At 31.2% G+C, this 122,090-nt stretch overlaps 8 protein-coding genes and 3 long non-coding RNA genes across 15 annotated transcripts; 7 read left to right on the top strand and 4 right to left on the bottom strand.

The window, feature by feature from the left end:
- The first annotated feature begins 2,484 nt into the window (after nt 1-2,484).
- On the top strand, nt 2,485-8,541 carry LOC122516972. Its single transcript, XR_006303697.1, has 3 exons — nt 2,485-2,648; nt 6,622-6,776; nt 6,927-8,541. It is a non-coding gene; the product is annotated as an uncharacterized LOC122516972 (long non-coding RNA).
- A 2,854-nt stretch (nt 8,542-11,395) lies between these two features.
- LOC122516965 (adenylosuccinate lyase) lies at nt 11,396-36,299 on the bottom strand. Its single transcript, XM_043635215.1, has 6 exons — nt 36,057-36,299; nt 12,999-13,202; nt 12,599-12,881; nt 12,272-12,423; nt 11,797-12,195; nt 11,396-11,704 (listed from the first exon to the last, which is right to left on the bottom strand). Exons 1-6 carry the CDS (start codon nt 36,195-36,197, stop codon nt 11,441-11,443), a joined length of 1,443 nt encoding a protein of 480 aa, XP_043491150.1. The 5' UTR covers nt 36,198-36,299; the 3' UTR covers nt 11,396-11,440.
- LOC122516968 (protein snakeskin) lies at nt 13,674-15,295 on the top strand. Its single transcript, XM_043635222.1, has 4 exons — nt 13,674-13,795; nt 14,504-14,710; nt 14,819-14,938; nt 15,016-15,295. Exons 1-4 carry the CDS (start codon nt 13,745-13,747, stop codon nt 15,115-15,117), a joined length of 480 nt encoding a protein of 159 aa, XP_043491157.1. The 5' UTR covers nt 13,674-13,744; the 3' UTR covers nt 15,118-15,295.
- On the top strand, nt 24,032-27,235 carry LOC122516967. Its single transcript, XM_043635221.1, has 4 exons — nt 24,032-24,460; nt 25,559-25,707; nt 25,831-26,016; nt 26,927-27,235. The coding sequence occupies exons 2-4, from the start codon at nt 25,618-25,620 to the stop codon at nt 27,152-27,154; spliced, it is 504 nt and encodes a 167-aa protein (XP_043491156.1). The 5' UTR covers nt 24,032-24,460; nt 25,559-25,617; the 3' UTR covers nt 27,155-27,235.
- LOC122516970 lies at nt 29,460-30,581 on the bottom strand. The gene is made up of 2 exons (XR_006303695.1): nt 29,823-30,581; nt 29,460-29,610 (listed from the first exon to the last, which is right to left on the bottom strand). It is a non-coding gene; the product is annotated as an uncharacterized LOC122516970 (long non-coding RNA).
- On the top strand, nt 30,624-31,309 carry LOC122516969. Its single transcript, XM_043635223.1, has 2 exons — nt 30,624-30,772; nt 30,909-31,309. The coding sequence occupies exons 1-2, from the start codon at nt 30,624-30,626 to the stop codon at nt 31,105-31,107; spliced, it is 348 nt and encodes a 115-aa protein (XP_043491158.1). The 3' UTR covers nt 31,108-31,309.
- LOC122516966 lies at nt 32,028-33,350 on the top strand. Of its 5 annotated transcripts, none has more exons than XM_043635217.1 (5): nt 32,028-32,300; nt 32,404-32,633; nt 32,718-32,789; nt 32,875-33,150; nt 33,263-33,350. In XM_043635217.1, the coding sequence occupies exons 2-5, from the start codon at nt 32,517-32,519 to the stop codon at nt 33,314-33,316; spliced, it is 519 nt and encodes a 172-aa protein (XP_043491152.1). In that variant the 5' UTR covers nt 32,028-32,300; nt 32,404-32,516; the 3' UTR covers nt 33,317-33,350. The 5 variants fall into 5 exon arrangements, with proteins under 5 accessions (XP_043491152.1, XP_043491155.1, XP_043491153.1 ...); XM_043635220.1 differs by having other exon boundaries at nt 32,028-32,502; nt 32,570-32,633; XM_043635218.1 differs by having other exon boundaries at nt 32,028-32,502; nt 32,570-32,637.
- LOC122516104 (RNA-binding protein 47-like) lies at nt 36,280-38,711 on the bottom strand. Its single transcript, XM_043633676.1, has 4 exons — nt 38,663-38,711; nt 37,471-37,946; nt 37,182-37,388; nt 36,280-36,438 (listed from the first exon to the last, which is right to left on the bottom strand). The coding sequence occupies exons 1-4, from the start codon at nt 38,709-38,711 to the stop codon at nt 36,280-36,282; spliced, it is 891 nt and encodes a 296-aa protein (XP_043489611.1).
- A 2,838-nt stretch (nt 38,712-41,549) lies between these two features.
- On the top strand, nt 41,550-46,850 carry LOC122516964. Its single transcript, XM_043635214.1, has 6 exons — nt 41,550-42,348; nt 42,640-42,766; nt 42,955-43,052; nt 44,617-44,836; nt 45,399-45,963; nt 46,355-46,850. The coding sequence occupies exons 1-6, from the start codon at nt 42,211-42,213 to the stop codon at nt 46,677-46,679; spliced, it is 1,473 nt and encodes a 490-aa protein (XP_043491149.1). The 5' UTR covers nt 41,550-42,210; the 3' UTR covers nt 46,680-46,850.
- A 1,261-nt stretch (nt 46,851-48,111) lies between these two features.
- LOC122516963 (unconventional myosin-XV) lies at nt 48,112-102,029 on the bottom strand. Its single transcript, XM_043635213.1, has 35 exons — nt 101,917-102,029; nt 101,416-101,637; nt 95,428-95,532; nt 88,275-88,385; nt 85,389-85,477; nt 85,227-85,290; nt 85,021-85,130; nt 84,507-84,791; nt 84,242-84,419; nt 83,881-84,159; nt 83,460-83,789; nt 83,085-83,372; nt 82,860-83,017; nt 82,395-82,772; nt 81,948-82,291; nt 81,218-81,686; nt 80,934-81,136; nt 80,586-80,857; nt 80,318-80,494; nt 79,675-80,128; nt 78,759-79,588; nt 77,282-77,760; nt 76,912-77,202; nt 76,628-76,839; nt 76,362-76,557; nt 75,155-76,151; nt 74,822-75,064; nt 51,914-52,299; nt 50,202-50,505; nt 49,705-50,100; nt 49,372-49,556; nt 49,138-49,270; nt 48,842-49,046; nt 48,625-48,761; nt 48,112-48,375 (listed from the first exon to the last, which is right to left on the bottom strand). The coding sequence occupies exons 3-35, from the start codon at nt 95,446-95,448 to the stop codon at nt 48,142-48,144; spliced, it is 9,438 nt and encodes a 3,145-aa protein (XP_043491148.1). The 5' UTR covers nt 95,449-95,532; nt 101,416-101,637; nt 101,917-102,029; the 3' UTR covers nt 48,112-48,141.
- On the top strand, nt 50,462-51,024 carry LOC122516971. The gene is made up of 2 exons (XR_006303696.1): nt 50,462-50,530; nt 50,692-51,024. It is a non-coding gene; the product is annotated as an uncharacterized LOC122516971 (long non-coding RNA).
- Nucleotides 102,030-122,090: the final 20,061 nt, after the last annotated feature.

The raw sequence follows: 122,090 nt of genomic DNA, 5'->3' as shown, positions 1-122,090 counted from the left end.
ATTTACCATCTGATAGAACGTTTTAATATGCATATAATGAACTGCGTTGTGGCTTTTTTTTTACATAAAAAATAATTTAAAAAATGAATAAATAACTACCCTCGAAATCAAGTAAGTTTTAATTTGACATATTTTTTTTCTATCACCAAACGCAATCGAGTTATTCAGGAGGTGGCCTGTTTGAAATACCTCCTCAACCGGTGTATAGACCGTATTACCTGTTTCGTTTAAAAAAATGAAACTTTCGTTCGTTTTGAATAACAAAGAGGCGTGGTCGCTTTCCACGTAGCCACGAAGAAAAGATGATCGTTTGAATTATGATGATCGTTTTGGAAGGAGTTCAAGCGGTTTTACAGTAGATCGCGTCTCTTATGAAATGGAACTGTTTTCCTGGAAATGAAGCGAAGCGAGGCGAGGAGGACGGGGAAAAAAGAAAGAAAACCATTTCAATCGTTACAAACTTTCCAATAATCTCAATATATCTCTCTCTTCCTACCACTAAAAATAATAAATTATTTCCTAAAGTTATAATTTCCTGGTCTACTTATCAATTGACAGAATGTATTATTTCCAGTAATTTTACATCATTTTTTTGAAATTTATTTAATTTACAATTGCTTCAAGTTTATGCTTGACCATGTAAAAATACAATTTTTGTAATGTTACTCATTGTACTATTATTATAAAACATAACAAAACGATGGGATATATGTACTTCCAATTATAATAGTAAATTAAATTCATTTATTGAAAAATAAATTAATTTTATAATTTACTCTGTAATATATAAATAATTGTGATATAAAATAAATCATAAAATAAATTTTGTCAATTTTTTTTGTTCACTTGTTCACTATCGTAATTACCTACAGTTATATTCGAATATTGTATCCTTCGAATCATCTTCGAGTATAATAGTTTAACAAGCGGTTAGAAAAAGTCTATAGGGAAAGGTGGAATGAAAGGATGAGAGAAGAAAAGTGTGCCATTAAAATCGAATACTCACTGTCAGTCAGTGACCTACTAACGCGTCTTCCTTCGAATAATACGATCTAGCAATAAGATAAATACACCTTTTTATGAACTTTTTACCGAACTTGCTATTACCGTGAATCACAATGAGCAATCAGTATGTACAAAATTAGAAATTATAATAGACCTGTTAACCTATTTGCTAAACAGTTTACAAAGCCATTTTAAATTTCTATTTTCAAATACATTTTTGCTGTCTTGTTTAAAACACCATATTTGAAAGAAAGAAAGAACGAAAGAAAGAAAATGAAACAGATTTATTGTAGATATATTTCGTGATCAACGATCGTTACCGTTTCTTTTAATTCGAGAATTACGTAATTGAAAAATACTGTCTCAATTAACAGAAACAGGATATTTAATGCAAATAAACTTTACTGATTAGATCGGCGAATTTGAATATTTAATATTCTACTTGGACGTAAACCATTCGAGTTTGCAAAATTACGTATAGACTATCTACTTCGTCGAAGATCGAAAGTACTTTCGAAAACGTGTATTATCGGTATAGGCAACGTGACTTCATGAATTTATTCCATACTTATCGCGTATGTTTCAATTAGAAGTTATATTCTAACTTGAGGAATTTTCTTAATCGATCAAACCAACAATTTACATAAATAGTATTCCATTATAAATTTTAACGATTAAAAGAAAAAAAAAATGAAAAAAAAATTATCCAACGCAATTGGAAAAATTAAATCACAGAATTTATCCATAATACGGTAAACATTTTTCGAACGAGTTATCGTGAGTTTAACGACGATTAAAAAAAAAAGAAACAAAAAAGTAAAGAAAAGAAAAGAAATTTAATTTTAAGTTAAATTAATCCTAATAATATTACGATGTAAAAATAATAATACGCAACGTTACGACTGGTCGGTAGTAGGATATTAATCGCAATAACCGCTACATAACCGGCTCTTAGGTAAGAGAGCACGAACATGACCCTTGATCGTAAGAAGGAACATATTAACATTCCCTTTTTGCAATGTAAAACTCACTGTCGACTACTTTCTTTATCTATATATATTTCTCCCTCTCCTCTCTCTCTCTCTCTCTCTCTCTCTCTCCTTCTCTTACATTTGTAAAAGTGACAACGAGATTTAAAAGAAGGACAGAGATAGAAAGAGTTGCTAGAACTACGATCGCGCATGACCACTTTGACATTCGAACTGTCTCTATCTTTTGCATGAGTGTTTGTAACGAATCGTGTTTGGTCAAGATAGTTAGAAAAAGAGAGAGAAAGAAAAAAAGAAAGAATAAGAAAGAACGAATCAAAGGAGTGGGACTGGTTGGCTGGAAGAAAATGCAGAACTCGTTGAAAGCTGAGAGAGAGAGAGAGAGAGAGAGAGAGAGGGGGAAAGAGTGGAAGAATGAGAAAGATGAAAATATAAGAAACCAAAGAGGAAGGGATAGCAAGAGAAAAAGTGGTAGTAAACGTCTACTGTATATTGTAGTTGAGTTCGGACTAAGAGGTGATATAAAGGCATACGTTGCATTCACCTGGTTTAACTTACCTGGAAGATCGAAGATCGAACACGACAAGAAGAAAGCTCCCCGAGCCTTACTGGCTAAAACCATCACACGACACCACACCACTCTCTAACGTCATGGTGAGTACGATTCTATTATAAATTTTGTTATTATATCTAATTAATTTAATGAATGAAAAATTGTGTGTGTGTGTGAAAATTAAAATTATTTGAATTATATATATTACGAAAGAAATTATTGTTCCTACGATGAAATATTTATATTTTCAAATACTTCTACTGATTGTGATAAATATTGTATCAAATTATATCAATGAGAACACAGAATTGATAATAATCGTTTAATTATTTGAATTATTTATTATGAACTCTAAATTTGTCTTGTACGCTTGGTGAAAGATATTTTCGAAAATTTTTGTTTTCGATCTAATTCAAATCTTTTGAAATTGAATATTAATTTTATTTTATGGATTTAATAATAATTAATCATTTATTTTAATTTGTATATATAAATACCTTAGAAAGATTAGAAATTTGAACGATAAATAATCTCTCTCTCTTTCTTTTATTGTATTTTAATTGATTTATCGTATACAAATATTTTTTTTAAATTCATATCAGTGCACACACGCTTAAATTTTTAATACTATCATGAGATACGATCTGTGTATGATTATATATATTATATAATGCGAACGAACGTGAGCCTCAGAAGACTAACAATTATGCGATTAGTGAGCGTGTGACAGGTGAAAGATAAATATTTTTTTGTTTCTTTGAAACATCTTGTCTGTTGAAATTATACATTGTCTTCTTGTTTGCATGTAAATATATACTCATTACCTAAGTAACGAAGATAAAACTGAACAATAAATAATTTTTACAAAACATTGAGATAAAGAAAATAGATAAAAGTATCAGAAGTTTATCTCACATTGATTTTGATGATATCGTGCAATAAATTAAACTCGTTCTTTTTCCATTTTTCATTGTCATACATTAATAATCGTATTTGAAATAAGTCTGTATTAATTAACTCGGTGACAGGAGAACCGGTAGAAGGTCATTTTTCAATTGCTGGTTGTAGTAATAATAAAAAAGCCTTCTACTAGTTTTCTGCTGACACCGAGTATAAATTTCCTTATTTAACTTTAACCATGATTTATATTGAGACTTAATGAAATGTCGTTTATTTTAATCGATATTTCGAACAACAACAACAGCAACAAATCATTCAGGACTTTGATGAAAAAGTGGACGTGATTTTTTTACATTTTTGTTTAATCAAGGAGAACGAGTTTGTTATACGGAAACGTGTATAGTTCGAGGTCAACCTTGTCGTTTCCGCATAATAAATCGATAGGCACTATAAAAAAAAAGGACATAAAATCATAGACAGAATTTATAGAAAATGATGTTCTACGAACGAGTTACACGAACATAAATTTTTTATTTTCTAATAGAATATAAAAACCGAATAGTTTTTCTTTTCTTTTTTTTTTTTTGCAAATATGAGGACTAATATTTTTCAAGATAAAGAGCGAAAGGTAGCTTTTTTTTTCTTTTTATAGAAAAAAAATCAAAGTTTAATTAATGCAAATTTTCTATGAAAATCTTCAACTTGTTTGTTGGTTTAAAAAACACGAACTATACGTATTAGATTACTGTATACGTAATTGTACTACCGTCTAAGCGTGTACGATAATTCAATTATGGCAGATACGTAGATACATGCATGTGATTCTTCGTAGATGATGCAAATTAGGACATCTTATAGAGACGTTACGTAAAATCGGATTAGAAGAAACATTGAATAAAATTATCAGTTGACTACGAACTAACGTAGAAATTTTCTTAATCGAATTATAAATTAAAAATCTCTTTTTTTTTCAAAATTCAAATATTAAAAAGAAATTATGAATAATCAATCATTATGATATTCAAATGAATGATACTCGAACAATGTTTCATAAAATATTGATTTTTATTAGAAATAATAAATTCGATTAATAGTTAATTAAATTATCAATCTATTTACGTATTATACGTATAAATTTGATTATACGATATTTCTAAATTTCTTTGATCGATAAACGCGAGAAAACAATAAACTAATTATTTGTTTTTTATTATTAATGTTGAGCCGAGTTCGTACAATTTAAAAGTCACGTTTCCATCTTGAAACACGAGAAAGTGAAAGGTTTGTAAGAATGAAGTCTAAATCGTGCATATATAATTAATTAAAAAAAAAAAGAATAAAATAAAATAAAAGTATAAATATAATACGGTAGAACACTTATATATATTAATAACGAACGAATATATCGATAAGAATATAAAAATGTCGAATTAATTGAACGTGACACCTTGAAACGATAGTTCTCGTGATAGGCAAAAGTAGGATGTAAAAGTAGGATGCAAATGGAAACTCACAAAGTATAATAATATATACCTCCTGTTCTCGAAACTTTCCCTTGACTGATACCGGAAAGTAGACTAAGTTTACTGCCGTTATCCTTAACTATTATTATTTATTTTCTTTCTTCATTATTTTTTTTCTTTATACACACTAATTTTGTCTTTGCTTTGTGTGGCTGATCGAATTCAATGTATAACTACTATATTTGGTATTTTTTTTTTTGTTAAATATACTAATTTCGTATTTGCTTGAAAGCGTGACCGGTAATATTCAGTTCTATCATTTTCCTCTAGTCGAATATTTTTGTATTACTTTAATTAGTTGTTATCAACTGATAACTAAATGTCAATTTTATGAATTTTATGGTTGTTACCGATAAACGATTTTCAAATATACTATAACGTAGGCGGATTCCTTATTGACAATTTTCTTCGTAATTTAAAAACTTTGAATGACTAAATAAATATAATTTATGCAAAAAAACAAAAAGAAAAACAAAAAGAATTTCGTTAATTCGAATAGAAGTGGGACGTGAAATAAGAGGAAAAAAAACTTATATAGGTTTACTTTCTCCTTTAAACTTGGAGTTCGAAAGCGTCAAAGTTTCGATCGACGTGGTTGGTCGTGCCGAAAGGAGGAAATTTTTTTATTTTACAATCAGGTTTTGAGTTCGTTAGAGCGAAACGAATGAATCTAACTGATTTCTTGATAAGAGTTTAGTTTCTTTCCAAGTTTACCTATTCGTATAAATTTTCTTAAACATTTAATATAATATTTAATATTATGTAACACACATAAATTCTAATACTTGGTATTATAATATATTAACATAATTCTAATATTTGATATTATATAATCACAATATTTGTATAATATATGATCATATAAGTATGAACATGCTTATAATACATATATAAATAAAAGAAAAAATTATTTTTATAATAATTGGTTATTTAAAAGCTATATTATCATAAACATATATATAAATTATATTTAATTGGTCTTACTCTGAAAGAAAAAAAAGAAAGCTAACATAAGTAATTTTGAAAATGAAAGGTAAGAGGATGAATTTATGATGACGAAGCCGTCTTCGTGAAAGGTGAACGAAATAAAGAAGAGAATGAAAGACCAGAAGAAAAGTAACCGCATGAATATGGCATCCGAAGTAATGCCCCTAGCAGTGAAAGTCACAAACCGGATGAACTTTTGCTTGCAAGCGTCTCCGAGATTGTGTCGAGCATATTTGACGAGTGTTAAATCGTTGAAAAGAAAGAAAAAAATGAGAAAGAGATAATGGCGGGGAAAACAAAATTAATCAAGATAAAAAGATTTAAAAATCATTGGTACTTGCGCCTACGTTGATAGTTTTACGCAACACTTAGTATACTGGAAATATATTTTTATCTTATGAAAACTTTCGAAAAGCAAGATAATCGACCTCTGTATAGAATATTTTACGAAACATTCGAGAACTTTGTAATTATTACTTCGAATTGTGTAATGTTTACGTAATTAATCGATTGGTCAAACATAGAGTAACTTATCACGCTGATTGCCATAATCATTATTACAAATAAAAAAATATTTGAATGATAAATCATTTTCTTTTTATAATAAGTTGATTAATTTAGAAATAGAAGAAAACATTAATAATACATTTTTTATCATCTTTAGGTTGGTTGGGTCGGTGTTGGTAATGACAACTGTCGTTGTATTGGCTAACTAAGACAGGGAGAATATGACTCTTCGATGACACATAACATCATTAATTGGCAGCAGTCAATTACATCAGTACCGTCGATTTTTTTGCAATCTCAAGAAAAAATGGCGTAAGTTTAAATTTTTTTTATTATACATTTCGTATCCTCGTTTATTAACCATCAATTACGTATGTCCTAATCGAGAAGGTTTGATTAAGTGTGAACATTTCTATTAGTAATACGTAATTAACTATTATTTTTTTTCTTCTTTTCCTTTAGGATCACTTGATCGAATTCATATTCGAAATATCGGTAAACACAATGGAAAGAATTACTCGTATTGAATCAGAATTTTTACCACCCACTGGATACAATAACACGGATCATCGACTTACTTATGAAAAACTAATACTTGGTATAAATCAAATTGACGATTGGAAATTAATCGTCAAACGTTTATCCAGATTATGATCAACAATATGATCTTAATTGCATTAATGTTTGAAATCAAGTTACGGTGTCTTCGTACAAAATCTGGAAATAACATGGAAAGTATTACGTTTTACGAGTATCAACGGAAAATGATGAATGTAAAATTATCCAGGATTTTTATCGCGATCAAGACATCTTCCAGGGAGGTTCCTCGTCGAGTACCGGTCAACGAATCGAATCCTATTTGCTTTTAGAAATTTCTAAAACATATGTTAGATCATATCATTTTGAATATTGATGCAATAATGTAATTAGTATTGATTTAATTGATTTTTAAATTGTTCCGTATATGTGAAACAAAACAAAAAAAAATTGATTCGTTGACTGGTCACTCGGTTTCATCAAGAAATCTAAAATCGGCACATCTTCCTTTTCCTTGCTTTACTATTATTGTTTTGAACTCTGACTGTTCCCCCCTCCCCAAAAAAAATTGTTCTATCATTCTATCCAGGTGAATCGTTTTTATCCGCTCGGAACAGTTGAACCTTCTCGACAAACCTAACGTTCTGTGATAGCCCTTTTCTCGCTTGTCTATCGATTATCAAGTATTTCGTAATTTAATCGATTCTTTTCTCTTTTATCGCGATCAAATATAGAATCGATGAAATTACTTGATCCTTGATAAAAACGATCATCCACTATGATTTATAAACAATCTTTGCTAAATAATTCTCAACTCTTTTACTATACTTCAGCTACGTCTATCTATTTCTTCTTTTTTGTTTATTTGTCTATCACCTTATCTTTTTTCTTTTTCTTGATCGCCTTGCAAACACGATTTGTAAATCTTTATGAAATTATTCTCAGCTCTCTTGCTATACTTAAGCTACGCCTATCTTTATTTTGATTTTTCTATCCTTTCATTTCTTTCTTATTCTCGCTAAATTCTTTCTTTTTTACGCTAAATTTTTTCAAATTTCTGTTTCACGTGCAGCATCTTAACTTTTTCTTAATTTCTTTTCTTCTAAGCTGTATGTACCTATTTACTTACTTACTTACTTACTTACTTACTTACTTACTTACTTATCTTATTTTATTTTCTATAAGGATCTCTACTTTTATTTCTTTTACTTTATCTTTCGTTGCCATCAACATATCAGTATTATCAGATTCAAGATTTCTTGATTAATCTTGTCAATGTAAATTTTCATTTCGATATTATTTTCTACTATTTTCTATTTACATTATCTTTCCCAATTTCTTCCTCCTCTTCTTTCTTAGCTTTATTTTCTATTTTTTTGTGTGTGTAAAATTTCCTTTTAAGATCTCTAAAATGCGTTTCTTCTTTATATCTATGTATTAATTTTTTCATTGTATTATATGAACTTTTATTTCTTTACTACTGTACCTGAACACTATCGCTTCGAATATATTAGGTAATTAAATATAAAACGTCTGATTACTCCGAATAATTTCATTCCGAAAAATCAAACATTTCATATTTAATGGCCTAATATTTATCCTATTTTTTTCTAATTACTTTTTAAATTTTCTATTAACTAATTTTATCGTCACATCAATTCCTGATTTCATTTCTATTCTGTGTTCTCTACTATTTTACTTATTCTTTTCTTTCTTTAAATTATGTTTTTTTCAAACTATTTTCTTTATACATACATTATAAATATAAAACTTCTATGGATACTCTAATCTCTTCTATTTTTCTGTCCTATCTATATATTTCTTCCTATTTCTTTCTAAAACTTTCTTAAAATAATATTTCTCCCCTCCCCCCGTATAATTTGCGAAATATTATCTCTATTGTTTATTAAATGTCTTATCTTTCTTTTTCTATCTTCTTAATTAATTCTAATTTCTACGTACTTCACATTAACTATTATTCTTACCTCTTCTTTCTCTTCATATCTATTTTTTTTCTAATTATATTCGAACATTCGTAAATAATTCTATCTTCGTACCTATCAATTTATTTTGTACAAAAATTCTCTTTCTTAATCTACTACTTTCATTTCATTCTATGTTTTTTTATTTTTTCTTCTTCTATCTCTATATTCTTAATCTATTTTTCGCATTTTACTTGCGTATCTCTTAATCGATATCTTCTTCTTTCTTTTTTCTTTTATATTTTCTTATTTTTTTTATTTTCATTTTTTATTTTCATTAAAAATTCTATTCTATTCTCTTTTTCTATCTTTTTCTTTTTCTTGGTCTCTCTGTCTTTCTCTCTATCTCTCACTTTCTTTCTTTTCATTTTCTCTTTTTCGTTTATTCTTTTTAATCTTTTCTTTTTTCTATCTCGTCTTTTACGTCTCTTTTTCCATCTTCTCTTTCTAATCTTTTCTAATCTATTTACAAAAATGCAATATCATTTTTAATCTATCGCTGTATCTATATTTCAATACTTTTTCTTCTTTCACTTAAACAATAAAGCTGAACACTGTAATCATTACTTTCTTTCCTTTCACGCTAAATTTTTTCTATTTTCGAAAATCAATTCTTACATATTTTCTTTCTACATTTCCTTTTTCTTCTTTTTCTTTTTCTTTTTTTCTCTGTCTTTCGTCTTCTGTCTTTTTCTTTCACGATTTATGACTGTACGAAACTTAAATTGTGTGTTTTGCCACGCACATTTGTAATATATTCTAATATTCCTTTAAAAATATACCAAAAGAGAAAAAAAAACAATAAAAACAAAACAAAAAAAATTATTAAAAATTAATATAGAAGAAAGTCAATCATTTTCGTTATATAATTGATAAATCATTTAATACTATTTACTATATTCTTTCTCTCTTTCTAGTCTACTTCTCCCACCTATGAATACTCATTCTGTACAAAATCAAAGCGAAAAAAAAATGTTTTTCTTATGCACTGTGATTATAATACGTTCTATCATTTATATGCAACTACTATTTTTCGTATCACCTTTCGTCATAGCTTACTATTGTACTATAGCATATCATTTATTATTAGATATGTATCTGTTAATTTCTTTCTGATTTTACGACTGCAAATGTTACTCGAATTTCTGTATACAAATAGGTATACATACTTATTCAATATGTGCGAAAAAAAATTTGTTATGAAATACTTTTTCTTTTTTTTTTCTTCTCTATCTCTTAACTTCTTTACTATCTATTATTTTCTTGTATATATTCTCTGCTTTGTTTAATGTCTTCGAAAAAAAAAAAACGAAAAAAAGAAACACATATCGCTTTTTCTCTCTTTACTTTTGTTCTCAAATTTATGTAAATATTTATGTAAAAATTGTCCGTTCTATATCGTTTTTCTTCGTCACTTCATCATTTTTGTCTTTGCTATCACGACTGTTAAGTTGACGAGAAGATTGTCAAGTAAAAAGAAACGTATAATCAACATAGACAAAAACTAAATATTGTAAACTTGTCAAGTTAAAAAGCGATTGTTTACGAATTTTAATTTTTTAAATGCCTATGTGTGGCTGTGATCTATGCGCCTTTTAATTTCATTTAATGTAATTTATAAATTGCGAAGATTTTTTTTTTTTCATTTCCAACAAATACGAACAAAAATTTTTATCTTTTATTGTACAAACAATTTTTTTGTTCCTTCTGCATAAAAATAAAAAAAAATAGAAACATAACAAAAATATCAAAATGTCGAACGTTTATTCCTTTCCTTAAAAGTATTTAAACTATGCTTGAAATTTCTCCATTTTGCAATTTCCCAAAGAATAAACTAAACAAATTTTTAATTAAATGAAAATTCAACATAATTATTATTTATCTTTAAAGTATCTATCTTAAATAAAAATACAAGAGTATTATATATTTATTAATTAGCAAACACATCGATAATGACAATACGTGTCATTAATAATTTTTCAATAGTATTCATCGACTGTTTGTAATTATTTATATTTATATTATATATTATGTTTGTAAACAGATCTAGCGCTATATTTGATGCAAATAATGTAATATAAAACTTTATTGATTTATCTAGTATAGGTAGAGTAAAATTTAAAATATATATTTATTGATAGATCATTTTTTTTTCTTGGAAATCTTAACGACGAAGTATAAAGTGTTGCATACCTTCAGGCGTAATGATTAATATTTACAAAAACGATAAACTTTGTCTGAATATTAAGATATACATATATATAAATATATATTTAAAAAATATATATGTGAGATTGAAACTTTCTATGTAAAATAAAATACATATTTTTTACACGAATCCTATATATGACATATTAATTATAAAATTCTCAATGAGAGATAATAAATGTGTAAAAATTGTTGAACTGTTTAGTTTTTCTAAAACGAAAAATATTACTTCAAAATAACATTTCTGTTTTAAATGTTAAGTTCAACCGATTCGTTCATGCGTGACTTGTATTTATCGAGAACTGGTTGAACTTCCTCCTTAATAAATTCTTTAACCTGTTCGGGAGCCCTACCAACGAAGGTCGAAGGATTTAACAAATCATCAATTGCACCAAGTATTGGCGCAAAATATGAATCTTTTTTAATTCTTTCAATCAAATCATTGTCGAGACCGTGTTGTTTTACTTGAGCACCAGCTTCTTGAGATAAAACTCGAATTTTTTCATGGCATACCTATGCGAAACAATAAAAGTATACAATAAATAATTCTAAAAAAAACAAAACAAAGAAAATAATGTCTCATACAAATAAGAATAAAATTTTACTTGTCTATCGCCGCCTGCTTTCACCATAGCCATTATAATATTTTCCGAACACATGAAAGGTAGTTCCTGAGCCACGTGTTTTGCAATGACCTTAGGATAAACAACTAAACCTTCCGTGATATTCTGCAAAGTAATAAGAACAACGTCCGCCGAAAGGAATGCTTCTGAAAGCGTAATTCTACGATTGGCTGAATCGTCCAACGTTCTTTCCATCCACTGTACAGATGCGGTTTGAAGAGCGTTATTAAATAACGTCATCAAATGACGTGCAATGCTGCAACATCTTTCGGAACGCATTGGATTCCTTTTATACGGCATGGCACTGGATCCTATTTGTGTCGTCTCGAACGGTTCCTCTAATTCTTTCATGTTAGCCAGTAACCTGATGTCGGTACAAATCTATTAAAACAAGAACACGTATGTATTAATTTTCCAAAGAAAATTTTTTTATTATCGAAGTGATCTTTTTTTTTACCTTGTGAACCGTAGCACCTAACGAACTTAAAACGTTCAAACATTCTACGTCTACTTTTCTACTATATGTTTGCCCTGTAACAGAATAATGCTTCTCGAATCCAGCCATCTGTGTTACTAGTACATCCAATTGTTTTACTTTTTCACTATCACCTAAAAATTGACACAATATCGTCAACATTATAATAACTAATAATAAATAAATTAAATAATATATAGGTACTTAAACAAAACAAAAAAATTGTTAATTATCGTATCCGTGATGTCATTAATACAAATTTCCTTAATTTTAAATATCGACAATATTATTTAACTTAATTTGATTAACCATCAAACAATTGAAGAAATGATGCCTGAGTTCCTGTTGTTCCTTTAACACCGCGGAACTTAAGATCATTTTTAGCACGTACAAGAGCACGTTCGTCCATCAGTAGATCGTGAAGCCAAAGAGAAGCTCTTTTACCGACCGTCGTTAGCTGAGCTGGTTGTAAATGGGTGAAACCCAATGTTGGAAGACTGGCGTGTTCCGTGGCAAATTTGCTAAGATTTTCTATGACCTTCGCTAGTTTTGGCAAAAGAATTTCAAATCCGTCACGAAGTATCAGTAGATCCTTAAAAAAAAAAAAAAGAAAAGAATTTTTACCTTGAATAACACAGAATCGATCAAAAATATAGAATAATTAGTGAGTATAATTATATCTTAAGAAAAATGAACACAATATACTTACGGTATTGTCACCGACGTAGCAACTAGTAGCACCCAAATGAATGATAGGCGCTGCTTTGGGACACTGTTTGCTAAAAACGTGAACATGAGCCATAACATCGTGTCTCGTAGCCTTTTCTTCTTTGGCAGCTGCTTCAAAATCGATATTATCGATGTGTTTTTCCATTTCTTTGATTTGTTCTTGTGTAATAGCCAATCCTAGTTTCTGAAACATTCAAATTCTATATTCATCATATGTTCAATAATCGATTATTAAAAATTAATATTTATATTGAATCGTGCGATCTCGAAGAAGTCAATGATTCAATGGAATCATTTTTCAAAAATTATAAACTGTCATGTTGCTTATTCTCGAATAAATATATCTTATAAATCCTAATCGCAATAGTCTTGCAAGCACGTTGTATGGTAAGCCCTATTTAAAAAAAAATATAATAAAAGATATAATTAGTTCATCAGTGAACGATTCTATGATTCATTATTCGCAGTAAAGTTAAGCAATGTTAAAGAAATTTTGACGCTATCATATTGAATTAAATAAAGATACAAATGCGTAAAAGAAGATACAACCAGACGAATGAGCAAGTACTCTACTATTCTTTATCTCGTAGGATATTATCTGATTAGATAAAGAGAGGCTTGGTTTTCTCCATGAATAATCGTTTAACAGGTTGAAACGTTGTCCCTATTTCATTTATTCATCTTCATCGCGTGAAAGGTGTGTTATTAACCAAAACTGGCGTCAAAATGGTGTCCGTCGAAACAATTGCATCTATTACGATAAAAATTCTTAAATTGGTAAGAACAATGCAACAATCATTTTCAATGAAAACAGGAATTTCATTAGACAGGGATTTGTTAATCTAATGAAATATAATCATCTCAGAAGGATTATGTTTCTTTCTCAGTGCGCGAAAGTGTTTCGTTGCTACGTGTTAAGTGTAAAAAACATAATGAATTGTTTTTGTTTTGAAGTCATTAATAGTGAGGATTTATAATAAATATGATTTATAGTAAATAAAAAGTAAGCAAGAATATGAACGAAACAATTGCAAAAATATTTATTCGTCGTCTGATAAAGTCTACCAAGAAATAAAATTATTTATTAGATCGATCTAATTTGTTTTTTTTGTCGAAATATATTAAACAAATTTTTAACTTAATTATCTTTCATCGACGCACCGCGTACGATGAAAATATTTTTATTACCAAATACAACGTCATAAATAGAACGACTTATTTGTAAGAAGAAAAATTTACGCTAGCTCGTGATTCATTTTATTTCTTATCAACTCGCTATCGATAAGAAACGTTGTTTGTAAAGCGATACCGTTTTCGTTTGTGATACACAAAAATGTGAAACGAGCGTGCTACATTTTTACCTATCCAACTTTTTTCTTCTATTTAGTTAACATTAGCCATAGAAAAATAAAAAAAAGAATAGAGAAAAAACGAATAAATCCCTGTATCCTTATATGAATGTGTTTTTCTTCTTTATTTGTTTAGGTGATAAATTTAATTATTCTTATCCTGTATCGTACCGGATACGCTGGAGAATTTTTGGGAATCGGTGGAAAATGGAATCTCAACGAGGACAAAAATCCTGACGTCGAGATCGTCGGGTCAGGTGTTTTTGTTGGATTCTTTTTGTACACCGGTGTAGTTTTAATTACTTTTTGTTTTGGCACGACCAATCACAAAAAAAGTCTCGTGGTAAGTTAAAAGGTTCTTGAAAATGTATTCAACGAATTTCTAATAGAAATAATATATATATATTTATTGTCATCTTTCTTTTCTTTTTTTACTTATTTTTTTTTTTAGGACATTATTATGAACTTCCTTGGGCTTTGTATGTTCCTCGCTGTTGGTGGCACAGCTTTACATTATTGGCATGGATATCAACCAGAACATAAATTTGAATATTTAGTACCAGAAAGAGAGGTATTTATTACGACGAATGAAATTATTTTATTATTAAAAGAAATTAATATTTATTTATAATGGATTTTTTTTTCTAGGTCGGATTGGCACTTGGTTCACTGTGTATTATAGAAGGAGTATTATATCTTACGGACTTATTATTAAGTATCCGACATTTGACAAAGGAGGAATATGATTAATGATTTTTATCAAATATTATAACAAGCGAATGTTTTATATATAAAACTAATTCATTCCATAATGATACATCTCTCAAAGACGATTAATCATATTGTCACAAAATAATTTTCACTCATATATCGTCGTATTAAGATCGAATCATCGTTCATTGAAATATTTTTGTTACATTTAATGACAAATAAGACGATTATTAACATAAAGATAATAAAGATAAATTTTATTATTATATACACGTGTTATATTAAATAATTAATACAACACGTGTGACGAATTTTGTAAGATGAAATTATCGAATCCTATGCATTAGTTTTCCCATATAACTTGTTAATTATTATAATTTTTTTTCTTTAATAATTATTTACTACAAAATTGAGAATGTTAATAACCTGATGTTAATAATCAAAAAGTAATGTTTTTTTATTAATAAAGTAACTAAATTAACAAAAAAAAACACACTTGGTATGTATAATAATTTTCCCTCATTTATTGTAATCGATCCGCAATCGATATCTCTATTGCGAAAATAAATTGACATCATAAAAATATATTTCCTGTTACTCGACTTTTCAAAGAAGAAAGGAAAATTATTGATTTGTTTACGAGATAAAATAAAATGGGTCGCAGTTGTGAGGAATTGTGGAAAAATGTTCATTTCGTTTTAAAGATAATTGTTTTCGTAAGCATTAATAATTAAACTTTAATAAATATATATTTTATTTTTTTAATTCATTAATAGTAATAAACTTCGTATTCGTTTAGGCTATTCTCTTGAGCATACATTTATTTTTTTTCGATACTTATGCTGCATGTCATCGATTTTACGCGTTCGGTACTGGTTACTTTTATACAGGACTTATAAATATTATTATAGTACTTTATGGTTACACGTGGTTCGATACTACCTTCATTTGGGTAATTAATAAAATAAAACTAAATTAATTATTAATTTAAGTATTCATTTTATATATCAATAATTTTGTATTTTCAGGAATGTTGTATGATTATATTCACTATACTGATGTTAATTATTAGTACATTTGCCTTGGTTCACGATTATTACGACGACGACGATGAAACAATTACAATTTATACTAACAGACGTTATCGTAAGTAAATAAGTCATTTAATAATTTTTGTTCAAATAAATCTATTTAAAAATTTAAATACTATTCATTTATAGGACACGACGAAAGATCTTTCGGCATATCTGTTGGATTAACAACTAGTAACTGATTTATTAAATAATAATTTTTTTTATCAATGTAATTGTCTATAAAAAATTATTATTTTAAAATTTATAATATTTGTCTTTATTAATAGTCGCCGTGGTGATACTCGTGATCGATTTATTATTGTTAATAATAAAAACTGGAAGAAAAGGATCAAATCGATCACGTGGTGGAGGAAGAACTCAAAAACAACAGCAAGCAAATAGGCCTGTTGAAGCTGACAATTAAATATATTTCAATATAACAAATTAATGTACAATTAAAGTATGAATGTATGATTATATTATAATAAAAATAAAAACGCGTGGAACCTATACGCGAATGAAGTTAAATTTTTTAACTTTTTAATATTGAGAGAGAGATAATTTTATTGAATTATTAGATTATTAACCCTTTGCATTCGAAATGTTACTCTTGGTCACCATTCGCATTAAAAACAATAATTTAATAAACGATGTTTATTTAGATTTTATTTGGGCAATACAACCATAATTGGCGAGTTGCGAATGTTTAATTTCATATATTTAATATTTAATATTTAATAACATAATTAATGTTATACGTGATAAACTTCGTGTTGATTAATAAATCAATTTGAAACATGAACGATTTTCTAAAACGTCTTTTAAAAGAATATAGTCTTTTGTTAAAAATAATACAATTGGTAAGTAAATCCTTAAATAAAAATTACGAAACAAATACAAAATAAGGTTTAGGTTTTAGTATGCGTTTGTATGAATATTTTATCGGAATGCGAAGAATATTCAATACCAATGTGGTTATGGATAATATATTCGATAAATTCAACAACTTATGCCATCATCCTGCTAGTTTTGAGTTTAGCACATATTTTTCAGAAAAATAAAAACGTCATGGTATTATTTGTTTAACATTTTATATATTATTTTTAATAATAAATAATATGAACATTTTATAATAACATTTTTCTTTAATAGGAGTTCACTTATTTTCTGATCGGTATTATTTTATATTGGATAGCAGGTTTATCAGGTATCATTAGATATTATACAATTAAACCGATTATTAATCAAAATAATTGTAATGAAAAAACAATTGGAATCGTTTTAATAAGTACGTTCAAATTATAAATTTTTTATAATGTACTACAATGGCTTATTAATATTAAACAATGTAATTAATTTTTTTTTATATAATTAATAGTATGCTCTTTCCTAATGATGTTCGACATTTGTATGAAAATTTGGATCGAAAAAAGACGAGTATGCCTGATTGCAAGATTGCGAGAACAAGAAATAGAATTGTCAGAACTTTGACAAAAATGATCCAACGAAAGAGATCCATAATATTATAAAAAAATAAAATAAAAAAAAAAACCTTAAATACCATAATTCTTTATTTTATGTTATCTAAATTTTTTTCATTGCATTTTCATAATAATATGAAATTCTTACGTGAAACTCGATTTATGATGTTTTATTTACAACTGCAAACACTAAATCAGCGATCAGAAGAGCGGCTGCAAAAATTGTACATATAATATTAGATACCATTTACAAATTCATACGAAGAAAAATTTTTAAACTAAAATAAAAATGTTTGTTCAAATTATAAATACCTAATGTTGCCGGTAAAATGGAATGCACTGTTAAATCTATGAAAACAGTGATTGCCATTAGTACAACGTAAACTCCAATAGCGAATATTTCCTTGAAATAAAATGACAAGATTAATAATAAAATTTTCTTCTTAAAAATCTTGAGCCAAATCAAATAGCAACATTTATCAAACTAACCACCCATCGATCAGGATCTTCCCAAATATAAGATACTACATAAGAAGATGCAATGAAGAACCAACCATGAAGAATCAACAATTGACTAGCACCAAGAGTGTGATGATAATAAATAATTCCCAACAGACAAAGAACCTGGACGAGATAACGTGATGAAAAGATAACCTTAGTGTTATAAACTATACTGTTATTATATCTAACGTATTTACTTACCCATTCAAGTAATCTAAGAACAAAATTAATGTTGGTGAAAAGTACACGAATCGATTTCATTATTTCAATTAAAATTCATACAATTTACCAATCATATATTAATATTTATTTTCTTCCCCAATAAACATTTTCAATTGATTCTACCGACATAACGATATATTTAAAATATCGAATTAATGGAATCAATTGTTGCAAATATCGCATACTTCATTGCAATAAATATCTTCATCGAATTTGTGTGATTATAATTAATTTCATATTTTTTGTTTACGAAAGTAATAATAACATGGAAAATATTCCGGTTCAATTCAATGATCTTCCTGAAAATATAAGAACGAATATGTTCGACAGAAGATTATTTGTTTGTAAAATGTTTTCTTTAGTATGTTACTATTAATTTAGAGTTAAATAAATTTCGAATTTTTTTTATAGAACTTTTAATACAAAAAAATAATTACTATATATATATATAAATACAGTATTGTTCATTAACCATAATATTTTAACCATTCTAACCACAATATGTTAACTATATTAAACATAATACTTTAATGTTTTACACTAACAAAAGTGAAATATATTTTTAGTCAGCCTGCATCGTTGGCACTGCAGCTTATATACGTCCTGTTGATACACATATTATTGGTGCTGAATATTTCGGAATCGTTGTACCTGCCTTGATAACAGGTTACATTATCATAAATTCATCAGAAATTTTAGCTATGTATATCGAAGAACCTCACGTTTTCCTTGTAATTATTGTAAATTATTCAAAAATTAATCTCCAATTTAAAAAAAAAAACTCATTCGAAATTCTATTAGGAAGTGTGCTTTGCCGGAATTGGTTTTTTTGGAAACATACTTAGCTGTTCTTATCAATTTCTCATGAGAATAGATTGGTCAACGATTTTTACAAATAATACTGAACAAATTGTAAGGTGGTAATCTTTAACAAAATTCAAATAAAATAAAATATCAATTAATGATAATAATTATAATCATTTTACATTTTTTTACAGACAAGAAAACAATGCACGAAAATTCATCATTGCTTTGGCCTGTTTGATAAATTCGATCACATTGTTACTCGTAGTGATCGTTCGTGGATTAGAAAAATATCAATTAAGAGTATCAACGAATTAAAAACAAAATGATTATTACTAAACGAAACGATAAATCTTTTCATTATTTTCTAACTTTCTATTATTCTATAAAACAAAACATGGATATTTATTTTTCTTCGATGTAGACTAAACATATATTGCATTATAATCCTACTTCGTTAACAAATAAGATTATTTCATAACGATTATCAAATCTAATTTGATATATCGAAGTATTATAGTATCATCGAAAATTGCTCATTTATTGTTAATTAATATTTATAGTAGATTGATACTTGTTGGTTTCATCACTTACTTTATATATTATATATATTTTTATAGTCACAGACAAAATTTGGATAAAAAGAAAAAGAAAAGAAAGTTAACTGATAGGTGGGTGAACATCTTTTCACCGGATAAGAGACATAGTACTTGAAGATCATTGGCCACGCGACTTATTGTTAGATCAATTAATCCACTTGACCCCCATGGCGAGCATCGTCGTTTTGGATGACTGGTTTAACTATATAACCACGATCCGGATACGTAATCATGTTAATTACAAGTGTCGTATTTAATTTAACCTTTGGTGAATCAAAAAAGAAGAACGTTCTTACATGCACGGTTGAGTAATTAACCTTAACATAAAAATCATAAATTTTTTAATTTTAAAAAGAAAGATATACATAATTCAAATTAATAATGCATTATATATATGAAGATAAATCAATTAAAATATTTTTGAAATAGATATTAAATATCAATAAAGTAACGTTTATTCTTTTTTTTCTTTTTTTCTTTATACTAGTACGTACGTTTGTAAATGTTCTTTTAACGCAATAATTTTGCAGTAATATATTTAAGTAAATTGGTGGTATGGGTTACGGATCAATACCAAAACGATTTACACAGTATTAACAAGGTTAAATGCAACTACGTCGCATTTTTTACGTTACTATTATAAAAAGAAAAGAAGCAAAATATTTTTCTCTTTTCTTCTCTTATTCGAAAACAAGAAATATGAAATAAATAACATAAGTTATTATAGATACAACTTTTTATCGAGCACGTTCGAACTCTAGTTTCTCTCGTTTTCTTAAATTTAAAAATAGTTTACCAGTCATAATTACATGCAATATAATAAGGGCATGCCTTATGGGCACGAGCTTGTAATATGAGATTCAACTTCTCGATGTGTGAAGGAAGCTGAGGTCATATTATAATATAACGCGTCCTTGCTTCGTTACAATAATAATAACAGAATAAATAACATTTTAAGAAATGATTATGCATATTTTCATTATCAAAGCCCTCTCGTATGAAGACGACGAATGTATATAATTTATTATTATAATTTACAAAGTTCTATTAATCAAATTAATATTTCAAACTTTTAACTAAATAATATAAGATTCTAAAATAAATAAATAAATAAAAATCAAAATATCTTAATATACATAACGTATAATAATAATTAAATAATACGAAAGCGAAAAGGGTTCTTAGATAAATTAATTAAATAAATCAGTTAATTAATTAAAAAATGAAGTAATATAAATAACGTTGTTAGATATAAATGATTTTTACAATTCTAAAATTAATTATTAAAAAATAAAAAATACATAAAAAGAAACATATGTAAGTCGTTGTAGAATAACAAAGCTTTTGTTGTTAATGGAACTCCCTTCGATGTACTTAAATGAAAACTTACTATGTTAAATGTTCACAAAGGAAACCAGTGTGAGTGGTTCAAGGCCAATAGGAAGATCGCACACAGTAATAGTAATCGTCAATGAAGATCAAACCGCGCCTTCTACGCGCGCCGAAGCATGCGATCTTTTCCTGCTCACGGAAACGTATATACAATAATATACAGGATGTTTCACTGAACTTGAACACTAAACACATCTTTATTGAATCGATAATATACGATTGAAACAATATTTTAATAACAAATGTAATCATATTACTTGCTAACAGGTAAAATTGCATTACGATAAATATAATATTTCTCTTTTTCTAAGATTTTTATTATTATACAATTGCATCTTATTAACAAACTAATAATATAAATTTATTCATTTTGCAATAAATTCTAATAAGATGACATATATTATATACTATGTATGTATATAAGTTTGTGTTTTATATATATTTGTTTATGCTTCGTGTCTTCATACATTTTTTTTTCTATCTCTTTTCCTCTTATTGTTTTTTTTTTAACACGTCTAATTACATTACAGTAAACGCATATCTACAATGAATATTCATAGATTATTTTTGAAGCAGATTGCACAATGATATTGCAGCTATGAAAATTATGTATTTACATGTTGCAAGGTTAATCTCTATTTCCTGTTTTAAGAAAAATATCCCGATTGTTGGTGACCATTATTTTCCTGTGACTAAATTTTCCTCGAATCTGTACTACAATAAAAAAGAAATAGAAGTTTTTTGATTCGTTTATTATTTATACTATAAAAGATAATATATCTGTAAAATATAATATAATTATAAATATGTATAAATTATATTTTAGAATTAAAGTTATTTTTGTAATTGAAAAAAATTGATTAAATTGATGCTCCCCATTGGATTTTGATAAAAATCTTTATTTTCTGACACTTCCTTTTTTTTATAGATCATGCATAATAATTTCTTACGAATGTTAAGTGATAGATAGATATTATATCGAACGGTCGTGACACAGATCTATATACAACCTATTCATTAACGAATAACCTCATACTTTGAAAGTTATCATTTAAATAGCTTATCAATACGAGGCCGTTTTCATTTATAGGTGAATTGACTTTAAAACGATCTGTCTAAATATTTACTAATTGTAAGTCTTTTTTTTAACGTGTCAAAGACGAACAATTTAAGACTTTAGTTCTTTTCTTTTTCTTATAAATAACATACAGTGTTTATTGTATTTTTTATGTGTGTAAAATATGTGTTAAGTTTGTGAGTGAATATATGTGTGTATGTGTGTGTGTGTGTGTGCACACACGCTTAAGAAAAGATGTAACTCTCATGTACTATTTCTTCGACTGCTTACTTTCAACTATTTAGCATATGAGTAGTTATATATATATATAGTTAGAGTGTATGAAGATACGGGTAAGTCATATTAATTATTACCTCTTGCTTAACTTGCGATTTCTATTAAAATATTTACAGAAACGTTTTATGCACCTGGTCGATGAATTTTATTGCAAAAATTTATATTAATATATTTGTACAACATTTTTTGAAAGTATTTCATAATTAAATATATATATATGATCGAAATTTCAATTATAAATTCAATATTTCTATTGACAAATTGTTTACAATTAATAAATAGCTCGTACCCTATCGTTTAGATTTTTTGTTGAAATAATATTCGAAATACTTCGTCCTACAAGAAAGCTTTCATATGTGCATACAATGTATTATAGTAAGTACTACGTTTATAAAGATTATGGTGAATCATATACGTCGTAGGACGTATATCTTCTAACTAATACATCTTCAAAAGCAATTTAAGAAGATTACCACACCCATGGTATGTCGGTGATATCTACATTCTTTTCTTAGTAATATCACGTAAAATGATAATATTTTATTTACCACAAAGAAGAATATTACCATATGTATCTTATTTAAAATTTTTTTTAAATTAAACGTAATCTGATCGAAGATGTTTTTGTAAAGCATATGTATATATGATATTTATTAATTTAATCAAATTAAATTAAATTAATATGTGTGTGTGTGTGTGTGTGGTTAATATAATTTTATTAAATGACAAAATATTATTAAAAGATTAGATTTTTCTTTTCATACGACGGATTCAACGAATGATATAAGAAAGTCATGCGTTTGTAAGAATAACTAACATAAGTTTTTCTACTGTATGTAACACAATCGATTCGAACTATACACAGTATGCTATTAAAGAAAACCTGAGAAAAAATGATTCACACTTGCACAATATTATCCGAGCTATGGATACTTACATTCATTTTAATTTACATTAAAAAAAAATAAAAAATAATATTATACATACCTACATAAATTAAATAAAACTAGTCGATTATTTTCATTCAGTATGCAGCGTTAATTGGGTCGTCCTGTTTAATAATTTTATTTTACAAAATTGTTATAGAAAATATTATATAAAATAATTAGTGATTAATCAAATACATGTATAATATTTAATATTTACACTTTAAATAAAAATATAATAAAATTTTATCAAATATATATTTTATTTATATATACATATTTATATTATATTACAATATAATCTAACAAAAATTATTAATAAAATAATAAAAAAAAAAAAAACAAACAAACAAACGAATTATTTAGCCAAAAAAATTATACAAAATGATCTTGATCTAGACAATTGTAAATCGTATTCGAGCACACACGATAAATATGTCAACGAGATATTTGACTGTCTAATCGCATAGGATGGTAATACGATTTTACTTGAACGTAATAAAAAAACGTGTGTTTTGAAGATGTAACCCCCCCCCCATACCACCCCATTAGTGTGACGAATGTGAATGAAGCTTAAAACCGTCGTTGTGTTGTCGTCGCCGTCGACGATAGCGCTTCGGTTTCGAACTTGCTGCGTCGTTTATACAGCATTAGAACTCAATGCGTCATGCTTGGCGTTCCAGTTTAACTTGCGCGTTCTACCAAGCATAGTGTGTTTCTTCGTTTCTTCGTTGAAAGTCCCCCTCCGCCCCCACTCGAAAAAATCCCGAAAGTAAAACACCCTTTCAACAACCGTAAAGAAATAGCAATCTCGTTACGAGTCGTGAAAATTACATCAATTCAAATAAATAGTTATCGTTATTTGTTTTAATTAATTTCTTTATCTTACCCCCCCAACCGCAAAAAGAAAGTAAATTGTTCTAGGGGTATCAAGTATTGGCAAATTGTAAAAATTGTGTTATCGTGAGAATTTATCGATATTTTTAAATTATTGTAGATAATAATTCTAGTGAAATATAACGTGATTTGGGTAAGTTACGATGATTTTTTTTTTGTCTGTTTATTTATATGATAGATATTATAATGTATCGTCGTATATATATTGTACATATACAATTTTATTATATATATAAATATATATATAATAATAATATTTCATACATATAAATTGCATAATATATATTAATTAAATGTTTAATTATCGTAGATTATTTTCATTTGTTCGAAAGTCTATAAAAATTATGAAAATTAGATAATATCATCTAGTCAATAGCACGTGGGTGCTACGAATGAGAACAAATTGCTGTAGCATAGGTCAGGCATAGTAGTACGGCCGAAGTATTTTAAAATATTTATTAGACGTTATCTATGAGAACGACCTGTTTCTATTTTTTTCTTTTTTAGTTTGAAATTACTTTTAAAAGTATACTTAATTTTAATACACTTTAGATAATTCCCATAATTAGTTTTTTTTCTTTTAGTCTCTTAAATTTCGTGGGAAACACGAATGACATTATCGTAGTTATCTACAAACTACTTTTCTTTCGTTTCATTCTAGATAATATTTTTTTGTTCCCCCCATGAAACAACTCGTTGTCAATGGCATATATTAAAACTGTACAGTTAATTTAGTATACGTTATCGGTTTAGTTCAATGTAATAGTATTTTCTAACGACGTACTGATAATGATACGAGTCGGTTGAAAATTATATTCCATAGGAAAATATAAAAATAATTTGTATAAGTGTATGGTATTTTATTTTTCGTAATATTGAGAAAAAATATTCAATATATATAATTCAATGTATATCAAATTTCCATTTGGATACACGAATTTTCCATACCTTCTTTTTTTTTCTTTTATTTTTAAATAGCAAAAAAAATTTGATGATAAAAACTAAATCGCATTGTTTCAACAAATTCCATAAACAATTTAATAAAAGGAAAATTACCGTGCAATATATTATAAAAACTTCAAAAGTTCTTTTTTACATTGATATATCCAATCCCTTTTACGATTCAACCCCAACATGGTTTAATGATGTTTATCATTGTGTACGTCGTAAGGGGTAGACAATTCTGCTTCTTGCGAAAAGGTATAATAAAAGATATCGATCGTTGTTGAAGGTTGGATCTAGTAATCATTCAAGCTGGGCGACGGTAAAGGAAAACATCGTAGGGTCAGAATGGCCGATGAAGCACAACGAACACCTGAAGTTCCTAAGGAGAGTAAAATCTCGAAACATATTACCGTTTCTTTCAAAGTTGTCGAAATCGTAAGTATATTACACAATCAATCGATAAATAAAAATATATATATATATACTAATTTATTTTGTATTATATTTATATTTAATTAATTAAAATTAATTAACGAAATATACATTTTATATTTACAGATACTATCCATCTTCGCGATTGGCTTAATAGTTGATCCCTTAAATTCCCTTCAAAAGATTTTTAACAAGCAACGATTTAAGTTAGACGATGCAGCCTTCATTTATGTCACAGTGGCTGGTTACGTTATGATAAATACGCTTTTTATTATATGCCATTTGCTTGGAGATCGATTGCCAAAAAGAACGGTAAAAATTTTGTTAATATTTCTCTTCGTTTCGTCGAAATATTTTCGGAAATACGTAATCGTAATTATTATTATTTAATCAAATTGATTTATATGTGGGTATTCATTTATAATAAGATATACGGATATTCACAGATATCACATAGCGTATAAAGAAACGCGTACTATTTTTCGATTAGTTTATACAGCTGACTCATTATTAAAGCCACGAGACGTTTACGATAATAATTAGAAACCGCATCAAGGTCCACACAGAGGTATTTACAAGCAACATCTCGTTTCCTTCGTGACTAGTTATTCCACCGGATGTAATAGTATCGGTGCATGCTTAACGGACGATTGGAACTTGCTATAACATAACATCATGTAAAAACCTGTTGTTTACGAGACTTGCTAAAGCATTTGACTCATGCACTAGTCAATGCATTAGTTATCTAATTTGTCTCTTAATTTCATGTTTACTAATTAAACAGATGATATAAATGATCGAATCATTTTTTTTTAATTTACTAGACAATGAATTACGTTCGTCTCATATGAAAAAGTAAAAGTTATTGAATATTTTTCCGTACAGGTAGATGCGTTAAATTTTTTCAATCATTTTTACACGAACGTTGAGAAAAAAATTAACTTCTCGACATGAAGTATTTACCTACATAATCAACGAGATGTTGTAATTCATAATAACTAACTAACACGACAATCTATGAGAATGATTGTTTCGATTACGCCTTTGAAAGTATATAATCGATCTTATGTAACATCTTGTTACGACTAATCGAATAAGTTTTATTTTTACAATTTAATTGACAAAAACAATTTCGATTTTTTTAATAGATAATTTTGATATTTTGCGTGGAAATGATTTCTTTGGGATATTTTAATCAATTATTTCAACTTTATTTTTACAGATGATATTGTTTGCCTCGTTGGGTGCGATTCTACACATAGTTGCTGGTAGCCTAATCGTTCACAACTGGCGTACCATACAAAGGCCCTACTATACGCTAAATAACGAAATATATCCGAGCAAACAATACATGGACATGTTAATATCATCTGCAGTTTTCGTCTTTTTAAATGCATTAGCATTCGTTGCCGAAGTATTTTTGATTTTAAAATATTCAACTAAGACATGAGAAACGAATGAAAGTGTTATTTTTAAAATATATAATCGTCAATAATTTCTAAGAAAGATTTCGTAATTAAAAGAACAAAAATGAATTATCACCGAATGTGTTCGTAAGAAACAAACAAATGTTCTCAAAATCAAATTCATATCTTATTTTTTAATCGATTGCATTTTATCAATCAATAAAATGATTAATTTTTTTTTTTTAAATAATATTATACATTTTTGCCGCCTTCGCGAATATCGATATAATTTAGAGTTATCAGATTTTAATAAATATCTTGAAAAAAAAGAAAGAAAAAAGAAAAAAAAAATTATTGTACAATGCTAAAGTCCAAAGTTTAAATAATATATCTCGTAAGAAATCTTAATGTTACGTAATTAATTAATGTATAAGAACGTATATCTATATATATAAGCAATGAATCCGTCCAAATTTATTAAGGATAACAATGATAATTCGTAAATCAAGTATTAGAAATATTTGTGTAGATTTAACGAATAAATATTTTATACGTATTTTATACGTATTATCAAAGATTATATAAAACATTTATATTAGGAAATTAGAAAAAAAAGTGCTATTGCTTATGATACTTATAATATTTACTATGTAACTATTTAATATTATATATCAAATTATCTAACACAGCAGCACCTTGACCACTTGTACAATTTAGTAATAGACAATTTATGTTAATACACTTATATTTTTCACTGACATGAATAAATATTATCAACAAAATAATGTATGATATAATATATTGGAAACAATAAAATGAAATTAAAAAGACGTATATATATATATATATATATATAATCTTACACTTATACGTATATTTACGATCATAATGTAATTCCTAATATCGATTATGTGATTTAATTTAATCTCGTGCTATATTCAAGTCGATCTAAAAAACATTTTAATCGAATATGTTTGATTATGGTTAAATGGTTACATAATTTATTTTAACTTCCCGCGATTATAAGTTCCTTAGGAGATGAAAATTAAAAAAAAATTTGAGCTATTTTAATTAATGATACCAAATCCTTACAATGTACCAACATATTATGAACCCAGACCAACGCACGATGACGATTACGAACACATACCGATAATAAAACCTATAAGACTTTTACAATTCGTGAGTATTTTATTTACCAATTATTTACAAAAATAATAATTTAAAGATCTTATCAAATTTTTTTCAATGATTTTTAGTCATTGTTATCATCCCTTGTTGGTTTAACCATCTACACGATCATCTTCGGATCACCTTATACAGAAACAGACAAGATTCTTTTAATTTTGGTATTTGGTTCATTTACCTTCATAACTTTTATCGACATTATCAGCCAATTTGGTGGCGATCCAATATCGGAAACACCGGTTGGTCAAAGTATCTATCTAGATATATTATACTTTTTTATATTAGTATATTAAAATAAAAAAGTATTTCAATGGTTTGTCTAATTAAAGTTTTTGTTTTTTAACATATTTATAAACTATAAACTTTGATTATTTTTAGATGTTTCTATTTGGAATATTCGGTGCAGTATTATTGTTACTCGCTGCCTTTCAAATTTTTAGTATTACTAGAAAAAACGAAGTGAAAGACATCTGGAGGCTAATAACAACCATTGCCTTTTCAGTGATTACTTCTGTTTTATATCTAATTGACGTTCTTTTAATTTTCTTGTATGGTTATTAAAGGATTTTTATTATTTTTATTCGAATCACTATGTCAAATTAATTTATACGCAGTTTATGATCTGTTTAAATAATGCGATCATTTGTAATAAAAATTTTATTTCGATCAATTACAAATTATTCGTCTTTTTTAAATGACAAAAAAGAATAATCTTATTTTGTAATAATTTAAATACGTAGGTATATTTGAAATTTAAAAAAAAAACCATTGATCATAGCCAACCTGTATGATAGAAAAAGAAAAAAAAAAGACAAAACAAAAGAAACGAATTAACATTGACACAATAATAAACCGTTCGTAAAGAATTATTTGACAGAAGGAGATCAAAATAATATATTTCACATTCGATCGTAATTAAAGTATGTCCGAGCAAGGTAAGTTTAATAAAGATTATTTAAAAAACGAACTATCTGTTGCAAAAATTCTTTTTTTTTTTCAATCAGATAAAAAACCCACAAACGATGATCAATCGAAGCTACTACTTTATCAAGAAGACAACACTGCGTATACGTCGGTATTAAAACCTATCAGGGTTTTTGAATTTGTAAGTAAAGAGAGAGGAAAAATATTTGGTGAGGTTATCAAAAAAATGAAAATTAATTTCGCAAAATTTTTTTTATTAATTTAGATCACCTCGGTGTTTCTCTTTTTTCTGGCCGTTTACATAGTTTTTATACCAAGTTCTCCAATGCCTACAATCGTTTGCTTGTTATTCATTATTTTAAACGGTATTTACGCATTTATCACCAGTCTGGAAATAATTTTTCAATATGGCATTAAGAGTCTACCTATTACTCCGGTAAAAATGAGTTTTGTTTCTTTTTTTCCATCCCCCTTAGAATATCTCAACAAATTAATTTATTTTAAACGATTGTACAAATTTAACAAGATAAATTATAAGTTATCGTTAATATTCAAACAAAATTATTATATACTGTTGTTCTTTGTATTATAGATGTTCACCTTCTCCATGCTGGGTTTTCTGCTCTTTTTTATCGCCAGTTTATTTCTACTTTTGTCACCATACAACAGTGGCGATTTTAAATATATAAAGATAACCCTGGTATTCTTCAGCTTTATACTATCCTTATTTTTTCTGATGGACGTTTTAATCGTACTCGCGTGAGTTTTGAATTACTTACACAATTTCTTTTTTCGTTATTTATTAAAAAAACATATCAGAAGTATAATGATATTTTCTTTTTTCTTTTTTTCTTTTTTTAGTATCTGGAAAAATAAATGTGCCAATTACAAAAAGTTTTATCAAGAAAGGGAATTACTTTTCCCAGAACAGCAAGATCATGCTTTGCCATCTAACGAAGTATATTTTAATGTTGTTATTATCCAAATATATATGATTGTGTTGTTAAAAACAGATTATATATCATCACTATTCAGATTATTAAACGTGATGAAACAACTAGCGTTAGTACAATCAAAGTATCTCCAAAAAATGGTGAAACGATTGAAAATGGTGAAACGATTGAGACTGTTAAACCTGATCACAGGTTACGAAAAGTAAGTATTGCTCGTAGACGAGAGTACGTAGATGTTCCAACAAATGTCCCATCAGTCGCTAATGTAAAAGTCGCTGAAATTCAAACGGAACCGAAACACGTAACTGTAGTGGAATCTCAGGTTAATACATTGAGAATAGATCAATTAATTATTCAAATTAACTCGATTAAATGATTATCATCTGTTTATTTAAAAAAACATTAACAGACCTGTAAATGTGAACTGAAAGAAGTTTTGGTACAAACTATGAGCAAATGCGAGTTTTGTAATCAACAACTTCAAACTTTGAGAGCTCAGCCAGCTTTAACAAATAACTCTTCTTCGCAATGTATACCTTGTTCAACTGTAATACAACTTTTACGCGGAGGTAGTATTAATCATCCATGCGATTCCAAGTGAGTTCATTATACTTTGTCTTAAATAACGAATTTAAAATTTTTTTTTTTTAATTCAACAACCACCACGGATTTATTCGAAATTAACGTGTGTAAAATGTCTCTTATACGTTGAAATTATTTTTATGTTACACAGTTGCAATTGCAAAACCGAAGTTTTACAGATAGAAGAACAAAAATCATCAGAACAGCCTTGGCATAAGAAAAATGATCGATCTCACCCTCAGAAACAAAAGATCAATCATAAGGAACAAAGTACGACGGAAAATCAAATTCAACGAGATCGAATTAAAGACGATGCTAATCAAGCTTTAACTAGTGAGAAACATTTATGAAATCTAATTAAAACATCAAAAAAAGAATATACGCAATGAGATGATAAAAAAATTGACGAATCGAATGAACATAAATATGACGTACTAAGGAGAACAATTTTTTCAGTATAAAACACTAAAAAAATGAAGTCTTCTTTTTTCTTTTTTAAATCTAACACGTGAATAAATTCTTACTACATTTTCAATCCAATAAGGTTACAATTGATATAAACTTTTTAGTAAACTCTTACTTTTGTACGTGCACGTATTCTTTTCTTTTTTTTTTTTGTAAATAAAAAATAAATTCTTTTCTCAAAGGTTACACGAAAATGACTGTAACAGTATACTGCGCAACGCCGAACACTACAATGGAAGTAATAACTTCGACCGGATCTAAAGAAAAAATTGTTACTACGTAAATCGTGAATCCAAATTAATTAACAATTATCATATTTTTAAACATATCGTACATACACGGGTTAAATTATATTATTTTTTAGTCACATACCGCTACAGGGAGACCCCATAATTACCGAAAAATCTCTGAAAGATGAATTTTTGATAGAACAGATTGAAGAAACCGAGCCCAAAACATTGTCGATTACATCTGAAAGTGTCGAGTTAGAAAGAAACAATAGTATCGAGACTGAGGAGGCAAAAGTTCCTGTTCAAATCAAAGATTATAAAGAAATCATCACAGGTAAAAGTATCGTATAAAGAATGTGAGAAAGGATAAATTCGATAAATAAAAATAAAAATTAAAACAACAAATGTGTGCCGGTAATTATGACAATAAACTAATGTAAGTCGAATTATTGTAAAAATTAGTTAAACGATTTATTCGATGTTAATAATTATTTATATTATATAATAAATAATAAAATAAATTTTTGAAATAATTTTTTTTCTTTTCTTTTTCTTACAATTAGTATATATTTTGCAGAAAGTAAAAACAGTGATGTTAAAGAATTACGATCAAATCAAGTCCCCGATACACCGAAATCTGATACAAACGACAACGGTTCAACGCATAAAGTTCGAAAAAGAAAAGAAAACTCTAATTCTGTGAAACATTACAAAAAGATTAAGAAATTAGGATCTAAAACAAACTCGAAAAATAAAAAAGATATTATTACGTATTCGAGATTTTTACCGTTGGAAGATGTTAAACCAAGAAATCAAGAATCATTCAAACAGGACTTCGTATCGAATATGTGCATTTCCACACGTTCCTATAAATTATCTTATACAAAAATTCAAGTATTTATACAAATATAAATAATTTATAATTATTTTTATCTTTTTTATATTAATTAGACATGAAGTAGTTACTGAATACCCACATAGAAACAGATGTAATACCATATCTACGGTTTTCCAACGAAATAATAAAATTGATCCATGTTGCAACATACCGTGAGTGTTTTCAAATGAGTATATTTCTGTTTATTATAATTATAATATTTCTAACATCTATTTTCAGAGAATGCAATAATTATGTTGTTCAAATGGAAGATCCATACTTTCAATGTGTCGACACTCCAGCAGTTGGTAAACTTTGAATTGCCTATACGAAACAAAAATAATAAAAGCCAATTAAAAACGATCTTTTTATTTTACATATCTTCAAGGAGCCGTGTACTACTCTCCAGGATGTAACTGCGACAGTTATAGATGTATGCACAGTATGTAGAAAAGAAAAGGTAAACGAAGATTATATTATTTTTTTTTTAATAATAATTTTAATATTTTTTTAAATTATTATTCATTGTATTTATTCACGTACAGATTCCGCAAACCGATATATTTCAGTATTATAATGTCTACAAAGACAACGAAGGAAGAGTTTACTGCGATTTATGTGCTCCTCCTTATTCAGATAAAGTATATATTTATATATATAATAATAACAATATTAAAACACAACGAATAATGATTTTATTAACGAATCATTTTATTCAGGAACCGATCATTGCAGATCGAAGCGAAGATATCTTACAACAGTGTTCTATTTGTGGAAACTTTCCATATATTATAGATGCTCGTAGCATAGGAGTTGTTACTGTAAGTTTTTTTTTTTTTGTAAAGTATTTTATTAATTTCATTCACAGATATATATATATATATATATATATATATATATATATGTAAATTAAATTACCTATGATGTTTACAGAAAGACGATGAAAAACCTACTTACTGTATGAAATGTGGCCAATTACAATCTTAAATATGTCTGTAATTTATTATAAATTGAAATGTAAGTTACTTATTGATTTATAATTTCATTCAATACTTCTTAAGAATGCGATTGAAATATTATTTAGATTACATCTTATAACAATTAATTAATATTATGAATCTGAGAAGGTGTTAATTGAAACTAACAAACGATATGATTTATAATCTATTTTAATAGAATGACTTAAACTAACAAACGGTCTTAATACATGTAAATATAGTAACTTGATAGAGATATTTATTTCAACACATAATACTGTAGCATTAAAATAATTTCACTCGGCAATTAATAAATTCATTTTTCGCTGAGATCTATTGAAACAAAAAAAAAAGAAAAAAATTTGGTACAAAATTAAATCTCTTTATCGTTTTCATTTTTTCTTTTACACATCGTGTAAATTACAATCGAATATATTTTAGATTAATGTTAAATATTAATGTTGTTGGCACGTTAAAAAAAAAAGAAAAGAAGAAAACTATAATAATATGATAGGTTACTGATTGTAAAGATATTGTATACATTGCTAGTTTGTATTTATATATGTAATAAAATATTAAAGAACGAAAAATATTAGAAAAAAGTAATAAAATAGGTATATGGTAATAGGTAAAATGGTAATATCTTAGTTATAGATTATGATATTTAAATAGAAAACGTGACCTATAAAAACGATAATATTGAATCAAGTTGATGTTCTTATTTATATGATTAATTATTGATTAGTTACTTAACGTCATTAAAGAAAACTTTAATAAGATTCATACCGAGATTTTAATAAGTATATCTTTGTAAGATTATAATTGATATACTAATAACGATTAATCTAATTAAGAAAGAGAGTAGAAAATTAGAAAAGAAAAAAAAGAAATGAAAAAAGAAGACGTAATCTAGATCATAATTTTTGTTTAAGAATCGGTCTACCCTGAGAATACTTTAATATGTTAAAAACGTTATTATTATGATCATAATCTGAAGAAAATTGTTTTTGAACGTAACATTTCGATTGATTTACCAAATTAATGCTATTATTATCTTTTTGTTCGAAATGATTAACTGACCCAAAAGGGTAAGAAGATGCATTCATCATATTATCATATTTCATAACATTTTTGTAAATTGTATTTTGTGGATTGTAAGTATCAATCAGCAATTGATTCTGTTGAACATCTTGCAAATTATTGATACTAAAATTTTGGTGAGTTTGTTGCTTTTGAGGAGAGTTATAATTAGACACATTTGGTAAATACATAAAATACCGCGGATTAGTTTCATCCTGATGATTCAAACTCGTTGATTCGTTTTGATCAGAATTATCATTTTGATTAGAATTATCGTTTAAATTAGAATAAGATTGTAACATACTAATAACTTTGGAATATGGATAGGATTGAATGAATCCTTCTTTCGGCTGTAACAAAGTTTTGGAATCATTAAATGTAGTTACATGATTCGATATTAGATTATTTTGAAATGATGATCCTTCGATATTATTACTATTAAATATTCGATTATTGTGTTGAAAAACCGGTAAAGAGTAAAGATCCAGATTAGATGCAAGACAATTATTAGAAAGTACTATTTTAGATGAACTCGTGTTAGCTGGGATGATTTTTTTTCTTCCTTGAAAACTCGACTTACTCGGTTTTACGAAGTCCTTTGCTAAAATTATTGATTTTTTAAATTACTTTTTAAGTTTATCAATATAGAATATATTTGTTAAACGATAAGTAATTATCAATAGAATAAAAACAGTTTAGATAAGAATTTTGGTTACCATAATTCGTAAATTTATTTGCCGAAGAAAACGACGGCAAAGATTCGTTGACGTGCCTTTTCGAATAATTTGTACTGTTGTTGTAGTAATTCTCGTTTGTGCCAAAAGTTAGTTGCTCACCTATTTTTGACAATTTTTTAGCCGATTTTGAATACTTTTCTATGGAAGGAATGTACACATTCCTCAATGTGATATTGCCATCCTCATCGCAAGTACCACGTTCCTCCAACTGTCATCAGCAACTTGTATTTTACTAATTATCTACGTGGAATTTCTCTAATTGTTATCGCAATTTGCAAGAAAATCATTTCCTTTTTCCTGAATTTTGTCTATATCGATGATCGGTAAGAATACTTACTTCTTTATCGACTTATTTCTTATAGAAAATTTGATCTTATCAATAACCGGTTACAAGAAATAATAATTTAGTTTTTTTATACAATTTTATGTCTTATTAATCGTATTAACTATTAATCTACGTGATAATTCGTGTTTGCGAAAGATTCGGATTTCGACAGCAATCATAACAAGTTAACTATCAATCTTTTTAATGTTTACTTCGAATAGGAAATTGTTTTCATCAAAATACGTCTACTTAGAGGTCAAAATCGATATTTTATAAAACAACACAAGATAACCTTTGCTATAAAAAAAGAGAACAGATTTACCAATATACTTTACGTATCGACGCAATTTTATATGAAACGATAAAATTACAATTTTAATATTGTTAACATTTCAAACCTTAATTTCGATAATAACTATCGCAAATACAATTCATTTAAAGTTTTAAAAAATTACTTTGCACGCAAAATAATAACTGATGCCGTTATACTAGAAAGAAAGATAAAAAAAAATAAATAAAAATAAAAATTAAAATTTTCTGCAGTTTTTTTTATTCATTCTGTAATGAACGATAATAAATTCGATCGATGTAATGGTAAAATTACGAACCATTTCAGCCTTCGCAAGGTATACCCAGAGTTTACGCCACGTGCTGAATTTCTTTTGCTCGCTGAAATTGTATCGCATTTCTTTCGAAGCGTATCTGGTTGCCAATGGGCTCCGATAATCACTATACACGTTATTCTCCATCTTCGTATTATTTTAAAACCGTCACAGATAGAAATAATAATCTTTAATAAAGATAATAATAAAATAACTGTCAAATACAACACTACCGCACGGTATCCACTGAACGACTGAAGTAGGAGATACATATACAATATAGCAGCGCCGCCAGTAGGCTACTAGTAGCGCTATCAGCGGACATTTCGGAACTAACATCGTCCTGTCGATAATCAACGTTACCACGCGAGTTTTTAAAATTGTTAAACTAATTGAAATTTGTTATTATAAATTTAATTGGAATTTTACGCAACGAATGTTAATTAAATGTTCAAAAAATTCTATAAATTAATATATTAAATATTTCAAATATCATTTTTGACCATATAAATATAAGTAACAAATTTTGTAATAATTTCTTATCCACTACTCGATCCCCACCCCGTTAATGATAAATATATTGAATTACTTTTATTGAATAAAAAGATAATCTACGTGGCGTGGAAGCAGGAAATTCGTAAGGCCGTGAAAAAAGATTTTAAATTGAAGGAACTGCAAGGACGTTCGCATGTGATCCACGCGATTCTACCAAACAATTCGTATTTGAACGAAAGACTCCGGTGGTACTTTTCTCACGAATCGTAATACGTACGTAGAGAAATAATCGAACAGCGAAAGTACCCACGTTCCGTTTTTACGTGAGACCTGAAATAGCCGACGTCATTGTTCTTCAAAGACGCTTGGAAAATGACGATTACCTTCCTTATCTATTGCAAACATAAATTATCATCTTTTTTTCGTCGTTCTTTTCAAACATTCGTCTGATTTTACGAATAACACGCTTTTACGCAATCGTCCCGAAATAATTTTTTGATTACATTTATCGTAACAATTTCCATTGCAAATTAACGATAAACACATATTAAATATTCGCATATTAATTATTGAATCATTCGTTTAAATATAATTCACATTAGAATGATCCAATTATAATACTTTAAATATACTTACCACGCCTGTCGGATAAAAAGTAGGATTTGCCCAATCAATAATAACTCTCTTATTAGAAAATAGACAAGATGTTAAGGGTAGTAATCGTTTTCTACTTATTGCGGCTCCTCTATGAGTTTGGTAACTTATTAATGCGTAACATTCTGGTTCATCGAAGTTACGATAAACCAGTACTTCCTTAACTTCATCAGTGTTATCGTAAATTCGCTAAAAATTTGTATGCAATTATTTTCTATATTATGTCTTATAATAATAAATAATTTATTAAGTAGCAAGAAAACATTCATACCTTAACTACTTCTTCAGCCTCGATATAAAAGGGCAATTGTTTTATAATTAACCGACAGTGGTTAATACAATTAACGACGCCTATTCTATGGCCAGGACAAATTTCATAATAATTGAGCTTCTTAACAGCATTATATGCATCTTCTGGTTTGGTATACATTATAAAACAAAACCCACGATTCATTCCTGAGAAATCCATCATTAAACGAATTTCATAAATACGTCCAATCAGACTGAAGATCGGATATAAGTCGGGTTCGAAAATAGTACGTGGTATTCGACCTACGAACACCTCACATTTTGAATCAGGAATTGGACCGGTCCAATTCAAAGGTGGTCCAAATTTTCTTTGTCCATTGATTTGCGTTATCTGATAGTCGCAATCCAATTCCAATTGTAAAAGTTTTTTCGTAGTTTCCTCCAGGTCGGGAATTTCAATATTTATTTTTGATGAATGCGACAAGAAACGTGCGTTACCTGAGAGAAAAATATTCGTATACAATTCTTTTCTTTTTTATTTCTTGAATAAATAAATTTATTCGTATTTTAATCATAAAAAAATAAGTCGTACTATAATTAATCACTTTGTCGTATATCAATTTAAAACAAATAATACTTATCGGCGAATTCATTATTACTGTAACATACTTACACATTATATATTTTTTGAAAGTAAAATTAAACGATCGTTATAATACACGCGATAATATCCTCAACAAAGGGAATCGATAAGATTAATCGGTGTTCAAGTAACAGCACTCGTTTGTCTATCTTCATGCAGGATAATGCCGCAATACTAATCAATCGATACAATATGATAATAATATATAATTTTTCTATAAATTATATATGTATACTAATATATATAAATATACTAATTTTTTATTAACGAACAACGATACCAAAAATGATTCTTCTAATTATAATCATGTAATTGGAGAAAAAAAGCATCTTCATAAGTAATCAATAAAAATGGTGAATATGAAAAAAAATTAAATAATTAAATTAGAATGAAACAATTGTTGCCGATATAACGACAGCTCGATTATCGATTATCACGTTGTTCTTTTTACTTAACAGTCTCATTGTCGAATATTGGAATCTTAAAAAGATCGAATCTATTAAACGATAAAAAGGAAAAGTAAAATTTCACTGATTATAACGAAAAAGAAAAAGAGACATAACCGACTTACCCTCTTTGTTGTTACCATCTCGACATATCGTTCTCCTTGAGGTGGGCATCTTCGAAATTATTCGGAATTTTCTGATTAATTAAATATCTCGATTTTATTACCAATATTTATTAAAAAATCTCTTCTTATATTTATATAATTTTTTTATTCACCCAACTTTCAGGAACTTTAGCGGTAAAAGAAGAGAAAGAAGAAGAAGAAAAAAAAAATCGATAAAATTCACGACGAAGTTCACGACGAATCGTTTGTTTAGAAATCGAGCGGAGGTTGTCACGAACTGACGACCAATCTTTCTTTAATTTTGTATCCCCCAAACTTGGTTTCAAAGGGCCTTATGTATTAAGGGTCAGATGGCGCTTATTTCAGATCGCCTATTGGTTAAATCTTTCTTCTTTATTCTCAATTTCGTTTATCAATTTTTTTTGTTTTATTAGAGTAACATATACATCGATTCTTCATCTCGCCTTTACAATCGAATTTATAATCGAAAGATTTTATACGTGAAGCATGCGTTAATTCAGATTTCAAGGCTGTCTCGTTGACGTTCAATTTTATAACGACATTCATCCTTCATTTATTTTTCCGTCTCTTTTTTTCCTTTCTATATTTTTAACAAAGAATTTAACGAAATATCAGATCCATCTATGCTACGATTATTTATTACTTTTTAATATTATTTTTTTTTAATATTATATATCATTAATTTTTATATTATATATTATTGATTAATATTTTTTTTGAATGGTCTAATAAATTTATTTATTCTGTTGATCGATATTATTAAATATTGTACAAAAAAATATTTAACATATTTCCTCAGATTGTACATAGAAAAATTGTAATATATTAAAAAAGAACATCTTATTTGAGAATATTATAAAATAAAATAATGTAGAATAAAAGTAACAGTTACAACAGCATAGTATCCTAACGTTATCATTTTTGGAAATCTGATACTTTTCGGCAGATAATTTTTTTTCAAATAAATTTTGAATAGAGAAAAAAGATTGCTTTATCGGGTTTACTTTAATCTTTCCCTTTTATTTGTCAGATACGATAGCCAGCATAAAAGGACCAAGTTATTTGTAGTATCAAGGAGATCTTTATCGCGCAAGACAATCGACGAAAAAATTTATATACATATAGGGTTGTCAAAAATATTTTAAAATAAATAATAATGAAAAAATATAGGTATATCGTCGAAGTATCGTTAGAAAATATTTTTATGTTTTTATTAAATATAAAGATGATCATTTTGAAAACGTTATGAAAAATATTACAATTTCTCCATTTATGTTACTAAATGATAAAAATAAAAATGAAAAAGATAAATTCCATCCTGTATATACACACACAGGACAAATAACGAAAGAATAAAACGTTTCCGATTTGATTACAATATCGTTGAATAGTGAATTCAAGTGTCAATATGTTGGAAAGAAAAAAGACTTGCGCTTTCTCTGAATTCTTATATTATATTGAAATGAAGATGAGGAAATCAGACACGTGTACTTCCCTACGTTCAAATTTATCTTGAATTTAACGAATACAAATACGATAAATAAAAATTTAAATTAACAGATTTGTGAAAGATGAAATAAGTAGATAAAGATTCATTCCTTTCCTAAATGTAATCTCGTAAAATAATTATGCAATGGTTGTGGAGTGGAATTAGTAAAAAAATTAAGATTAACCATACAAACGTATATGTTTATGTACATACTTACATATACAAACGTGGAGTGAAAAAAAGAACGATTCTGACGCATGGCGGTTAGTCATTCCTGAAGACTTGTGTGTAATAGGATGAATTTCATAAAAATAATGCGTAATTAGACGTTTGTATATATACGTATTTACTTTTATATATGTATATCACTATTTTTTATATTAAATGATTACATATTTTTTTTTAATAATAATATATTTTCACTAGCTAGTGTAAAAAATGAATGAAACATTAACTTTGTCATCTTTGTTTCGAATTTCGTAACGTTTAGGTTTCATTAACCAAACCCAACGTTGAAAACTGACCAAGTTGAACGTTCTTTACATTAACACGGCACACTTCTAGTTTAAACTTATCTAATCACCAATATATTGACACACAAGAGCGCCCCCAGTACATTTTATACAAAATGTATTGTTTTTGTATTTTACATATTATTTAAATTAATTGATCATTTATGTATATCTTTGCAAAAATAAGTCATTCTCTTTCTCCATTACGTGATTTCTCAATTACATAAGTTCATCTTTTTCCTCAATTAACGATCGAATCTGCTACGATCTAACCAATCTAATCATTATATTTTTTTCGTATTTAGATGAATCACATCCTGCATCAACTGATGCATCACTGCTTGAATGAGACGATTTTTTTTTTTTTTAATTTCACTTGTTAACGTATAAATCTTCAGGAAATTGTATTTATTTTTATTGTTGAATTATATTCAAATCATACACACACGTAAGAGAAATATATTCAAATAATTGATTACACTTATGTGTTGGTAATTATGACAGTGAACTAAATAAATAAGAAATTCATTCAAAAAATGGATTTTATGCTTTATTTTATATTACGATTATTTATATCAAATTAAATTGTTTCAATTTTTCAACTTATATTAATCCACTGTCTATAACTATTGTCACGCGTTAAAATTACTTTTGTAACTGGTAAAAGTATCGAATTACAGCTAAATTTTGGATACCTTTTATATTAATTGTTAAATATTTATAATTGATTTATTAAAAAAGTTCATTAATCTTTTTCTTAAAAAATATTAATTCTCGAGATCCTGCGCCAATGCACTATGCGATAATAGCATACTTGTTCGTCGCTATACCAAGAGACCTTATTACAAGACACGCTGCTGTAAAACTGTAAGACCGCGTACTGGGTGTAAGTGGAAATTGTGCTGTTAGGTTTGCTATCTCTTCAGTTGTCGTTTGAACGTGCCGCGATTCAAACTTACTTGTTTACTTAGCTGACTCGACGTCGATCTATTGCATTCGAAATTTTTAAAATAATAAACAAAATACAAAAAAAAAATTTTATAAAATCTCACCAAAGTACTTTAAGTAATTGTGATGACACGTTACTTTAGCATTTACTTATTTATTATTTAGTATTTACGTATTTTACGATGAAAAAAATAAATAAATGCAAATGAATTTTGAAATAAAGGAAAAAAGATTGCTTTGATCGACGTTGAGAATCGGTGCACGATTTAAGAGTTAGCTCAACTATTCGAAACAAAAGTGTACTCGGAAAATCGGTCAACCGTGTGTCACTTTTCTTGTCTTACACGAAAAACTTCTTTCGTGAGACACAGTTCGTTGATTTTTTATTCCTTTCTTTTGCTTAACGTGACAGGAATAATTATTTACTTAGTTAGTATTGAAATAAATTTAAAAAGAAGCAAAAAAAAAAGAAATAGAGTAGATATAAGTGATGTATTTCGGAAGATGGTTGTTGAAGATATTTGTCGAGAGAAATTTTGATCGATTTTTATCAAAAATAAGTGGCCGATGAAAATCTTATGAAAATATTATATTCACGAATTATTACACGAATTATTTATTTCCTTCCAATTTGTTATCGCATTTATACCATCGCATTTAATTATCCGTCACCTAAAATGTGGAATCGCAAGGTGTTCATCAGAATAATCGAATTGGTATGTAAAACTTACACCCTGCTATCCTCGATTCTCATTCTAATTGGATAATAGGTTTTTTTTTCAACGTGAGACTTCTCTCACAATCAGATAATTAAACGAAATTATTCGAATAATGGAAAGGAAGGAAGGAAGAGTGTCTTTTTTTTAACGAGATTGATCTTAATTAGAAAATTGATTGATTCTAAACGTTCGACAAATGTATTTTTTTTTTCTTCTTTTTTTTAAAGATAAATACAATTAATTTCAGAGTTTTAACAAAAGGTGATGGGGGGTGAATAAAATTTTCAGCTTCTTTGCATAGCATGCGTGGTTGCGCTCAGAGTGACCGATGATGAAAGCAGAAGGGTATTTCATTATTTAAGAAATCGCAGCAGAGAGTGGTCGCTTTTAAACAACGTCACATGGGGTACCATAGGTAAATAAATCACAAAAATAAAGAATAATAAATAAATAGAAACGTTCGTTTTTTCGCAATTCATGAAAAAGGAATTTATTTTTTTTGGAATATATTTAATCTAGAAGATATTTAAGTTAATACACCCAGTTTAAAAAAGTGTGAATTGAAATTTTGTCGAGACTATTATAAATTATGGAACGATTTAGGTGCCGCTCTTGCAACAGCGACTTGCGGTGGCTACGTCATCATAACTGCAGGTCTTCTTATTGCCGCGGCAACTAACGAACTTACAGGTCGAAAAATGGTAATTAATATTTCTTCATAAGTGACGTAAGTGTTATGATACTATGTATGTATGTATATATGTGTATGAGGTCCTATATATTTGTATTTCGACACCAACAAATTTTCTATTCTTATTTCAACGAAAGGTAAAACGAACAAAAACGATATCATTAACGTATATCCTTTTCTTCGTGAAATTTTCCTTCTATTTTTTTTTATTTTCAAAGAACTAATAAAAAAAGAACAAAAAAGGGTGACATACGACTCGACATTTAACGTGTAATAATTATCCCATTGTTCTGATGTTCCCAAAGCCCGTATCTTTCTCTTGCGATAACCGTGCATTGTAATATTTTAACGACAGAACGAACCTATCTCTAACTGCAAATGCTGTCCTAAAATTCCTTCAGTATAATACATCAAACTTGTCGAATAGATTTCCGTCTTGTTTCCATTATTTCTATTGGAAGGCCACCGTATTTCTCTGTTTTGCGTTTAATAAACGTTTCTTCGAGTAGCTATTATGGTGTTATAAATACTTATGGACGGTAAATTGTTATTACTAAACAATGACAGGTTGTTTCAAAAGTTCTTGGTAAACTCGTAATGCAATTTAGTTTTGACGTGCCTGGCAATGAGTATAAATGCGACAATGAGTAATAAAAAAAAAAATACAATGAATTAAAAATAATAAAAAATAATTAATCTGTCATTGATAACGTTAACTTCGACATAATAATAATTACAGATAATATAAATTCTAAAGATTTGGAAGATAAAAAAAAAAGAAACAAGATTAAGTAAATTATAGTTATTATATACATACTGATTAACAATACGGGTTACTCTTTGTGATCTTTCTCAGGATATATCTTTCTTTCTTTTTTTTAATTTATTCAGAGCGAAGTCGATTCTATCGGGTGCGGTTATGCTACGTATGAAAATACTGCGAAACTAAATGACAGCGTGAGAATATCAACAACGTAACCGAACGCATTCATAGAAGTTGTCATTGGTGGCCAAGGCTGGCAGTGTCCTTAAGTGCAATTTGTATAGAATCTTAGGCATGTAACGTTATCCTTGGTGGACACGATGATCATTAAATTGTTCATCATGCATGCTATTCTAACTTACTTTATGACTCATAAATAGGGCTAGGCCATATCTCGGATTGATTTCAATCCAGAAGCGTTTGCTTCAATGATGATTATTACAAATCAATTCGTATCACACCTCGAAAATTCTTACAATTTAAATTAGTATACTTTATTTTGCAATAGGATTCGTTAACTGGCCAAAAATTCAACTATTAAAATTGTTTTTTTAATTTGAACGTTAAGTCATTTAACTTTTCATACTTAAATTTAATTTCCTTAATGATGAAAAATCCAATACAATTTTGTTAAGAAAATGATATGAAAATATATGTAACTTTATGAATTTTGTCTACATTTTTATTTTAGGAATTAATCGATTTGGCAAATGAGTTTTGTTATGTAAAAAAATTGTAATTATTATATTATTTAAAAAGATATTATACGAATACTATTGTTTATTATGTTAATTTTATTTATGATCCAAAGGAAATCTTCTTTCTTGGTCTTGGAATAATACTTTTTGGAATCGTCGGTGCTCTCGCTTTAGCATCAATCGAAAGTATTCCAGAGGATTTGATCGACAATGCTGCTGTCCTTGGTGCACTCGCTCTAATCACGGCGCTAGCATTCATCGCAGATCTGTTAATATCTCCTCCTCGTAAAAAGGATAAACAGGAAGTGCAAATAATCAACGATAAGGATTCAGGCAAGTTGAAAGCAGGAAAAGGTCTCTCCTCATCTGTTTAAATTACACCTTCGTCTCCATCAGATGCTGGATCATCTTGGATCACCTTGGTTTTAATATCGTTTTTCATGTTTTTCATATATTTTTTTCTTTTGTTTTTTTTTCTGTGAATTCTCTTAATATTAATCTTACGATTTAGGGAATATGTTAAACGTATAATGAAAATATAATATGATCTCGATATCAAATCTTTGATGATTTTAATTTAATCTTTTTCATCGTGTTTAAACGTATATTTTTGTACAATTATATTGATATAACACATTCTTAATCGGTGTTTAACTGGATATCGCATATAATAATTTGAAATATTAACAAAATTGCTATAATTAAAAATAGATAATATTATAACGATCAAACGAAATGGAAAAAAAAGAAAAAACAAACAAACAAATTAATAATTAATATTAATTATTTAATCAACGTAGGATTATACGTTGCCGGTTTTGAATGTGTTAAAAACTTTCATGTTCCTCTCCTGTCCGTTGATCCTTTACAATGAGTCTTTTACAAAATGCCACAGCCAAGCAACCAACGATGACCACGATGACGACGGAAAAGGAAATTATGCCTTCGAAAGAAATATTAAATTCGAAATCGGAGGAAGAATCGAAGGAAATCAACGGTAAGATAAATGAAGGATTCGAAAAATTGGATGTTCGAGGACGCAAGGAAAACGACGAAGAAGATTCCGATAAACCGCAACGATTCGAATCACGCGCATACGACAATTACGAATTGGAAAGAAATCGTCATTTCAATATTGTCGAGAAAGAATTACGTGAGCACACGCAAAACTTCGAAAATGGGCGTGTATTAAGGGATTCTCAACGATATAGGGAAGCTGAAATCCTTCAAGGAAGTAATCCTGCGAACAGAACGTTTGGCGATAATCGTAGAACCGAAGATTCGAGGATTGTTTATAAATCTCGTGATATTTATCAACGACCCGTAGACGAACTCGACACACCACCGTTTCCAACTAATCTTAATCGAGGGAACGAACCAATCTTTGGCAAAATTGTAAATCCTAGCGTGAAGATTATGAAAATCCAACGTGACGTCAATGAACCTCACGATACTTACAGGTAAATTATTTGATTATTATCTTATATATATATATATATTAATTGATCGTTTGCAAATTCGAAAAAGTAATGACAATTGATAATTTGATTATTCAACAACGATAAATATGTTTATCAATTAGTTGTGTTAACTCTAATTATTAAAGAAATTTTTCTTTCAATTATAAAAAATTATATATCTATCAAATGTTTTGTTATGAAAATTTTCAATTATTCTACAAGTAGATTTAATTCTATTTTGGTCTTTTTTAATGGCTTATATAATAATCAATTCTTTTCTTTATTAATACATTTTTTGTATATCATGAAACAATATAATACAAGTGCCATCAGTTCACACACACAAGTGTTAACAAAATTAATATATTATTTTATATATATATTTTTAAAGATATTCCGACTCTAGCCAATACGACAATGTACCAGTGAAGATGAGAGGAACATCACCGAGTATATTAAAAAAAGATCGTGGGGTTTCTTCGAATGGTTCATTGGCTCTGAAAATTCCTAGCAAGATAGAAGAAAGAAGCAAGAACGAGATCGAGATGCTGGAAGAATGTTTCAGTTCTCTCAGATCGACTGGAACCCAAACTGGCGTTCGTACACCTTCCTCACCTACGGATCCTGGTTATGTTCGTCATACTGCAAGCAATTGGCCTCAAGATATCAAAGCAAAGACACCTGGTTCCAGTCCGGAACACAACGGGAACCAATAAAATTTTGTGGATTATTGTTTGATATCGTTAAATTCATTGACTATTATTTATGTTTTGTAAAAAATATTCATATACACGCGTACGACGATGATGATGATGATAATGATGCAAAACTTTTGTTATTCGAATATGAACTTAAACTAGAATCATGATGGAAAAATGTTTACAAAATGTTTTTATCATTTTTAACCGTACCATTGTTTTACAAACCCAGGTTGTTCATGGTAATAACATTTTTACGTTCATTTAAGATCCACGTTAGGTATAGGTACAAATTTTAATATAAAGTTAAGGCTCCTTTTTCACATCATATCTCTATATGCATACATACAATTATTATTTTTAATATTATTATTTTATTATTATTATTATTATTATTATTATTATCATTATTATCATTATTATTAATATTATTATTTTTTATTATTGTTTTTATTATATCGTAGTCTCTATTTGTTAGTCTTTTGAAAACGTAATCATTAAGATTAGTCTTATCAACTTCACGTGGATTTACATATTTTATCTTTCTCTCTCTCTTTCTCTTTAAAGAAAGAGAGAGAGAGAGAAACAGAATTGCTGATCCTTCACATTTCTTACGAAATTCGTATAAATATACGCTCGTGCTCGGATAAATGAATTTAATTCTTGACATTTTCAATGATTTTCCATCATCGAGCGTATACTTTTACGTAACGAATAAACTTAAAGGAAAAACAAAAAAAAATTAGAAAATAAGATTAAGAAAGTTTCATCAATTTAATCGCGACGAGATGATAAAGAAATTAAAATAAATATCGGTCTTTTTTTTTCATAACATTGCTATAACACGAGAAAACAATCGTATTCGACGTCTTTAATATTTTGTTAGTTAGTAAGATCGATTTCAATCTAATCGTAGACGACGTCTCTGATACTACACCTTCGTCGATAATTATTATATATCTTTTTTTTTATTTATCTATATTATTGAGATAATAATTGTCATGATTTGAAGAGAGAAAAACAAAAAAGAAGTAAAGTAAAAAAAATGGGTATACGTAAATAGTACATATTAAACAACAACAAAAAAAAAACAAACAAAAAAAAGTATTATATAAATATTATAAATCAAGAGAGAGGATTCGACTAGTATTCTGTACTGAAGCCTAAAACCAAAAAAAAATATCCCCCGAGGAATTAACAATAAATTCCTTCGACGTACAGAATCGTCGTTCTCTCTTAAAATTAACTTCTTCTTTCCATTCTTTGAACGATCCTATACTCGGCGCTATTTACACAGTCGTTATATAGTAAACGCTTTTTAGATAACTCAATCTTCAAACCAATTTTACTTTCGTATCCCGAATGATCGAAGAAGAAGAAAAAGAAGAAGAGGAAGATCGTTCATAGTTATTTCGAACGATCTTAGGATCCGTCTTGTAACAGTGACAGATTAAAAAACGAAAGTTTAATGTTAATGAGTTTATCTCATTCCAAAACCAATTCCACCACCGGTCTGCGAGTTGGTAGTTCTTTGTTCCATGGTTATATACTGCCTAATCAGACGTGAAATTTCATGAGCTTGCTCTGTTTGCAGTCTGGTTATACGTTGTTGCATAAGATTGCCACATTTCATATCCAAGTAAAGTGTACCTTCCTCGGATTTAACTTTTCGCGTTGAAATAACTTCGGAGTATGGATAATGATACAACGTTTCCTAAAATATTTTTCACATTATTGTTATATAAATAATATATATTTTAATTTTTATAAGGATGAATCAAAAGTTCGTGCGTTTATTGCGTTGTTTCAGATAGTGCAATTTTTGGAAGCCAATAAAAAAATTACTTTATATGCGAGTAAAATATTAATTTAAAAAACGCACGAACTTTTGGTTCATCTTAATAATATTGACACTTTTTCCTTTTTCTTTTTTTTTTTAATTAGAAATATTTAATATACTCACGTGAGTGACTAAGTCTACGAAATGTACACCGTGACGATTCAAGGCCAATATATGATCGCCGCCCTTTTCTTTACCCTCAGGAATTCTTTTCACGGCGAAAAAACTCGACCCGAATAACGGCCATTTTGATAATATTTCTAAAAATTCAAAGCCATTCGTGAAGTATGTTTTTTTTTATTTGTGATTGAAGTCGTTAATAAATATATTTTATATTTACCTAATACTTGGGCTTTGGAAGCAGCTGCTGTTATGAGATGTATGTTGTTCCAAGCTTGTTGTACCATGTTCGACCATTGCTGGGGTCTTGGTTCTCTTAAACTAAGCGCTGGTTTTGGCAACAAATATTTTATTTCCTTTGTAGCAGGCTCGTGCGTCATGTCAGCTGCTCTATGCAAAAGTGCTGCTATTTGAGCCATATCGTACTGAAAGAAATTTTGTTTCTTTAGAAATTGGAACAATAAAAAAAAGAAAAAATAAAACAAAAAGTTACATTGACACAATTGTAATACTTACAATGACGTCTTGAGGTAAATGTTCTCCGGGTAATACTAACAAGAGTCCTTCTAAATAATCCGGAGCAATTTGGTTAAAAACAACTTCTATGTACAATGGTGCGTCAAGCCTTAACGAATAATACCACACGGATCTAAGAAATGAACAAATAAAAAAAATTATTCGTATAGATGTGTGTCATTAACATACATTATTTATTATAATAAATTTTTAATCGTATTGATATAATCGTACCTGCAAAATATTAAATAAAACACCTGATGATTTTTGTGTAATTCGGTGGTCACGTCTAATATATATTCGTCTCTTGCCAATGGCATAGTAAATGCATCCCCATCGACTATACAATATAATGAAAACTCGTCCATCTCGTGTGGATTTCTTACAGATATAACATTGCACATTTCTTCGATGACATCCTTTAAAAATAAAATATATAATAATTATTAATAATAAAAAAAAAGTACAAACAAACAATTAAATTAATGATATTAATTAAATACGTCAATTGAATGAAATAAATGAATATTAATAAGAATAATAAAAATAAATCAAATTAATCAGAACCTGCACAACCGTAGTACATTTAGTGTTGATCACTCTTTCGGTTCCACCAGGTAATCTATAAATTTGTCTTTTAGCATTTCTTCCCGCACTGATAGCCATGATCTCTTCTACGCTGGGTACATTTTTTCGTCCACCATATTTAACAGTTTTTCTTAAATTTTGAAGACAAACCGTAGCAGTACCGTGATAGGCTCGTCTCTTATCGTAAGCTGCAGTTTCGAGATATTTAGTTAAATACGGTTTTAATCCTTCGCTGCAAGTGAAATAAGCAGCTACGATACTGAAAAGACGCCATCCGCGTTGACAGCTGTCTGGATTAGGGCTCTTGTTGTTTGTTGTTTGTTTCATCAATTGACAATAAACTTCGTCACGTAATAATTCGTATTTGTGACAATGCTAATAAAATGAATGTTAATAAATTCCAACTAATGAAATCAAAATATACATATTTATTTAAAATATATGATAATGATGATAATCATTTAAAACATGTTTACCATGAGAATCGTGTAGACACATTTGACCTCGCTCATATCAGGAGGTAACGGTTGATCTCCCATATATCTCATCAAACATAGAAAACACTCGACGGCCAATGCACTTAAATCTGCATCAAGTCTCAAAAGACTTTGTTCAATTGGTACATTCGAATATTTGACAAGATCCACTTGTTCCTTCCATGTCCATTCTGCACCATCTTGTTGTCCTTTGTTTTTCTTCCCTTTTTTCTTGCTCTTCAACGACTCGATCACTTTCAACGAACCACTTATCGAACCGTCCGCTGTTTTTAACATCTCGAACCTGACGAACAAGAAGAGAAAAACGAGTAGGTATTTATCTTTTCTATTAAGATTTTTCTTTTTAAAAAAACAACAATTATATCGTTAAAGAAAAAAGATAAAAGGTATTTGTGTTTTCTTTTCCTCTCTCTCTCATTGATTTCCGTATTAAAATGCAAATTGTTATAACGACGATTGTGTTTTATAGGAGAAAGGCCTGATGAAAATCTTTTTTACCAGCACATCCTGAGAGCGCACTTCTAACTATGGAAAAAGAAGGAAAAGAAAAAAAAATATATGAAGAAGAAATGGAGAGCGCGCGATTCAGGAAGAAGACGAAGAAAGAGAAGAGAACCGTGTCGGTGATTGGTGGTTGATGTTATCTGAGAACTGCATGCGTTATGCTTTCTCAACACGAATCTCTCCTCGTGTGTGTCTTCTTGCGTAAGCCAGGTGGTTTACCGATTATCATTTTACGTTTTATTCATTCGTCGTAATTATTGTACTACCGCGATCGATAATAGTAATAACGTAAAACTAGCTTTTATTACTTTTATTGCATTTATTTATATCCCCCTCCTTGACCCTTTTACTCACTGATTTCCACTATTTCTATCGATGGCTTGGAATTTTCTTTCAACCAGGACAAGATTGGTGACATTTTTGTCGTGAAAGTCTAATGTATCTCTCGTATACGATTCGATCTTGCATTTTTTTTAAATGCAAAAATATTTCCCCCTCTCGCCCCCAACGCCTTAAACAAATAGATTTTATCTTTTTACGTTTTATGCCTACGTACAAAATCGAACGCAAGATTTTTCTTCTACATTGTAGAATGTGTGAATTCCGTACTTTCATAAACCTTTGTTTTCAACATAATGCTCTCGATCAAGCGGTTTAACAACGTGCATGAGAAACGAACGAAGCAGACGTTGAAGATGCATCGGCAATTCGAATTGTTGCTAAACAAAGTTATGTGAAATTTGATAATAAAATATTTCAAATATTGTTTTACTTTATTCTCGAGTTATAGTCATTACAAATTAAGTTCATATTTATAGAAGAAGAATATTTTAAATACAATTGTATTTCTACTTTTTTTACGATATAATACGAAAGAAATGCTATTTGAATAATCTGCTATAAGAAATATAATTCGTTTGTTAGTCATGCTTTCATTAAAAATCGTAAAGTCGTTCGACTAAATTTTTCCGATCATTATTTATCGAATATTAACCCCCTATAGTATAATAAAAATAATATAATGTGAAAACTTATAGTTTAATTATTACTAATTACGAACTAACAATTATTTTCGCGATCAAGAAATAAAATTGAAAATATAAAACAATATACTTTTTTTGATTGTTAAAAGTTACGTGACGTTATAGAGAAAGAAAAATTTACATAAGAAAATATAGTTGACTTACTTTTCCGTGCTTTGTCTGAAATTTAACATGGCGTATTGCAATAGTGAGTGTTTTCCATCGTTGACAACGGGACCACTCTCGTAAATACTCTCGTCGTGCAATCTTCCATTGTCTTCCGGTTGTCGCCATTCTTGATTGGGGCTCGTTCGATGATTTTGTTGATTCTTTTGATGATTAGCGTGATTAACAACGGACACGTGATTTGGCACGCGATTCAACGGCATGTGATTTTCATGATTGGAAATAATGTGATTGTTTTGATTGTGAGATTGGACGTGATTCGTTGTCGTCGCGTGATTTGTCTGCAACTGAATACTCTTTGTGATCTGCGATACGTGATTTTCATGATGATGATGATTCGGCTTTTGTTGGGGTTTCTGTTCGATCTGTAAAAAAAACGAAAAAAGAACAAAAAATAAGAAAATTATTTATATCATCAAAAATGCATTTACAATAACTCAGATAATAAGTATGGCAGATCGTAAGATAACTTGAAATAAAATAACTAAATAAGTATAACGAATCGCATAATGAATAAAGTTGCGTATGATGATCAGTGGGGCATGCTAACTGGTTAGTGTATATGATAAAACGATTACTAAGTACGATTAATAGTACGATAAATCATAACGTAGAGGTAGGGTAAAGATAGATATGTATATGATAAATCATAACATAAATTATATGATCAGAATGCTTTTCTTTTCTTTTCTTTTTACTTTCTTTCAAAAGACTCTTCTTCCCTCGCGTGTCTTCGTGCAATTCGAACGAGTTTTATCGCGACTCGACGAGGACCTCTCTTAACGTTTCCTCCACGCTACTCTTTTGCCATTTTCATTTCCTTCATTTCACCAGTCCTCTATGTACGGTATCTGATCAGTTTCTCGTACGAAAAAAACAACACGTTTCCCTTCTAAGCCGATCAATTCCCTCTAACCGACACGCAACCGCGTTTCTCGAATTGCTACTTTTTTTCTTTTTACTCTTTTTTCTTTCTTTTTCTATTATAAGTAGAGAAAGAAACATTGGCATCCATTAAATATCAAGCTCATTAATAATAAATTGTTTCAACCTTCTTTCAATTGATTTCTCGTTGATTTTCCGCGGATGGATATCGAATACCAAGAGATATTTCAAATCTCGTTTCATCAATGGTTTTTTCTTTTTGCATTATCTTACCTAGTTTTTCTCGACGTTTCATGCATTCTGTCGATGTAATAATACCTTTGTTCGTGGTATTATTTAAACTTATAAATCGATAATGAAATTAATTATGGACTTTTCTCGTCGTAAAAAAAAAATAGAATCCAATTCTCGTATGTTTGTACAGTATCTCGATCCGATCTCCATGACTAAATAAAGCGACACCCGGTATATGGATACTTGAAAGCTCGATTCTTAACAAGTAAAACTATCAAACGCGTGTGTAAGTGTCTGTATAGATATATGAAAGCATATGTGCCACGGATATTTGTTTGTATGTGGGATAAACAGATGTCGACCCTGACCCACATTATATCTCAAATGCATCCACATACTTGCCGTGAGATGAAACTAGACGAGTGTTAACGAATTTATAATAACTTATACGTATCACGTGATCACGTGATGCATGTATGAACATGTCTCGACTTTCTAAGTACTAAAGCGAATAAATAAAAGAAGTCCGTATTCGCGGAATTGACGCTTTCGAAAAATGCAGTTTCTAATCCGGTGATGTTTAAGTTTAAGTATAATCTCGAAATACCAGTTTCCTTATCAACGTTACAAGCATATGGCGTTAATGATCGAATGATATATTAAATAGATTCCCCTTTATATACGTATACGGATTTGTTATATTTTTTGTTTTTGTTTTTCCCCCTATTTCTCACGAAACTTATAAAGTGATCTCAATAATTTGTGTTAGATATATTTTATTAACTGACATAGACTAAAACGAAGACGAAGACTACGACAAGGATGAACATAAACATATCTTTTAACACGTTTCATTTCTTCTTTGGTCATATTATATTTCTTTAAGATAGGTGCCTCTCATTCGAGATAATTCGCCTTTCGCACAATCGTGGCGTGGAAACAGTTATCCGGCATGATTTATATAAAAGCATCGAACATTCCTTTCCCCATGCCTTATTTTGTTCACCTAGCGGTATGTCTTTATTCTTTCTTTTTTTCTTTTTTCTTTTTTTCTTTTCTTTCTTTCCTTCTTAAACAAAAAAAAGAATTTCTTGTGGTAAACGTAAAGATTTGTACGGAAGAAAGAGGCGACACATTTCTATCATCACCTTGCGGAATAACACGTACGATTATTTTCAACACTTTTCTTGAGAAAGATAAAAAGAACAAAAAGAAAAAAAGAAGAGATAAATGGCAAAGAGAAAGAGAGATAGGAAAAAGGGGTGTTAAAAAAAAAGAAAAAGAAGAAAAATTATGGAAAGGTGAGATCGATTCAAGGTCGACTTCTTCGTATACCTCGAATTCATATAAAAAACAAAAAGTTGATTTCCTAGAGTTCGTAAAAATGAAACCAGAGAAATCCTTGAATGTTCGGAAATTTGTATTTCTATTTATGCGATCGAATGTAAGTCAATTATATGTGAGAATTTTGCACGATTTACGATATTATTTTGATTTGTTTATAACGTTTCTCCTTTACATTTTTCTTATTCATCGTTTCTCATAGCAATGTGGGAATGTTTATTTATTAACAATAATTGAATTGTTACTTTTAAAATGAACAGTAAATTATAATCTGATGATTACTTTTCAAATTATGCATATTTAATTATTTTATTTTTCCATTAGCAGCGAAACTGTAAGATACTTTCATTCCCATTAACACTCTCACATTCATTTCTGAATGAATAATAGAGAGAAACATTTAAAAACATTTCAAATATCTTTGTCTCGTAAGAGAAAGATACGAAATTGGAATTTCTCTTTTTCTGCAACGCAACAAAATCGAGGATAAAAATATAGTTTGTGGAATGCATTCGGTGATCGGGAGAGAAGGAAGGGGGGGGGTTGACATTCAGGTAAAAGTAATAAGAAGAAGAAAAAAGAAAAGAGATTCGACTTTTTTTAATAGGGATCATGACCTGGAAGCTCTTGACCTTCTCGTCGAGTTTCTTCAAGGTCTCCTGAATGGTGGTGAGCGTTTTGTCGTTCGACTTTTCCTCGGACGCCTGTTGTATTTCGTTTTGCGTACGAAGTTCCTCGAATCTCTTCAATATCTCACGTACGCTAAGTTTATTTCCATCGTTTGCTGCGTTTTCTTCCGTGATCGTCTCCATCTTGGACATCCTTCGATCACCGTTCACCCGTGCCATCATCTGCTCGCTATCATAGAAATCTTGAATGAGTCCGTTGATCCTTAAATCATCTGTACCGTTTCTTTGACGATTCGGTGACGGCGTACGATACTTCCTACCGTCTTCCGCATTTCTCGTTAAATTGGGTGACGAGTTTCTCGAGTTTCTTAGCTGACAACCCTCCTCCAATCTCAATTGTTCAATCGTTGGTTGAGATTGATTGCGATGATTATAATGATGATGATGATGATGGTGATGGTGATTATTATCATGATCAATTTGTGATTCATTTTCCGTACTCTTCGTCGAGTTATGATTGATAAAAGATTTTTGATCTAACTTCGACATATCTATACGAGGAATATTTTCGTATTCGAATTTTTGTTGATTACTGTGGTAATCATTTTTCGTATCTTTACGAACGTAATCGAAACTTTTCGTATTCGGATTCAAATTGTTCTTGTTAACGTCCAATTGATTGGTATATACCAAAGGTGTAGTTGTACGTGATAAATCATCGGATTTTTTCTTAAGTTTGTTACAATCGTTGTCACGAGCGAAGAATTTAATGAAACCCGTAGTTGTTCTCTGTTCGATCTTCGAAGTGTTACGATCGAAGTTAGATGTTTTTTCTAAAAATGCTCCAGAATCATCGGTGTGTCCATACTCGTCGCTGCTAAGATCGGATTCCGAGGATTTAACTAGAAGACTGTCCGGTGAATTTGTTTTACGATCCTCGTCTGACAAACTTTTCAAATCGAATCTGTTAGCTAAATTAACTAGACTCTTTTTGTGTGATCCTAATTTTGTTTCGTGATTATTATCGTAATGTCTGCGATAATCTTCGTTCAATCCGTTATACAAACGATCGGACGTTATCGATTTTCTATCATTTTTCGTTTCAACGTTCTTTCCATTCTCGTTAACGTCCAATCTTCGTAAAAATTCTGATCTTTTGACGATACGTTGAACGTTATTAAAAGCATGACCGTCAACCTTACGAAATTCACTTTCCGACGATTCCGAAAAGTCGGCAAATTGACTTAGGATTTCTGGTCTGTGCTTTTGACGTCTTCTCAAGGTCGTCGGTAATTCTTCCCAATTTCCTAATAGTCCTCTTGAAAATACACCCTCGGCATCGGATACCTCGCGTTCCATCATCGTTTTCTCGATTCTTCTTTTTCTTACGATTTAATGTTCAATTTATATTCGACTTTTCTTTTCTGTTTTTTTTGTTATCCCAACATTACAATCCAGTTAGTTCGTTTAAAAAATTCGAAAGATTTTCCAACGCCGATGCATCGTTCCACGGGTACATAGCATTCTACAATTAATTTCAAGGTTATGAGAAATTGTTTTTGGTGTGTTTTTTCTTTTTCTATTTTTTTTTGGAATACTTTAGAAAAATATCTCGAATATATCGTGACTTTTAGATATTAAAGTAAAGTCAATTTTATATATGCAACCATAGTCTTCGTGATACTTTCGATAAATTTGTTATGGACTTTCTCTTTTAATTTATACTATAGAGCGTAAAATTGTCTTGATATGATGGATGAGAAAACGATTTTAATGCAAGAAATTACGAAGCCGTTTTTAAGGTCATTAGAAATCGTCTTCACCCGATAGCAGTTCGATAAATGATAGTAATTGCATTCTCGCATACTTCGAGAGGTATTTTGCGATTTGACCTATCGAGAATAGAAATATTTTCAAACCTGCGTTCATAAAAAAGGAAATATAAACTTTACGTAACGTTGTCGAGGCTTTTAACGCAAAGCAAATCGTTATTTGCAATTAATAAAAGAAAACAAAAAAAATCATAATCGTTGTCGATCGAAGAAACGTTTGCGGATTTTATTACTACTCTCGCAAAGAAATTTTTTTTCTATATAAATATATTAGTTAAAGAAAAAGAAATCGCATATGAACATACTTATAACGCGGAAATGCTACCATTTAATATATATCAATGAAAAAGGAATTCAAAAAGTATGTAAGTAAGAGACAAATTCATAAAGCAAGACAAGCTTTCGATCCTTTCACCCGAAACACCTTTCTCCTTTAATTAAACCTGTTAACCGAGAAAATGTTCGATCGGTAAACGTAGATGTGTAATTCTTTTTTTGTTTTTTTCTTGACGAAAAATAAAATCGTTCCAAAGAATACAGGAAGCGTTGGATTAATGAATGAATACTAAAAAAAGCCATAATAGAAAAATATAATATAATGCTTTTGTTTTTTTTTATAAAAAAGATCGTTTAATCCTATTTATTTTACCTTTTATTCGATAACTCGACGCTTATTTCCTCGTTAACAGATTAACATTCGATATAAAATCTCGCACATGGAAAAATTTCTAAATAAATCTAAGCATCCGGTTAATCATATATTTTTTTTTAAAGTATTGAATTAGTTTTAATATTTTAAACAGATTAAAGAATAAGTTAAGCATGCAGATCAAGGAAGATCTTATTTCTTTCTTTCTTTAAAGGACACCGTGAGAAATTCCATGAAGAAGACTCTCGTGGGATTTGTAAGCACTCAACGACGAACAATGCTTTGCTTTTAATTACAATTATTTCGCGCTAACAAACTCTTTTTTTTTCTTTTTCTTTTTTTTTCTCTTTCTTTTTGTCGCAATGTCGACTGACTGAGAGAAATGGTCATGTTTATTTTTTTTCCTTTTTTCCTGGAAATCACGAGTAGTCGTACTATCATTGAAGCGAATTAATAAACATGAAACTTCGCTTTTAATCGCGACACGTTCCACTCTCTTCCCTTTCCAATCCCTTTCTGTGATTTTTTGCTTTTGATACTTTAAACCGGTAATTCCTAACAGTCAGAATTCTTGCAAACGGCCCACTCATTATGCAATTTAGACTTATTATGCAATTTTTTAAATATTCTTTTTCAACTTCGAGCACGCATTACATTTTTACTCGCGTTTGTTCTAAATTACTCGAAAATTTTGTAATTTCGTATACAAAGAAACAAGGAAACCGGTTTTTTAATTAATTCACGAATGATATATAATTTCTTTGACATTATCTAACGGGAACAAAAAAAAACACGAACATCAGCAACGTGTTTAATAATGAAATTATTGAAATGAATAAGTAAATAAATAAATAAATAAATAAATAAATAAATCATTATATAAATCGAGAGTAACGTTACACCTTTGCCTTTATCAAGAAATCGTCGTAGTGTATAAGTGCTTAGCCGATTGTTTGAGAATTGTAACTTCCTGTTTCGAGACAAGGTTAATAAGGCGATAATAACGTGCGGAGTCATTAAATTATAATAACGCATGGTACATTTGATTATGGGAGATTCTGGATAAAACAAATGAATGATTAATCTCAACGTTCATTATTATATTTTCTATCCGATTTTTCTCGAAGAAGAATCAAAAAACAAGAAGATCGATATCTTTAATCAACACTCGTGTATCCATGGATATGTAAAAAAAAAAGCAAATAATATTTCCATATAAATACATACATACATACATACGTACTTGTATACATACATACGTGTCACGTGTTTGATAAAACAAAAAGAAAGATAAAAAGGGAAACTGATCTTTGATTCTATTTGAAAAACTTGAAACGATAAGATATTATTATTATTATTATTATTATTATTATTATTAACGATTAACACGAAGTCGGCAAGGGTTCGACTTACGTAACAGAGATCGCGATCCTGGTAATATTTTCTTATTTGAAAATAGCCGTGGTAGAATCGTCTGTTATGCTCGAACGAAGGAGTCCTCGGATGGAAAAGAAACTGCGCGTTTAGTTCGGACATCTTACGTCAGACCTTTTTTATTTCTTCTTCTTTTTTTAGAAAGAAATAAACAGTCTTTCATAAAAAAAAAATTAAAAGAAGAAATTACGTCATTTGTTAAGAGTATAAAACGATAAACGTAAAGAGTCACTTTTTTTTTTTAATAAAAACTGATGTGAGATAAAGGAAGAGTAAGCAAGAAAAGAATGAGAAATAAAAAAAAAAAAGAACGTAATCGATTTTTCGTGACCGATAAAACAAATTTCTTCATCTTTTTCGTATTTGCACGTTCTTTTTAAACGACGAAAATAACATCGTTAAACCAATTTTTGTAGTCACAAATTTTATAATAATATTCTTTTAGAAAAGAACATTTTCCAAATTACTTATGTTCTTCCGTGGAAAAATCAATAAGTGTACCGTGACTGCTTATACACTAATTAAATTAAAAACTATTTCCATTTGTTTCGTTTTACATAATTTAAAATTTAAATGATAAATATTTTATTCTTTTTTTTTTTTTACTGAACTCTTGTAATATTTATCAGATTAATTTATTTATTATCAACCTACTCTACAAAATAACCAAAGCGTTCAGTTAAAATATCAGAATTTATGAATTGTTACATGAATAAGAAAATATTCGATTGTGAAAAACGTTATTCCACGATTACGATGGGAATCGTTTCGAAATAAATCTTTTTAAATATTCGTTCTTATCCATTCATGTATGACCATTTGAAAAATTCAATAAACATTTTTCCAGCGAGAAAACAAACCGTTAACCGTGGTAAATTTTATTCGAATTTATATTTAGTTTCAGGAGATAAACAACATCGTGTAAGACTGTTAGTAGTAACCGAGCATCACGATACGAATACTAGAAGATTTCGCCATGACACTGTCATGGGAAACCGATGTATTACATCTTACGACATTGTATCTATTGAGATCGTTTCAACTAACTAAACGAAGAGAAGGTAAACAGATACAACCATATGCTCCAATACAATCCCGGTTTTGATTACTGTAATTTTGACGAGTTCAAGGATAAAACTATCAATTTCGAGTTCCCGAAGAATCGATTACATATTGTTTAATATATATATCAATTCTGATATACATTAAAATGAAAATTTTGCAAATGTATTTAAGAAACAAAATTATTTATCAATTTTTGTTAGATTTATTAACACGAATACGCAAACACATACACACACACACACACACATATATATACACACGTACATTGATATTTCTAACGGAGAGATGTAAATGATTCAATATTTACGCGTCAACTGCGTCAACTGTTGAGAGAAAATTCACTTTTCGAAGGAAACTAGTCTTCGATTTAAAACGACAACCGGTCATAGTAAATGTCGTCGTTATTTTCTATATATAATATTTTCGTTAAGCACATTTTTTTTTTTCTTTCTCCTTATTTCTTTTAGTGTCACGCACTATTAATTACATGACCGTTCACCGATTCGATTTAAAACCGCACGCTCGTTGTTACACATCGGCACGCATAACGTTAATCGTGCCAACGCTCTCCGTTCTATTACGATAATTTCTTCATTGTAATTGTAAAACGAGGGAGTGTAACGAGTCACGGAAAGGCCAAACCTATTTGACTGACGTACGCGTTATACTTTAGATCACGGTCGAGTTACGATTGACAGCACGTAAACACATTTATATACATATATGTATATATAATATACGTACTATTTTGAAATGACAAATCAGAACGATTTAAATGATAAACGATTTTCTGAGAATAATAACATGCAATAGAAACAATCAAAAATAGAACAATCGATTCAATTAAATATACTATTACATATATGTAATATGTAAGTCACGATGTATTCGAGATATCCTATTCACCTTACCCCTCTCAAAAAAGAAACAAAAAAATACTTTTTATTCTCACTCACATGAAATTGTAAAAAAAAAAAAAATGGATTTTACTAAACACTGTCACTTTTTCTTCTTCACTTTTCAGATCAATTTATCAATCTTCTCAAAAACACATTCCGAAAAAAGAAAAAAAAAAAGAAAAAAAATTCAATTACAGTATATATATCCTTACATCAATTTTTCTATAATAACACGTTTACAAACGAAGATATGTATTCACAAATCGCGTGTATAAACTTTTTTGTGTGTATCTTATTCACAAAGTTATGATAGAAAATCAATATGAAAGAGCGTAAGAGAAGATGATGATGCGCTGTTGTGTTCCGTACTGTGGAACGACGAATGAGTGACTGAAGGAAGAAGAAGGCCCGGTTGTTGGTTATTCGAGAAGTTGGTCTTCCGTCAGGTAGGTAGCCTCGGTAACGTTTCTAGGCTCAACACGCTTCGAGGTTCGCGCTAAGAACTCTGTTGAAGCCGATGCCTTCGAAGGACTGATATCTGGGTCGAACCCCTCCACCAGAAACGACGATCTTTCTTGAGTATATGTATGTACACTTACTACACACACACAAACACACACACAAATTATATGTACATACATACATGAATACATACGTCTACTTTTATTTGCAATACTTGTTGAATCGATATAAGATGGTACTTCTTCGTATGGAAAAGTCTACGAAAGTACTCGGGTTAAAAAATGCAAGAACGGTTAACACCCGCTCCCCCCCTATCCCCCACCCCCATCACGATTTCATCAGGAAATTCGAATTAATCGAGCGGTTCGTTAAATTGCAACGAATTTCTTTACGAATTCTTAATGAATTTTTTCACGTCTTTTCTATAGAATATAATAATTATACAATGTTCTCGATCTTATTCAGAAGAAAATTTTTTATTTCGTACGCTTTAATTATTTGTCCATTTCAATCGCAATTGCATTTTTTTTTCTTCTTTCGATTTTGCGTTCTTCTTTTTTCTTTTTTCTTTCTTCGGAGAAAAATTTGTTTACGATTAACGTTGTTCTTTGTTTTTTTCTTCTTCTCACCATCTTATTGTTCTTTAAATTTAAAAAAAAAAAAATAAAATGTTTGATATAAAATTTAAATAAAATAAAAATAAAAGTTTCTTATCTGATATTTTATTTGAATTTAATTTTGTTTCTTTCCTGTTTTTCCTTTTTCTTTTCTCTCTTTTTATCGCTATCTTGATAACTTGCAATATATTTATTATAAGAAGACGGGACAAGTTGATTCTTTTAAATAGTTTTAAATTAAACAGTGTCGTAGAGAGTAGGTAATGTCCGTATAAGAACTCTCGATTGGAATGTACGTTCAAGAATACGAAAGGAGACTTTTAGAACGTGTCTTCAACGACAGTCCACTCGCTTTAGAAACTTTTCTTCCGTTCGAGAATCATCCAGTGAATCTGTGTAAAATATAAAAAAAAAATAAAAGAAATTATAGATAACAACGTTGTCCTTATTCAATCAGAATTTGTCCGAGTGATGAGAATGACTTAACGAAAATACGAACGCAAATTAATATTCGCTCGTTCGTTCGTCTATCTCCTGTTTCTAAATTTTAAATTAATTTCGCTTTAATTAGATATTTTATTTTTTCATAACTATCAATTCAAAATAAATCCACTGTTCCTGAACACGTCTGATAAGATACGACTAAGACGAGAAAGTACAATTCGTGCGTGGTTTAATTAACACGAAAAATTGTTCACTCCCTCAAATTTCCGCTAATTTCGATTTCATTTACATGTTTACGTTGTTGTATGATGAATAAAGATAAGGAACTATGGAATACTTTAGAAACTCTAATGAATTTCCTCGTGAGGAGTAATTTGCACACCGTTATCGATATTCTTTCTATTTCTTTTTTTTTTAATTAAAAAAAAAGAAAACGACGATAAGCAATTATCGAGTTGAACACGTTAGAACGATAATGCATAGGGTAATATTCTGACCCTTGAAATTTTCATCCTGGCAATTTTGCTTAGGCGCTAACATAAGCAAAAGATAATTTCTACGAATGGCGTGAGACGAATCGCGTTTTCGAAAAGAACGTTTATAAGTAGAAGGTAAAGAGAGATAGAAAGAGAAGGAGAGAGACAAATAATAGATAGACAGAAAGAGAGAAAGAAATTAGCGATAGAAAAATGTTAGAAATCGTTGGCGAAGGGTTGCCATAAGTTTCCACTGACGACAGCCGGTTAATGGTTCTTACCATACTCTCTGCATACACACACACACACATATATATGTAAATATGTTATATAGGCGAGTTAGGTAGAGATGATCGAAGGGGGCAAGAAGAAAGACACGAGGAAGAAGGGTACGATGAAAGAAAAAGGCGTGTAACAAGTGCGTGGGCGTGTGCGTATTCGCGATTCCCTTGAAACAACAATGCCGGTGAGACGGTTAGTTGTAAGCCGCAGCAACGAGCAATGAAGTAGAAATCGGAACCGGAAGAGGGAGGAAAAAGTCGGAAGCGAGACGGTTATTTATTTTCCTTTCTAATTATCGTCGTTAATTCATTCAATTCGATGAAAAAAAAAGAACAACAACAAAATAATAATATTCTCAAACTCCTCATTCGACTCGGTGAGATATTTGCAAATTGGTTTTTTTTTTTAATGAATATTTCAAATATTAAAATATCGATTCTTGATTCTTGGTTCTTTTCGTGATCGTTTATAAGAAAATAATTTTTTGCGTACGATCAAAGACGCTTTCGAATCGTCTTTAATCATTTCCGCGACGAGAGTCTCATTGGAAAGTACATGGTTGCGAATGTCGGGCATGTGTTATATTTTTTATGGACCATCTCGATGATATTACGATCTCACCGTAGAGATCGGTGATATATTTCTTTTATTAATATTATTATATTGATTTAAATATATGCAGGGGGTAGTTCTTTTTTTCTTTTTTCTTTCCTTGAAATTATCTACATAAGCTGTAATTAATATTAATTATAATTGGTTAATAAATATAATCCTCGAAACACAGTATAGTATTTATTAGAAACTATTAACTTTTACCATTAACTGTCAATTATAATAATATTTAAGAGTAATCTCTCTTCGTTATATATTTTTATATTTGAAATAAATGTTTATATTATATTTATAGAAAAATGTTAAACGTGATTCGAAGGTCAACGCCTTTTGGGTGGAGTCCTTACAAAAGGTTCGCGTTTCGGTTCACCCGGTTATGGACCTACCTAACGGACGAAGCACCTGTCGACTACCAAAGGAAACGAACGATTACGCCTTGGAACCCTCAAAAGGGGCTCCCACGTTACAATGCAGGTTTCTTTCTCTCCTTGGCGACGACCCTCTTCTCTTTATTTTTTTTTTCTTCTTTCTTTCTCTCTCCTACTTATGTATATACGTATATACTTTACGAGAAAGACGTGAGACCGTTCCAGTCTTCGAATTTGAATCAACGTCGTAAGCGGAAATTGTTTTCAGATATCCATTTACTTTATATACACATAAATACGTATATTTTATCAAAAAAAAAAAGTAGTAAAGAATAAAAAAACTGAATGAAAACGTAAGTAAAACGTTACTCGTTTATTTTTTTCTCTCACGATCGATAAAGAATGATTATTTTTTTAGCGAAATATTTGACATAACTTCAAATAATCATTGGTGTATCATTGATTGATTACTTATTGTTAGATAAAGTGTACAATTTCTACGGTGGTAATATTTTTGTGTGTTACTTATAAAATCATCAAGTGACAATCAAGACCATTTTTCCAACCGGAAGAACAAGATAACAACCGTTGAGATTGAGAGAGAGGAAGCTTCTAAAGTATATTCCCACGTTTCTACTACGTATGAAGAAGACCTTACGGCCTCCATCTTTCTCTTCTTTTCTTTTTTTATTTTTTAACTTCACGGAATAACGATACAATCATTGATGATTTAGAAACCTCGATGAAGAATGGAGCCGACGATGCGTCGAGTATCATGCATGCGTGTAAAATGGAAAAGCGAGCGGAGAGTCGGTGAATGTTAATCAGTTCCTACGTGATAAACTGTTAGTCATTACGTACGAGTGTCTCTCTTTCTCTCTCTCTTTATTTTTTCTTCTTATACTCGTTACTAATTTAACAGAAAGTAATATCGTATGATTTATAATAGAATATATTTAAAAAAAAAATATATATATATATTTTTTTATAAATATATTTTATTATATATATAATTCTTTTCAATAAAAATTCGATAGATTTGAAATACAAACCGATGTTGCATAATTAATAATTTTTTTCGATAGAAACAAAAAGAATCGAACAATTATGTAACATGTAAATATCATAGAAATTCTTCTAATGATTAATCAAAAAGATAATTGCGACAAATTATATTCAACAACGGAACCATTCGAATATATTTTTTTATTAATTAGTTGAATAACTTGAAAGATATAAAAATTTTACATTATCGAACGTAAATTAAAATATTTCATTATTTCAACCAGTTTAAATGTATTTTATCGAAGCTTTTGAATTCTCGCATTGGACAATAGAAGCTACACCCGTGTAATTGTATGATTGATTATATGTTTAACCTCAGTGACATACTCGGTAGGGTTTCTTTCAATAGTTGTAGGAAACACGATCCTACTTCCGTTCATGGAAGTTTTCAAAACAATTCGACTAATGACGAGATACGCTTCTAGGAACTTTCAAACGAGTTTACGTTTTTTTTATATGGCGAATTTTTCCTAACATCTCTGGTAATTCATTTCGCATCCGATACGTGATGCCGAAAGTTTTGTAAAAAAAAAAAAAAAGAAAAGTGTCAGAACAACGTTGAAACAATTTACGTTCTTCGTGCTTTAAATGGTTAAACCATTCTTACCAGAAAGACCGGTCTATAAGATCTTGCAGATCTTGGAAAACTCTCCACGATCACTATTTTTTGTTTTCTTTTTACTATCACATTCTTTTCTCGGTGAACATTTTCCTTTTATATATTCTTTTTTCTTTTTTCTTTTTTTCTAACTAAGATGTTGCGCATATATATATAGGTATGTGTGTATACGCTTCGAGAGCAAGTGAAATCGAAATTGTTTCGATATCGTCCTGGATACTTTCGCTCATGAACAATTACGTAACAGGAAAATATGTTCTTTTCCTTGAAGTGTAAACATAGTTTGAAATTCTATGATAATCGACAAAGTTACTTGCAATGTCAATTGCAAGTTTTTTTTCTTCTTGTTACATAAGAACTACAATATCACGAAGAAGAATTTTATATAATAATAATTATTATTAAAATTTCAAATATTTAATAATGGTGTACATTTTTGTCCGATAATGTAAATTAACTGTAATGATTAATAATATTACAAAACAACCTATTATAGTGTTTAATTAATCTTTAATCTTATAAAATCGAATCGTTATAAGTTTTGAGAAACAATCTCATCATTTTCTGCTGATGATATTTCACGATATAATATATATATACCAGTTTCACTTGAAAACAATGATTTCTCTCATGAGGTAAAGATTTATGACGTCCTATCAAACGGAGAAAGTATTGTACGAAATAAGCGATACAATAACGTTGATGACGTTTTGATTATATACGTATATAAGTATATACATATATATACGTATGAAAGTAAGTATACACATACATATATATGTAATAATCCTAGGAAGAAGATTCAAGAGAGAATTTGGGCTAGATGTTGAAGTCAAAGGAAGATAAGAATCATGCTGCCGATGTTACATTAGCAATTTAAATGAGTTTCCGGTCTGTATCGTAGTAGCACGCACGAAACGAAGGTGTTGTTTCCAGAAGGTATCTAAAAACAAGTTGCTTGAACTCGGAACAACTAGAAGGAGGTTTAAGCTTACCCCATTCACGAGTTATATGGCTTTTTAAGTTTTACCTCTATCTTTGGGATGCATAAATATAACCTCCTAAGAAGTTTTATACTTTTTTTTCCAATTTATTTCTATTTTTCTTTCTTCCTCTTTCTCTCTCTCTCTCTCTCTCTCTCTCTTTTTAATATAGTCTAGCAATGAAATTTCGTTATTACGATATAATCGTTATGAACGTGGGTTTGTGGTAAAGGAGCTTTACTATAAACCTGTCGCGTCTAAGCATTTCCCTTTTTGTTATACAGGGTGGTCTATAGGTAAGAAAGTTTACTTCGATAAATTCGAGAACATAAATTTGTATAGAAAATATTTTTTGTTCAAAATGAAAATAATGCTTGATATTATTTGTATATATCTTTTGTTTAAATAAGTTTTATTAATAATATAATGATATCATAATAAAATAAATATATTATTAATTTGTTGGATCATTTTAAACGTAGCTTTGCGTACAATTTATTACAGCAATTTATATTTTTACCATAAAATATAAAATCATTTTACGAGAAATAGATATAATACATATTACTTACAAATCACATACAAAACATTTGTCTTCATTTAACTTTATTTTATTTTATCGTTATTTTTTTGTTCTATTGTTAACTCAAAATAAGGAGCATATTTTAATATAAGCGAAGTAAAAGTTTTTTGGTTCAATTAAACGCAATCTTAACGCTTTCCACGGTTAATAATTACTTGTTGGAATGTGTCGGTAATGTTCCGCAATTTTTTTTCTTTTTTCTTTTTTTCCTTACTCGGCACGATAGAGAAATTTTTTTACGCCGATTTGTTCGTTTGATTATTAAAATTCGATTTGTGAAAAAAAAGAACAAGAAAGAAATGTGAGAGAGAGAGAGAAAGAAAGAGAGAGTAAAGATAACGTAGAGAGAGATCAAATTTCTTGGTGAAGTAGGAACGACGTTTGACAACCCGAAGGCGTACTACACCGAGTTCTTTTTCTTATATTTTTTTTTCTTTTTTTTATACGGCGATGCGCCTCGTGCACGCACCCATGATACGCGGAACGAGTTTTGTTTACAATCCGCGGTGGCTCGCAAATTACGTCAGTGTTGTCTTGCGTTGTGTGTGGTGGAGGTAACAAAATGTCGTACGTGTACGCGTGTACACGAGAAGAAGCGTTGACGTGAACGAAGAAGAATGAAAGTTCTTCTTAACTTGCAATTAGAAAAAAGATTAAATCGATAGCGTGACTTTATCTGTTAACTATCATCTGGTAACATTTTCTTCTTCTGTCTTTTCTTATAAGTATAATTGTCAAAAAGAAAAAAAGTAACAAGAAATAGAATCGAGACCTTGTTGATCGTTCCCAAGAATTATTTTTGACTCATAACGAGTATAAACGTAAATTATATTTGTTTGTATTTTTTTTTTTTTTTTTTAATAATTATTTTCTCTCTCTAAACTTTTTCTTTAACAATTAGAGAGATAAAGACGAAAACGTGAGAAGGTACTTTCTAGATAAGATTAGTAAGTTTCTCGAGTTATTTTAAAAGGAACGTATGAAGAAGGATTGTTCTTTTACTAAATTACCGTTATTTGTCGTGTAATATTTGTCAATTTGACTTATTGTCAAACTCCCTTTAGTCTTCTTACTTTTCAATAGAACAATGAGTTGCTACCGTGACCGGTCATTTATTCGATTTGTTGTATTGCGAGAACGAACAAAAGCGAATTGACCGGTGCTTCTTTATATTCGTATAAACATTGACTATATTTGAGCATGATGAACACTGACGTGTTCAATTTTCAAGCAAGTATACCTATATGCATAAGTGATACGTAAGTATATACAGTCAACCCTCCTATAACGCGGCACTCTGCGAACGCGATTTCCATATAACGCGGAGCTGAAAATGCGACAGTCCTCCTATAACACGATACTCTTACAGCGCGGTTTCCGTCAACAGCATCCCATAAGTTCCTTCCGCGTAGCCTAAGAATGTTTAGCCTATGTTTAGTTCGTTAGGGCCTATTCGAATTATTATTACTCCCCGTGTTATGAAAAACATTAATAAGACCGAATTGCCTGTATTCTGGCGATCTAATAAGAAAGCTTGGATGACCCAAGATTTATTTAAGGATTGGTTTTATAATTGTTTTATCCCGGCAGTGGAAACCCATACGATGGAAAAAAATTTGTATTTCAAAGTTTTATTGGTTCCTGATAACGCTGGTTGCCACAACATACAACTGGATCATCCAAATGTAAAAATTGTCTTCCTTCCTCCTAACTGCACGTCATTAATACAACCTTTGGACCAGGGAGTCATTCAAACTTTAAAAATGTATTACACACGCCAAGTTTTCCAAACCATTTTCGACAGATTAGAAAGTAGTGAAAATAAAACCCTTACTCAAGTTTGGATGGAATTTTCTATTTTAGATTGTATTATAACCGTGTCATCGGCTTGCGCGGAAATTAAACCATCAACGCTTAATGCGTGTTGGAAACCCCTTTTACCTGAAATGGTTCAAACAATACAAGATGATTCTACAATTTCACTCCCAGTTACAGAAATAGTAAACATTGCTTCTCGTTTAGGCGATGAAGAATTTACAACAAACCATCAGGATGTGAGAGAACTCGTACTCGGGGAAGAAACTTTAGATGTGGATGAACTGATGGATTTAATTATGCACCCACCTCAAATCCATTGGTAAACGAAAATAAGGAAAACAAATGGGTGCCAAATGTCGATTTACAAGATGTGAAAAAAGGGCTAAACTTGGCTAAAGAATTAGAACTCCATTTCATTCAAACTGATCATTCAACGGTGCGTAGAGCAAAGTTTAAAAGAGAGTTAAGAAATTGCTTAGCTCCCTATAGAGAGGTTTTAGTGGAGTTAGAAAAAAAAGCTACAATCGAAAACCAATGTGAAGATGAGCCAAGTGAGGAAGACATTTTGCCTATTAAAAGAAGACGAGTAAGGCGACTCATATTATCTGACAGCGAGGATGAGTGTTGAAAGATTAAATTTTACAAAAGTCTTTCTTGTTTTTGTTGGAAAACAGTTTTTCAGTTTAGTTTTGGTATCATTTCTTTATATAAACTTTACAATTCAATAAAAATAATTTATAATTTATCTTGTCCTTATTGGTCTCCATATAACGCGGTACGAATAATGTGATTTGTACCAATTCTGCGTTTTTATAACGCGGTTTCCATACAACGCGGTAGCCGGTTTCCATAGAACGCGCTACGAACTAGCCTGGTTTGTACGGTTAAATCCGAGTTTCTTATAGCGCGGTTTCCATATAACGCGGTACGCACTCACCGCGTTATAGGAGGGTTGACTGTATACATATCCATATACGCATGCTGAGAATATAAATTTTAAAGTTGAGTATAAAATGACTCGATCCTTGTTGTCCCTCACACATATGGAAAAAAAAAACCAAAAGACACTTTCTTTTTATCGCACGTGACGTCTTTGTTCGATCTTTTAGAATTTACGTGACAAATTATTGATTTGTCATCGAAACTAAAAATATTTTACGGGAAATTTTATTATCGATTCAACGAAAGGAAGAAAATCTTATTATAAATATACGAAAGTTCTTTAAACATTTTATCATTTAAATTTCATTATAGTGTGGAAAGAGAAATTTTAAATAATTAAATTTTTTGTTAATTGTCATTGAACGTACAAATAAAATATATTCCGGAAGGTTTATTTTTCAACTCGTCAAAAATATGTCAATTATCAAAAGACTATTTCGAATGCATCTTTGAAAGTTGTGTTCAAATGTGAAAGTGAGAGTTTTGCGGTAGAAGAAAACGTTCAGAAGGTACAGACTAACCGGTCATAAATGACGTTTCTTCTATCTCTTTTGTCATAAACGGTGAGATGACAACATCGTACAGGAAACAGCTACATGTACTTAACAAGGCTTCGAAACACCATTGAAATCCAATATTATTGATGATTCCAAAGTTAGAGAAAGATAAAATAAGATTGAAAAAAAAAACAAAATCTAATAAGATACTGGAATTTACTTATTTGAATTTAATTAAAATATCTTACTTATTGCTTACAATTTTCATTCTTTTCATTCTCAATTTTTATTCACCGAAATAATAATTTTCCAAACGATGTTATTTTACCATCTTCGTCTGACATTTGATCAGATAGTAAATACTTTAATAATAATAATAATAATTTAGTGACGAAAAGAATCAGTAATTCCTTTCATCATATTACGAATGGATGTATGTAATTCTATCAGCTTTTTATTTTTGTTGTTGTTAAATCCAACAATTTTTTGAGTACAAGGCTGAATCAAATTATTGGCGCAGATTAAATTTTCCTTCAATATCGTGCGTAAATTTGTAATATTTTACGCAACATTCCATATTTAATTATTTTTATAAGAAAAATATTACTTGATGCTTAAAAGTTTAAATATATTATAAATTATGAAGATAAAATATTGACGAACAATAATAAAAAACAAAACAAAAATATAAAAAATATTTTTTAACTAAAAACAAGCCTCAGTAAATTTTTCGTTATTTTTTTTTCATCCATTGAACTTCAAAACTCAAGAGATACGTTTAAACGATAAAAATAATAAATAGAAAATTAACAGAAGATGTGTGTGTGTGTTAAAGAAAAAAAAATAAATATAATTCGTAACAATACACTTTTGTTTGACACTGTACATATAATTCCGAAAATTTGTATAAACAACTGCATTCCATCGATTTTGCAATGAATCAATTACGGTCAGTGGTACGAATTTTTCACGACATTATTTACCGTAATTTTATATTATTTTCCGCACGACCGAGATTTTCCGATCGAGACGAGAGAAGAAAAAAAGAAAAAATATGAAGGAAACGTTTTACGGGTCTTTCGGGGTTGTAACCAAACGTTAAATGGTCCTTTCATCCAATAATTAACTACGATCGAGTTAGAAATTATAACGGAGCCAAAGAGAATACGGAGAAAAACGTAACGAGGTAAGTTAGGGTAACGCCTAGTGTAAATTACGTTTCCAGTGAGTGATCATATGTGCTGGCCAATGCCTTCGTTCTACCACCTCTCTATTACCATTTTGTATGTATCCATACAAAGGTAGGGGGAAGGTATATGCGAATATGAACAAAACTAGGAATATTGGAATAATAAATTTGATTTTTTTCTCATCTTTCACTTTTTCGAATATTCGATCGAATATTTTGTGAAAAAAAAATAATAATAATATAAACAATTGATATTCAAAACATATTTAGATTTATAGTACGATAGTCAAACGATATTTAAATATTATAATATGTGAAATATTATTTTATTTAATTTCAAATAAGGTGGAAAATGTAGAAAAGAGAGAAAGAAAAATAATAAGAAAAAAAAAAAGATGTATAGGATGATTTCGAGAAAACGTTGAATCGGGGTCGAGAGGTCGAAGTCGATTTCGAAATAACGGTGAAACAAGCCGTCGAGTTTCTTGATGAAGCGTTCATTGATAGTCCTGCGTTTGTAGGGAAAGGAACATCTCGATGATGATAATTTTGAATTCCTCGGTTACTCAGGTTCCTCTGACGAAAGTATCGAGCTATTCAAGCATCGCTGATCACAAACGGTTTAGTAATTATGTCGGAAATATAATAACCTATCGCGTCGTTTCGATCACAAATTTTATTTCTTATTTTTTTGTTTCGTTTTTTTTATACTCGCCGCTTAATCATATTTCTTTTTAATTTACGTTAATATCCGTTTAAATGTGAAAAGAAAAATTTTAATTATTTTAATCTCGATCAAAACTCGCGATAAGATGAAAAATTATTAATAATTTTTATTAAAAATTGAAAAGAAAAGAAAAGTTATTTCATCTACTTTTCAATATACGCGATGACGCCTATTTAAATGCATCGAATACGTTGCAATCTTTCGCTGTGAATGTCACCGTGGAAAGATCAAGGTCACTTTAATAATGTCACGAAGGAGCGTCCGGTGAGATGTCATGCGGGCCAAAGTCTTTCCAAAGAGATGAAAACAGCGTTGACCATTTCGAAGAATCGGTTGCTTCGTTATCTTTACGATGTATACATATTTTCAACGAATAAATTAAAAGAGTTAAAGTACAGTATCCTAATGATAATATTTAGTATGTTAAATTAACAAAGAAACAACGTATTAATATGTGTTATACTGAAAATAATTTATATTACGGATTTTTAATAAAAATTTACAAAAAAAGAATAAATACGAGTACCGAACAGAAAAAAAATAATATTTCTATGTCAAAAAAAAAAAAATAAAAAAAAATAAACAAGTTGAGTAATAGTAAATGAAAAGAGAGGAAGAAGAAATTTATCTTGAATATTTTTTTATATTTTCCTGCATTATTTTCTCAAGACAAGTATTACTCATCATCCTATCAAGGAAATCGTAGGTTTTCTTTCCGCAACCCACACACTATAACGAAATATTATTTTAACTCTTGGACTTACAGTTGCTTATTGGGTGACTCTTACTGTGTCTACTCTCTTCTTTCTTTATTTATCTCTTTTTTTTTTTTATATTAAAATACAGGTACCAATTTCCAAGCGTGCGATCGCGTTACCTCACCCAAGGTATGTAGGTTTTTGCATCTGTGTTTAAGATTAATTGCGCAAGAATCAACGGATCCGAGACGTACGACCTTCGTACGATTACGTTTCCTAAGAAAAATTCTCCAAGTCAATTGATATCCACACCCGTTACTATCGTCCGATAATAAATATTAACGTCTTGTTCGAATCATGAGAAGTGTTTATCTAGGATAGATCGTCTCGAATAATTATGCTATTTCACTTTTACTGCGTTTATACAGATGATGATATTTATAAGACAGGGAGACAAAATAAAAATAGATTTTGTTTTTAATTCTGACATAATTCTTTGCTATAGTCGGGTGAAATGAAGAAAAAAAAACATTTAAGTATAGAAAATAGAAAAAGAGTGTAATAATCGCGTACGATATTAATACAACGTAGAATAATAATATTAACGAGTAATAGATTTACCGGAAATGTATTGTATTTTAATTAAAAATAGAAACTGTATTAATTATCTAAAAAATAATAAAAAAAAAATGTACGTAGAGGTAATTTAATAAGAATATCAATATGTATATCAAATGCAGGTTATAATATAGAAGAGAAAAAGATAGATATATACAGAGAAACGGAATGTTAAACTGAAAGACAAGGCCGTTCGTTCGTTCATAGTCTCGTTTATTCAGTGAAACGAGTCGACATGATGTTCCTCGAATGCATTCAGAATAATTCAAATATTTTGATACGCACGAAAGAATACGAAAGACTGGTTAGCTTTCTCTTTTTTCCGGCTTTTTCGTGCGATTTTCACGGAAGTTTTATTACGATTATGATTGCGAAGAGTTCCTCGATGTAGTTTCTTTCGAAGGAAAGAAATTTCATTTAATGTTGGGGTGAGTATGTACATATATATGTATTAGAATTATTATACGTGGATACGAATCCTATGATTGAGCTATGCAAAAACTAGGAGGAGTTAGGATAAAACCTATTATGAACGCACGGATGTTAAGATGCATACGTAAATCTAAAAGTAACGTATGCACAATAAATATATATATATATTTGTATATAAACGTATACGTATCTATAGGGTTTTATTGCTACCTATGTACTTGAATTTCCGTTCGCAAGTTGCACGAGTTCATCGTGTATTCTGCGAAAGTAGTTTCGTGATACTTTTGTAATATATAAACATTGATAAATTAATCGTAATTTCTTTGCCATTTTTTTAACGTTTTCTTCAACAGATTTGGCATTTTATGAAGACAAATTACCATGCCCGATTCCGAGTGGATTAAGAGAAATAGATAAAAAAGATAATGTCGAGTTATAAAAGGTAAAGTTAATTAGTTAGATGACTATAGAGAAATTCGCTTACCGATCTGATGTACTTTCCGATCATATCAGCTAATTGCGGTGCTCTGTTAGTGTGTAGAGGAAGTCTAACGCCAGAGGAAATTTGCAACACGCACACACCTGCCCTAGGTGAGCTTATCGAAACGATATCTTCGAGCGGCAACGTTTCTAATATAATTAAATCCCCATTTGTTGTACGTTTTATTAATCGTAAACCATGATGCGAGACTGCGACATGTTGAGTTTCCGGATGTTGCGGACCAATCTGTAAACGTTTGAAAATTTTAAACAAAATAAATTTAGAAAAATTTATATATAATTAAAAAAGAAAAGACAAATAAAATTAAACACTCACCGAAACTGGAAATATTCGAGCGAAGTACAACGGCCATTGTTTAGCCATATCAACGATATTTTTCTTAATAGTAATCTTGTGTTGAGTACTTTGAAGATTGTCCAAAGTAACGCCATAATTGTCGAGCATCTTGAGCATATTTTGACGATCCTCTTTAGTAATTCTGATACTTGACGTAGCCAAAACATCGTAAGCCACTTGACAAAAGACCAAATGAAGTGCCAATGGACTGTTCAAGGTTTCATTCGGTGCGAAAACTTCTTTCTTAACCCTTAACGTCCAACTTACTCTATTGTAAGTGAAATGAGCTGTGGACGTTTGCGGATATAATTTTGTGTTGACAACTTCTTGAACTTTTTCTATTTCTGGTTTATCAGGTGGAGGTAATACTGGCCTGAGAAATTCTGGCCATTCCTCGATTTCGATTCTTTCCATTTTATCGGTACGATGAGTCGACGCAACGCTAGATCTTCTGTCTACCTCTCTGTCCAATTTTTTGAAACTTTGCCGAGCCGCTGAGAATGATTCTCTCGTATTAGGTACAACTCCGAAATCTCGCGGTGACGGCATTCCAAAACTGTCCCTGGATTTTGGTGACACGTCTCGAGTCATACCAAAGGGATCCCTCTTAGGACTGGCACTTTCAAAAACATCTCTAGCATACTTCGGATCAAAAATATCGGAGTTCATGTCACGACGGGAATCGAAATCTGATATTCGATCCCTGGTGCTAGCTAAATCCGTACTGTCCTTTCCATAAAAGTCCTTGGATTTTTGATCCTGCGACGATCGAGATTTATCAAAGTCGTTTCTATATTCGTTATTTTCCCTTAAGTGTTGCTGAGAAGCAAATATGTCTCTACTTTGGCTAAACATGTCACGTTGATTCTTTGGAAAATGATCGAAAGAATCTGAATCTGGAGAGGTTCTGAAGGACTCTCGTGTTTTAGGTTCTATCGGTGCAGGTGGTGACTTTGGTTGTGGTATTCCGGATTGACTATGGAATAAGTGATTATTATTTTAATTTCGCGGGTTTTTCATTGAGTAATTAATAATTAAAAGCTCAAATTCTTAAATTATGATCAACGCGACTTTGGGGGTCTACAAGTAATTTTTAAAAAATGTAGATTTGATTTTTGTTATTTAATTTAATCATAATTTTGGAATTTCTGAAGTTTAAGAACACAGTTGAATATTCGTCAAGTACCTGTTACTATACACGCTTCCACCTCGTGGACTAGGTGGTTGTGGAGGTGTAATAGGAGGTGGTGGTGGTACTGGCCTTTCCATTCTTTCAATTTGTGTTCTAACAACTTGAGCTTGTGTCATCATATCTGTTGTACCTTTGGATGTTACACTTTGAGTGTCGTCAGCTGTTGAAGCGTAATCATCCCATCTACCACCTTTACAAATTATCAAAATCATTAGAAATTAATTAAATGATCACGTATTCTATGCAAACAAACATATTACCTAATTGTTGTTCCAATAAAAGTTTCCGATTATCCTCTAATCTTTTAACTTTACCATCTTCGCGCGGTAACGCAGGTTTTTCAGTAGTTTTTGTAGATCGTACACTGTGATTGGCTGTTACCTTTTCGAGTCTTTGCCTCATTTCTGAACTTAATTTAAGTTTTCCTATACTACCTGGTGAAGGTCTTTGTGCACCTATTTCCAAACTGGATCTATAAAGTATTTCGTTATGACAAATTGATTAATAAAAACATTAAACTAGATTTAAATGATATTGAACTTACTTAGATTTCTTTTTCTTCTTCTCTCCTTCTTCCTTATGTCCATTTTCATGTCTGGTACTCGTACCAGCGGATGCATGAACAATCATAGTTCGTTCCTCGTTTCCAACGATATTCTCAATTTCGAATTCCTCCCATTCGACGGTACCTTCCGCGTTTAGTTCGACGCAATCGTTTTGTGGAAACTCTTGATAATGTGGTGTTATTTTCCTTTGTTGCTGTTGCTGACGCATTTTAAATTCTATAAAACTATCTTGGCTTTGATTTTCGTTAGAATCACTTGGGGGTGGCCATCTAAGTAAAAGTAATAGATCAACAATATATTGTATATTATAATAATGTTTGACAATTTAATAATGTTATGCCTTCTAACCTCCACTTTCCTATGCGTACAGTCTTGGCTCTTCCATAAGGATCGAGGAAAGGTCTAGATTCGGAAGGATCGTGTGATTCAAGAGGTGGTGGCATAGGTGGAGGTGGTGGGACACCTTTGTTGTTGCTGGAATTCGATAAATTGCTATCTACACTACTTTTCCTATTTTTTAATTCACTGAGAACATTCGTGAAATTATTTTGCACGTTGCTCTTGTTCGTGTTTGTTCTTTTAACATCGGCTGAAGCCGATGATTTTCTATCTGCCAATTTTTTCTCGCCACTGATCTTACGTGCACCATATTCCATGCTGATCTTTCTACCAACTTCAGAATTTTTTCTATCCGGACTCGGAGGTCTATGGATTTGAGCTTTCACCGTCATAGTCTCCTGACGTTGATTATTTTGTATCGATTGAGACGGACTTCCACGTTTTTCCGTCGACCAAAGTTCGCCATCTTCTGGCTCACGAAAAGAAACCTAATCAAAGTAAACATTTATTCGTTTCTATTATTAAAAAATTCAATAACAATTATCTATCGTGAGAAGTAATTAATTTGTTGTCTATAGAACAAACAAAACAAGTGATAAATTATATATTATATAATATTATATAATATTAAATAATAATCGAAAGTTAATAGATAAACGATGATTATATATTACACATTCGTGACACCACGTACCACTGGAAGTCATGTTAAACAAACAAGAAAAAAAATCTTTTCATTAGAAAAAATCGCACTATAAATTGTGTAAATCATATGCGAATCGCCCGTTTAAAGCATGATGTATCTCGCTTTGATGATCACTGATAATAGAGGACGATTCTATCTGTTAGATGAAATCTGTAGATACCTTTGAATTGCGTCCTATAGAATCATTGGGCCCCATTTGGGCACTGATTGGGGGGGCTGGGAGGACAAGATTCATGCTGGAAGGGCCCGTAGGTAACACCATGCCCTGGAAACACACACCCATGCCGCAAACGCGGCTAAGAAACCCAGAGGATTGACAGAAAGAGTGTCCATCCTCAAGAATTACCGCGATAACGATTACAATTTGTTATTGGATGACAGCTGCAGTGGTCGTGTTAGTGATAGTTACATGGTGACGTGAAAACGTGTGAAATATGAGACACGTGATTTCATACTAGAAATATTTGTGAATAGTATTTACATGCAAGCTTTTCTTTCAATGTTAACCGTATTATACACGTGAGATTGTATTGTACAAATACAATATGATATGTATATTTATAATATATTTATATTTATATATATATATATATATATATTTTATATATAGAAGTTTTTCAACCGAAGCTGTCAAAAATATTCATTGCCATTCGAACAATTTGTTTCTAAATAATTTGCGTGTAAAGAATTGCAGCGTGTGACTAGAAATTAAAAAAATAATGTCTAATTTGGAGGACACACTAAAAAATTCATTATTCTTTTGATAGGACTTTTTCTCACCGGTTGTTGTTGTTGTTGTTGTTGTTGTTGTTGTTGTTGTTGTTGTTGTTGCTGTTGCTGTTGCGAGGAATTCTGCGGACTTTGGACTAATAATTGTTGAAGGGCTTGATTTTGAGCCAAGAGTTGTTGCTGTATTTGAATATTTTGTGCCATAGCGCTCTGTAGAAAAGCTCTTTGAAGATTTTGTTGATATGCTAACATCTCGTTGTTCTGATTAGGTGGTGAATTTGGATATTGCGGAAGACTAAGTCCTTGCATGCTGTAGATAGGGATTGGCATGAATCCAGGATTCATGTTTAAATTCGTATTTTGAGGTGGTGGGATTTGTTGGGGTGGACTGAACATCGGCATCATCATTGGTGGTGACATAACACCTGGTGATATTGGACTAAAGTTGAAGGCCGCATTTTGATTAGGTATATCCATATTACCACCTCCCTTGATCTTCTTGCTCAAAACATTAGCCGTGAGATGTTTTTCACCAAGATTTCCGGTCATATCACCGATAAAATCTTCGAAGCTTTTATTTTCTTTTTCCTCTTTTATTATTATCGATCCATCAAATAAGCTATCATAGTTGGTACCCTTGATGCTTGCTGCAAGGCTTCTAGCATCAGAGAGCTCGTCAAGATTTCCATCCAAAACTGGCATGAATAATTCATCGAGAAACTGATCAACATCCGATGCTTGACTAGGTACTCTAACTCGCCTTACGTGCGACGCCAATGAAGGTGCTTCGCTGGTATCGGACATTGCTGACGATTTCACACCATATTCGCTTTTCTCGATGTAAGCACGACTCGATTGGCTACCTGGCAAAGCACGTTTGCCTGAAAGTCAAAAAAACGTACAGTTAATTATACGCGATCTAATTATCTAATTTAATTCACATTGCTGATATAATACAAAATTTTACCAGGATATTGCGATTTAATAAATCTAGTTTGCGATCTAATGTAACTGCTTTTATCATCTTCCGATCGTCCAGTTTGACTGACCGATTGTATATCAGGATACTCAAAATCGATTGTAAGATCCTCTTCCTCAATGTTAGGTTCTGGTATCCTTGTAATCCTACTGTATTTTCTTTCTTGCGCAACTTCGTTCCTCGTCATGTATTCAGCATTGGTTACCGTCGAAGTTTCCCCAATTCTCTCGAGACTGTGATAACGTTCATTTAATTTCGACGAAGATAGACCAAGATCAGCGAGTTTGTTAGGTGATATCACAACTTCGGGTTGCAGCAAATTGTCCAAGCTTCTACTTCGTTGCTTTTCTTTTTCGAAGTAACGATCGTTCAGTGCTGACTTTCTCGATAATCCGGTCTCCGTCGTTGTCTCCAAGATTGCTTCGTGAGATTGCTTACGTGCCTTTATTGAGACAAATTATTTCAATTAATTTCTTAACGCGATACAATTTCCAACATTTTAATCATGTTAAAGTGATTCATTTTTACGTGGAATCCTTACAATTATTTTTAATTTCTTTTTTTTTCCGATAGAGGTATACACGTTCATTTCTTTTTATATTTTGTTCGTTTTATTACACGTAATACTTACCGGTGGTTTTGAAACTGGCGGTTGTGGTGGTGGAACCGCTGGACGTCTTGGTGACTGAATTTCCGGTTCAACCGGCTTGTCCACAACTTTCGGTACTGATTTCCTTTCAAGAGGTTGGAAGGTTTTCAAAACGGGTGTCTCTATTTCTTGTTCCAACTCTCTAATTACTTGTGCATGCTTAAACAAGATCAGTTAACGCGTGTATTTAATGTTGTTTAAAATGTCTATTTGTAACTTAACACTAATTTTAAATTGTTATAAGACTTACGTCTCTCTTTTTAATAGGAGGATAACTGTTCTTTCGTTGTTCCAGGAACATGTGTTTGGCTGCTGGGAATGCTGGTGCCAATTCCATTTCAGAAATTAAGTCAAGAACGTAATCGCAACCATTAGTTTCGGTTACGATAGCATCAGGACCATCCAATTGGTTCCACAACGTAATAGTCCAACCCGTATTTTCAACTCCATGATTTTGTACCGCGAGATTAGCTAATTCTTCGCACGTTGTCCAAGAATCAATAGCGCACGTAGTGGTTTCACCTATTATTAAATTTATTTATTTCAATTTTTCTAATAAAAATTACAATATAATTTTTTCCATATAAATTTGTCTTACCGTCATAAAATCCAACATTGAGAGCCATGTTCACTCGGTTTCTGTTAGCTCGCCATTCTAAGACACAGGGTGGATAATTTCTTGGCACGTGTTGAACAATTTGTTGATTGTTACTCATTATTCGAAACACAGTTCTTTCTCCTTGAAGAAGCTTACGTTGGCAATAAGCTTTATAACCATCGTAGGCATGATCGGACACATACCTGAAGATATAAATTATTAATTGAGATATATATTAAAAAATTAAGAACTATACAAATGAAAACAAACAAAAAAAGACTCACTTGAGCAAATATTTGAAAAGAGTAACGCTTGGTTGAAATGCCGATAAACAATTAGATAATAAAAGCCATCCCCTTTCTTTATTAGCATCATTTTCATTCTTCCAAGTTTGATTGGCCAATTGACAAAGTATCTCGTCCCTTAACTTTTCATTAACTATTCCCTTATTAACTATATAATCTCCCAAAGCTTGTTCTCTTTTTCCACTTAAATTGTTCTCGTTCATAAAACGCAAGATCATTTTGAATATCATCAAGGAGTCCGTGTAATCTTGATCTCTAGCCTTCGTAAGGAAGGGTGTTTTAATCGGTTCTCGTTTCATACCAAATATATGACTCTTGAAGTAAATGTTAGTGTATTTGGAGAATTGATGTTGATCGATATCAGATGGCAAAACGTAAGCGTGCGGCATGGAAATCACTTGACCCACTACTTTCAAAAGATTTCTTTCTGTATGTGTCGGTTGCCAATCTGCAGAAGGATAGTAATTGTAAATAATTCATGGATAACGCGGTGCACGAAAGTAGTTAAATGAAAGTAATGAAAATTAATTGAAAGAGTAGTAGCAGTAGTAGTAGTAGTAGTAGTAGTAGTAGTAGTAGTAGTAGTAGCAGAAGCGATAGTAGAAGAGGCTGAAACCAAAGACGATGAACATTCGTATGAGAAACGAAAGTAAAAGGAGAGAAGAAATTACTGTATATAACCAGTCAATTAATTCTCTTCGATGCGTACCGTCGAGCTTACTGTAAATGAACGCGAGTTCAGCAGGAATTTCAAGATGATTAACACCAGCCACGGCTCTTGATGCTCTTTCTTGTTCCTCTCTTTGTTGTTTTGCTTTAGCACGTTCTTTGCTTGCTCTCTCGATTTCAGCTCTCTTAGCCATTTCTTCCTTCAGCACTTTAAACTTCTCTCGTTGTATCTTACCTCTGTAGAGTTTTTGCGCCATTAATACGCCCTTTTTAAGATCGTGAAACTTCTTTCTCTCGCGATATCCACGATAAGCAGCTTGAATGATTACCGTGCTCCTAGAAACGTTCAAAAATCTTCTTCTCGCTAAGAAACCACGCGTGTATCTAGAAAATAATACGATTGCAATGAAAAAAAAGAAACAAAAAACAACTTTAGTATTAAAGTCAAATTAATTTACGACCATTTATCTTTCTTTATATCTCTTACCTTTGAACAGTAATAGCTGCTCTTTCCAATATCAAAGCCCTATTGTATTCCAAAGTTCTTTCCAAGGATTCTCGTAGGAATACACGAGTTAATCCTAATTGATACTGAGATTGTGCTTCTTTAGGTGCCGCTTTGTCTAATATCAACCTACACAGTTCTTTGTTTGGTGCTCCTCTAGGTAAATGCGTCGATACTAAATATCTGTATCTATCAACAAAATGACCAAACAATAGACGAACTGGATAACCCGTTTTTCTTATTCGAATAGTCTCTAACATGCCGGTGTAACGTAATTGTTCGAGAACGCAAGGCATGTCGAATTTCATTGGTGCTTTTTCTGTATTAGGTTTAATACATCTCACGAACCATGGGTTGCATCTGTTAAAACATACAATTTTGTAAGTTAACAAACGAGATACTATAACATAAATACCATTTTGTTATAAAGTAAAATTATAATCTTACTGGGACATGGAATCTAAAAGTTGTTGAAGACTATCATGAAATCTAGCTGATACTGTAGGCGTCCTTGGTTTCATCGTGACGAATCGACCGTTGGGTTTATTAACAGTTTTGTTAGCTTCGTGCGTAGTTCTTACATGTTGAAACATTTTGCTAACCATCTAATGAATAATTAATTCGTATTAATATATTATAAAATGAATATTTTATGCAAAATATTATACTTACAGAAATTTTACTACTGATCAATAATTCAACAACGTCTGCTCTTAAAGTATCTCTGTTTTTATCTAAGAATCCTTCAACGTTATACCAGACTTGACCAGCATAATGTTTAATTGCATATTCGGCCGAATTCATTCTTGGTCTTGAATATAATTCGCTCAAGGCATGATTGTAATGACATTTTTCTAAGAATGAAAGATCCGTTGCTTTAGGAAAATTACTTTCATCATCTAACAGATGAAGTATACCGACTGGTTTCTTAGCGATAAGATGAATCACTGGTAGATTATCCTGTTTTCATAAATTTCTTAATTACCGAATTTAAAAAGTTAATTTTCTACAAAAAAAACAACAAAAAAAGAACAAATGTCTACTTACAGTATACGTAATAGTTGTCCAATCGATCTTTTCCTTAGCGTATTCTTGCTGTTCTAATTTGAAAATGTGTTTATTGAAGTAAAATTGAAGATTCTCGTTAGCGTAATTGATGCACAATTGTTCGAAACTATTTTCGGCAAAATTTTCGAAACCGAATATATCGAGGATAGAAATGGCAGCCGTTTGTTTCGTTCCTTTGTAAACGATATGATTAACACGTGCTACTAGCCATGAGAAAAGTGAACTGTATAAAGCTTTTGCAAAAGCGTCTCTAGCATCTAAAGCTTGATCTATGTTCAAAGCTGTAAAAACTTTCTCGTTTCTCGCTTCCTATAATCGAAGAAAAATACTTTTTCAATTTTTTATTCCGTAAAATAAAATTAATTTTAAACTCGAACAAAAAATTTAGCTCAAAACTCACAGTAGTTTTAGTAGTCAGTGCTCTGATGATTCCGTCGGAACTGATTTGAAGAAGATGAGCAGCCCAACGTATTTCAGCATCCGAACCAACTTCGACACCTTCCTGACCATGTCTCATTTGTTTACGATGAAAATAAACATTACCGAGATGTAACACGCTAGCCAGGATCTTAAAAATCGTGTCCTGTTCCTCAGACGTAAAACCTAAGACTTGCATTGCCGATAAAAGTGCTTTGAAATCTTGAACGTCGCTTTTACCATCTATTTCACAATTTCCTCCCTACAAATTTTCAATATAAGCTAATTAAGTATCTTATAAGAAATAGTAAAATTTCTTTACTATATATTATATAAAATCCAACCTGATTTAAATAAAAATATTTATCCGGCGTAAGGAGTCCGTATTTGTCCCTGAGTTGTTGATCGAGTCCTGCTAAAAGTTCATAAAAAACGTGATAATTTCTTTCCTCCGAGGCTTGCGTGACTATTCTACTTTTCTCCAAAAGATATTGGGTTATCCTGCCGCCGACTATGACACCGCTAAAAGTATTGATCGAACGAACGTCATTATGTGAATCTAACGATTGATATTGATATACAAAAAATATAATGAATAAATGAACTAACTCTCTAAAGTGAACCTCCAAATATTTTCCAAATCTGCTGCTATTGTCGTTTCTCGGTGTCTTAGCATTCCCAAAGCTTTCCAATAACGGCGTTGCCTCAAGAATTTGTTCCGTGACCAGATTGTTAGGTGCACGGTTCACGGCTGCTAAGTACTGCATCACCAGTTTCGTCGATTCCGTTTTTCCTGAACCGGATTCCCCGGAAATGACGACGACTTGATTGGCACTAGCGTTGTTGGCTGCAGTTACCTGGCTATAAGCCGAAGACCCAACGGCAAATAGATGCCTATGAAGAAATAATAAAACGGTTAGTTAATTAAATTAATATAATAGGTTGTTGTTGTTGTTGTTGATGTTATTATTTTATATTTCTCTTATATTTCATTTATCGGTTCATTTATTCGACAAATAGTTGTATCCCGATATCCAACGATAAACTACTACTCATCTGATATTGTGTATTATTCGGATCGTGCAATTGGACTAACACGATCGATCGATCGATCGATACTTACGGCGGCAACGTGCCAAGAATCCGGCCTTCGTAAAGTTTCACCTGGTCCAGACCGTAAATGTCGAACATTTTGTACGGATTCACGGCTACGAGAATGCTTCCTGTGTACGTCTGCAGTATTTATTACGTATTAATCGTTAATAAACCAAAGCAAAATAAATACATAAGTAAATCGATGTTATATTTTTCAAAGGATTTAAAACTTACATAAATTAGTTCTTTATCGTAACGGATCTTCAGATTCCATAGTAACGACGCTTCATTAAGATCGCTGGAATTTTAATTTCACGTAAGTGGATGAGATGTATGTATTACGTATATTATTTACTTAGATAAGTAGAAAATAGTATAAACTATCGTAAAACTTACGACAACTGTATCATGTCTTCGACGCCATTTTGTCCGAGATCTTGCCTTGGTCTCACACCGCTTAGATTCGTCAAAGTGAATACCTGTGGCTGCAATTATTACGTGTTTCTTTTTTTAATTATTCTTGACCATCAATTATTTCAATTTTACTATAATACGAGCAGTATCGTGATAAACATTAAAATTCATTGCTTCGTGTTACTCCTACGCGATCTTAAGGTGAACCAGATCTTAAGGTAAACTGATTTCTCCGTAACCTTGACTTTGGTATCCTTCAATCCGAACGAAATTTGACCTTTCTTCCCACAGTTTTTATACTCCGAATAATCCCTATCTTCCCTCCCCCTCCCCGATCTTTTTAATCTTCTTAACGTAAAACGTTTATTTAATCTCATTAGTCTAAAATAACATAAATTACTTTTACTTTCCATCTATTTGCATATAAATTAGAAATCAAATTAATTCGAATTAAATTGATACTAATTCTTACTCTCTCATTTTAATTCTTTATTCCCTTAATTGACAAACAAACGTTTTATCATCTTATTATCTCTTATATTAAATATGTTCTTATTGTTATCCTTTTTGGATTTCTTTATTAAATGTAGTAGTCAAGTTTCCCGAAGTTGTACTGCTCACTTCGTACAACTTCGTGGAACTTTCATGACAGTATCTTTCTTCAAGGCACTTTTTACCACGTTTTCTCGATAGCTACGACCCGGCCTCTCCCTCAAGAGAGAGAAAGAGAGAGAGAGAGAGATAGAGAGAGATAGATAGATAGAGAAGAGAGAATGTCAGACAAAAAAAGGAAGATTTGTGCGAATTCACATAAGACGCGAGAACCACTCACGTGAGACCTAACCGGATACCGGGCCTGCTTGAGTTTGTAGTTGCAATTCCATTGGCGTCGAGCCCATTCCAACGAACGTTTCTTAACCTAATGTATGTAGGATTCAACCGCGAAAAATTATTATCCTATCATTTTGCTTAGCCGACAAGTGTACAACAACCAAAACGTAGAACAGGTGAACGAAGTTTTATTTTCTTTCTTCTAAAACCGGTCTCTCTCATTTACGAGGAAGGTATAAAGAATCTTGTATCGGAAACTCATTTGGTAAATGAATCCTATTTTCTATGATTCTGATCAGTTAAGTATACCTAATTATGCTAATAATTTACTTCTAACATTTAACATTTTTTTTTCCAATTCGATAATCATACTTATCGTGATCTTCTTCTTACAAAATATTTTCCTATCGACTAAATATATTTGTAGTGTTTTTTCTTGGCAAATTTGACATCTTTCCTTTTTAAATTCAGATTTATCATACATTACGCTCATGAAGAACGTAATCTATAATTCGATACTTTAACATCGCGACGATATCCACGGACACACAAAACATAGGCATCAATTCGAAACTAAATATTTTCATTATTAAATCGTTATCGATCGTGTAATTAAATAACTCGAAGAAATCTCTACAAAACGATTTTGTTTTTATTACAAAATAATGAATCCTTTCTATTGTCTCTTTTAGTCAAACATTATAAAAAAAAAATAAAAAAAATCCGACTAATCATATCCCAATGATAATTATACATTTTAGAAATTAAAACCTCAAATTGAAAAGTAACGAGGAAGCCTAATTGCGAGTTAACTTGACATTAATTCGATTTAATTTTTTATATTGAATTGTTATTTTCTTTTTCTATTCGCGATTATATCAGAAACAGGAAGGATTCGATCGATGAAAGAAAAACGTCAAATACTCGCGTTCCTCCTAAGATGTCCTTGGAACCTGAAAGTGTACGGAGAAGTGTTGCAAGTACTCGAGCAACGCGCATTACTCCTTGTGTGTACGTGTGTGTGTGTGTTCTTTTTTCTTCTTTTATGTTATTTCGATATGCACTTTCACGCCAACGATCGAACGTGGGTATCGGTCTATCAGAGCTTGGCAAACGTAATTTCGTTATACAGGCCACTTTCGCGGAAATATTTCGAGCTATCCGCCATAGTATTCAAGGCATCCGAATAATCTGTGTTCAGTTCGATTCGACTTTCTAGTTGTTCTATTATACATATACATATATACATCCCTTATATTCGTTTGTGTACTCCGTTAGACGAGAACGAGAGCTCAAACTCTCACGTCATTCATCCTATCTCTCTTTCTCTTTTTTTCTACTCCTTGTCCCCCCTCTCATTTCTTTTTCAACTTCCTTCCGGCGTTACATCGTACGTTTGCCGGTGTAACTCGATTCTCACAGCAGTTATTTATAAAAAGCTTTTAAAAAAGAAACCCTAGATAAAAGTACACGATACCTTTTTTTTAATACAATTGATTAGGTTCGAAAATAATAAAAAAAAAGAGAAAACTTCCCGTTAGATCTATTACAAATCGATGAAGAAACAAAATTGATTTAACTATTGATCGAGAATACAATCAGCTGACTCATCGTATATCGTTATAATTCATCACGAAGGAATTGTGTTTTTTGTGTTATTCCAATGAGACTACGATTGTGGGTCAGTCCTCAATGTATGCACGTATATATATATGTACGTATATATGGGTGTGTACGTGTATACTGTAAGTGTATACCTGACGTCGATGAAGAAGAAGAAGAAGAAGCGCGAGAGAGCAACGACCTCTTTTCGTTCAAGAAAGTGAAGCTTCAGACCGCAACATGTTCACCGCTTACTATTCAGTTACAAGCGGTCTGCCTTTTAATCATTTTCATTTTTTTTCTTCTTCTTCTTCTTTTTCTTCTTCTTTCTCTTCTTCACATACGTGTACATACATATATATACGATGATCAAACTTACCTAGTAAAAGTTGAGTTTATATAGTTTCGTAACACGAAGTTTTTGTTAATTCTTACCTTGCCAGCAATAACTGCTTGAACCGAAAGAACGTTGGCAGCCCTATGATATTCCAAAACTTCACCTGGTAAAACATGGCCGACACCGGGGTCGAACCACACCAATTCACCCTACGGAAAGAAAATAACGAGTTTTTATAAAGAAGTCGGTTAATGACAACAGATTTCAATTTTTTTTTTTTTATCAAATGTTTCTTGCAATTAAATTTTTTTGGCTAAAGGACAACGTTAAGATAACGAATTGAACGAATTTAGATCGATGTAAAATTTTCTGTGAATATATAGCTCTCTCCTAATAAAAAAAATCAAATGTCAGGTAGCTTTTTTGATAAATTTGAAGGAAAGAAGCAAGCACCGTTTTTAAATGCCAACGAGGATAAGAAAATTCAGCATTCGTAGTTTTTTGTTTATTCGTCTCTCTTGCGTGAACTCTTCTCTTTCCCGTACAAAATCCAAAAATCGATGAACTCGTCGTGGTAATAGTAGAGGATGACTTATTACGAGCTATGGCATCGGTCTCGCTACGATTCCTCGCGTGAGCAGCACCAGCAACAGGAGCAGAAGCAAAAGTGGTGGCAACCATACCGACTGCCGATTTCTTCAGGCAATTCGATCTCTCCTTCGTTAACTTCGACAACGTTCCAGTTTCTCTCGATAATAATCGTCTCCGATCGTCGAAATTTTGCGGATCGGTGATACGCGCACCGCGAACGGACACGCTCGAAGTGGAAGAAAACTTTCTCGATGTTTTAATGTAACTTGGAAGAGTACTTGACAATCTGTTAATCATCGTTGACGCGCACGATGACAAATGTTCACGGTTGGAATTACGAATTTCCATTAATCTGTTCTGTGATTTGGATCTGTATTTACCATCGTGTATTTTATGCCAAGATGAATAATAATCCGATTGATGACTATCGTTCCTAATATCGATTATCGATGTTCTACATACCTCTCGTTGTTCGCGACCCATTAAATCGTCGTATCTCGAATATTCGCTATGATGATCGTTCGAAGTTACATTCGAGCGTACATACATTTTTTCCGAACTTGTCTTCCGAGATACTCTTCTTCTATCCAAAGATTCGGATTGTGCAGTATTTTGAATAATCCTTCTTCTAGACATAGCTTGACCACTAGTTTCCGGCTCATTCTTTTCAATTTCACGAGATATGCCAGTTTTTCGAGACACCTTAGCGTAAATCTCACTTTTCCTCATATCCGTGCTCCTTACACTAGTTTCCATAAGATTCGATTCCGATTTAGTTCGATAAGTAAAATTATCGTTAAGAGAATGATTTCCCAAACGTCTATTGATTTTACCAATATTAGAATAGGTTGACAAGGTGTTTGATCGAGAACCATGTGAATTTTTACGAGCTTTCGTATACCTGGACAAAGTACTGAAATTTGAGGAATCCTCGAAAGAAGGTGCAACAGGTAAGGATGTTTTTCTTCTTCTAATCCTACCATAGACCGGTGGTTCTTTTTTAATAGGATCCGGTCTATAGTACCAATCCTCGTTGTTGTGACCATGGGCGGATCTCGAAGCGTGTAGGATCTTGGGCAAGGTCGACGATCGTGGTACAAGGTCGCGATTAATGTCCCGAAACGAAGAAGTGTTAACTGTTAAGAGATCGGAATCAGTTGGGGATCTAGAATCAAGTTCTTCGTCATCTTTACCCCACCCAGAACGTTGCAGGGAGGCAGTTGATCGTGGTGCTCTTGACCTGGTGTCATTTGAAACACTTGTCGATGTACTCGAGATAGATCCAATCGTGTTACCTTTTACCTCGATATATTCTTTCCCACAGACACTATTATTTCCAGTAAGTCTAGTTGAACCTCCGTGGGAGGTCGCTCGAAACGTAACAACGTCCACGCTGTCTCTCCTTCGTAGGATATCTCGTCTAGAGACTTGTTTGAAGTCTCTCTCAGCACGTAACCTTCTTCCCATCGATGGAAGAGTCTTTGGTCTAGCACCTTCTTCATCGTCGTCGATCTCGATGGTCGCAGAACGTACCCAACAATGTCGCTGAAGGCTATCGGTAAATCTCTTACCGCTGTATCTATCACTGTCTTTGTTAGAACTTCTCCTGAGTATTTCTTTCCTCGAAATCGTTGGCACGTACGTTACTGACGAATCACGTACGATCGATTTACCACTATTAGTCGTTGTCGTCTCTTTACCGCTATCATTTTGATTTAAAACAACCGTTGTCCCTGTTGTTATTATTCCGTGGTTCTTCTTCTTAGAACGACCGGAAGTCTGATATCTCTTACTCGTTCGTTCCGCCGTTCCGCAAGAATTTGGAGCGGAATTCGCATCTGGGTCTGGGCCGGCAGAATTATGCAACGCACGTCGAGCGGATAACGGTTTCACGCTCGCGTAGAAAGCTTCCGTGCGTGCATTTCGCGATGACGACAAAGACGAGGAGGATGTTGTCGTCGTCGTCGTCGTCGTCGTAGTCGTTGTCGTTGTAGTTCCTGTCGATGTTGTTGTCAACGTTCTCGAAGAAGCAACTTTCTTCGTGCTGCTGGCACAACTTGACAACGACGTTCTGTTCATCACGACAATCGATCCACTGCGTCTCTATGTCTCTTTGAAAATCCATCGATTTGCTTTTCTCACCCACGCGAGAAAGCACTCCTTGTCACAGTTCGTACCTTTCAAGGTCATCGAGCTACCATGCGCGAGCAGAAACACGTATGTATGTATGTACGTAGCTTAACTCATCGTCGAGATGGAGAAATCTTGGATGATGGAAAATCTTCCCCTCTCTCTCCCTAACTATCGAGAACTCATCATCGGACGTGGATTCACGAGAGAATTCGACTTTCTCGTATCGTTTCACGACGGAACTCGATAATCGATGGGGGGACATTAAGCCCCCATCTCTTCTTTCGCAGCTGTTACTTGTGAAATTCTTTGCTGGTTCTTTACTTTTTTGTTCTTTAAACTCTCCTATTGTAAACTGGTCGTTCGACGTTCTAATTGCGTAAAAATGAGCTCACCGTTTAACGTAGTATCAAATCTCGTTTAACTCATATTTTTTTTTCGTATTTAAAAATACATTCTTACTCGTATACACGAAGATCTTCAGAGTTTTTTGCTTTCGCAAAATCACTCTTTTTTTTTGCTTGGCGAATCGTTATTCGTATATATTCCAGGTATACGAAAGTTCAAACAAATGTCAGCAACTAACCTGTTAATGTTGCCAACTAACGTGGTCGAAAAACATCTATACCAGTTTTATAGTACAATTATCGAAATACTATTTCTGATACTTTCCATGACAAGTTCGTAAACTCGACCTCGTTACTGAGTCGTTAGCGTTCCTTACGCGTGTCCAGTTCGCATGTGATACGCTTATATAGTTTCCTATTTTCTCTCCGATCGTTAACTTACACGTAGAAGATCTTCAATAAGAAGATTCGAGAGAATCAATTCGATATTCTCTCCTACGACGACGACGTGTGTTTTTTTCTCCTTTTTTTTTTTATTTCTTCTTCTTCTTCTTCAATTATTTGACATTCGGCGCGACGCATGCTAAGTTTCGGCTTAAGGAAGTTAGGAGGTCACGGACGAGAGTCTTCTTCTCTATCGAGTTTATTGGGTTAGTCAAGCTCGAAAAAATTTCGTGCTGCTCACGTAGAATACTTTAACGGTTCCCGTGTATTGAAACGTCATTCAAATGTAATCAGGTAATCCTGCAGATGATAATATAATACTATCGTTTTAAATACTACACACGTAGAAATTCGCACGAACGATTAAACGATTTTTGATTATTGTACAAAAACTAAAAAAAAAATTAATCACAGAATAATCCTAATTCCTTAAATAGAAGACAAATTTCGAGGTGCATCCGAACTCGAGGATGTTCGATGCAGCACTGAGCAAGCAAGCTGAGTTGAGGTTCCTTGCTCCGCAACAATTGCTTCGTGTGCACAGTGGCGTATATCAGATGCTTTTAATTAAAGCACGAGTTTTTTAATTACACTTGTAATAAAGGATTCTTAGAAAAGAAAATTCGTAACTTTCAATTCAAACGAAGACCACGAGTTTTTCAACCCTTTCAACAGCAATTTCTTCGTTACGTCCGATCGCGACGACTACGGACAAGTATCTAATGATCAGATAATTGTCAAAGGATTCAAAAGTTTCTTAAGATTGTTGGAAAAATAAATGGCAACGAGATGCCGACGCCAGTGTATCGAAGTGCTTTGGGGTGGAACCAAGCGTGCCTCTTTTCTTATATAAATTACGCGCTAAATACGCGTACAAATGTATGTGAGTGTGTATGTACTTCGTGTTAGTAGACGATGGATGATATTAAGCTCGGACATGGAAAACGAACGGGAAGCGCATATAATGAGCCCCCGTATTACAAATGCAACCTGTCTGTCGATTGTAAAAACCGATTGCGTTCGTAAAAGCGTATTATTTTCGCACGAAATGTGTTACTGGATTTCGAGGTTCAATTTATGCTCATTTATGTATATACATATATATTTTACGTACCAGTGTATAAGTATTATAAATATGTTTTACATCAATATCCTTTGGTATTTTATTTTCTATCTACTTTTCCTTTTCCTTTTCTTTTCTTTTCTTTTCTTTTTCATTTCAATTCATACACACGAAACGTCTGAGAAAAATTTCAGTTAGATCATTTCTTTTTTTTCCGACTTTATATACCTACGTAGAATAATTTGCATACACGTATGTAATTAACTATATATGTACATAACGTATGTATAATATTTAATACGCGTGTTCGTTCTATTTCAACAAACAATAGCTTGGTATGTGAAAAAGATAATAGAAAAAGAATAGTGTTAAACGTAATGTCGTTGCGCGAGATATTCCAGACGAATTATTTCACCCCCTTAACCCTCCTCCCTCCGCCACGTAAATTTTCTTCAACATCTTGCACGTACATGTGTATCTTTCTTTGCGTTTTCACTTTTACTCAAGTTAAAAGCCTGCTCGCTCGTTCAGGGGGTAATTACCTTTGGAATTGTTAAATCGTCCTCATCGAATGTACTGAGAGTACCTGGAACGCTATTTTCTTTCTTTTCCTTTCTTTTTCTTTCTCTTTTTTATACTTCCTTTATACGACGTGTAAAATCGTCGTGACAGCTTAAAAAAAATATATTGTTATCGTAACGTCCAGCAAACGTATTTAAACGTTCGTGTAAAATAATGTCGCATTCTCGTGACCTAATTTAATCAATCGTATAATGCGAATTTATATATTCAAGTTGAGTTAATATTTTTTTTTCATTCATTGTTTAACGAATTATAATTATAAAATTGAAGAGATAGAAATTAAGAGATAGAAATTATTAGAATAAAATATTTCTCGGTCGGTAAGACTTCTTTGTTTTACAGTTTTGTTATATTTTTAATATCAATAAACGCTTATAGGGTAAAAAATATCGACGATCTTGAAAAAATTCATAAAAAGTGGTCTTACAAGAAATTTGTTATTCCGTTTATTATACCAAATAAATGAAAATATTTTGATTGTCTCTTTCAATTGGGACACCCTGCACATTCCTATTTAATTTTTATCCATTTATTATATACTTAAATAAATATAATCATTACTTTTTTGTTATGAATAATTTATCATGTAGAAATAATTAAAAATTTCAAAATATATGATACTTCGTTAATATTAATTTGTTTATATTAAAAAAAAATATATATATATATATTTGTATATATCATCAATTTGTTCTAATCAATTTTTTCTTTAAAACAAAATATTATTTATATTAAATAAAACAAAAAAACAATAATTATTGACTAATTCTGTATATGAAATATGATGAATCAAATAAAACAGGTTTGTAATCGTCAAGATTATTTCATAGATCGTTACCTCGAAGGATAACAAGCAGAAACGTTGCCTAGTTCCTGAGCTAGTTCGACAACAATTTTAAAATCTTCTCTCTCTCTCTCTTTCTCTCTCTCTCTCGTCTTAGTTAACGTTGAACAGAGAGGAACGTGCAGAGGAACGTGCAAGAGGCATTCGAAAGTTGCCAAGATTGCACGACGCAATTGCGTGTGCTCGGATCATTGACACCAACGAGCATCTAGCAAAAGGTGATTCTAGCGCAAGATCGAAACACAACGTAAACAACATTGTACTATTATAGTATACGATCATCCCCTTTCGTGGGAACATTTATATTTTTGTATTATTATTTTCATTTTCTTTTCGAGACCACTCCGAATTAATATTTTTATTTTCTTACCAAACGGCTTTTAAATGTTTTATTTGAAATTTATTTTGATTTAAATGTAAGACAATGTAAATGAATTAAGAAAGAAACAAATTCGATTAAATATACGTTTTATTTATACTTTCGTTGTAATTTTTAATCGTCATTCTCAATATTGGAGTGCAAAGGATTAAAGTATCAAAGTTAATTCGTTGCAATTTAAAATAATTTAATTATTTCGAAATAAACAAGTAATTATGAAATTTGATAAATTTTTATAATCGTTGGAAAATTTAATTCATTAATATTATTTAATCACTTCGTATTGAATATAAAAACATGATGTTAACGTACAACGAAACGTACGTAATCAATATTAAAAGATTGTCTTGATTTATTTTTAATCGTCCAATAAATAGAAAAATCGTTTTGAGATTCAATCTAGAATGATCGGTTGTTACGTAAGTTAACGAGAATCATTTGAATTTAAGGTGCATGAAATTTGTCTTGAAGACATGCAACGGATTCACGAAAATAACGAGTTCGGTGGTTCGCGTTTAAAGGAAAATTGGTTTGAAAATTACAAAGAAAGATATTATGCAACGTTGCTGCACCTAGAATATAGAGAAAAAGAGATAGATACTTCGTGAAGTAACTTTCATATTTACCGATTTCTTACTAATATTGCTATAAATTTACGACGACTTTTTTGTTGTAAAAATAGTAATTCCTTCGTATCCGGGAGTTTACATAAGATTTTTATTAAATAAAAAAAGAAATTTTGTTCATTCGTAACGAATAATCCACGTGTCTTGAGCAAGCTATTTTTTTCTTATTAAAAAAAAAGAAAGAAAACAAAAAGTATAAATCACTTTGTTTTATCAAAAAATAAAAAGAAATCGGTATTTCTTACCTTTTGCCACTCGGTGTACATTTTGAAATAGTGATTAGGCTGATTTTCGAACGATGCCCGTTATCCTCATTTTGCGTTCTACCACAGAAATTCGTCTTACTCTTTCTGAAAAATATAAATCAAATTTTTGTTTAATAATGAGACCAGTATAAACAAATTATCGTATAAAAATAAAACAAAACAAATGAAATGGATTGAAAGAAAATATCGTCAAAATTTTCGATCAATGTTTTTTAGTATTATCATCCTCATAAGAAACATTTAACAATAATTCCAATAGCATAAAGAAAATGAAGTAAAGAGTACTTGTGCAACGCATTATGCAACTCGTCGTTCAATGCAATTTCGTAAGATCATCGATGACCACGAATGATGACGTAGTATGCATACTCGCGACAAGTTTGTAAAGAAAAAATAATTATTATTCTATCGATAGCTCGTAACGGAAACATCACTTCAAGAGCTCTTTGACTTGTTCGGCTTCCTGATTAAGAACCGGTCACGATTTTCATTCAATCGAATTTCACATTTCTCTTTTCATTAAGAAAAAAAAAATATAATATAACGGGGAGAATTAAGGAATTTAATTCATAGAATTAGAAAATAATCAAACGTAAAAGCAATGAAAGCAAAAAAAGAAAAGAAAAAGAAATAAATGCAAGGTTAACGTCAAGTAAATTGTCAATAAATTTTTCTTTTCAATTTTTTCTTACGAAAGTGTTTTAAGTTATGCAATGTGCGAAATAAAAATTAACCACAATACAAAAGACATAAATGAACGCAAGAATTTTAGCGAAATTTCTACCCCTCTTTTTTGGCAAATGGTTACCCATAATCAATTTTTAAAGAATGCAATGTATATTCCTTATGGACCATTACAATTGTGTAAAGTTTGAAAAAAAAATTAGAGGTTGCACATGATTGTCGTGCCTTTGTTAATAAAAATCTAACTAGTAGAATGATATAATAAATAAAGAAAAAATAAAATAAAGAAATATATTTAATTATTCCTTTTTTTTATTCGTTGCTTCAGGCTATTGACGAATTTAACGTTTCTCGTGGAGATAAATCGAGAAGACCTTGAAAATAAATTCAAACGAGCGGAATGCGGATTCATCCGATCATTTCAAAAATTAATCGTATAAACCGGTGAAGGCCGAAGTGTTCGGACTTGATGATTTTTTCTATGATGATGATGATGATGATCTCTGGGATCAAAAATCTTACGTTAAACCCAACCCAAGAAAAGAATTTTCTCTTAAGACAAATTTGTACGTGTGTAATATTAATCACATACGTAGTAGATATGTTATATATGTATATATGTATATATATATACACACACACACACACAGACTTTTCTACTTTGCGTGAAGAAACATCGATATCGATCGCCTCCTGTTTAAGAAATGCCGGAAATTTCGTAAGAGTAACTGTATGTGTGTTTGTGTGAGTGCATCTTTAGAAACAATACATTACTTTTATGAGTAAGGTATAATACCTGAGTATATATCAATTTTTTTTCAAAACTATTATATTGCATATTAAATACCTAAGCTCTGACTGATTATAAGTTTCAAATAATAATAATAATAACAATAATAATAAAGTAACATCTAATCTAATAGTATTAGACATTCAACATTGTATCATTTAAAACGTGTAATTTCATTTGCACAATCCTTAATGATTTTAATAATCAATATTTATTTTTCAAAATCTATGAAGCGTAATTAAAAAAAAAAACAACAATTTTAATAGTCAAAAATATCATATATAAATTATTATTTGTAAGATGCGTATTAAATCTAATATAATCGTTAAATATTAAAAAATTGAAGTAAAATTATTATACAAAAAACAACCGTGTTGTTTTTTTCTTTTTTTCGTTTAAAGGTAATGACAGTGATCATTGTAACGGATGAAGTAGAATAAGAAGAAAAAGGAATATATATATAAAGAATGAAAATCCAAAGTGGGCATCGATCATGCGTATAAAAGCACGAGTAAAAGTTCCTTACTTGTTCTTCACCGATCATGCGACTAGCTCATGGAATGCATTTCGCAATCTTATGTTAATTTGGTTAGTCACCCTTCGATCTCTGTTGCTCTCGTGTATTTGTCGATTACATCCATCCAACTGTTTGAATCAACATTTAAACTAGAAGATACAAGATTTTATGTCCTAACGAAATAATACGATTTTTTCTTAAAACGTATAACATTTAAGATCCTGATGTCGTCTAATTAAGAGTCCGTAAAAATGTTGTAAACTTACATTGTTGTTGTTTTTCAATCGAATAACCAGATGATCTCGCGTGCTAACAATAAGATGTCTTTAATCATTCTTACTATACTCGTTTGTGATTCTAACGAGGTAGTAAAAAATAGTAAAGAGACACATTTACAATGAGATTGAGAACAATAGGAGAAGAAAAGAGAGAAATAGAAATAATTTGCCCTTTCGACACCATCGATTGTCCATTGTCCTTCCTCAAAGAGACGACGGAACGTTCACCTCTTTCCTTTCTTGCATCTATCTATCTATCTATCCATTTAATCGTCACCGACATCAGGAAAAAGCTGAAAATAAACTCGACCGGTTTGAACGATTATCTCTCTCTCTCGGTGCTTCCAATTCGTTATCCGTGAGATTATACGAACGAACGACGACAGGAATATCCATTAAGGTTCATTAGTCGCTTTGGGTGTTGCACAAGCCCCCAGGCGTTTAAATCTTAAGAAAAAGCATCGATTACTTTCTTTCAAAATTCTCATTCACTTTTAACATAAACATATTATATCGCGTTCATTTCATTTCATTTCGTTTCGTTTCGTTACGTTTCGTTTCGTTTCGTTTCGTTTCGTTTCGTCATTTGGCATTCCCTTTTTTTTTACGAGCGAAATTCGAATACGAACGAAGATTTACGCGTAAAGTATGTATTATTCAAATAATTAGAGTGGAAAATAACAATGTCGAGGCTATTGTTTTAACCTGATTGATGCGACAATGGATGACGACAAAAGAAAATTCTACGAGTCTAAGAGTAGATAAAAGTTGATCGTATAGTTTCTGTAGTTCCTTAGTCTATGTGTGTGTGTGTAGATGTTCGTGATTAAGAGATCATTGGAGGAAGAGGATTGCATTCGAATGTCTGGACCCTTATTGAATGATGGGAGAGTCTGGATTACCGAGCTAACATCGATAGCTCTGGAGAATCGAGATTTCGTCGAGCTGCTATCCAGGTCAGACAGAGAAAGCAGGAATCTGACTACGGTGATACAAGGATCTTATGTAATTCATGATCGTGTCTCTCATAAACTTATCGAAATTCAAAAAATTTCATTTAGTAAATGTTGATTTATTTTAACTATTTTCTATTACAATATTTGTATATAATTGTATGAAGAATCTATACAATCTGAATCCTTAATTGAATAAATAATATCATTATGATTATATATAAATTAAAAGATCGAGTGTCTCGACACATAAGAATATCTTTATGTATGTATACATATATGTGTGTGTAAGGAAAGGTGTTGGTTTCCGATCGAATCGAAAGAAAGTTTATACTTCCTAATATTACCGGCTTGTTATCGTAACTTTGATTGAACGAGAATAATAATATCGTAAATTTTCAAATGCCGTAAGTTGAAAGAGATAACGATCGCTTACTTTATTTTTTTTCCTTTACGCACGATTATTATTTTGTCATTCTAATTATGCATCACACACGTACAAAATTGTCTCGAGATAACGAAATCTTATTAAAACATAGTCGAGAGAAAAAATGATATTATATTTTCTTTCTTTCATTCATTTAAAATTATTCACTTTTAAGATTATTTTATTATTCTTTCTTTGATTATATCGTTTGAAATACATTAGACAAAATATAATATGCATTGTTATGAGAAATTGGACAATAATAATATAGTTAACAGACGAATCATGTTGTAGAATACTTCATGCGTGTTAATGTATTCGGTTACATTTCTACAGATTCTATGCATGTTATGTATATACAAATTGTGAACATGCCAACACATTGGAACGAGTGATTTTCAAATAGTATGTATGTAGTTTCACGACAGGAATAATAATAAAGGAAATACGTTCTCTTTAATAGCAATATCTATCGAGAATTATTTCCCTTTACCAATTAACTAGATGCATATTTTATAAGTATCTTTCCATTATAACTATGAGTGAACATTAAATAAAGGAATGTTATTTATTGATTGATAATAGAAAAATGAAACAACAAGAAAGGTAAAGAGAAAGAGAGAGAAGGAGAGGGAAAAAGAAATAAAGAGGTCATACGAATCATTGTCCTCGAATACTTTCGCTTTAACCGTTCATTTAGATCGGATCGTTCCGGATTCGAAATTTAACTCGACCATTCGGAATATACTAACGTAGACAACCTAATTATACTATAATTATACCAACTTTTCACCGATCTAACGTTATACTCGATTAAATGAGAATCACACTGCGAATAATAAACGTGACTAAACTTCTAGACAATGTTTTTCAGTCTTTTTTTCATTTAGACGTGACAAAACAAATTAACTAGTATAAATATGTATATAAAAAATAAATATAATTAATTGTTTCATTTCGTTTTTAATTTTTGTATATATCTACTAGTATATAATTATTTTACATGTAAAAAAAAATTACATTAAAAAATGCAATAATACTACTACTAATAATAATATAATAATAGGAAAATAAAATTCGTTGATTCTTGAAATAAAATAGTGATTTAATACGAAGGAATGAGAGAAATAAATAACCTGCATCGTCGAAGGTTACCAAGAAAATGTTTTCACTTCGTGTTCGTGAGAATTCGTGTTCTGTACCCTTACGAGTACGTAACGTAAGGTACGGTACATACTTACAAACATCTTTCTTTCTCTCTTCCTCCCTCTCCCTGTCCCACTCTCTCTCTCTCTCTTTCTCTCTCTTTTTATTTCTTTTAGTTTGTTTCTCATTTTCTATTTCTCCTTTTCTCTATTTATCTTTCTACCTCTTCTTCTCGTTTTCTCTCTTTCTATCTCTTTCTCTATCTTTTTTCTCCTTCTATCTCCCTACCTTTTTTCTTCTCTGTCAACACTGGTGGTGATAGCTGAAGGCAGAAAGGAATTTGCAAACGACGAGGTTCGACTGCTTGGCGTTTATGGCAGAGAAAGGGTACGATCTGGCACGTCCAGTGGCATCCCAGTATTATTCGAAAAAGAATATTCGACGTGTGTCGATGGAAAAATTCGTGTTTACCTGACCTTAGATTCTAACTTCGTTTCATTTATCCAACACAAGAATTATTTAAATTATTTATACTATTAAAATAATCACGAGATACGGAACATTTAATATGTATATTAATATAAAATCATTAAACGATAAAATAAAACATTTAAAAATACAAGAAACATTATCTTTTTGATAATAAAAATGAAAGATTATTATACGAGGTTCGATGACATCCAATTTCGCGATAATATACTAATACTACTACTATTCCCTTTGTCTTAACGAACAATGTGTAACATAATACAGAAAACGTGCTGACGCTTTCTTGAGAACTCACACGAGAGTAACAAAATGTAATGAGACTATGAAAGAGATCACAAATCAACGTGAACAGAATAAAGGATTGGAAAAAGGTTTCTAGCAAAAAAAGAAAAAAGCGTCCGGAGCATTGAAATCTCCGAAAAAGCAACGACGTGGAAGATTAAATGTATAAAAAAAAAAGAAAGGAAGAGGGAGAGAGAGAGAGAGAGAGTGAGAGAGAGAGAGAGAGAGTAAAAGAGAGAACAAGAAACGAGGGACAAGTTGGTCGGCGTCGTCGACGTTGACCAAGCATCGATGTCTCCGAACGTAGAAGAAATAAACATTCATACAAAAAAGAGAGCAGGTATACACATATATATATATATATACAAGTGAATTTTTTTTCGAATGGATTATTTACTTACTTCTCTCCGTATTTAGTAGCTTTACTAATCCTTATTCCAATTTATTTATCCTTAGATTTTTTTTGGTTCTATACAAATACGTATTTCTTCGTGTTTGTAGAACACAAAATCTATAGATATATCGTTCGATCACCGCCGGATCCACGAGGATATTTTTTTAACAACACTCTACACGACTTCGGTTAGTCCCTTGTGCGTACGTGAACACAGTAAGTAGACGATCTAACAGGGAAACAGGGATTTATAACAGTTTAAGAACATATTCAAACAAAGATGTGAAAATTTATCAGAAACAGGTATATACGTAAAATATACACATACAAAAAAAATGTAAAAAAGAAATACGACGAGAATACTATATACTGGTTCAATCTTAAAGTTCTAATTTAAAAAATATGAAACGAAAATCCTCAAGTTTTTAATCGTTTTTACGATTCACATTTATCACGCGTGTGTGTTTAAAACGTAAACGTTAAGAGATACCAGAATAAATATAATTACTTTTTCGCTAATGTTTCAGTTCTAAAAGATACGACGAATTTTATCACTATTAAACACCCACAAACGTATTTACGTATATAAAACTTATTTTTCGACGTTTCGAAGGTTGCCGGACAAGCAGGCACCGACTGCTGCCTTCACAACACGATCCCGTGCCGTGGTATGCGACCGCTCGACCTCGCCTAAGAAGCTTTTAGTTTCAATACCGACCGTATAGCGCCACTATCCACTACCTTGGTACCGTTACCTGCTCCTTCACAGGTGGGGCAAGCAGTCCCATATAGGCCCCCCCCACTACTATACCTTCCTCACCAACCCCCACCGCCCTTCCCTACTTTTCTATACCGATGTCAGGACTATAGATCCACGTCATTGACGACGAACAACCGTCATCTGATGTTCATGGCCTGTCACGGGTGGTCTGTCTTCTACTTACAGGTGCATCCTCTATTTCTACCTAAGGGTATTTGTATATACGCTATGAAAAAATATTGTTGTTCAATTTTAAGATGTCGATATGAATGAGAATATTTCAATGAAGTTTAGGTTTGGAAATCATTACTTTTAGGAGGAAATTAATTTTTTCTTTTTATAAATATATATGTTATATATATACTTTTAAATTTAATTCTGAATTGTGTTATATATTAAATTTTATAAGTTTTCTATTAGTTATATAGTAAAATTGATTTTTTTGGTTTACTGTTATTATTAATTTATGCATTTTATGTCGTTAAAATTTTGTCGACACGCTATACGTATGCGGAGGAAGAGAACATCGCCCTCCCCAAATGGTATGAGGACCCCCAAAGAGGTCATCTAATCCTCAGGCCATTGTCCCCATGCGGGATTCCTATGTTGACCTCTGCCCATGCTAGTCATCGATTTACGCGTACTCCAAAGAAATTGATAATATTGTTGTTTTTCACGGAAAACGCATATAATTTTATTCTAACTTGACGTTAAAATGTTATTTTATAGCGAAGGACTTTTTGTAATAGAAGGTCAATTGGATTGCAATTGAATTATAAAGAATACGAAGAGAATTAATTTTTTCTGCGAGGATTAGTAATTATTATTATCGTCATAATTATCTAATTATTATTTCAAATTAATCGACAGTTATTTCTTACTTGTGTTTTAATGATAAATAAACAATACAAAAAGATAGAAATTATATTAATTACTGTATCATGTTATTTTATTTAAAAAAAAAAACGTAACAGTTGAATTTAATTTATCATATCTATACTCTTTGTACGAAATATAAAATAATAGATCATAAGATATTAAAATACAATACTTTAAAAGATCTTCACGTAGCATCCTTAAAAAGTCATCGCGAATAATATAATATTTATTCTTCGATCTACTTTTCTTAATTTTTTATTCAACCCTCGTTGTTAAAAAAAAATAAACAAGAAAAAATAAACATATATACTTATATATAATATAAATCACGCCATTAACAATGCTACGATCGTAGTTCGCAAAAAGGGGTTAAGAATTTTGTGTGCTCCTTTCGGTTTTGGATGATCATGAACACGCTTATATATATATATATATATATACTTATATACGTATATCTATATACGCACATGCCTTCAGGCATTAACGTATTAACTTATCCTCTATTTCACATCGATGATATGTAACCAGCTGCACTATCACACTACTGGTATGCAAGCAATGCATTTATAGATGCCCATTCACCGTTCCTGTGGTTTCATGAGCAAAATACTGGTACTCACGGGGTAAAGGAAACCTTGGCCGTATTAGCCTTGTTCTTCGTGGAATATTACATTTTTATATTAATCAAGTATTTCTACTTTTTTATTCCTTCTTTTTACTTTTTTTTTCTTTTTTATTATAATAATTATTATTATAACTAGCGAGCATCGAAGGACTACATCGATCGCACGGTCGCATTTCTTACACGAATCCTGTCCTCGTTGTTTCCTTAATGAAACCGCTCGTTAATGTATTCGATTTTCTCTATTGTCCACATTTTACGTGATACTACTCGTGCCGACGACCTCATCTATAACGACCTGCTCGACTCAAATATACAAATTCGGTCGAATCTCTTCGCTAGAAAGTAACCGAATTCTTTGTCGACTAAATGTGTGTGACGAGGTAAGGAGGATTTATCAGAATTTCGAGAATAATCGAATACAACAGCTGCTATTGTTGCTTATTCATAAATACAACGTTAATGTATTTTGGCAGGTTGAGTTACTAATAAATAGTACATTTTTAAATTCGTTTAATATTAATATAATAAAATTTAATACAATGCCAACTCTGTAAAAGTAAGTAATTAAAAAGTGTTATACAATTGTTAAAAATGTTAACATTGTAACACAAGTAGAAATATTATTTTATTTATTTTTTGATTTACAATTCTACTATGATAAATTTATTCATAGGATAATATACTCATATGATAAGTTTTTTCAGAGAATACTATGCCGACAGTTCAGAAAGCCTAAAAAAATTGGCATAGAACCTCAAGAATTGAAAAAATGAATATATGCATTTAATTGCTAGCTATTTGCTAATTTGAAATCCATGATTGCTAACTCTATTAATTAATTATTTAATTAGTTACTGATAATTGAAAATGTGAACATCTTATTTTTTTATTTCTTAGTAAAGCAACGTAGTTGGCCACAGCAGAAAAAAATGAATAAGTGCGCTAAAATGCTAACAAAATGTTTATTTAAAATCCACAACTTCAAATTTTATTAATTAATTATTTAATTAGTTATTAATAATTACAAATGTGGAAAAGTCATGAGAAGGTTATATGTTATATACATGCGCAATCACAAATTCAAGGCGCAAGCGCACTTTGAAAAAAATCTCCCACTCATGATGTTTCCACATTTATAATTATTAATAATTAATTAAATAATTAATTAATAAAGTTAGAAGTTGTAGATTTTAAATAAACATTTTGTTAGCAATTTAGCGCACTTATTTATTTTTTTCTACTTTGACCAATTACATTGCATTACTAAGAAATAAAAAGAAAATGTCATATTTTCAATTATCAATAACTAATTAAATAATTAATTAAAAGAGTTAGCAATTTGGATTTTGAATTAGCAAATAGCTAGCAATTAAATGCATACATTCATTTTTTTTAGTTCTTGAGGTTCTATACCAACTTTTTTGCGCTAGTTCAGAAACAGATTTCAACGCCGATGGAAATAACGAAATGGTTGACGTTCTATTTTTACAAAAAATACAGAAGTACATAAAAGCTCACAAGTCCCCTTTTTTATCTAACCAGATTCATCTTAGTTATTATCGGAACCACCAGTGGGCGAAAGTAGGTTCTTAACGCTATGACGGTACAATACTATCAAAGAATATTGTATTCTTTGGTAGTATATGATAGTATATATGATAGTTTATATGATGTATTCTTTGATAATATATATATGTTATATATTGGAATAGAATTTTAAATAATTATAATTATTTTCTAATGTATAAACACATGTGTGTGCCTTCAGAAATTCATTTACACATATATTTTTAAAAGTAGTCATTTAAGGCGTTCAAATAGAAGAAAATCTGATAGGTTTGTTGTTAAATCTAATGATTTGAAATACCCGTGTACGTGTGTAAATCATGCATTCAGAAAATGCAGTCTACCGTATGTCGAAAAAATTTATGTTTTGTGTGTCTGTACGACGAATATCTTGACTTTTATGTAATTATCTTAACACTCCTGTGCAGTGATGACTTCGAAGGTAAAATTTTCCTGGAATGTAAATAGAGTGCATTAGAATATTAAAATAATTGTTAATTAATCGATGCAAATGTCCATTGTTGTCTAAAAGCTCGGAGAATATATCCTGTGTACCGCTCTCCTCGAAATTCTCCTTCAGACTGGCACTTTCTCCTCAATGAAAGTACTTTTATTAAATGTTATCTATATGACTTTCCTAATGTTGCGCATATGTGTAACGAGAATTTTATTTGTAATAAAGAGAAATTAAGATTATAATACGCTACGATTTTAGCATTTTTTTCATTTTTATGTAATTGTTTAAACTAATTTACATTTGTTTTAACGTTCCTGTGCAATGATGACATCGGAGGGAGAAACTTTCATCGAAAAAAATATCACATCGAAATTATTTAATATTTAAACTATGTTTATAAGTAATGTAATGATTATACTAATACATATACGTTTAAACAATCTGAAATATAAAGAGAGTGTATTAGATTATTAAAATAATTGTTAATTAATTGATAGAAGTGTCTATTGTTGCTTAAAAGCTAGGTGTATTCGATGTATGTACCGTTATCTTCGAAATTCACTGTAAGTCTGAGCCATTATCATCTATAAAATTACTTTAATTAAATTTTGTTTATGTGTCCTTCCAAACGTTGCACGTATGTATAAATGGAGTAATTCAATTAATCAATAAAATTTAAGATTATAACGTTCTGATTTTAGTATTTTTTTTATTTTTATGTAATTCTTTCATCAAAGGTATATTTGTTTTAATGTTCTTGCGTAGTAATGACTTCGAGGAGGAGGGATAAAATTTTCATCTAATAAAACATCAGATCGATATTATTTAATATTTAAAGTATGTTCATGAGTATGTAATGATGAAACCAATGTATATGTGTTTAAGCAATCTAAAATATAAATATCGATTAATTTGTAATTATTTTAATACTCTTTAATTCACTCTCTTTATATTTCAGATTGTTTAAACGTATATGTATTAGTATAATCATTACATTACTTATAAACATAGTTTAAATATTAAATAATTTCGATGTGATATTTTTTTCGATGAAAGATTCTCCCTCCGTTGTCATCATTGCACAGGAACGTTAAAATACATATATCTTTGTTGAAAGAATTATAAAAATGAAAAAAATACTAAAATCAGAACGTTATATATATAATCTTAAATTCTATTAATTAGGTGGATTATTCCCTTTATACACATGCGCAACGTTTGGAAAGTCATATAAACAATATTTAATAAAAGTACTCTCATAGAGGAGAAAGTGCCAGCCTGAAGGAGAATTTCGAGGAGAGCGGTACACAGGACATATTCTCCGAGTTTGTAGACAATAATAGACACTTCCATCGATTAATTATCAATTATTTTAATTCTCTAATACATTCTTCTTATATTTCAGTTTGTTTTAACACATATATATTGGTTAAAATATTACATTACCTATTAACGTATTTTAAATAGAAAATAATTTTAATTTATTTTTCTTTTATGTTTTTAGATGACTATTTTTTACTTGATTTTAGATCCTATACACCGAGCTTTTAGACAACAATAGACATTTGTTTCGATTAATTAACAATTATTTTAATACTCTAATGCACTCTATTTACATTCCAGGAAAATTTTACCTTCGAAGTCATTACTGCGCAGAAGCGTTGAAATAATTACATAAAGGTGAAGATATTCGTCGTACAGACACACGAAACATAAATTTTTTCGACATACGGTAGACTGCATTTTCTGAATGCATGATTTTCACACGTACACGGGTATTTCAAATCATTAGATTTAACAACAAACCTTTCAGATTTTCTTTTATTTGAACGCCTGAAATGACTACTTTTAAAAATATATGTGTAAATGAATTTCTGAAGGCACACACATGTGTTTATACATTAACAAATAATTATAATTATTTAAAATTCTATTCCAATATATAACGTATATATATTACCAAAGAATATATCATATAAACTATCATATATACTATCATATACTACCAAAGAATACAATATTCTTTGATAGTATTGTACCGTCATAGCGTTAAGAACCTACTTTCGCCCACTGGTGGTCCCGATAGTAACTAAAATAAATCTGGTTAGATAAAAAAGGAGACTTGTAAGCTTTAATGTACTTCTGTATTCTTTGCCCTCAACTGCAACTTCTTTACCGACTTAACTGACTCCAAGGAATCACATATCAAATCGTATCAATTTCGAAAGAACGATACAAACGATACTAGATGGCGCATAAATGATTTGACTTAAGATATAATTTCAAAATCTAGTAATTGCCATATTAAAATTTTTTCAATTATATTTTAAAGGATAAATACTGCAACATAAAAATTATTTATTGTCTTTAAAAAAATTGAAATGATTTGGTTACGAAATAGAAAAAAAAATAAATTTTAATATTTAGTTTTTACCAATGAACAATATTTCACAAAGAATCCGTGTATAGAGATATATAGAAAATAAATACAACGAAAGAGATAATAACAACATCGATAGAAGATTTTCCTATCCAAAATTTTATGACAATCAATATTGTATATTTAGCTTTGAACTAATTGGAGCGGAAAAACGTTCGCACTCGATAAGCATCGGCTTCGATAAGAGGGGTTGGCTATCGCATTTTTATCAACGCGAGGGCAAATATTTGAGCCTGCACTTGGCCGAATCGATGAACGCAGCAGCAGCAGCAGCAGCGGCGGCGTGCCGTTCGAGTAGCGAGATAAAATTAACAACGAACGATACTCAGGCAGAAAGTGACCAATAATGTTTGGATGAAAACGATTCCAGGGTATTCATAAAAAATAATGCAAACATATTAAAGAGCTTATCTCTAAGGGGACAGATGATTAAATATGTCAGCCATTTTTTGTTGAACTCTCATACAAATCCACCCCTTGGCAATAATATAAATCGAACGTTTGTGTCGCGCACTGCTGGCTGGCTGGCTGGCTGGCTGGCTGGTTGGCTGCTAGCTGCTGCTGTTGCTGCTGTGGATCCTGAAGAGGACATAATTTCATTTAAACTTTTATTGGATTACGTCGTATCACGAATCCCTGTAAAAATATATCATCGTTCTGCTTTGTTATCTCGCGCGGTGTCGCCCGAGTATCTATACTATATCGTCCTCCAACCTGCAATATCCGTCCCAGTCGGAATTTTTATAATGCAGAAAGGAGGATATAGCCATCTTCGATTGATATGGATGAGATGGCACGAGTTATGATATACGCTCGGTTTGAAATGGAAAATCATGCCTGGATTGGATTCGCACGTGAGCTGAAATAAAGTTACAACGGTAACCTTAAACCTCTAGCCCTTCTCTACTCCCGCCCTTTCTCCTTTCTTAACTTTAGTTCTCTTCGAGTACCCTCTATTTGCTTAGTTATATCGGCACTTTGCCGAAGATAAATTCCCATGGAATTTATATCACGACATTACGAAAAAAGAGAATCCGTCACGTCAAAGTTTTTCCTATAATTGTTCTAAATCGTAATAAACGTATTAAGTTAAACAAACAAACATTTTCTTCTTCTTCTAAAAGAACGAAATTAAAAAAGCAATTTTTTTTAAATTTTCAAATAAACAGAATACAGTATGACGGCGTTAGAAATTTATTTTCGATCCGTCCAAATTTTTTTGTTGGATTTAAAACGGTTCGTAGAATTGAGAAAGAGAGAGAAGAAATTTTTTTTTTTCAGCAGGGATATATTGTATAAGAAAGATACAAAGAAATAAAATAAAATAATAGGGACAATGTGCGGAAGGGAAGAGGAATATATAAAGTTTAGCGAGAAGAAAGGAAACCGAATAAGAGAAAGAGAGAGACAGAGAGAGAGAAAAGAGAAAAGAGTAGCAGCAGCAGCAGCAGACAGTGTAGTCCCTGGTCGCAACTTAAATTGACTCGATAAAAGTTCGCGGAATAAAAGCGGCCCTGAGCTTCGCCACTATATCAGAAACATCTGCCAAACGTTATTACAACTTTGAATAAAGAACGGCGTTGGTGGGTGACCGTTGTGCGAGAAAGAGAGAGAGAGAGAGAAAGAGAAAGAGAAAAACTTCCCCTTTTTTTCCCTGATAAACGACGAGAAGGTAGAGGAGGAGAGAATCGTTTCTCTTCCACGGCTAACTTTTTCGTTCCTGTACGGCCTTCGCTAGAGAACTTCAACGATAAATCAAGTCGTTATTTTAATTTCAACAGGAATGTGTCACGATGCTGAGTTCGTTCTATGTCTCATCTTTTTTCTCTCTTTCTATGTATATATATATATATATATTTTATTTTTGTCACATTCATAAACGCCGTGTTAATAATAATTATGAAACAATTTAAATGAACGGTATAATAATGATATCGAATGTTCGAATAAAATTAATTTTCAAACGATTTCATCACAAATTTTTGATTTATTCTCATTACGATAACGAAGATTCGGTATGGGGGAGGGGAGGGAGGACAAGGAGGAAAAAAAAGAATCAACTTTTTTAATCATTTATTCAACTATGCAAATAAATCAAGAAGATATCTTATTTAATGAGTTATCTATCGTAGATTCCTTCGGTAAAGGTAAATTGAATATCCTTAGAAGAAATAGAGAGAAAGATATATATATATATAGAGAGAGAGAGAGAGAGAAACAAAGAGAGAACTGATAAACGTTCTACTCTAGCGTACTCTCTTCTCCCAAAGGAAACTGCGAGGAGCGTTGAGAAGGCGGATTGAGAACCTCCGGCAATGGTGGGTCGATCGATCGGAATTAATCGAGTCTGCTAGCAAGAGAGAGAGAGATAGATATATATAGATAGATATATATATATAGAAAGATAGAAAGATAGATAGAGACGGAAGCCGGGGGGCAAAAGCGCAAGATTTCTGACGATTTAATTCAAGGAATGAGTTTCTATCGTCGCATGGAATAATATCGAAATCTTCAGCGAAAGTTTCCAAATTTAGTTTCGATTTGCTTTGCCATATATATACTTATATGTAATTCGGAAGGAATCAACAATGGTTTCTGAGAAGTTGTTCTGGGTTGAGAACGAGCGCGCGCGCACACACGCTTTGCCAGGCACGTTCGATTCTCGCAAGTCGAGCATTCCACGGCGGCCATTAGTAACCGAATTAATTAGGCAAATCGGTAGCCGCGATGCAGTTACAATTAATCTGCTACGCGATCCCGCATAGTTATCTGCTGCAATATCGCACATCGCCTAGCTAATAGCGCGCGAGCATTTCTCTTTACTTTCGCCTTCGGAGGACGTAAATTCTTCTTATCTAGAGTGCTTTGAAATTTTGCGACCGAATCCTTTTACCTCTTTTACTCAGATTGCTTATCGCAGTTAATTATCCATTTCGTGTTAGATAGCTTTGATAGACCCCTTTTTTCATTATAAATTTGTGATTTATATTTAATGTATTATTTATCTCCGAATTGATATATATATATATAATAATAAAATTATTCGATTATATGAGTATTAAACAAATTTAGAAATAAATCTAAAAACGATAATATGTTAAAATAAATCGAACGACTTATCATAACTAACAGAGATTTTTCATAATTTATTCGTGTAATTCGAATATCAATTTCGTTACTATAATATTGAAATTCTTCGAAGTAAATTCACTTTGTATTCAGTTATAATCATTTTACGTGAAATTCACTTTTCGCGACATAGTTGCATTAGCTAGTAGACAGAAATGAAATAACTTATCAAACAACAGTCGCCGTGTCTGGGCAGTTTGAATATTACTATCGATTTGAAATGGAACGGATATAACTGAACGACGACACGTCGGATTTTGTTCTGCTCGACGACGTTTAAAGAGACGACCAGATGATTTTGTAAAATTGTCGCTCGGCTTTTTCCACAATAAGTGGGGAAAACGAGGAAGCGTCAAGCGCGTTACGAGCGGATCGCTCGCGCGTTAAACGGATATTTGTCTCTCAGCGAGAAACGCTCTGACATTTCCGTTGTTATTTCATCGTTATTTTCGCGTCTATTTTTGGCTGTGGCGTACATATGAAGAAGAATTATATTCGCAGGTCGTTCGTCCTCTAAAAACAAATTGATAAATAGTTGTTATGTAAAAATCATGAAAACGATTTGATCCTGAAAAAAAGATGCAACAAAAAAGCAACGATGGAAAAACCATAATCAAGAAGTAAAGAAAAAAAAAAACACAGACGATTTAAATAAAAATAAATTAGTACGATCATCCTACGAAGTATAAAATCTTTCGAACATACAGAAAGAACAAAACGGATTAGATTCGATCCGCGTGAGTAGCCCACGAGTTCGCGTCCTTCTGACCCTTTTATTTTTTTGTTTTTTTATTTTTTTTTTATTTTTTTTTTATATGTACTCGCGCAATCTATCGCGAGGCAGGATCGTAAAATGGATCGAAGCGATTAATTATCGGTCGCAAACGACGCTCGAGACCATAATCCGATCGAGTTTAAATGTCGAATGGGGGTTTCCAAATCGCGTCGGGGTGTGATTTGTGGGGAACGCTTAGAGGACGAAATTGCACCGCAGGACCAAGCAGGATCGGGTCCTGCGCCAGGGTGATTAGACGTTATTGATGCTCCGAGGTCGCTTGCAGTTTCCTGCTGACAAATAGCTTGCTAACTCACGACGAACGAGACATATCCGAATCCAGCGTTTTCTCTTACGAATTTCGTTCTCTCTCTCTTTTAAATATCATTATCTGAGAAACTCCACGACGAATTCCAGTAACGTTTCTTTGAATTTCAACGCTTTTTTTTCCTCGATCGATCGATAAACTTATGTTAGTTTCATCGTTTTCTCGAGAAAAGGATCGAACAATTGTACTAGACGGGTAATTTTTGAGAATCCTCGAATGCATAGGAGAAAACTACTCGTCCTCTAACTTTTTTTCACATTTTCGGCTCGAATTCAAAATACTTTTCCGATGTATATCCTTCTTAAAACCCTTGAAACCTTTGAGAATCGTTGCTCCACGATCGGTCGGATGGGAACGATAAGAACGGGGAACATATTTATTTTCAGGTGAACCGAGGCGAATAGCAGATACGTGATGCGGAAACGATATCTGGATGTACGCGAAAATAACAGTGGCTTCGACATACAGTCTTACAAGAAAGTTTATAGATATTTCAAATCATTCATATTAGCGACAAATTTTATTATCTTGGATAATAATACTCGTGAATGAAATTTAACAGCAGTGGGAAAATTAGTTTTCCGTTCACTATAAAAGAGAATTTCTTTTGAAAAATGTAACTTTTTCTGACAACAAGTAATTCTATAATCGTAGATCAGTGCAATAACTTAGATAATATTAGAACGAACGAACGATATATAAAATCTATTGTAAATTTGTTTTTATTTTAAATTATACAAAGATATATTCCTAAAAGAATGTACACATTTATTTTGATTTTGATCCCCTACGTACGATTTTATATTCCAAGGAAGGAGTCGCGGTGCTGTACATCTTTCCGATCTCCAATCTAGCCGTCGCTTAGCGGAGCGTGAAACACATTTGCTCGAATCACGGTACCCTTAACCGCGTGAGCTGTAATACAGAGGAACAGATTCCCTACAATGTGCCAAAGTAAAACTCAAGCGGAATACATTTGCGCACGGTGACTGGATTATTCACCAGAAGGAAGAGCGTTCTCCTTCGAAGGAGAAGATCAATCGATTTCTTTGAACGGTTTTACACATTTCAACGCTCGGAGCACTTTAAGCAACAGTTTTGTCTTGGCAAAATTATTATCATTACCTACGATAAAAAAGAGAATATTCTCGCAATTTCGTTATATATAAAGTTTCCTTTGAAGAAGATCGAAAGATTTAGCGGACTATTCCCATCGGAAATCCAACAAAACGAGAAAGCTAGCTCCTAAACTCGCGTTAGAAACAATTGCAGAGGAGGAAAGAGGTGGTGGCAGTGGCGGCGGCACCACCGACGTTACGGAATTTTTATTCGCGAAAACGATTTGCACCGGAGGTGGCCGAAGGGAGTGAGAAAGAGACGGAAAGAGAAAGAGTGATGCTGCTCGGCTAGAGAGGTGGCGGCGGGAGTTGAATCGAGCTCGGGATAATTGTTTCGAACAATCCCGGGCGACGCTTTTCGTCGGTTTCCATGGCGACCAGCAGTGGTGGCAGCAACGGCAACGGCAACGGCGGCGGCCGAACGGTCGCGGGTCGGTCGGTCGGTCGGTCTGTCGGTCGTTAAGCTGATCGAAGACTCGCTGGACTGCCGGTGGGGTGCTGCCCTTTCTCTTTGTCTCTCTCTTTCTCTCATCGGAGGTTCAGGCAATGGTGGGGATCGAGTGGTGGCGGTAGAGGAGGCGTAGGCGGGGCAAAAGTTGAGGGCAAGAAAGTCGACGCTCGTTGGAAACGCCTCTTCCGCTTGGCAGAAAACTCCTCTCCTCGCTTTCTCCTCGCCCCACGATTCGTACTAAACCCCTTCTCGCTCTCTGTCTTTCTATATATATATATATATATTCTTCTCTGTTCTTCTTCCACGTCTCTCTTCTCGTACTTGCTTCCCCTCTCGAGACCTGGGCGAAATCGTTTCGTTTTTATTATCGCCTCTTAAAACGGCTGAGAGCCACGACGTTGGCGGGGCACATCGATCCACATTAGCTCCTAATTTCACGTTATTATCCCCACTATGGTCGTATGCCAGCTTGGACCCGCCACCGCTAACAATAAGAGATCTCCTTGACTTTTCTATTTCTTTACTCGTCTTCCGCTTCCGGCGTTCCTTTTTCGACTTGTTTCTTTTAAATTTATGATTTTGATTATTAGTTTAACTCGAATTTTCTTTTCTTTATTTAGAAATTCGTTCGAGAAAACGCGAGGTGGAAGTTCGATGCGACTACGACGGTCGCCGCCATCTTGTAACGCGACATTTACCGATTTTTCGCGGGAGAGTTTTAAAAGTATATATCGCCATTTGTTTTTTTCTTTTTTTCGTCAAATCTTTAAAAAGCAATGCTCTCGCTGTAATTCGACCGGCACGAAAGATGTCGTCTCTCTCGACGACGCGAAAATAAAGCGGTCCGCGTGAGGTAATTAATTTACGGGGACAAACTCGGTAACGAGTTCGGTACATGCAATCGTGGCAAAGCGTGGAGTAGCTGGATTTCCCTCTTTCTTTCTCACGCGATATCTTCAGTATTTATGTAATATGAACGTCAAGAAACACGAATACTGACGATGGTTGCTCCTTAACTTCCCATTTCTTTTCTCCGTTTCCTTTCATCTCCCATAGTTGTATTCAGTACCGTGTGGACATTTGAAATTACATTACTTGTATAAAACCCTTCCACAAATGTATTTCTCTTATATACGTATATACGAGTATAAATACCTACATAACCCGTGCTGTTTTCTGATTTATCGCACTTAACTACGCGATTCGTGCTCGGCACATTTCATTACCTTTTGCTTAAAATATATATCGTCGAATTATTATTTAACACCGATTGCAATCCGTTGGATCTGTACTTTTTGTACAATTTCTTCGCTTTGACAGCGTCTTCCGATCTCATCCTACAGTTTCGTTTTATCCATAAATTTGTGATCTCAAGCTGTGCTGTTTTAGATTGAAAATCGAAATACTTAAAAAAAAACGTTAAAGAAGGATATGAGTCTCATTTATTGCAATCGTAAAGATTTAAGATTATTGTTAATGAAACTCTAAAATTTCTCTTTAATGATACTCAGGTTTGGATTATAGTAACAAGTACGTGTATAACATTCATGTGGTCACGTTTATATTTATATTTATTATTATATCTTTTAAGTGATTTATTATGATTATTATTATTATTATTATTAGAACCAGTCCTACTAATTCAAATGTATGTAAGTAGATATAGTTGGAAATAGTAAGAAAACGCGATCAAAGTGTTCTACGAAGCGTCATACGTCAAAGTTTCGAGGGAAAAGTGGAACGCATTATTCGTGTTTCCAGTAAAGGACCTGTCTCACGAGTCGTCACGAATTCCCCTGGCAGCAGGAAAATTAGGTACGGATTCTAGCGCTTCTCGATCGGAGATGCCCGTCACGAATTAGCATTTATATCACTGCCGCGGCCGCGTTGACGATGTGGAAATGGAATATCCGAGAGAGAGAAGTTCCCGCGGATGTGCGATTCTATCGGTCGTGTTAGCGCCTTCTGCGTTTCTCTCTCTCTCTCTCTAAGACGAATTAACATCAACGAGTGCCACTCCTTTTTTTTCTTTTTTTTATCTTTTAACCCCCCTCCAGCGAGTGTTTTACATGTTAAATTATAATTTACGAGTTCGTGAGATGGTCCTCTCTAATGGAAATAGAAAACAACAAAGAGATAAATTTAATCCGAAGCAAAGTGGTTTCGCTGTTATATGATGAAATGAATTATAACGAATTATTCACTATTTTTAATTTCAACTATTCAATTTAATCTCTCTTTCTCTCTCTTTCTCCCTCCCTTTATTTCATGAATATTTAAATAGGTACTATCATTTGTTGAGCTTATATTATTTTACATTTATATATATATATATATATATACCATAAATAAATTTCATGTAAATAATATATAGATAGATGTTTCTCACATTTAATCGTTAAAAAAAAAACTTATCACAATGATATAACAAATTAAACGGTTTTACTAGGGAAAAAAAAGTTTGGATTTTCGATAATTTATATTCCCTCGATACACGCTGAGAAATGTCGAAAGATTTAGTATGGATTAATACGAGGAGTCCTTGGATAAGAGGAATTGTTGTCGAGTCATCGAAGGAAATTACGAACGTCGAAAAGACGGTCAAGCGACAACAATATAACATCACTGTTGTGTTCGTTCGTTCGTTCTGTTGGCCGGAAATGGTTAAAGAGCTGGCCGACGTACACGAGACATCGTTTTGTCGAGAGGAACGATCCACTTTCGGTCACCCACGAATGCACCTAAAGTCCCAAGAGGCACGGGGAATCGAATAATGCTTCTGCTTGTCTCGATAGACTCTCCTCGTTAGTCACTTTTGCCTTTTCGAAAGTGTCGAAGCTTCCCGAACAAATCGATGACTATCTTTCTCGTATCTTTTATCATCTTTTGTTCACACATCTGGTAACTTTATTCAGAATCAGATTAATCTATTGCGACTGTCTCTTAATGTCTGTTTCAAATACGTACAATATTTTCGAATAATTTAATAATTCTTATTAATTCAACATATGTATACATACATAATGTATGTATACAGAAGTAAATGTAATTTTTTTCTTGCTATTATTTTTAAAATTATTTTTACAAAAGTTTGAATTATATTATTACTAGTTATACATTTTTAACTTAAATAGTATTAAATTATGTAATACTAACAATAACAAATATACATTCATTGATACACACTTTTTTTACAAATCAAAATATTAACAATTTACTGCAAGCATATATCATATCACAAAATTTGATTCTCAATAAGATTACAGTTAATTTTCAAAGTACTTACGTAATACGAAATTAAGTATTTATATGCGTATTTGTTATCTATGATGCATCGTCATTTCGAAGAACGTGCATTGGAAGAGGGGTAAAGGAAACAATGGAATCCTTAGTGAGTATTTTTCGCAGCCTATGAAAACGCTCCTATCATGATTCGTCACGTCGGAACGCGTCAACTGTTTCGTTTGAACTCACTTTTCCCACTTTTCGATCCTGTGGGACACCAACTGGGAGAGAGAATCTTGCAGAAAGATCGATGAAACCGATAAGATGACTGCTTTTGATCACTCGCCACATCGCGTTATGTCGTGCACGCGATGATTGAACCTTAATTACACGATTCATCCTTTTCTCCCCCTCTCTGCCACTCTCTCTCTTTAACCCTCGTTGATTTCGCGAATATTTATATATTAGATTGGTTAATAAATAATATTGTAATTTCCAATATATTATAATTATCTATATAAAACTGAATTTGTAATACATTTTTTATTAAAAATTATGACATTACGTATTAATCAACCTAAGACCATAATAATTCATAGATTTTCGATTTATTTTACACATATGATTAATTTATGGAATAATTTTCAATAGATTTATACCTAACATATATAGGTACATATATATAATACAGTATACCCAAATACATATTCTCGTACTAATCTATTATTAACTTATTAATAATTATTCTTTGCAAATAATAAAACAAATAATTATTAAAAAAAATAATAATAAGTAAGTCTTGTAATAATTGTACAATCTTTTAAGATCCCAGACATTTTTATCTTCCGCGTGATTCTCATGTGATTTATGCCGAGGTATAACACTGAATATCGTCTTTTTAAAAGTGTACAAAAATATTCTTCTTGGAGAAAGGGTGTCAAAAGTGGCCGACACGTTTGCAACGTTAACGCGTAGACGAGGGCAATTTCGCGTCGAGAACGATGGATGTACTTATACTTGCATACATCCTTAGATATATACATATACATATACATATATAGATATATATATACATATAATACTTTCACCAATCTAGTCTTTCTTATTACATACAATGTTACGTTCCTTCATGAGAAGTTCGTTTTTTTTCTCTCTCTCTCTCTCTCTCTCTTTTCCTTTTTGAACTTCCTTTCCTTTCCTCTCTTCGTTTCCTTCCATTATCACCCGGTACATGTGATCGTACGTGCGCACACGCGCACGTTAGCTCTCTTCTTGAGTGAGATCTAACCATCTGAGAATGGGCCTCCGCACCTAACAAGACGCAAAAATAAATTGAGAGACGCGAGATTAATGAAACGCCCTTAGGCGGCGGCGGCGGCGGCGTTCTCGAAAGAAGAGAAGAACGGTAGAGAAGAAGGGCCCGAAGAAGATGAGAGAATAAGTGGGGATACACAAGTCCTACGCTTTGAGACCGCAAAGAAAATAAAGAACAAAATAAAAAAAGAATCAGAAATAAGAAAGAGAAAAAAGAAGAGGAGGAGAAGGAGAAGAAGAAGAAGAAGACGGAAAGAGAGAAAGAGAGAAAGAGAGAGAGAGAGAGAGAGAGAAAGAAAAAAAAATAAGAAAGGATTTCGATAAGCTGCACGAAGAAATCGGTCTCACATGATTTCGCTACCGGGTGAATGATTAATCTAATTTATTTACATTTAATAATCACAGCCTTATGATGTCCTATGGCAAATTCTTTTAAATAACACGAAATACTTATTTGTATTGATATAGATTAGAAACATTTTCCTAAACGCGTCCCTCTTGGCGATTTTGCATATTTTCTTTTGTTTTTTTTTTCTTTTTCTGCGTTGTATTAACATTTATATGTTTTTTCTATCCTTGAGAAATAATACTTTTTTCCTATATCATGGTTATATTATCTATAAGTAAAATCTACAAATGAACGAATTAGGTCGTGTTAATGATGACGGAAACGATTCGGAATTATTCGAAGAGTACTACGATCTCGTTTTTAAAATTAATTCGAATAACGAATGAAATGTCGAAAATTTTGTGGTTTTATGGTGGGTGATTTTAAAATAAAAAAAAATAAAAGGAAAGAAAGGGATAGAGGAAGTCGTATAAATCACGCTTTAAGAGGGTTCACGAGAATGAAGAAAGTGTCGTATGATGTAACACAACTCGTTAAAAAATCATCACCGAATTAAATCGTGCCGTCTGTAGCGTGTAAACAACCCCTGCCGCGTTCATCCCTCTTATACACGTAACTATTTGGAAGAAAAGATCGATTCGAGGGAGGGAATTTGCTAGTAGAAGAAGAGAGGAAGAGAGAATGCGTGTATAGAACAAGTACATAGACTTTGGAGTGTAGTGGCACGACCCTCGATAATAGATGGCACCCCTGGGTACCGCAAATGAACCACGAAATGCTGCTGGTGCCGAGGACCAACCTGTCGTTGGTCCTACACGAGATGCTGTACCATCTGTCCATGACACACGAGACCAAAAGGGAAGGTTTGTTTCGCGGAATGACCACATCAAATAGATCTAACTGTTATTATTTTCTGTTGTTTTCTAACATTAATTAGGACACCAAGTAATTTCTAGAAAGATAATTATTATTTCTGTTATATCGATTTTATTCATTTTGATTAGAATAAGACAAATTATTTTTACATAGAAATTTATCCGATTTCAATTATAGTACGAAAAAATTGTTCTTAAATAAAATTTGTAATATTTATCATGGTTACTGTTACTTTCCCAACGTAAATTACAGGGCATGAAAAAGTAATGTTGTAAAAACTTAGTTTCGGTAAGAATATATTTTTCTTCGGATTATTTAATAAGTTCTTAACTTGATATCCTTTATTAACGAGCATTTTTGTTCTTTTTTTTCTTGTTTCAGTTTCACGAAGTGAAAGAGTTTCCAAGGAATTTCTTTTAAGAGATGCGCATTTATCGCACTGTTGTTAACAAGCAAAGTGAGGATCGAGATAAGGCTCGTAATGACCAAAGCAATCAACGCCGAGATAACCTGCTTAAAAATGAAGAAGATCCCCCTTTCTGTAAAGTTCAACGAGTTAATGAGGAAGTTTCGTAATGAAATCATTATTCACGCTTGTAGACCCCGTCGCTCAGTTCACGTTAACCGCATCTGCTGGCAGATTCATTTGTATGTACCTAGTCACATCGGAGATTACAAAGACTCCATGCTGTTTCTTTGTAGGTTGGTGTCATTCTCGTTTGATGGAATTTATTGTAGATGATATCGACATAATTACTTCGTCAACTTGTATTCGATAACGAAGAATTTTGTTTTGTTTTTTTTTTTTAATTGCCATTAAAAATTATTCTATTTAGTTTAGATTATCGCGTTATTGTTTTTTTCTCTTCATTAATTCTTAATAAATACAAAATTTGACAGTAGATATGTATTTTCATATAAGAAAGAAAGAAAAAGTATTTTTCACATTTATTCAATTTATAATTATTTGATAAGATATTGTCATTTAATAGTCATTTAGTTATTCCAAATTTGTAGTTAAATATTTGTAACGTAGTCCTACGCCATTGATAGTTTATTTATTTAATTTTGTTAGATTGTTAAAAATATTTATTTTTATTATATTTTCATTGAATAATATGTTTTATATATTTCTAATTAGCGTATGTGGTATTTATCTAAAACGTTTAGTTAAGAAACAACGAAGATCACGAGAGAATGTGTATGTATTTATTTTAAGAATACTTTTTTTTTTTTTATTGAAATAAAATCGGATCTTGACAAGTGAAAAGACAAAAAGTAGGAGAATAAAATACTATTCTCTAACGTCGATAGTAGTAACGTTCGATCCCTACAGGAAGATAATAATTCGTGTGTCGTGTGTCGAATGTAAAGGAGGAGGACCAACCGAGATCGACCGATAGGATTTGTCGGGAAACAAGGTACTATTGAAGGGTGCATTCGAGATGGTCGGCTTTCGATAGAGTATTGCGTTAAGGGTACGTCATTGACGTGAATCCGATGACGACTTTAGAGGTTGACCAAATGGCAACGGACTCGCTTCGAACTTCAATGTTCTGGATAATCGAGCGTGAAATTTGAAAATTTTCATTATTGTCGAACCTATCTCTCTCGCCGGGTGTAGCAACGAAATGGAATTTCGAATCTGTCGTTTTGCGCTCATATGGAGATCCACCGATGTTGCTGTTAGTTGGATTCAAAACGAACACGACTAGTGCGTCGTTTAATGAGAGGGGTGCTGTTTAATGAGTTAATGCTGATGATGATAAGTTATGCCTCGTTCTTGTGTGTTTGCTTTTAGAAAACCGTAACGCGTGTTTATTTTTCATTTTTATACGCCATTTCTCTTTCGTTTAAACCTCTTTCTGCATTGTTTTTTCATTCTGCCATTATTGTTCATTCAAATAATCATAAGATTTTAATAAGTAATTAAAATTTTCATTTTTGCCAATCTACGTGCTTTTAAACACGCGCGAATATTATATTCGTATATTTCAAATATACGAAATGTATGTATGTATGTATGTAAATTTGCAATTGTGTGTAACGGTAGAATGGCGTCGGATAAATTTTTCTCTTTGCTTTTTCACGAGAAATAATAATTCGCTTATTAAAGTAATTATTATATGTAAAATCGAGTTCATTAATAAGAAAAATTATAATATCAAGCACGATAAAGTCTCGTTGGGTGGTAGTAGTAGTAGTAGCAGTAGTCGAGTACTGTATTTAAAAAAAAAAAAAACTCTCGTTGCAATTTCTCTAGCTTACTGTCAATCAGACTGATGGAGGATCGACGTTTTCTGTTTATTTGTTGTGTGTGTGTCCAGTACCGGTCCATCGTTGGTTCGAATGAGTGTTCGTGGGAAGGGTGGGGGGAGTGTCCTCGTTCG

Source organism: Polistes fuscatus, unplaced genomic scaffold (genome assembly GCF_010416935.1).
Source record: "Polistes fuscatus isolate 324 unplaced genomic scaffold, CU_Pfus_HIC Scaffold2, whole genome shotgun sequence".
NCBI lineage: Eukaryota > Metazoa > Arthropoda > Insecta > Hymenoptera > Vespidae > Polistes > Polistes fuscatus.
The sequence above is the reverse complement of the archived record's forward strand: the minus strand, read 5'-3'. Positions and strand labels throughout refer to the sequence as shown.

What these genes read in the sequence shown, in the direction of transcription:
- LOC122516968 (XM_043635222.1), top strand. Translation starts at nt 13,745, where the DNA reads ATGGTGTCCGTCGAAACAATTGCATCTATTACGATAAAAATTCTTAAA. An exon ending in CGATAAAAATTCTTAAATTG is followed by an intron (nt 13,796 to 14,503) that starts GTAAGAACAATG and finishes TTATTTGTTTAG; the next exon opens with GTGATAAATTTAATTATTCT. An exon ending in ATCACAAAAAAAGTCTCGTG is followed by an intron (nt 14,711 to 14,818) that starts GTAAGTTAAAAG and finishes TTTTTTTTTTAG; the next exon opens with GACATTATTATGAACTTCCT.
- LOC122516969 (XM_043635223.1), top strand. Translation starts at nt 30,624, where the DNA reads ATGAGCAAATGCGAGTTTTGTAATCAACAACTTCAAACTTTGAGAGCT. An exon ending in AATCATCCATGCGATTCCAA is followed by an intron (nt 30,773 to 30,908) that starts GTGAGTTCATTA and finishes TATGTTACACAG; the next exon opens with TTGCAATTGCAAAACCGAAG.
- LOC122516965 (XM_043635215.1), bottom strand. Translation starts at nt 36,197, where the DNA reads ATGGAGAATAACGTGTATAGTGATTATCGGAGCCCATTGGCAACCAGA. An exon ending in GCTACGTCGGTGACAATACC is followed by an intron (nt 12,882 to 12,998) that starts GTAAGTATATTG and finishes TTTTTTTTTAAG; the next exon opens with GATCTACTGATACTTCGTGA. An exon ending in ATTTCTTCAATTGTTTGATG is followed by an intron (nt 12,424 to 12,598) that starts GTTAATCAAATT and finishes GTCAATTTTTAG; the next exon opens with GTGATAGTGAAAAAGTAAAA.
- LOC122516966 (XM_043635217.1), top strand. Translation starts at nt 32,517, where the DNA reads ATGAGTATATTTCTGTTTATTATAATTATAATATTTCTAACATCTATT. An exon ending in AATGTGTCGACACTCCAGCA is followed by an intron (nt 32,634 to 32,717) that starts GTTGGTAAACTT and finishes CATATCTTCAAG; the next exon opens with GAGCCGTGTACTACTCTCCA. An exon ending in GTAGCATAGGAGTTGTTACT is followed by an intron (nt 33,151 to 33,262) that starts GTAAGTTTTTTT and finishes TGATGTTTACAG; the next exon opens with AAAGACGATGAAAAACCTAC.
- LOC122516104 (XM_043633676.1), bottom strand. Translation starts at nt 38,711, where the DNA reads ATGCCCACCTCAAGGAGAACGATATGTCGAGATGGTAACAACAAAGAG. An exon ending in AGATGGTAACAACAAAGAGG is followed by an intron (nt 37,947 to 38,662) that starts GTAAGTCGGTTA and finishes TTTTTCTCTCAG; the next exon opens with GTAACGCACGTTTCTTGTCG. An exon ending in AGGCTGAAGAAGTAGTTAAG is followed by an intron (nt 37,389 to 37,470) that starts GTATGAATGTTT and finishes ACAAATTTTTAG; the next exon opens with CGAATTTACGATAACACTGA.
- LOC122516967 (XM_043635221.1), top strand. Translation starts at nt 25,618, where the DNA reads ATGGCCGATGAAGCACAACGAACACCTGAAGTTCCTAAGGAGAGTAAA. An exon ending in CTTTCAAAGTTGTCGAAATC is followed by an intron (nt 25,708 to 25,830) that starts GTAAGTATATTA and finishes TTATATTTACAG; the next exon opens with ATACTATCCATCTTCGCGAT. An exon ending in ATCGATTGCCAAAAAGAACG is followed by an intron (nt 26,017 to 26,926) that starts GTAAAAATTTTG and finishes TTATTTTTACAG; the next exon opens with ATGATATTGTTTGCCTCGTT.
- LOC122516963 (XM_043635213.1), bottom strand. Translation starts at nt 95,448, where the DNA reads ATGTACACCGAGTGGCAAAAG. An exon ending in CACTGACTACTAAAACTACT is followed by an intron (nt 83,790 to 83,880) that starts GTGAGTTTTGAG and finishes CTTCGATTATAG; the next exon opens with GAAGCGAGAAACGAGAAAGT. An exon ending in TTTATTGGAACAACAATTAG is followed by an intron (nt 76,558 to 76,627) that starts GTAATATGTTTG and finishes TAATTTGTAAAG; the next exon opens with GTGGTAGATGGGATGATTAC.
- LOC122516964 (XM_043635214.1), top strand. Translation starts at nt 42,211, where the DNA reads ATGAAAATATTATATTCACGAATTATTACACGAATTATTTATTTCCTT. An exon ending in AATCAACGATAAGGATTCAG is followed by an intron (nt 44,837 to 45,398) that starts GCAAGTTGAAAG and finishes AAAATGCCACAG; the next exon opens with CCAAGCAACCAACGATGACC. An exon ending in GAACCTCACGATACTTACAG is followed by an intron (nt 45,964 to 46,354) that starts GTAAATTATTTG and finishes ATATTTTTAAAG; the next exon opens with ATATTCCGACTCTAGCCAAT.